Source organism: Girardinichthys multiradiatus, chromosome 23 (genome assembly GCF_021462225.1).
Source record: "Girardinichthys multiradiatus isolate DD_20200921_A chromosome 23, DD_fGirMul_XY1, whole genome shotgun sequence".
In the NCBI taxonomy this organism is placed as follows: Eukaryota; Metazoa; Chordata; class Actinopteri; order Cyprinodontiformes; family Goodeidae; genus Girardinichthys; species Girardinichthys multiradiatus.
Window position 1 is genome coordinate 14177578 of NC_061815.1, and position 116706 is coordinate 14294283.

The 116706-nt window shown below is 40.9% G+C and overlaps 3 protein-coding genes and 1 long non-coding RNA gene across 5 annotated transcripts; 2 read left to right on the top strand and 2 right to left on the bottom strand.

Annotated features, from left to right (window-relative positions):
* Positions 1-17260: 17260 nt before the first annotated feature.
* LOC124860511 lies at positions 17261-106440 on the bottom strand. Of its 2 annotated transcripts, XR_007036375.1 has the most exons (4): positions 106240-106440; positions 86984-87118; positions 17480-17734; positions 17261-17395 (listed from the first exon to the last, which is right to left on the bottom strand). It is a non-coding gene; the product is annotated as an uncharacterized LOC124860511 (long non-coding RNA). The 2 variants fall into 2 exon arrangements; XR_007036376.1 differs by lacking the exons at positions 86984-87118; positions 106240-106440 and adding an exon at positions 21069-21548.
* On the top strand, positions 43178-52291 carry tbx22 (T-box transcription factor 22). Its single transcript, XM_047353878.1, has 8 exons — positions 43178-43594; positions 43888-44119; positions 45023-45124; positions 46647-46821; positions 49000-49164; positions 50824-50888; positions 51126-51211; positions 51306-52291. Exons 1-8 carry the CDS (start codon positions 43456-43458, stop codon positions 51830-51832), a joined length of 1491 nt encoding a protein of 496 aa, XP_047209834.1. The 5' UTR covers positions 43178-43455; the 3' UTR covers positions 51833-52291.
* On the top strand, positions 88786-100754 carry LOC124860508 (mucin-17). Its single transcript, XM_047353877.1, has 4 exons — positions 88786-88837; positions 92376-92749; positions 94814-95129; positions 96044-100754. Exons 3-4 carry the CDS (start codon positions 94824-94826, stop codon positions 99350-99352), a joined length of 3615 nt encoding a protein of 1204 aa, XP_047209833.1. The 5' UTR covers positions 88786-88837; positions 92376-92749; positions 94814-94823; the 3' UTR covers positions 99353-100754.
* A 4203-nt stretch (positions 106441-110643) lies between the features above and the next one.
* Positions 110644-114394, bottom strand: LOC124860430 (non-histone chromosomal protein HMG-14A-like). Its single transcript, XM_047353756.1, has 6 exons — positions 114246-114394; positions 113250-113282; positions 113075-113104; positions 111935-111982; positions 111725-111844; positions 110644-111627 (listed from the first exon to the last, which is right to left on the bottom strand). The coding sequence occupies exons 1-6, from the start codon at positions 114258-114260 to the stop codon at positions 111580-111582; spliced, it is 294 nt and encodes a 97-aa protein (XP_047209712.1). The 5' UTR covers positions 114261-114394; the 3' UTR covers positions 110644-111579.
* Between the last annotated feature and the right edge of the window lie 2312 nt (positions 114395-116706).

A 116706-nucleotide genomic window follows, 5' to 3' on the forward strand; every position in this document is an offset into this window, starting at 1 on the left:
GGCCATTGTTCTTGGAAAAATATTTCAAGCTCAGGCAGATCAGATGGGGAGCATCTTTGAACATACATTTTCTGAGTCTGGCCTTTGACTACACCATTCTAAAACATCAATATGCTTTGATCTAAATCCAAGATGGCGCCGCAGATGGTCGCCTCGGCGTGTTGGTGCGCATTGTTTTGTCTATGTTTATACTGTTTAATTTGTATTGTATTGCACCGACTACGCCAAAACAAATTCCTTGTATGTCCAAAAACGTACTTGGCAATAAAGCTTTTCTGATTCTGATTCTGATTCTGATTTTATTGTAACTCAGCTTTATGTCTAGGGTCTCTGTCCTGCTGGAAGGTCTCTATTTCGTCGCATACGAGGAGAGACATCCTGCTCACTTGCTCAAGATTTTAATTGAATGTTGAGGTAAGGAAATCATAAGCTGTGTTACACCCATTATGTACAAATAATTATGCAGTTTAAGACATATGTAACATATGCCCCTTTTCCACTGGCTTGATTAGGCCCAACTCGGCCCCACTCGCCTCACTTTGTGAGCATTTCCATTACTGACTTTTCAGTACCAGTACCTACTTTTTTAGTGCTGGCTTCAGACTGGTACTATCGAGGCTGAGTCAGGACCATATGTGAAATGAACAGACCAACAGACAATGGGCCAACAGTAAGAGTCGACCAGAGTAAAAAAAAAAAACACGCCATATTCAAACGTGAATTCAACCGAGTGAGAGACTCGGTACAATACAGGACGTAGGAAAGGCGGCAACTCCGGGAGGTGTTACCTTCCGCGGGACGAAAGCGGGTCTATGGAAACGCAACAAAAAAAGGTGCCGAACCGTGCCAGGCCGGGCGGAGCCGTACCGGGTGGACCAAGTGGAAAAGGTGCATCACATCCTGATGGTCTGCCACGAAGCTGTCTTGGGTTTCCCACTACCACTGCTTGTGCTGCGTTCCATTAACTTCGGAACTGGGAAGTCGGAGGTTCCGTCATGTCCGTGATGTAGCATTCGAGTTTCCTGCTGTTTTTGTTTGTAATGCTAGCAACTATAACAGCAGTCTTACAATAACAATTACAATAACAATGTTTTTGCCTTTTTTTGTGCATATAGGTCAACCTCAGTCTCAAGTCTTGCAGCCTCTAACCTGTATTTGGCTCCTTCGTTACAACCAACTCCAGTCAGCTTCCTTGTTCCTGCTGAAGAAAGTCATCCTTATAGCATGATGCTGCCACCACTATGTTGTACCATGGAAATGAAATGTTCAGGGTTATGCGCACTCTATGTTTTTGGGGGGCTGTCAGAGTAAAAGGAACTGCATATAAATGCACACCACACTTTCTAGATCTTTATTTTTAAAGAATTTTGAAACTCATTTATCTTTTCCTTCAACTTCACAATTATGCACTACTTTGTGTTGATCACATAAAATACAATACAAAGTTTGTGTGGGGAAGAATACTTTTGCAGGGCATCCAAGTTCACAATCTGTAAATGTCTGCAGAAACACAGCCTCATAAAGAGCAAGGAAAAGAACCTCATGTGGATGACATCACCCACTGAAGTGCCAACAAATATGAATGCACATAGAAAAAAAAACACCTCAGAGATTTGTCATCAGTTTCAACTCCAGACATGTGAAACCACAGGTGACAAATGACTCTGTCCTTTGGGGGCTCCCAAACCTTAGACACACTCACACACAGTCCAAAAACTGCTTTGGTAACAACTCACCATAGGGTGGACTTGATTCAAAAAGTTACACAATGTTCGGTGCTTCATAACGTCACTGACATGTCTTCATGTGGATCCACCATAATCAACATGTGCCTCAAGTGGGAGAACATTTAGTGGTCGAACAGAGTGGCGAGACACAGAGGAAGATGGAGAAACGAGAAGATCTCTGGGGCGGGCTTGTTCAAGGGAGCTGTGATGCTGCTTCAAAGCCCCCATTTAGATCCTCCGCCCTCTAAATCAGAGTTCATCACTCCCTCCGGCTTTTTTCCCCACCACATACTCACTTTTAGCAATCACACATGGCTCTGAGACAAGGGTGACAAATGAGTCTTTTTTGGGAGTATCAGCTTCCAAAGCTACCTTCACTTTTTCAAAAAACTGTCTATCTTGTGCTCTTCATCCTTTCAGTATGGTTAACCTTGGAGAAATTTGATAATTATAAACTGATGAGGATTTTTTGGACTGTTTGAAGGTAAAAAGGAATACAGCTTACATTGCTGCAGCTAGTTCCTGTTCTCTCTTTTTTTTTTACCTGAGATCTATAGCCTAGAATTTAGTACTTCAGTACATATGAGGTTGTGGGATACAATAGAGGCACGATGGCAAACATATTGTGGTATTTTATTTAATCAAATTTTTGTTTAATTAAAATTTGTTGTCTTCTTTGCAATCATCTGACCTTCAAAAAATGAAAATAAATTAGCACATGAGGGTGCATGTGTATTCAACACGAGCGCACAAGACAGAAGAAACGTTTATCAGATGCACTGCTCGTGATAACATGCGCTCTGCTGTAATAATAAAAGCTTAATAGCCCTTATATGAACCAATTTGAGCCAAACGGTTCAAAGATTATTACTGGTGACTAGTAAGCCTAAGTGAGTTGTTTTCCCTAACCTTATTTTTGCCGCATCGAGAGAGTCTTCATGATTGCTAAAGTTCTACAACCGCCAATGTGTATGACTTGCCCGGCTGCGGATATTCTGATAAATGCAATGGGCCTGAAGCATTTGAAAGTGCTATGCTTCTTCATTGCTTGTTAGCAGAGGGGGAATGGGTAGTACTCATTGTCTAATACAGGTGACAAGTTTGCCTTAGCCGTAAGTGACCTAGAGAAACATTTTACGCCCAAAATAAAGATTGTTGTGGAAAGTCATGTTTTTAGCAAGAGAAAACAAGTGAAATTCTCACGTTTATTGTATAATACGTGGCTGCATTATTTTAGTACAGCACAGGTAGGAGGAGTCACAGCTGGAATACCTGTGATGTCATCAAGCCACTAACAAAACACTTCTTCCAGCCACATTTCTTTCTCATTACCCACAGCTACCCAGCTGATCACATCGTGGGAGAGCACGCAAGAACCTAAATGTCTTTGAAACAGGTTGGTAACTAAGACTCTACTACTTCGAAGGATCCAAAGTTGAGTACAGTATGATGTTAGTGTATCTGTCGGTCGAAGAACAACCAAAAGTTAAGTTAGGATCTGCTATGTGTGCATCCAGCATTCATAACACGGTGTTAATTAACATAAGCTGTCCTAAACCTTTCCTTCTGAGCTTCTGCAAAAAAGGAATCCGAGCCAGAGATTCCCCAGAAGAACTGTGTCTCTAATCAAATCGAGTGAGGTGGCTTTCCCCCTCACTGCCTGATTGGAGACGACATTGGAACCGCTGTGTCGCCTTAACTGTGTGCCGGTCCAGGGGGGCAGAATCTACCTCTCAGGTGCTACCGCTTTGTTTTTTCTCTTCGACATGCCCTTCAGACCTTCATCATTTTTATTCATCAGAACAGTTCATGCAAGAGGTAGTGTCTAGGCAGAGAAAATTAGTTTAGGATCAAACAACCTAAATATTGTTTATTTCATGGTGTTTTGCTTTTGTTTGTGGTGGTAACAGGCTATCTGGTGAGCTAATGCGAACAGGCCTCTAATGCCCCTTTTCCTTTTTTTTTTTTTTTTACCGTGTCCTGTCCGGCAGAGTATCGCTCAGAATTGTTGTGCCAAAAAATTGCCCAACAGATTTACTTTCACAATCGGGGCATCACAGCTAATGCTTTAAAGCTCTGCTTGATATTTATAAAATAAACTTTATTATAAACTTCTTTGGGAATATTTCAATTGTTACGGACACGGAGACTGAAATGAAAAGGAAAAAAGAAGCTCGAAAAAGAGAGAGATGGGGCAAAAGTGGAGAAAAGGAGGAAAGATTGGAGGATAGAAATAAGGATGAAGAGAATACAAGATTACACCCTGCTTGCTTATACACCTGCAGCTGATTTTTTTTTTAACAAAATAGTACACGGTACTTATGAATGTAAAATGTACTTAGTGAGAGGTGTAGCCCAATATAGAACATCTGTGTATCTGTCAACACATGAAGCTTAATAGCTGTGAGTATGAGTGTGGACGCGCTTTGGTATACAAGGTTTCTCCACAAAAATATGCAATAGCGAGTGTGAGGACCCACAGACCTGCCCCATGGTCCCTGGATGGACACTGAGGAGATCCGAGCCACAGACATCCAAAGGCCCCCCAAAGCACAGGAACCCCTGCAGAACCACCACCAGGACAACTGAATCCCCCCAGAGAAGAGCAGTGAAGAGTCCCAGGGGAACCACCCAGCAGCGACAATGCAAAAGCCCCAGGGAGCTGCAGCGACGAGCCCACGGGCCCCGCCGGCAGTCGTCCACGCCCGAGCAGATCAAGCCATGGACCCAGAGGCCCAAGGCCCCGGGACACACCACCCCCCAAGCAGAGGCCCGACAGAGCCCAGGGGGCCAGGCTAGCAGCCACCGGGAGTGAGCCAGCACACACCAAACCAACTCGCCCCGGACACCGAGAACCCCAAGTACACCAGCGGGCAGAGACTCGAACCACCGGCAGGTAGTGTGGTGGGGAGGAAAAAGGCCCCCCATAATATGTCACAAAAAAAAAAAAAAACAGGCATACACAGTCACAATCACTCACTCCCACCCTCATGCATACACATAAAATCACTCGCACCCAACATAAAGACAAACAGTAATGGATGTCATACACTCACTCACACTCCCCATGCATACTCTATACTCCCGGGTCCAGGCGCTGGTAACCCCTAGGGGCAACCAGCCCCCGGACCCAGGAGGTGGTCCCCTTCCCTCCTGGGGCAGAGACAGGCAGACAGCCCCGGCTCCGCCCAGACCCGGGTGACCCCGGCCTGGCTCCCATCCCCCGCCCCGAACCCAGTCCCATACAATCCCCATCCACCTCCGGAGAGGGGGCTATGTATAAAAGAGGGGCCCAAAACCCCGGCGACATACCTGCCAGGATCCAAGACCCCCAAGGCCCAGCCAGGACCCACCCAGGAGCAGCACGGCCACCAGGCCAGTGACCTATGTCCGTCGGCGCAGGCCCCCCGAAAGCATCGCATGCAGCTACTAGACGTCTCCCCCGAGAGCCACCAAAGCCCCACCCCGGCCGGGACCACAGCGCCAGCCCCCCCAGCGATCCCAGCCCAGGAACATCCCAAATGCTCCAACCCAGACACCCCCCCGAATCCGCCACACAGGATGAAGCCAAGGCCGCCCCACCCACACTAGGTAATGGAGCCGATTAAAGGAGCCCAGAGAGATTGATCTGACGTGGAGGCAAAGGCTGTCTCAAGGCTTATGTAATCCAACAGAAAATTTCTATACTGATTAATATTAAGAAAGTTTTTATTTTTCCAGTTCATGAGGATAGTTTTCTTAGCGATGCATAATGCAGTGAAAACCATGTGAACTGAATTAGTCTCTATGGTGACATCATCTAAGTTGCCCAACAAGCAAACTGAAGGGGAAGGTGAAATATTACATCTCAGACACTTTGATAAATCTTCACATATCAGGCACCAGAACCTCTGAACGGGTGTACATAACCATAGTGCATGGATGTAATTATCTGGTATATTGCTTGTGCAGTGTAAGCAAGTATTAGAAGGTGCCAAGCCCTTCCTGAACATCCGTTGACCCAGTTTTATTGCAAACTGGGGTTACTTCTCAGTTTAAAAGTTCTGGAACATATCTGAGACCAGAATGTTTGGTCAAAGTTAACTGATAAATCTACCTCCAATTTCGGAATAGGAAGGGAAATTGATTCATCTATATTAGACAGTGTCCTGTATATTTTAGACATTAATTTGGGGGGGTTAAGTTTTAGGAACACTAGTACACTTGATGGCATTTGTAACCCAATGTTTTTAAGTCTAAATTTATTTTTTATCATAGATTTAATTTGTTGATATTCTAAAAATGTATTCTTGTCCATCCTGTATTGTATAATTAATCTGTTAAATGGGATGAACTGAATTCCTTCAAATATATGTTCCAGGTATTCAATTCCTTTACTCCTCTAATCTGGAAAGTTTATCATATTATTTGTTTTTTGGATGTCAGGGTTGTTTCAGATGGGTAAAGGTAGATGGGTCTGCATGTGATTAGTGAAGACCCTGTCATTTTTAGATATTTCCACCTGCTGTCAGAGGTGCTGACGTTGAGGCTTTTGAAGCATACATGCCATTTTATAATTGAGCTAATAAATGGTAGATCGGAAATCTTTATATTATTGCATAATGTCTGTTCTACGTCTAGCCAGGGTTCATCTAGAGGACTGTGTTTAAACCAATTTGAGATGTAATGTAGCTTGTTAGCTAAGAAGTAAAGATGAAAGTTAGGCAGATCTAGTCCTCCTTTATCTTTGGTCTTTTGTAGTGTTTTTAGTCTAATACGTGGGGGCTTATCTTTCCAGAGAAATTTACTGATGGAGGAGTCCAGAGATCTAAACCAGTCAGATGACGGTTTATTCGGAATCATTGAGAATAAGTAATTGATTTTTGGCAAGACCATCATTTTTATTGAAGCAACCCTGCCCATGAGTGATATGGGTAGAGATTTCCATCTAGCGAGATCATCTTCCACTTTTTTTAAGAGCGGGATGTGGTTTAGTTTTGTTAAATCTGTCAATCTAGGAGACACATTAATGCCCAAATATGTAATATTCCCTGACTGTAGTTGTATATTAGGAAAATTTTTAAAAGAACAATTAATTGGAAGAACTGTCGATTTTAACCAATTTATAGAATAGTCTGAAATTGTTGAGAAATAATTTATAAATCCAATTACCTGAGCGACAGAGGTTTGCGAATCCTGGAGAAAGAGTAATACATCATCTGCGTAAAGACATGTTTTATGTTCAATATTCCTGCAGTTTATTCCTTTAATATCTTCAGTTTGTCTGATTGCTGCTGCTAGTGGTTCAATAAAAATAGCAAATAATGAGGGTGAAAGTGGGCATCCCAGCCTGGTGCCCCTCTGAAGACAGAAGCAGGAAGATGTTTGGTTATTTGTTCTGATACATGCCGCTGGGGAACTGTATAATATTTTTATCCAGTTTATGAAAGAGCTTCCAAAACCAAATTTAGTTAAGGTTGCAAACAACAATCTTCAGTTAACTCTATCAAATGCTTTTTCTGCATCTAGAGATAATATATTGGTCTCAATATTTTTACTGTAGGAATAATCTATTAAATTAAGTAATCTGTGTGAATTAGTGGATGAATGCCTACCTTTAATAAAACCAGTTTGGTCAGGATGTATTATGAGAGGAGTGACCTTTTCTAGTCTTTTTGCGAGGGCTTTACAGATTATTATGAGATCGACGTTAATAAGGGATATGGGCCGGTAGCTGGTAGGGAGTACTGGGTCTTTTACTGGTTTTAACAAGAGAGTGATGTTGGCAGAATTTATATTTGGTGGACGTCTGCCATTTTTTTTGGTTTCCTGCACCATTCTTTGGAATATTGGGGCCAAAATATTCCAGAATTCTTTGTAAAACTCTGTTGGGAATCCATCCGGGCCTGGAGCCTTTTTATTGGGCATGCTTTTTAGAGCTTCTTGGATTTTGGGTGAAGTCAGTGGTACATCCAGGGTCTTTGCTTGATTATCTGATAGTTTAGGAATTGTTACTTTATCCAGAAATTGATCAATGTCATTATCTGACGGGTCTATCTGTGGTGAGCTTTGTAAAAATCTCTGAAAGTGCTGTTTATTCTTTCAGGATCATAAACTGTATTTCCTGTCGAGTCTTTTACAGCAAATATCGTTGTTCCTTCTTTCTTTATTTTTAGTTGGTTAGCTAAAAAGCTACCTGATTTATTGCCATGTTCAAAGTTTTGTATATGAAGTCTTTGTACTAAGAATTGTTTTTTTTTGTCGATTATTTCATTTAATTCTACATTGGCTTTACGTAGTTTGCCCAACTTTTCCTCTTCCTGGGAAGCATCTGACAGTTTAATGGTTTCTTGTAATTCCTGTATACATTTGTTTTCTTTTTTCTTCTTATGTGATGAGAATGAGATTATTTTACCTCTCATTACTGCTTTCCCAGCCTCCCAGAGAACAGATGTTGATGTCCCCGGGATATCATAAAATTCCAAATATGAAGTCCACTCTTTTTTAAAATATTTAATAAATTATTTGTCCTTAAGCAATAATGTATTAAACCTTCAGTTTTTGCTTTGTGGGTTTTCTTTCTTATTTACTAGAGTTAAGGAGACAGGTGCATGATCGCTGACAGCTATAGGGTGTATCTCAGTGTCTGAAATGTCAGTCAACAACGAGCTGCTGACTAAGAAATAATCCAGACAAGAGTAAGACTTAGTGCCATCTACTTGTGAGAAGAATGTATATTCTCTGTGATTAGCGTGAAGAGATCGCCATGCATCGCAAAGTCCATAATCACTCATGTACTGCTTAACTATATTTATTGATTGCCAACTGCGCTGAATCCCTGTTGTACTCCGCCTGTCTATTTCTTCATTTAGACCAAAGTTGAGATCGCCCCCAAGAAGAAGTGAGCAATCCAAGTGTTTAGACAGTGCAGAAAAACAAGAATGGAAAAATGGGGGGTCATCAACATTTGGGGCATATATACTGACAATACATATCTTTTGGTTATGTATAGATATTTTTATTATTATAAATCTACCCTCTGGATCTGTAAATGTGTCTAATACTGTAAAGTTAACATCTTTGTGAATTAAGATTGCTACTCCCCTTTGCCTAGAATTATAGCAGGCAGAAAACAGATTAGGAAACTCAGGTGATTTAAGATCATTTGCAGATGTGGCAGATTTATGAATCTCTTGTAATAAGACATCTGCCTATAGTCTTTTAAGCTGATACATTTTTTTTTAACTTTTTCTCTCTGGTGCCGGATCCATGCACATTCCATGTGAGAAACCTTAGTGTGCCCACATTTGTGCGTGCACCGCTACAATTGTACAGCGCATGTCACCACGGAAACAGATAGACCCAAGTGAAATCATAGTCAGTGCTTGGGGTTGCCTGATATGAAGTCCAGAAGCAGAGATATGGCAGGGAAAAAGACAAAAAATTAAGAGGCTGCTGGGGGTAAGAGGGGGTGAGAGATATAAGGTTATGTTAATAGATATTTATAATGCCTGTTTTCCACTGGCTCGATTTGGCCCTACTCGACTCCACTTGGCTCACTTTGCGAGCGTTTCAATTACAGTTTTTTCTGTACTGGTTTGGTTCCTGCTCCTAAGCAGGTACGACCGGGGCTGAGTAGGGACTACATGTGACGTGACCAAACTGCTTTTCACTGATTGGCCGTGGGAGGAGGACGAATGAGAAGGTTTTTGTTGACAGTGCAGGGAAAAGTTAATAAAACTCAAGAGCAGCTACAATAATATCAAGGACCTCAGTGGCCGGAGCAGGTCAAACATGTAATTTTACCATTTACGGGTCATAAACCATGTCTGAATGCTGACAGAAATGAAAAAGGACAAATCATCTTTCTAAATTACCTGCAGGCAGAGCGCTGTATTTAATAACATCCTAAACCAGCTGATCACACATAAAATCAGCTGTTCAGAGGCACAAACATTTCCCCCAAAACACACAAAACAAAACCACCATGAAACAATAGTTTTGGTTCGGAAATGTATTTACATTCCTTTAGTGAACCAGCGTCTGCAGTAGGAGGGAGCAGGCAGAGAGCAGCTGCCTGTAATCAGACTGCCTGCATCAGACCAAACAGGACGATGAGCCCACTGGATCTGCGGAGCATGATTATCCAATATCCAACCTAAAACTTCGAAGGTCAAAAGTCCGCAGTTTTGCGCTTTTAAGTTCTTGTCCTCGTTATTGCCATGGCTGAGACAAAAACTTCCTCATAAAGCCCAAAATTGTAACTTCTTCAGGCAAAGTTTGGAACTTCACCATCCAGACAGCAGCGTCTCTCTTCTCTGCTTCCCCTGCCACACCCCCTAACATCAGAGCCCCTGAGCCTTATTTTATAAGATCTGGCTGGGCTGTGGTCCCGATAATTATCCCAGTGGATCATTTTAGACATAAAAACATAAATAAGACATTCGTGCATATACATTAATACAAACGTTATTAGTATTTAGTTTATTTAGGTTTTTGTTTTTTATTAATTTTTTATCATTTCACGCAGATTATTTTAATGTGTCAATGTAACACAGTAACGTTAATAGCAGCACAGCGCTCTACACTCATGGCTGGAGGCAGGGCTTCAGTCACAATAGCTTCAGCCATTGGAGATTCAGTGGAAACACTACAGTTACTGTACCAAGTAGAGCAAAACCGAGTGGTGCAGAGCCACACCGGCTAAAACGAGCCAGTGGAAAAGGGGCATAAACTGTGAGGCTAGTTTTTGGTTCTGTGTTGTTTTAAAGTTAAGACAAACTTTATTTCGATGAGCGGTTTAAACACGATTGTCCATAGTACACCACTGGTGCTCATATGCACTTTAATATTTGTATTAATAGTATTTCAAGAACAGGTGAAACTAAAATGGTTGTTAAATAAGCTATTTTCCTTTGTTTGCTGAAACTGCTAATGCTAGCACAATGAAGGTCAAATATTTACATCTGGCCTGTTGTTATCTTGTGAGAGTTCATAGACGTTTAATTTTAAATAGTCTATTTTAGTAGTTAATTACTCCAGGTAATGGCTAGGTAACAACGGTAAGATCAGTTGTCCACAAGATTATTAATTATAAATGTTTAACTCCGTAAATTGTATTTCCTTAAGTATTATTTTGCAACAATAATAGTGGCTGTTTAAAATAACATTAAGAATCAATTGTCCAAAAATGTTATTCATTTCTAATTTAGCAAATCATTTTTTTTATATTACTTTACTGAATTAATGTTTTACCTACCCGTCTGATGTACATTGTGACTGGTTGTTTGAACACATACCAATCATTGTTAATTAGTTTAAAACTAATTTGACCTCGCTCAAATTCCTCTAAACAAACCTTGGCTCTCAAACATGAAGATCAAAACAGAATTGTGATATCATTGCATCATTGTATTGGTTATTGGTTTTTCATAAATTTTATTTGCTCCCTTTTTTCTTCATTTCTACATAGTTCATTGGTTTTCCTTATTCCTTTATTCTGCTTCATAGTTTCAGTTAAATTGTTTCGAGCCTAGTTAAAGCTGCAGTAGGGAGTTCTGAGAAAACCTGGACTTAGCCTGAAATTTTGAACAAGCACACCTTTCTACTGTGCAACAGTCCTCCCTCCACAGCTGCTTCCCCACAGTGGAGCCTGGCATGAACACACAGCTTGCTTTTTGTCATCATGCCTTTGTAGTTTTCCTGTAACGTTAGATTGTTTCTCTGCTGTTAACACAGCTGCAGCACACTGACAATCTTTAGCTTGAACAATGGTACTGTGGTGTACACTTACTTTGAGGTTTAACACCAGAATGTGGCTTTTATTGTGAAGGTGAGGAGGAGCTGAAGTTACAAATATGAGGAAGGAGGAGAAACTAAAGGGTTGTTAAGTTCCCCAGATTTTTTGTGTAATGAGCTGGAAGTTGAGTTGAATAAAGAGAGACTCTTGTCACCTTTCGTCTCTTCATTGTCGACTTCCACATTGGTGACCCCAGACATTTGAACATGTTGGCGAACAAGAACTCCCTGGATGACGCGGCTGCAGCTTTCCAGGCATTTGCCCCTCCTTCGGCCGTAGTTTTGGCCCCTGCCGTCTCTTCATCTGCGGTTTTTGCAGCTGTGGTCAAGCTTCCAGAGTTCTGTCAGCACGATCCGGAGCCATGGTTCCAGCATGTGGAGGCACAGTTCCATCTCCATGGGATAACGACTGACGAGACCAAGTATTTCCATGTCGTCGCAGCATTAGATTCTGTCTCCACCTGCCGTCTGATGGGACTGCTGCGGAACCCGCCGAGCACCGACAAAATTAGCGTGCTCAAGGAAAATCTGCTGCGGCTTGATCAACTTTCAGACGCCGAGCGAGCCGATCACCTGTTGTCCCTGGATGGCTTGGGAGATTGCAAGCCTTCTGAGCTGATGAAGAACATGCTGGCCCTGCTTGACTCAGGCGATGTTCTTCAAGCATCTTTTTCTGCGACAGCTTCCTCCACCCGTTTGCACCGCACTGGCTAAGTCCCGCCTGATCAACACAAAGGATTATCGTGCACTGGCTAAGGAGGCGGACCGGGTTTTGTTGGCTTCCAGACAGTACATTGTGCACGCACTTCTGCCAGGGGTGGTTCAAGGAGGGCCAGAGGCTGCCGAAGCTGTGGCTGCGGTGACAGAGCGGCGAAAAGACGACGTTCTCTGTTTCTACCGCCGCCGATTTGGAGTGAAAGCAAAGCACTGCATACCTCCGTGTTCCTTCCGACTTCAGGGAAACAAGAAGGCCGGCGCTTGCTAGCGGCTGCGTGTGCTGGCGACATGGATAAGCTGCTTTTCATCTTGGTCGTCATTTCCTGGTTGACTCGGGTGCACAGCGGAGCATTATGCCGGTGTTGGCGGCGGACATTTTGTGTCAGAGCCAGGGACCACAGCTAGATGCTGCTAATGGTACCCCCATACACACTTTTGGATCAAGGTTGGTGACTGTATGTTCTAATGGACGTCAGTTTAACTGGGACTTTGTAGTGGCATCTGTGTCAGTACCTATTCTGGGTGCAGATTTTCTGTGTGCTTGTGCATGTTTCTGCTTAATGGATGCTGTGACTTTTAACACCTATCTATTATCTGCTACCATAGCTGAACATGGGGTAGAGCATTGTATTTCTACGGTGGGTCTGCCGGTTTTTGTGCGGGCATGCCGCCTAGATGGCACTAAATTAGCAATAGCTAAGGAGGAGTTTGCTAACATGGAATGCCTTGGCATTGTACGCCGCTCCAAAAGTCAATGGGCATCTCCTTTACATATGGTTCCCAAGACTGACAGGGGTTGTCGACCCTGTGGGGATTTTCGGCCCCTTAATAACGCGACCAGTAAGGACAGGATCCCAGTCCCTCACATCCAGGATTTTTCTGCCTGTTTGGTGGGTATGACAATTTTTTCGAAGGTGGACTTAGTGCAGGGCTACCATCAAGTTCCTGACCAACAGTTAGATGTACCCAAGACTGCAGTTATAACTCCTTTCGATCTTTTTGAGTTTTTATGGATGCCTCTCGGCATTGAAGCCACTGCACAGACTTTCCAGTGTCTCATGGACTTCGTACTGCAGGGTATGCCATTTTAGTTCATCTATTTGGACGTTATCCTGGTGGCTAGTCCTTCTGCGGCAGAACACATGGTGCACCTCCAGGAGTTGTTTGTACAGTTCAGTGAGCATGGCCTGATCGTAAATGCAAATTTGGTCTGCCGACTGCTGAGTTCCTAGGACACAAGGTGTCGCCCCTGAGAGCGTTTCCCATGCCTGTGAAGGTTGTGGTTTCGGCTTTTCCTACCTGTGAAGCCCCTGCAGGGGTTTTTGGGGATGGTGAACTTTTATAACCGTCTCATTCCATTCCATGGGCTGCTCACCTTATGCACCCCTTGTATGAGGCGCTTAAGGGTAAAAAAGGTGACCAGCGGATAGAGTGGACCACCAAAAGGTTGCAGGCTTTCGACGATGCCAAAAAAGCCCTGGCTAATGCTGGGCTGTTGGCCCACCCATCTCGTATGGCTCCTGTGGCTCCTATGACTACCGATGCCTCTGATTAAGCAGTGGGGGCGGTGTATGAACAATGGCTGGATAGGGCCTGGCAGCCCCTCACTTTTTTTAGCTGGAAACTGAGAGATGCTGAGAGGAAGTATAATACCTTTGACAGGGAACTACTTGCCCTTATTCTGGCCACACGCCATTTTCGGTTCATCTTGGAGGGCCGAGACTTTACTGCTTTTGTTGACCATAAGCCTCTCACTTTTGCTATGGCGAAGGTTTCAGAACCATGGTCGGCATGGCAACAGCAGCATTTATCAATTATTTCGGAGTTCACCACAGACATTCAGCATGTGGCTGGCAGGAATAATTTTGTGGCTGATTTTCTGTCCTGAGCACGGGTTGCTGCTGTGCATTTGGGCGTGGATTACCTTGCAATGGCTGCGGACCAGCTGACAGATCCGGGGATTCTGGCTTTTAAAACAGCTGAGTCCAGTTTGCGTCTAGAAGAGATGTCTTTTCACAAGAGCGGGCGACTCTTCTGTATGATGTCTCCACCGGTGTGCCTCGTCCTTTGGCTCCTAATGGCTGGCGTCGGCGTGTTTTTGATGCAGTTCATTCCCTTGCACACCCCGCAGTTAAACCTTCGGTTAAGCTGGTGGGGGCAAGGTTTGTGTGGCGAGGCCTGCGTAGGAATGTTCGAACCTGGGCAGCTTCCTGTGTGGCTTGCCAGCGTGCCAAGGTGCAACGACACACTGGGGCTCCACTGGAGCAGTTTCCTATTCCGCAGGGGAAGTTCGAGCATGTGCATGTGGACTTGGTGGGTCCGCTTCCTCCATCCAGAGGTTTCACCTATCTCCTAACTATGGTGGACAGGACTACTTGGTGGCCGGAAGTGTGTCCTCTATCATCAACCACTTCAGCTGACGTTGGTCGGCCATTTATCTCCTCCTGGTCATCGCATTTTGGTGTGCCATTGGACTTGACCTCCGACAGCAGCCCCCAGTTTACGTCTGAATTGTGGACTGCGGTTGCAGAGAGCCTTGGGGTTAAACTCCATCGTACCGCCGACCACCAGCCACAGGCCAATGGCCTTTGTGAAAGGTTCCACCGTACCATGAAGGCTGCTTTAAGAGCTTCACTGGTGGATAATAGCTGGATGGATCGCCTGCCTTGGGTTCTGTTGGGCCTGCGTTCGGCCCCTAAGGAGGACCTGCGGTCTTCTTTAGCTGAGTTGGTCCTGGGCCAGCCATGAGGGTGCCAGTAGAATTTCTTCTGGGTCCTGGAGGTTCTAACGTTCCTATGCGGAGCTGGGTGGTCCTCACAGGGGGGACTAGATTTTTTGCCCCATTGGCGGCGCATCACTGCCTTCCATGGTCGTTTGTGCCCTAGGACCATATGTCTGCTGAGTATGTTTTTATTTGCCATGATGTGCACCGTTTGCCGCTCCAGCCTCCTTACAATGGCGCATTTCGGGTATTGGAGCGGGGGCCTAAGGATTTTTTGGTGGAGTTGGGGAATGCTTCTGAGAAGGTTTCGGTGGATTGTTTAAAGCCTGCGCACATGCTGCTAGATGACCCGGCTCTGATTGATTGTTTCTAATTGGGAGAGGTGTAATTCTGCCACTGGCAGTTGGACAACTGGGACGGGATTGATTTTTTTCACAGATCATCTATCTAATATTTTACTGTCAAGACATAGTGACAGTTTTAACAAATATGTAAAAAATACCATTTTACTAAAGTTACCTACTGCAGCTTTAAAGAGTTTGTTGACTGAAATATGTTTAACTTGGAGTTTAATAGTTTCTGTTAATAAATTCTAATATTTTGAAGAGAAGTTGTTGTGAATGCAGAGTTTGTCGGTGCTCGAATCATCTATTGTTCTTATACCAACGCCATATTGGTCGGGTATTCAAAGGAAAATACGTGACAGACCAAAAGTTATTTAATTAAAAATTAAATAACTTAACATGTTATTGTACAGGACACTGCTCCAACAGCCATGTCCACTTGCATCTAAAAAGAGACATCAGCAAAGCAGATACCCAGGTAAGTCACCTGATGTCATTTATTAATCTACACAGAGCTGCTTTAGGTGTAGTGCAGATAAACACCTGGCTAATTTTCCCTAATGCCCTGCAGTCAAAGCAAAATGTAAATCATGCTCTAAAATTAAACATTTTGCTCGTGTTTGCCTTCAGCCAAAACCAGAGATCTATATGAGATATGTTTACCCAAAGTGACTGTTCTGTACCTGAGAAATGCTCAACAAGAAAACACACTGCAATATTACTGCACGTACACCTGCCTGTCCAGATACTGACCTAAAACTTGTGGATTCAGGCTCTGTAGTGTCCATCTTGCCCTACTACCTTCATGAAAACACTTAAGTTACACAGCATTGCTTCTACCTACTCTTCAGCTCGTAACATACAGAAAGAAGGAAACCCCTGTATACTCCATCGAGACCTACTTTGTAGTGAAAAGGGGTACACCTATTTTAGAAAGAGACCTGATGAAAGCCCTTAACATATGCATTAAAGGCAACACTGTCCTACCACAAACTGACCAAAAACATCCTATGATGAATATGGAAACTGCAACAACGGTAAGCATAGCCATACAGACCAGGTTCTCAGAATTGTACTGCTGACTTTCTTTTATGTCTTCTGTTGCCCTTGCCCCCTCAAGCTACCTCTACTTCTGAACCTGAGATAGTAGAGCAAATATCTGCTACATTGTCTTCACATCAGGTAGCTTATTTGATACTTGCTCTGATTGCTGTGAACTGTCAGCTTTATTCACACAAATGGAAAAAGGTTGACTTAAAACAATGAAAGCAAGATGCTTCCACCTTACTACAAGGTAAGAAATGAACTTTCAACCAAAGACAGTTGCATCCTACCAGAGACTAGACTTATTGCTGCACTGTGCACCACACACTGATCATTCTTGCACACAGGAGTCACCAAGGCAATTTCCTGAACAAAACAGTGAACATCTGCCTACTACTCAGCTGCAAATGGAGCTATTGAGAGGGTCTATTGTGCTCTCCAATCCATTCAACAATTGTAACCTTAAAGACACTGTTATGAACTGGCTTCAATTGCATCTTTTGCATTAACATTGCCTAAGTAGGTAGACATGCAGATTTACACTAATGAGTGCATTATATGTTTGGTTTAAAAGGTAATTACTTAACTTCACTTTATAGTTCAATTGTTATAGGAGAATGTGTTCCTTTTCAGAGAGAGGAAATGTTGTGTCCTGTAATTACATGTAGTCCCACAAGAGGGGACAAGTGTGATGAATAGGAGTGTACAAGACAGAAGAATAGCTTATCAGATGAACTGCTTATGGTAGCATGTGCTCTGTTGTAATAACATGCTCCAAATGTTTCATATAAAGTTTATTAAGCTTCTGCTATGTGCTGCTTCTTTTAATACTGCAACACCCAAGAAAGACCCAAAGCTTAATTGAAATGTATGCCCTGGATAACATTGTCCTGGTTTTGTTAAGTTTGTTTTGCAGTCATATAATCTTTGTGACATATTGGGAGGTAACTTTCTGACCCACATGCAGAACCACGAGCAGACAACCAAAACAGTTTGTAACTTGTTTATTTAATACGCTGGGGCAAGTCTGGGATTGGTACTGGTCGGGGCTGGAACCTGGAGCTCTGTGAAGGACAGTCGGGATTAGCAAGGGAAGATGAGGAGTTGTGCAGATCATTGACTGTGTGGAGGAAAAGGAGAGGGCTTACGGTGCTGGTCAGAGAGGAAGGCTGGGAGGTACGGGGAGGTTTACTCCGGGCGTCCAAGTTGGTAAGTCCGTGGGCAGCGTCGGAGAGCGAGCGGGCTGGCGAGCACAACTTCCAAGAAGGGGAGTCCGTGGAAAGCGAGCAGGGCGTCGGGCACAGGCAGACGCTGCAAAGTGAACTGCAGGGCTTGGTTTGTCCAGTTGGTTATGTTCTTCGAAGAATGAAGATGGTCTCCAGAATGCAGACAGCTTACAGGACCTGCGGTTTGCAACAGAGGTAAACTTAGGACAGACTGAACAGAGCTTAACTGGTCACTAGACAGGTTTCTCAAAACGAATGACATGGAGGCTTGAGGTTAACACTCATGTGGGACCATCAGGCGATGAATGCATGTCCTGAAGCTCCTTATAAGCGCCTCCATCTGGATTGCTCCCAGGTGTGCGGCATTAAGCCCATCACCACTCATAAGTGACTCTCCTCATGACAGACAGACTCAAACAAACACATAACAAATCCAACAATGTGACACTTTGCCTCTCCTTTCTCCCCTTCACTCCCTGTATGGCTGATCTCCTTTATTCAACAGGGGTGACTCGCTCTCCTGTTTCTCATTCACACATCAAGTCAGGCTGCTTGAGAAGACCAGCAAGATTCACACGAGTTACCCGATCGTTGTTAGTAGTTACAATAACCAGATCTAAATAATGTGTACCATAACAATGAGGGCATTGTTTTGGTACACATTATTTCTTGTTGCTTATTCTTTTTTCTGAAATTAACATTGTGTATTAAAATTCAATTCAGTGTTATTTATATAGCACCAATTCCCAATGCGTCATCTCAAGGCACTTTACAAAGTCAATTCAACCAAATCATACAGATTTCAATTAAATTCAATTAAATTCAAATTCAAAGATACTTTATTGATCCCCGAGGGGAAATTAGAATTCCAGTACAACCCGTCCAAACAGACATCATGACACAAGACAAGGGGGGGACGGGTCACCAAGGCTTTGCTGCCCACTCACAGGCGCTGCCCTTGCTAGATGAGAAAGGAGACCACATTAGGTAAGTAGAGGGGAAAAAAATCACATTTCACACTTTATCCTTAGCAGGATACAGTGTGAGATTGCAAAAAACCTCAGCACAAAGAAGCAACATGTATGCAAACAACATCATGCCGGGATCTGTGAAGGTGGTGTGAGGGGGTGCATATGTTTATCTTGAGCATGTGTGTGTGTGCAAGTGAGTGTGTGCAAGTAAGTCCATGAAGCACTGTCCCGGAGGCCATTGTCCTTGATGGTACGTTGGAATGTTCATCAACCGGCCACAAAGTTCTGAGCAGGTCCACAGATGTCCTCAGGGAAGGGAGGGGGGCAGAGGGAGCAGAGCGTCATGTTTACATAACTTCCAGGAGAAGTTGAAGATAGCCAGCCATCAAGGCCGTGCAGGGGAGCCAGATTCAGAAAAACAATAATTATTTGGGTTAGGCTGACTCTTAATTTTCTGTCAGCCTTGAGAGTCTCGCTGGTGCTTCTCAAAGGCGAATCCAAACAGCCAAATTCCTGGTCTTTCGCCAGATCCTAGCGAACAACTTTCTCCAAGATTTATCCCATTTCACCCCTGAGTACAGGAACCGCAACCTGCCTGCGATCCTGTGTAAGGATCACATCCAGTCTGCGATTCAGCTCACGTAACATCTCAGTCTGAGTGCTGATCGCCCTGAAGATCCCATCACACATGCCAGGCAGCCTCACAATGGCCAGAACAGCTGCTGACGTTTCCAAATTTCTCGATTTATCAGGTAACCGCTGACTCCAAAAAGCACAAATCCTGATATCAAACATCCAATTATATACACACCTTCGACATCCTCGACTGACATTATCGACAAACACACAATCCTCCACTTCTGCCAGGAGTCCATTGTGTATCTGGAGAAAAACGTCCCGTCTGGACAAGAGGGTCCCCTCCACCCTGTTTTCTCGTCGAGAAAATTTGACCAATTGCATTGTGAGACCAGCTGACCAAATCCATAACTCAGAATTTTGGAAGATATGCAAAAAGAGGCTCCAAAAAGAAGACAAGACACAGAGCTGAAGCAGGGCAGATATGGGAGGGTGGGGGAGACAGAGAAAAAGCGTCCTCCTCCACCGAGAGCGGAAAAAGAAAAAGTCAGGTACATACATTCCGATTAATCCTAACTATCAAACAGTGCAGTCAAATTCAGTTTAATATTAAAATTGGTTAAAAAAATGTTTTTATCTAAGGAAACTCAGCCAATTGCATCGAGTCAGTGACTTGTAGCATTCACTCCTCCTGGATGACCATGTAGAGACAGTGGACAGTCACTTGCACTGACTTTGCAGCAAGCCCTCATACTGAGCATGCATGTAGCGACTCCATAAGGAAAACTCCTTTTTAACAGGAAGAAACCTTCAGCAGAACCAGGCTCAGTGTGAGCGGCCATCTGCCACAAACGACTGGCGGTTTGAGAGAACAGAGCAAATAAATAAAAGCATCTCCTCATTCCTCTGGCAGTATAGTGGTTTACTTTACAGCCTAAACATACCTGGAGTTGCATCAAGCAGTGGTGCTTCTTTCTTAAATGGTGCCTCTTGGTGAGCCACACTTTCTACTACCCAACACACACACACACAGAGATCCACACTGTCCCAAAGAAACCAACACTGCAAAAACTGTAACCTTTAATAACATAACTTATCACAAGCATTCAGAGCTGAAACATTACTCATCTGTTTACTGTTAGACCCTGTACTTCATAAAAAAACTTTTTCAATAAAATGAAAAAAAGATTCAGGCTAAGTAAGCATTTTCACACTTGTCTCAATCTAAGGTGGCCCAAATGCCATAATGCCTTGCAGTGTTTTATGTCTTTTAAAAAATACAATAAAATAAAGGTTCATGAATCTCAAATTATGTTTTATAGAATCTCTGTTTAGTGTAGAATTATCTAGTACATGTTTGATCAATGTAAATATTTTATATTATGAACTATAGAAAATGAAATGAGCAAATAAGCAAAAATAACAAACAAAAAAAAGTCTGACGGATGTGTATTTTTTCTATCATTTGTGGCACCCCCAGGCCTGTGGCCCTCTGGGCGGTGAACCATACTGTCCAATGAAGAACCACCACCGCATACATCAGCGCACAGCCAATCTTTGAAATTCTGTTTAATTTACCTCCTCCTACCTGCTCCACCCTCAGATGACCAGCAACTGTTGCTGAAGTATAATTTTCTACAAATTCGTAAATTGGAGCGGAAAAAAAGGATGTAGGTGTAAGTCACATAAGGGACAAGTGAAAATACATAAAATATATAATTAGCCATAAAACAGCTAACTATTTAAAAAATACTAAAAGAGAGAAAAAAAAGAGAAAAGTGTAGGAATCAAAACAGATGAAAGAGCAGAACAGAAGAATGAAGGGATGGAAACGGATGAATGTCTATTATGCTTTTTTGGGTTGAACTTAAGGGAAATGACCTCATCATGATACTGGTCCAGAGCTCTACAGTCATGTTGACTTTGTAGCAGTGAAGTGCACACATACAGACACATGTATTTACCTTCCATTGAATGGTGGCCAATAGCATCAGAGCCTGGTCCAATCACTTCCAGATCCAGTGACGTCACCTCTGTCAGGTTAACGGGAGGAACATAAGCCCACATACACATTAAGCACATTTCCACCAGAGGGTACCAAACTGATCTGTAGCTTTTCTTCAGTTGTGTCACCGACTGTTTTCATGCTTTCTATTCCTCAGTGAGAAACTATCATCACGTCAAACTGTGAGTTCAGCACAGAACTGATAGGTTTAGTGTTGTGGCACAAAGCCACGTGATGATATTCCCAGCTGGACTCTAAAGTGCCCCCTTGTGCGATTTAGTAGGCTGCAGAGGTTAAGGAAGAGATGACACTGGCTTCCACCTAGTTTTAATGTGGCAAGAACCTAGTATTACAACAGCCATTTTTGGTTAGGAAACCTGAATTTGGATGTTTTGTAAAACTCCCAGGTGTTGGTAAGCTCGCAATGAATGCTGCAGGATATATTGCCCTTATGTGAGTTAGTGCCACTACTATGATCGAATAGAGCAGTGTTTTTCAAAGTGTCAAGGCATTACAAAATATACAATATTACAGATTGCCAGTTTATTCTGTTGTATCTTAAAAACATATAAAAGATTCAAATAAAAACAAATTCCCATCCAATGCCAGCGCATGATTGGTTGAAGGTAACAATAATTATGCATTTTATTTATACATATACATTAAAATATGAAGTTTAAAAAATCTACAGGAAGATCCCCTGAAGTTGTAACTCCATGAGGGAAAATCTTACCAACCTTGACCTCTTACCAGTCCAATATGACTGCCCTGCATCTATTATCAATAGCATATAGCACTCTCAACCTCCAAAAAGACCCAACCCCACTCTAAGGCCCCACAGTCTGAAATCATTTTCCTTTTCAGGAATCACATTATTTTCTGTTACGAATAACCTTGCTTATTATTACTTATAGATGAGCTTTTACACACACACCATAATGATAAAGTATAAATGCTAATGTTTTCACTTTTGTCAGGATAAGATAAAAATCCTCACTGACCCACATTATAAGGACAAATGACCTACAATTTGACATAAAGTTTAGTACATTGGGCCCGATTGTGGAACAGTTTGTAACCGGCTTGATTAGATGGCTGCGGCCACACTTAGATTGAGGGTTGGACACCTGCTATTACACACTCTTTCAGATAGACACCAGAATGGTGTTGCTTCTGAGGAAGATCCGGAGGAGCTCCGAGGCGTCTAACCGACAGGAGGGGGCGTTAGCTCGGACATTTCTGTTAGAGAAGGCGGAGAGGAAAACTTGTCCAAGTTCTCTTTCAGTTCAAAACTATCTATAGGGTAATACACATTGTTGGGGTCATCCATTTTGGTGGGATAGACCGGTTGGGCTGCGCAGTTCGACATGCACAGTTCAAAAGATGTCACAGCTCTGACATCACCCGGGATTACAAAACGCGTGGAAAGTACATTTTCGTTGCCATTTCCAGCGTGTCTCACAGGACGACGCAACGGAGGTGCATATCTGGAAAAACAAAAGCTCAATGGCGAACCTTTCCTCCACACAACCATTCCCGGAAGAGCTTGAAATCTGGAAATCTGGAAATCTGTCTGATATGAGAAGGTCAGAAGATTCATAACCGATCGAAGACCATGCCGTCACTCCGGCGCAGGTGAAAACCCACAGAGGTGTTTCCAAAGACATGAGTTTTCCTCTTTGGTGATTCAGTCAACTGAACGGTTGAAAGATGAGAAGTTTGCCGTTTTTGAGTTGATCACAAATGTGTGTCACTTTGGTCCTCCCCGCCTGTTTTTCTTTTTCAGACCTACGACCCATCCTCAGCAGGTGGAGAGAAGAAATCAACTTCAAAGCAACTTCTTTCTTTTTCTCTATTAAATTGAATAGGTACATTTAGAGGTCTGGGTCAGGGTGAGGCATAGTTAAGGTGATTTAGAATCACCAGTAGTTCATCCACGGTATCAACTTATTGCATGCAATATTGATTGAAGTGTTTTATTCTGAGCTATTTTGATTTGCTGTGCAAGTGTGCGATCAGCAAGGTGCGTGTTCATATTTTTGTCCGGCTGATCCCAAATCAGCCAAGAGTTAGAAGTTGGACTTTTAAAGTTTCTCCATTCAAAGCCGCTGCAGTCTGGGCCTCGCCTGACCATTCCTTTATCCCAGTTTTATTACTGGAGTTTTTCCACTAAGTTTCCACCTCAGAATTAAATGACTCTTTGTTTGAGATTTGGGGCAATCAGCTGCTAGTAGCAATGGGCGCAGCCCACCGTTTACCAGCTGATTGTTGCCATTGAGACGCATCAGCACACCAGGAGGGCTTCTCTTTCCAAGTTAATCCAAATTGCACATTTTGTCCATAAAACTGCTGATTTGATCTTTATAGACACTCAATGCGCATATATTTTCTTTTATTATTATTGTTATGTAGTCATAATTATCCCCTATGTGTAGAACAGTGCTTGTTAGTTAGGTAAAGGCTTTTGTTGTGTTTATTTCATGCAAGAGTGATTTATCTGTCAAAAAATGTCAAAGTTCCCCCACCTTCGGTGAAGCGGTTGATTAAACAGTGACATTAAGTGTGTTTTTTTTCTTAATAATTATTAATTATTAATGATAATTAACTAATTGTAATTATTAAGGGCTTTGAGCCCATAATAATACCAGAGGACATCTCTGATTTCTATTCGTAATTAATGATTTTTGATTAAGAAAGTATTTTTCTGAATTATTAATTTTAATTATAATTTGTTATAAATATTAATTAATCAATAATCATAATCCTTACAACATTTAATTTGGCAACTTCAAGTAAAGGAGTCAGAGGTGGGTCACGTGACAGAGGATGGAGTAGATCTGTCACATTTATATTTAAGGTTGCTGAAATGAAACATCTGCACATATACACATAAATACTAATGTCTCTGAAAAACATACTAAGTACTACAACCAACTACATATAACAGTACACAAGTGTCTAGGGCTACAATGATTTTATTTTTAGTTCTTAGCTGTTAAAATGAATGTTAAATCATTTATCGTGTGATACTCGAAGCTTGAAAAGTCTTCTTGATTGTGTTTTGGTAATTTAAAAGCAGTATACATTTTGCTGCCGATTAAAAGTAAGAACTGTCACTGTGTGTAAAGTCTAGTACAAGGCATCTGATAACCAAGCACAGAACACATTTTACAAGATTAATAAACAAGTGGAAGCTAGTGGGAGCCACAGACTGGTCACACCAACGTTCAGGAGCAACTCTGAGACGATGAATCAGCTGCTTGGCTTCTGAACGCGTGAACTTTAGAGTCCTCACTGGAACGTTCCAGGATGGTTTCTCTGCACCACTCGTCCAATGACAAATCCTGTCTGATGGGCGAAGATTTGGTATGAAGTCAGGTGAGGGTCAGAAACACAGGGGCAGGCAGTAAGGTAATCAGGCATTGGGTGAGCTGAGGGCGAAGGTCATAATCTGTGTTCGTGGTCCATGTCCACAAAGCAGAGCTTCATTTCGTATGGAGTTCTTAAAATTTTCTCTGGTGCTTTTTCATAGATTTCTCAATCAAATATCCATGTACGTTTTGGCTGTTGGTGTCTGTTCGGTCTAAATTACAATTAGATTAACCAATAACTCTTAATATTTCTCCTGAGAGCCACACTGATAAAACAAACTTAGAATTAACTCAGTAAATCTGAGACAAAACTGTTTGCCCACATTTTATTTTGATATGTTTGAATTTTTATTTCTGAATCAAAATTATGTACTTTTACCAGCTAAGAGACAGATAACTTAGCCAAGTTTCATAATGCGACTAATCACATTAAATTCTAACTCGTAATTAAAATGTCTTTGCTCATTTCATTTGTTCTCCAATGTTAAAAAGAAAAAAATATATAAATGGAGCTGTGAATTAGGCATAAAACCTTACTAAAATAGCAATAAATGTTTTAAATAGATTTTCTCTCTGAAAACCAAAGTTAAGATGAGTTGTTCACTGCCAAGAGTCCCTTAAGAGGCTCAGCTTGTTAACAAGCTTGACTTTACATTTAGCACTTTCAATAAAACTTGATGCAAACTAAAATTCCTGCTAAAAACAAAATACAACCATAAGTCTTTTAACATCTCTTAACCTTTCCAAAGTTGATATAATCATTCATATTTCAACCCAGGTGGACATTTCTACCTCTGCTTGAAATGTACAGAATTCAGACTGTCCTTCCCATAACCCATCCAATCTGGACCTTAAATTCACACAACCACCCCTCCCTCCCCGGGAATGCATTGCTAATAATTGTTTTAGTTGTTTGGTTTTCATCAAGGGAAGAGAGCAAAGGCTGCCAGATATTTAAAAAATCAGATTCTTTCCAAATGGAGAGTGTCTGTCAAGTCTGCCAACCAATGTTTGAGAGAAGGCACCTTATTTTTTCTTGTAGAGAAGGATACGTTTTTTCAAGGTTACAACACCATATACAAGAAGGTGCCGTTGTGCTACACTGAGTTTTATATTCTTGTCAGATACTCCCAGAATGATTAAAATTGGATAGGGTACCACCTGAACTCGCAGTATTATGGAAAGGAAATAAAATATGTTACACCAGTACTCTTGTAGGGCATAACTGTGTGATAGCCTCAGTGGATTCACACTTCTCACACAGCGGTGAGCTATCTGTTAACATTCTATGCATCCTAATCTTGGAGTAATGTAACCTGTGTAGAGCACTCATGAGGATATTCTAAGCTCTTTTACCACACGGGTAATGAGGTTCCAAGCTCTTTTCTCCAATTTTTTTTTCTGAAAAGTGAACTGGCAAAAGTTCTAAGTCTCTTTAGCATTTCTGGTTTGGCCCTCTCAAAGTTAAGAAGGTGTGTTTTGACATGGTTCCTAAACAGCAGATATCCAAAGAAATGAAATGAGGCAAAGGTCCCTCCAATGTACAGACTGCCAATATTGCAAAGCCCAATTTCTTTCCAGACGTTGAATGTCCCATCCATGGTGGAGGGAGTGTGGACAAGGGGTTTGCTGCTATCGGCAGTAAAAAGCAGAACATTTTAAAATTGAAGTGTTTTCTCAATTGTTTTTAAATCCTTATCTTGTCATTTATGATAGAATTACACCTATTGTCTGCTTTGCTAACAGGTATAGGTGATACTATAATCGCTCTTATAGATTATGGTAAGCAGTCTTCACGTTTCAACCTATAAACCATTGAATGGCAATTGAGCTTCACCCAACCAGTGTGCAGTAGTACGTAATCCAGTTGCCCAATAATATAGTTTGAAAGCAGGCAGCACCAGCTCCCCATTAGTTTTATGCTTGCAAAGATTATCATTTTTAATTTTATGTGCTTTATAGTTCCAAACAAAAGGAAGAATGATAGCATCCAATTTTTAAAAAAATTATTTAGTATAGAATACGGGTGGATTTTGAAAGAGGTAAAGTTACCTGGGAGAGAAAAAACAAGGAAATTTGGAGTGTTCTCCAGAATTGGATGTTGTGCTCCAGCTTTCTTAATAAGGCAGGATAATTGGCTTTATAAAGAGCGTTGTACTTCTTGGTAGTTGCCATCCCCAGATAAGTCAAGCTGTCTCGAATTATACAGAAAGGAAACAGTTTAAGCCATTCTTGATCCACAACCCATATTGGGAGTAACTAGCTCTTGCCCTAATAAAAGTTGTATCCGCCAAACCTAGGCCATTCAACCCAAATGACTTTCAAATGACTTTTCGTCATCCAAACTAAGGATAACGAGAACTTTTATGGGTGGCCTGGGAGAATACACATTATAGTTTTTAGTATTTCCTCAAATGTAATGTCTACTTTTAATGCTTCTCATTCTTCTTCACTCAATGAAGGGAGTTCACATCCATCTAGAAATGAATGAGTTGTATCAGGTGTTGTTTTAAACTTAAACATATACAAAATTTCATAGAACAGTTTGAATCGATGATTATTATTTCCCTGGAGGTGAGGTCAATGAGGTCAAATTCTACCGTTTAGACCGTCCCTCCAGAGCCAAGCACTTTTCTGAAAGTTATTTGACTTGTCCATGTAGCTGCTTAACCTTAGCTTCTCGTGCCCCAACAACATCAGCCGTAGCATTAGCTGAGTCTTCTAAGCTTTTCAGGGTGTCATTTTGAGTGTTTAGGTGGGTGTGTACAGCAAGTAATGCATTGTCACTATCTGTTTTCAGAGCAACTATCTCTCCTCTCAGAGCTGTGTTCACATCTGCAATCTTTTCATCAATTTTGTTGCAGATTTCCGATTTAGCTTTTGATAGTTCTGCCTGCAGAGAGGCAGCTAGCACGGCTTGGTCATCCACATTCTGAGCTTTCCTCTGAAACTGATGACCTCCCGTTTTACCTCCGCTTTTTTCTTCTCATGTCAAAGTTCACCATGCTGTACGAGAAAGTCAAGGCTTGAAATACCAGTGATGAAAGTGCCAGTGTTTGTGTCTGTCTGTGCCTGATTGTCTGGAAGGACTTTCCAGCATTTCAGCAGTCTAAGCCCCGGTCAGGATGTAGTTATGCAGCGCTAATTTGAGAGCTGTCTGATTGCAAGCTTTCTGTGGGCCCCCCAACAAATGCACACACACAGACACACTTTCTATCAGTCATTAATCCATCACGTGTCATTAACTGGGAAGGATGGGCTGATTGGAACCAGAAGGAGACAGAATGATGTCACGCGAACACACTTCACTGCCTAGGCTCGGCTCTTGTGTGTCTCCAAGTCTTCGTTTCATCCTCGTTGTCACCACACACACTCTCGGGCTCGTCTACGGGACTGATGTTTAGACAGATAAAAGGAAAGGAGCTGGCCTTCCTATTTCTGCTCCTCCATCCATAATATCAGCCTGAATAGAAGACAGGAAAAGCACTCGCTGCAACAATAATGGGAAAGTAAATTCTGTGTGAAGATAAATATGTATCTGTAATGAATGAGAATGTGTTAAGAAACACAGATGTATTCTTCCTCCTGCGCCAGCCCATCACAGTTTGCACCTCCTTCCCAAAGCATAACAAAGAGCTTACATTTTTAAAACACACATTCAGCTGAACACCAAGCTGCACTGCTCTCTTTGGAGGATGAGCTATTGTTTAGCAGTGACAGTAATCCTTTAAAGAGGTGCTGCATTTCCAGGCTGAGAATAGATCTCTTTATTAACACTGACGTAGGAGCATTTTCTATAAATACAGGCGGGAGCCACTAATAAATCATTTCTCATGGCCCCGATAGAGCTCCAACCACGAAGCATTAAGGCATCGTGAAAGCTAACCACACATTGGCAGGCCTGTTCTCTCCCTCTGTGTGTGTGTGTGTGTGTGTGTGTGTGTGTGTGTGTGTGTGTGTGTGTTTCACCATGCTTTGGCAGGCACTATGATGGGTCAGGAACTGGGCTTTTGATTGAAATAGCATGCTGAGTTCCCGTTTCGGCAGTCTTTAAATTACAGAGTCTGAACTGCAGGAACTCTTTGGGGATGAAATCAGAAATATAAAAGTTTTACGTATCTGAGGACATTCAGCATCTGACTGACAGGATGTTGAGCCAGAATCAGTTCATTTGTTTTGCTCTCCCTTCATAACCTTATATGTGAATGTTCATGTCTGCAGAAGTTGTGGATCAGTGGTGATGGCATCCTGTTAAACTGGCGACCGTACAGAACCTATCCAGAACATATGCTTCATCGCTTAAGTCTTTATTCAAAGTATTATAACCAGCTAAAGTGTCTATTTCCTTTACATTTTTATACACTAGTGCTCTATTAAATTTCTGGTCACAAGAGTGTAAGTACGTTTGTGTTTGTTTTCCCCTCAAACTATTTATAGATTTCTACAGCCATGTTTTTTCAACTCTTAAGTCGATCAGAATCAGAATCAGAATCAGAATCAGAAAAGCTTTATTGCCAAGTACCTTTTTGGACATACAAGGAATATGTTTTGGCGTAGTCGGTGCAATACAGTACACATTAAACAGTATAAACATATCTACAATATAATATAAATATATGCAAGAGAAGCCAGGTGGGTCAGGCCAACATAAAGTAGTCCATGGTTGTGGAGAGGAAAAAACAATTTCCATCACTTTAAAAGTGTTTTAGGAATAAAAATTCTAAAGATGTGGTTTGTATTTGTATTCAGTTCCACTTTACTTTCATATCACTGAATATGTTTCAGTGCAACCCACTGTCTTCAGCAATCATCTAAATAGTAAAAGGTCAGCTTGTGTGTTATTTAATCCTATTGCAAATCCAACTGTCCTGAAGGTTACAGAGGCTGGTTACAGCAAGTTAGTCGACAACATCCACCTTTACTTAAAGGCTGTGAGAAAATTAATCAGAGGCTCATAGCAACTCTGGAGGAGCTGCATAGATCCACAGGTCAGGTGGGATAAGCTGTCAACAGGACAACTCCCATTTGCAGCTTTTCACAAGTCATGCACACAGAAAAACATGTAGAAGAGGGTGATTTTGTCAGATGAGAACAAAATGTAACTTTTAAAGTAGCTAACCTTACACATCACCCTGAAAACACCAACCCCACATTGAACCATGGTGGTGGCAGCATTATCCTGCAAGCATAGATTTCTTCAGCCGGGACACGCACGCTTGTCAGAGTTGATGGATGGAGATAAGAACAAAACAATTTCTGCAGCTAATCTGCTAGATGGTCCAAAAAACTTAAGACTGGCACAACGGTTCAACTTCTAGCAGTGGGTCCTAAATATACAGCCAGAGCTGCAGTAGAATGGTTTAGATCAATGGTTCTCAAACTGTGGTACAAACACCATACTGGGGGTGTCACTAGTGGTGCTCAGGGGAAATTTTGGTATCAAGAGTTTAGAAAGTAAATAAGTACTGAGTTATCCGTATAGTAAAGCTAATCAACCAAAACAACCAATAGGATCGGTGATGCACACTGATGTGTTACAAACAACTACTACTCAAAAGGGAAGAGTGGTGGGAAATAGTTTTGAGAGCTGTTAAATGAAACAGAAATCGCTGATGTTACCTTATGCTGCATTCCTTTTAACTTCTTAAGTCACAACTTGGGTTTTGGAATAATATTAAATCCAGTTTAAACATGCAAGTCCAAACACCAGAAACGTTTGCTAGTTATTGCACTCAGTGACCAGGTTAATTACCATTAGCAGCACAAGCTAGTAACAATACATTTCTCAGCACTTTATGCATTCAAACACTAATAGAACATATTCACAAAAAGAGATTGTACAGGTAATATATGATACAAACTGCCAGAAGTGACAATAAATAGTTTATTACTGCAACTATCGCTATGTTTTAAACACACAGCAGCCATATTGATGTTTGAGGTTGAGAATGGTGAGAAATATTCATCTGTCCCTCTTCATACTTCAGAGTACTTTTGTTTTTGTTTTCCCAACTTAGACATTGGTAAATTTTTACTTCAAATATTTAGTGCAAATCAATTTGTAATATTTTTCTTATTTTTATTGGTGAAAAACATCAATGACTAAAGTCCATCTCCTTGTTGCAGTACTATTTAAAAAATGTAAATATTTAAAAAAATATTAGTTTATAGTGAGGTGGCATTTAAAATATTTACCACCTGTTCAAATCAAAGTCTTTTAGAATGGAAAAGCACTTTGAATATCAATGTCTGCCAACAAAATATAATTTTGGTCTTTGTGGTTTTGCTTTTCACCGTTAATATTTATTGGATTTTGAATTGTAAAATCAGTCTGTTATCCTTCTCTGTTTACAGTCTTTTAGGGATATTGATGTTTTGATGATTTACCTGTAATTAAAGCAACTTTTATTCAGTGGTAATTTCTAAAATTGTCTGAGATAATCAAAGGTTTTTCAGATTTTTTTTCAGTGGCGCATGAATGTGTGCTTACCCAGCCAAAGTCAATAAATACTTTGTCAAGTTTCTTCAACAACAAACACAGCTGTAAGTCTCTCTGGGTATGTCTCTAAACCTTTGGCACATCATGATGGTAAGATTTCTATTCGTTCCTCTAGACAAAACAACACCTCCTCCTTCATACTGGGTCCTCCTGGACTGCAGTTTTCAAGTCAGAGCACAAACTCTCATTTGGATTGTAGCTCAAGGTCCTTCTAAGAAATTTAAACGTATCTCCTTAAACCACTTTAGCATTGGTTCAGCTGTATGCTTCCGGCCGTAGCTGTTTTTTACAACAGGGTCAGTCCTCTGGAACTGCAAAACAGTGTCTGACTTTAACTTTTGGAAAATGCTGAAGGGAAATGCCTGTAGTGAGTGTGACAGCATCGAAACATGGCAGCAAAACTATCCAGAGCATATATCTCAAGTGAGGAATAGAAAAAACAAAAAATGTATTCATGTTCAATATGTCTCATCTGCGCCTTAAATATGCATGACATTTTCGGAAAAGTGCACATTACTATTTGAGCAAAAACATTACAGAGCAATACAATTACAGTGCAGATCTAATTTGTTATCTTTATTTCGGTCATGTTTAATTAGGGGCTAAGTCATGTTCAGGCTGCCGGTAAAACACTGGCCACCAAAGAAGGTCAGAGAGTTTCTCTTGACCAAAGTAAAAAAAAAAAATAGTCATAATTTCCAATGGTAAATACAGTCTCCTTCTTAAAAACCCATTCCCTGAACTACTCATACATGACACTTTTGCTTAGTAAAGGCAAGCTTTTTCATCTTTGTAACTTTTGGCTAAAAAACACAGAATTCCGGCTACATTAACATTACTTCCTCTTCCCCCAGTCTTTGCTCAGTCTGTCCTGTCCACCCCAGCTAACTCAAGCCAGGCCAGACCAGCCAAGCCAATGGTTTGACCCTCTTCAGAGGTCACGCCAATTGTTGCAGCAGCCTGTCCTCTTGCAGTACTTTGGGTCGGTCCTGCTGAGCCAATCGTCCCTCTAACCAGGCTCATTCTGAGAAGATGTGGGAGTGAAAGGTCCGATTAGGACCTGCTGGAAGCGTTCAGTGTATATGTTCCCCACCCCGCCCACCACATTGTCCCAGCAGGCGGCCCCTTCCAACCGACCCCTCTCCGCCTCGGCCCTGCACAGCTCTGAACTGTGATTGGCATGTGAATTGCAGTGTGTGGTGATGATAATAAGAGTGCTAACCGGGTCCAGGCCTGCGCCTTCCAGCCAGCACCCAATCTGAGCTGGCACGGCCTGAAAGACGACCGCTGCCAACATCTGAAGAGGCAAATAAAAATGACAAGCTAACTGTTAGGAACTGCTGATTTTTCACATGTTGTTTAAAAAGCTTTTGTGACTGTGCCAGATTTTTTTCCCCTCCAGCTTCTTTCTTCCAAATTTTCATCCTCAACCACATCCAGATATTTGAAACCCCTCATTTATCAAAAAAAAAAAATCTAAAAATAATCCCCCTCCACTATAGTGCAGCTTTGACTTATTTTGTTTAGAGAAAAACTGCCCAGAGTGATTGTTTCCAGTATGACAAAAACACATCAAGACAGTGTGACTGAAGGTTTTCATCAAAAACATCCACATCAACACAAAACAATTCATTTCCTTTAAATCATTATCATTTCCTCCCACTATACATGTTAACAATTCCAACACAGCAAACGACACATTTCAAGCATGTTTAAAGCGATACTTCAGAATTTCTGAAGTGGGTTTCTATAAGAACATTTTAAGCAGCTAATACCAACCCTGTTCAGATCTGCTTATATTGACTCTTTTGGCATCTTTGTTTATTATAAAACCAGGTTATTCCAGGAAGCTGAAGCTAATGGCTAGTCTGTCGTGGGCTAAGAAAAAAGTTGACTTCTACCGTCTTAAATAACTCCAACTTCAAAAACATAACATATGCAAACAATATTATACAAACCTCTAAGCTACAGTATTTTCATGTCTTCATTAGACGGTTATTTACACAGAATGCAGAACGTGTTTCACACAGGAAAATCATTCATGGTGCTTCTACCTCCTACCTTTATTCACCATGTAAACAATCTTGGCTTCTTTGTAAAAGACCATCCAGTGCAAACATGATTTTGGATTAAAGGTTCACAAAACATAATTTGCATAATCTGTTACAACATCTTTAGACTGGAATTGTTGTGGTGCCTCTCTGACTAGCTATTATCTTCAGCCTCCTGGACCAACTAACTTGAATGTATACTGAATGAAGATGGTATCTACTGCAGGTAAGGTATTACCTACTTAGAGCTTGATAACAAAACCTCACTTCAAAAGCTCTGTACTATCCCTTTAAGTTGATTTATTGCTAAGCTTTTTTTGCTAAGTTTTATCCAAACAGTACAAAAATCATGTGCTTTTCTTACACATTACGGTATTAGGAAACTACACTATCACCCTGCGGATTAGTTTTCAAAACCTTGACATCTTTCCGGGTAAAAGAACTCCCACTCCTAAATCCCAGCCCCGCAAATCTCCGTGGATCCCGGTGCCCTGGTCAATCACAGTCATGGCTTGGCAGAGCTGCCTGTCTGGGGCGCCCAGGACGGAGAAAAGACTCTAGGGCTGACATCCCCACATGCAGAGTCTGACTCTCATTATCAATTATGGCTGTTTTTGTTTCTTTTTACCACAACATTAACCACACAGTTACTGGCAACCAGAGAAGAAGGGAGAGAGAAAGAAAAAGCAATTTTCATCAAAAAGAATTAGCTATCTAAACAAGTAAGATGGGTGTGGCGTTAAGCCTCGGATTTACAGTTGGCCTTGTGGAAGCTTTGTGGACAGATGAAGATCTATATGTGTTTAATAGGAAGAGGGTGAGTAGCAAGGGATAACTAAAGGCTTAGGGCAAGAAAGGGAAAAGGAGGGAGGCGGAGGGAAAAGATAATTCACAACACACTTGTGGTGAGAGGAGGAGGCAGAGACTTGGCAGAGATGTTCCTCTCCTCTCCTGTTTTCTTCTCGCCCTCTTCCCTTGTTACCCACAGATCAAGCTGAGGCACAGGGAGCTGGTGAAGGCTGGATGCCCTGGCACATGAGCCATTAAATCTTCCAACACTGTGGGCAGTGCGGTGGTACCAGGCTTCATGCCCAGGATCCCAAATGTTGCCAATGAGAAGAGCGGAGAAACTGCAACGCATTGGAAAAGCAAAGGAACCGAGGCACATTAACAAAAATATTTCACCCAAACCACTGGACGAAGTTTTTTTTTTTTATTCTGTACAGTTCAGGAATCACAAGACAGCAAATATTTAATCAGTTTTCCAATGTTTTTGTGATTGTTGCTCTGACCAATGAACTGCTTTTGTCTCTGCCAAAGCAAAAGCCAAGCTGATCACTGAAACATCTGCATGCCTAATATGAAACATTACGTCTAAACTATAGGATTGCTTTGAACATCTTAAAAACTGAAAGCATATTACCATGCAAATTCTATGAGACGGGGTTGTCTCATAGTGTAATTTCCAAGCAATTTCTTTAAAGAACTAAACTGCTAACAGATTTTTAAGCTTTAAACCACTAGATGCTCCATAGTTACTCAAGAGGAGCTGCAGAGATCTGCAGCTCAGGTGATAGAATTTCTTGACAGGATAACTATCAGAAGAGAGTCAGGAAGAAAACTAATGTGTAAAGAAAGTTTGCTGTTTTCTGCAAGCCACAAAGGGACATATCAAACATGAAAATAATGTGAACTGGTCAGATGAGACCAAACGTCTATGAGTAGGGCAACAATAAAACTGTGCATCACCATGAACACGTCCCTGCAATGAAACATGGTGGTGAGAGCAGCATGCTCTGGTCCCCCCTTGTGTTAGAGGCTGCAAAAGTGTTGAGACTGGTGCAGAGGCTCACCTTCAAGCAGATCAATGACCCTATAGTATAACTATGTGTTAGAATGGCTCAGTCAAAGTCCAGACCATAATCCAACTGAGCATTTGTGGGAAGACTTAGAATTGTATGTACACATAAGCTCTTCATGCTATCTGCTATTTTGCAAAAAATAACAGGTAAAACTTTCAACCTCTAGATGTACAAAGCTGGTAGAGACATACCCCAAAAAACTTGGTGCTGTAATTAGAGCAAGAGGTGGTTCTACTACATATTGACTTCACTTGCAAAAATAAACCACACTTTTCAGAATTTTATTTGCCAAAAATGAAAAAGGAAAATCATGTTCCATTTTTATTCCATGTCACAATTACTACAATGTTCCAACTACTTTGTTTGTCTACACTTCTTACAATCTGACATATGAATTGGTTCCTTGAGTTAATGTGAAAACAATTTCACAGACTGCCCGGGGTTAGTTGATCAATCAGCTGTAGATTTGGAAAATTCACTGTATAAAGAGAAGGCTGACAAAATGATGTACATTTGATTCGGTGAACAAACGTAAAAGAAACTCAAGAAAGAAGAAGTGAACAACAAGTTGTTGTTTGCTTTGACTAATTTTTTATCAAATTTCATAAAAAGTAGTTTCATAGGAATTGTTTTCATCTCTGTAACTCACAGCACTTTGTGGGTTTGAAATAAACTTTCCAATATCTAATTGTATTGAATGAACAGTAAAAATGTGTTGTTAATACAATCTGTCTTTTATTGCTTTAAACATGCTTTTGATAGGGTTTCAGATAATTGGCATGAAACAAATTAAACTGGCAAATTTTGAATTTGATTTTTTTTGTTCATATTTCCCAATGCTACACAGCACCCCTCACAATTGTTGTCCCCCCTGGTAGAGGTGTATAAAAAAAAGGCTTAAAACAAATGGTGATTATGGAGACTCCCTTACTGGGCTGGCCTAAATTTCTACAGGGTTTGAAGCAGAACTGATTGTGTGGCCCCTCTTCCTGTTAGGAACATCACCACAGGAAGCAGTGTTTCAATGCAGATTTGGTGAAATTGCATAATTGGTCATTAAACGCTTTAAATAGCTTTACGAAATCTTTATTTTATTCTGTATTCTTGTATGTTTTTATTTGGTGTTATACTTAAGTGTCTCTTGTGGCAGTTTATTTTACAGTTACAGTTTTTTTATTTACAGTTTTACAGTTCATTTATCCTTTTGTTTATTTTATTTTGTTTTCTGTACCTGTGCCTTTGGGCCAGGTATCCTTCAAAAATTTGATTTTATCTCATGAGACTTCCTGTTAAAATGATGGATAAATAGAAAATCTGAATAAAAGGCTGAGGTTTTTTTGTAAACAAACTGATCTCAAACACAAAGGAAGGATTAAACTGGCAGCATCAAAGTGTAACTATGTTAATCAATAAGAATCAATCAATGAAGATTATTCTTTGCACTTTTACATAATAAGCTTGGCAATTCTTTTAAAGTCTAAATTTACATTTGAAACCATTTAAAATGTTTTCATTGAGCTATGCTGAAACCATCAAATCAAATTTAATAGTATTCTCATTCTCAAAAAACAAATCCAAAAATTCTAGATCTGTGTTAAAATTCAAGCATTTAAAGGAGGCCCCTGATGGTTTGGCGATAATAAGCGCTGGCTTAGTTTGAATTGCCTTATAAGGGGAAGGACACCTTATAAGATACTGATTTATACCAAGCTACAGTTTTAAAAGCTGTTATTTTTTAATATTTTTGTTCCATTGCTCTTTCAAAGGGGTTGTGATCATTAATATGCAGTCATATTGACAGCATATAACCAATATAAATTGGTCTTACAGAGACAACTGCAATGATTTATAACAAAATAGTTCCTGTTTTTTACAGTATCCTCAGAATTCCCTAGATACATCCCTGGAGGAGAGCATTTGGACTCCTTTCAGCAGCAAATCAGGGACTTTAAAGATATTTAGAAACATCTTCTTGAGTTTTCTTTACAGCTTCTAAAGACAGACATTTCTCTTGCAGAATTAAAATTTCTACTGCTAATCAGCATGCTGAGGGGATCTTTACTGCTTGGTCCTCTCTAGGAGAGAGTGGGGCAAAACAGAGGTTATAAGAAGCAGATGTGATGTTTTACACACACACTCATCATCCAGCTGATGACATCTGAGGGTCAAATGAATTTGTCACTATCGGTCATGTTGGAAAATACTCAGAGACGTTGCCTGTTCTTTCTACAATAAACCTTATTCAGGTTTTTTCTCTTTAGCAGTGGTAACATGAGCACAGATGAACAGGTCGGAGCCCTTCAATCCCCCATTGTTTTCAGGTTGAACTGCAAGCAACCAGATTTGGAAACATTTGCTGCAGCAAAAGGTATGTTGTTTATATTTCGGGTGAGCCTTCACTCTTCCACACAGAGAGCTCACGTCCCATTAGAGCCACTGTACAATAATCGTTTACAGCATTCTGCACTGAAACCCTCTACAAATGTCACAGTCGGCAAGTTGGAGGGAATTTGACGTTTGCCAGTGAGCGGGCATCCGCTCAAGCAGTTTTTGCCTAGAATAACCCTCTAACACACACACACAGAACACACACTGGTCAGCATCATGGTCCCAGCTTAAAACAAACCATCAGGGGCCCCGTCACTTCAATTCAGCTCTGAGATACAGGCGGACAGGCCTGTTTATAAACAGGCAAACACTGCCAGCTGGGAGAGTGTGCACTCATACTGTATACGCACAGATGCATGGGCGTGCAACTGCTCATGATTACTCTCTGGGCTCTGGACTGCAGCTGCAAACACACACACACACACACGCACACACACACACACACACACACACACACACACACTTCAGCTTCAGCTTTAACTTTAACCAAAAAGTATTATAATTTAGAAAATGTGACTTTATGTCAGGGTAAAAAAGACAGATATTACACTGATAAAACAAGCTGCTACAATTTAACCAATAAAAAGTTTGCAACATTTTATTTAGGAATATTTTATTCAATATTTGTAAAATGTACTTAGTTAAATCCTAACATCTTCCAAGCATAATTTAACTATGAAATAAATCTGTTTTATATTGACTTAAATATTAGACACAACAAGCAACAGTTGCATTTTGATTTATATTTTGTTAATAAAATGGAAGTATAAAGAATCTGGGCAACCAAGATGACAGCAGCGTGTGTTTAAAATTTCTCCTTCTGCCTAATTTATATTTAACAAACTCAGATCAATACCAACTACACCTGATAGCACACTTGAACAGATTAGTTTCAAGGATGCAGAGAATCCCCTTTATCCCACCACACAGTGGTGCTGGTGCAGCCCTTGGCAATCGCATGATGTCCAACAACCACTTTCACCAGTGCTTTATTGAGCTTAATCCCTCATGTTAAAAATAAAGAAATAGAAAAAGAATTTCTTTGTCACTGAGGCATAAAAGTAAAAAACAAAATGTCTTCATGACAGGTCTTAGCATTTTCTAAGTTGCCACAAAGCTTCTTGTCAATTTACACACACCATTTGTTGCCTTCAACACACATCGTCTAGCTGAAGTACACCAAGACAAATCCGATTAGTAAGACATCAGCCACTGAGAGTTTAATCACAAATGCTGACATCTGTAGCCGGAAGAGGTTTGCAAAGAGTCCGAGCACAATGCCTAGTGGTGGTTTTTATATAAGGCAATGTGACTGCCCACCCAGGGTACCATCTGTCAGGGGAGGCACAAGCACTCAAATAAAAAGTGAAACTGCCTGTTTGTTGTGCTTGACTTTACAATCGCTTATTTGCATGTTTCCTTGTTGTGGAGTAGGTTCCCCCTGTGCTGTGCTCAGTGTTAGGAGTATAAAAATTTATGGCCATGCCCTGCTGCTGAGTAATGCTGAAGGCATTTTATATAAGGTTGTTTAGGCTTCACTGGCACAACTGCTTGTGTACATATGATTTTTTGTTCAAAATATCAAATATTCAGTTTGATTGAACCAAAGAAGAGCATTTCCATAGCCTTTCTTGTATTCTGACCACCTTGGAAGGCTAAAAGATGCATTTTATAGGCTTGTCAAACCTGAGCTGAATTATTTTATATATTTTTTGTTGTATTAATATATGAAGTGGATGAAAAAGGGGCTGATCTGTTGTTTTTGCACAACATAATTTTTTGATGCTCATGTTATGCTGCCAATGTGTGTTGCTCTTCATAGTTCTCTTCTAGACTGAGATTAACATTTAAACATTTAAATTGTAATTGAACTCCTTCGGTTGGATTAGGTGTGAAGGAAATGTAGGTGTTAGTATAATCATTACTAACCTCTATTTTGCACAGTTTTGATGCTTTAAAATTCTTTATGATTGAATGGTTATGGTAAGCTATTGGGGTATCTGAGCCTAACGTGTTTCATTTAAGGCCACCCTCAAGGCTTTAATAATGAACAAATAATTTGCAAATTGTTATTAATTAGGTCTCCAATACAAATCAACAACATGTCGACAAGCCCAAAGGCGTAAATTGATGGTGGAGCCTAATTGCAGCTGGTCATCAAACTTCCGCATTAATGGAAACCTGAGGCTCTCACCAAATTGGATTTGAGTCCCTTGTTTCCGCCAAGAACCCGCGTTGTGCCTAATAAGAGGAAACATGTGTGCCAAATATCCCCGAATGGGACAAACTCAGATTTGCACTGGATTAGGAACCTAAAAACAACGAAAGGCAGTTTCCTGTTGTGTCACCACTCGCCTGCACAGCCGTCATCACGCTGCTGACATCCACTAATCCCATGAGGAAGATTTATGAGCTGACTGTTGAAGACAGAATGGAAAAGCAATTTCTGAAACATGTGGAAAGGGAATCTGTCTCCCTGCCTGGACACTTTACTTCAATAAGTAGCAGTAAATAAGGCCTGCAGCCAGGGCTGACCTAGGGTTATATGAGGCCTGAATTGAGGGCCCACTTTCAGCCAAGTCCACTATAACTACACAGACTTGGGAGAGTTAGGGAGGCAGGGGTGAAATTTAATGTTTGGTTCACAAGTCACAACAGGAAAAGAAGGCTGATAGTTGCTATCCACTTAAATAAATACGTTACCATTAAAATATGACTATGTTAACTTTTAAATTACGAAGATTAGGCCCATCATCTTTATTCTATGAACACATGAACTTACTGCATGTACATTGATAACCTTTTTGGAGATTAGTAAATATCAGATAATAGTTAGGAACCTATCCTGTGATGTATGAATGGGGAACAATCCCGTCACACCACTAGCATGGGACATTTTTCTTCATCAACCTAAATTCCAAGTTTCTCCATAGCAAAATACGTAAATTATTCTCCGGACATTTTTGTGGCTTTTGGTTAGTGAGCCGCCCATCTCAAGAATGTTAGTGGAGTGGCACCTACCTGGCTACCCCTTACAAAACTTTCTAGAGGCATCCCTGGGATAATCTTGGATTTTAAACTACTAGCTCTATCAAACAGCCTGCGACATGTTTTTCTCTTTTACATGATATTGTTCTTAAAAAAAAATAAAAAAAATTCATCAAAATCAGAATTTGCTGGATAGACCTCAACAGGAAACTGGTATCTACCCGAAAAACATCTCGACTTATGATGTGCAAAACTGGTGCATTTATAACGGTGTCCTGTGTACCTTCAGGGCCTCCTTCCTTCTGGCTCCAACAATTCTGACAATCCCCCATCCCAAAACTTTGTCCCCCTTGCCAGTGAGCTATATCACCCTTATCAAGAACCGTCTTTGGTCCTAGGCCAGCAGCGGGACATGAATAGTAGCAAAGTTCGCTAATACTTCAGGCTGGCTCTGCCAACAGCGTGCAAAGCCATCCAGCGATGGTGCGTATGTTTTTCCTGCTCACAGCTTTGATCACTCTGTGCGCTTCAGTCCCCCAACTTCGAAAGAACAAGGACAAGTTTGGGAAATAATAAAATCTGAGTCCCGACCGCGGATCCTAAAACAGGTTATGATGACAGAGAACATGTGATTCGGGTTGGTCATAGCTCTCCATTTCCCGGCTGCTGTCGGGAGATTTCCATCAGCAACCAAACCAAGCGTGCCGTAAACACAGCCCTCATTTGTTTTCTCCTCAGAGCAATTACAGCATGTGATTAAAACCATTTTAAACAAAGCATTCGCTCTTTTATTTGTGTAAAGCGGATCTATTTCATGTCGAGCAGTAATGTAATAATCCCGAGCTGTCATTATGGCCCAGATCTCCATCCGATCTCCGCGTTTATGAGAAGCAGACTGGCGCACACCCTCACCGGGCGCAACAACAGGAGGAGAGAGAAACGAAAAAAAAAAAAAAAAATCCCACCTACATAAAGGGCTTCAACGAAATCCTTCAAATTAATATGGGAAATGTTAAATTCAACACAAAAGCACCGAGTTTCACGGAGATATTCCCCCGTTCCAGATGTCCTGAATTTGCAGACTTAAATATTTGGGCTTTTGTTTCCCTTCCAGTACTCTTAAAACCCATTTTATTTAGGTATCGGCTGTCTAAATGTGAAAAAGCAAAATAAAACCCCGAGATTCACGACATTCCAGACTGAACTCCAGACCACCAAATCGTCTATTTTTGTGTGTAAATTGACAGATTTATTATGTAGGATGAGGAAGACTGGATGTTATTAAACAGCATAAATTTCTTTTTGAAAGTGTCATCATTTGACAGCGTGAAGATGCTTATGAACATCTCGATGACGCGTTTTACACAACATCTATTGATTTGAACTAAACTAAACTGAACGCATTTCTTTAATATGAAACTTAATCAGCTACAGCTGTTCTGAGTTATTAACAAAACGTATACTTTTGTTAAATAACTTAAATGTTAATAACCCATACTGTATGTCATAGAATGAACTAAAGAATAAATGAACACCTCAACTGATTGTAATGGCTTAGATATGTTATTAGACGGTTATCGCAGGGATCTCAGAACCATTAACCTACATCTGCAACCTATCATTTCAGAGCAGGAAAGTTACAGAATAAATGAAAATAGCAAAAGCCGTGTTGCTGTACAAAAATTGGGATAAACATGAAAAATTACAGGCATGTTTTCATACTTCTACAATTTTTCCAAATCCTGGAAACAAACTTATTTTAATTACCGAAAGAAAATTATTGGTAAACATAAATTACACCAAAAAAAAAAGGAAATAGTTATTATGGATTCAAGGGAAACAGTTTAACATCCCTGGCCTTAATTCACTAAGGAAAAAAAACTGTGATCATTCTGGCATGTTGATCCGAACCAGTATATTGTATCCTTGGCTGTTATCTTTAGTGTTGTTGTCCTCTTGGAAGGCGGATTTTTATCCCAGTCTCAAGCCACTTGCAGCCTCTAACTGGTTTTCTTGCCCTGTATTTAGCTCCATTCATCTTCCCATCTACTCCGACCAGCCTTCCTCTCTCTGCTGTTGTGGGTTGGGAAATAATTTGTTAACTCAACCCTGGTGTAAACATCTTCACAACTTTCTCCCTGACTTGTCTACTGTGTTCCATGGTCTTCATGATGCTGTTTGTTCACTCAGGTTCTCTAACAAACCTCTGACGCCTTCACATAAAGCTATAGATTACAAAAGGGTGGACCCTATTTACTAATTAGGTGTCTTCTTTTAGCACTTGGTTAAACTGGATTTTATTTAATGTTATCGGGTATTGTAAAAACAATAAGATTCATTCATCCTTTTGCCTCCACTTTGCAAATGGGTTCTGCAATTAAGTTGATTAATTAGTTGATTTTTCCCATTAATTCCCTATAAAATGCATGGAAATTTGTGTTTCTATGTAAAAAGAGGGGAAACAAATTGAAGGGTATAAGAATACTTTTACAATTATATGTGTTTGTGCATATGCCTGAAAATATTAGTAATGTATTTCATGCATGTCACTAGTTTTCCAAACCATGTTTTTCTGGTTTAGGATATAATTTGAAAATTAAAAAGATTTTTCCTACTCCTTTTTGAGCATATTATTATTATTGTAATTATATTTTGTGTTATGTGTTATTTAGTTTAATTTATCTGCAACATTTTAACATGTTTAAAATAAACCATCAACAACAATTTAACATATAGTCTTTTGTATGAGATCGAGTTGAGAGCATCGAGGGGCGGATGTTTATTGCAGCGCAGGTTCTGCGTCGGAATGCGCTGTGCGCTCTTCCCTCCCTCTCCGTGACGCACAAGGGGACCAGAGGATCAAGGCCTCTGTGAGGGAGAGAGGCAAAGAAAAAGAGGGAGACCGTGGAATAGACGAAGGAGGGGAGAGGGAAGTTTTGTAGCGAGGTGGAGAGGCGTGCCAACAATCAGCGATTTTGTACGAGAGCAGCTCGCGTCTCAGAGAACACATGGCGATGCATCGGATCCATTACGCAGCGTCAAAGAGCCGTTGCAAGAGAAAAAGGACTCCCTGAGGTGTCGCTGCTTGTTGGTGCTGTTTTTTGGTGCCCCATCGGGTGGGTCCTGTTCTAACGGAACTGGAAGAATAAAGTTCAGGCGGATATTCACGGCTTGTCTTGTCGCCGGGATGCAGGGCCTGAGCTCCCGAGCTCACGCGTTCTCCGTGGAGGCGTTGGTGGGGAAACCTTCCAAAAGGATGAAAGTATCCGAGAGGCAAGAGTCAAATTCAGCTGCAGACACGGGCGGCGGTGAGAACATCTTTAGCGGTGAGACGCAAGAATAAATCTGGTGATGCAGCAGGTTTTACGCACAGTTTGAAAACGAAAAAATATATATATATGATTTTGAAACGTTAAAATATTCAGAATGTGTGTAACTTTAAAACCCATACAGTATTAAAACTAAAAAAAAAAAAAAACATTTCCGAAGAAAAAGCAAATATAACAAACGTGTCATATTAACTGCAGCTTTAGTTCAGAATTTTTTCTTATAAAAGCATCTTGAAATGTCTTTATCAACCTATAGAAAGGTGAAATAACTTAACCAGATGTTTTTGTAGGCCTGTCCGAACACACAGCCAGCCAGATGACTGAAGCAGTGTCATCACCGTGGAGGCCAGGAGAGACCCCCGGTGACCCGCCGGGACATAGCGGTACAGAGGAGTCTGACCCGTGTGGCGAGAAGAGCGACTCCCGGCCAGACAGAGAGGTCCGAGCGGAGCTGCAGGGCTCCGAGCTGTGGAAGAGATTCCATGAGATCGGAACGGAGATGATCATTACTAAAGCTGGCAGGTATAATGAGGGGATCCACGCCGACCTGATGCGCATGTCGCCAGTGGCAAACCTTCACACGATATAGCGACTGCAGCCTGTTAAAACGTTAGTTGGGGAGACAACCGAAACTTTTTAATCTGATTGCTTCAGATCGCTCAGGTCAAAAATCGAAATGGCATAATTTAAAATTAACTATCCTATATTTATGACATTTCTGCGTTGTCGCTGTCAGTTGTGAATGAACGCTAAAGTGGTCATTATCAGCAGCACATATCGTTCTGATATTTACATGAACTGCTCTGCGGCTACAGGTGCGCATTTATCAGGCGTAAAAAGTCCTTTCAACGCGCTGCGGCCGTTTAGGAATGAGCAAAGAAATTGTTCGTTTTCCCAACAAATGAACGGCTTATCAGTTTACTTTAGGGAAACTGAAAGTTATTGCGCATCACAATCAATGAAGAAATTTCCCATTTTCTTTAATGTTTAGTGCTTTTTTGGGACAGAAAGAGAAGTGTTGAAAGTAGATAAATGTCTCAACTTTTGTGGCAGTAAATGATACCACAATGTAACGGTCCAAAGCGAGGCCTGTTTGAAATGAGGAAGGTTGTGATTAAACATACACACACACACACACACACACACACGTATATATATATATATATATGATGACATTATATTATGTGTGTCTTTTCGGATTTATTTTGAAAGAAAAAAAAACTAGGAGGTGACATCTTGAAATGGTTTTAAATTATATCTGAATTTGTTCCTTTACTTCTTGGGGAAACCTGCAATGTCTTAATGTATGTTCTTCAATAAATTCAGCACTGTATAATCAGTTGTATTATTTTATAATACGTTCAATAATACGTTGAATACATTTGATATTTGATTTGATACCATTGTTTTTGCGTCTCTCTTTAGAAGAATGTTTCCTTCTGTGCGCGTCAAGGTGCGCAATCTGGACCCCTGCCAGCAGTATTACGTGGCGATGGACGTCATGCCCGTGGACTCCAAACGCTACAGGTGTGTTATTTAATAGTTCCTACACAAAACAAAATGTAGAAATTTAACAAATGAATTTGGTATAAATTGTGCCTATATTTAATGTAAATCAATCAGTAGCAAAATTACAGCTTTAAAGCTAAAAGACAAAATAGAAAATTGGTAAATGTACTTAATATATATAGTTAATCCCAAACTATTTTAGCGATCATTTTATCCATACACATACTTTAAATTAAATAAATTAGGTATGAATCAAACTATTCTGTTTTAAATTGAGTTCAACGTTGGACACACCAGACAAAATGAAAATGCAAAAGATGTGACATACACAGTTGATAAACAACAGGATAAAAGGTGTGTATTTAACATATCTTAACACAAACAAAATCGTGAACAAACTACAAGTTTAGATAAATCAATACCAAATACACATTCACAGCTGCAATAATTAATGTACACAAACTGGTTTATTGGAAGCATGAAAAGGCAGCTTCACTGTTTTTTTCATGAAGTCAGACAAGGTTTGTCCTCCAAGACGAAAAGAAACAAAAAATAGCAAGAATTAGTTTGTAATTAAGGTATCAAAGAAAATAGTAATAAAACTGTAAATCTATTCTAACAAGGTGGCATTTAACCTTTTCCCTGCTGGACACCGCATACAATGAGCAGTTGACTGAACCAGTATGTTTAGTTAAATTTTCATTAAACTGTTTAAATAGGATTTGTTACTAGATAAGACATACTACACTAGATAATAATGTAGTTAATGCTGGTAGAATTTAACCATTAATAAACTTTACATTTACAGAGGAATGCACTGTAAAAACTGCCGGGCTATTTCTTCAAGCCAAGTTCTTGGTTTAGTTTTAACTAAACCTTGGGACAAAAAAAGCAAGCCAGTTTTTTGGGTTTGAAAAAGAAACTAGAAGAAAACTCATCATTCTTCAAAGACCTGCAGAGCAACCTGGTGTTAGCTATTTTCAGAATTCAATATAGACCAGCTATATTTGATACAGTCTTAGATGCTGAGTATTAATTTTGCTAAGGAAAGTCGGTTTTCATCAATAAAACTCCTATTAGACATTATGGGGTTGTCGCTTCCTTGTTAACAACTTTGGCCTTACCAGCAGCGCTGTTGCTAACAACTAAAGCTGGATAAAAAGTGAAATTGAATTCGAAATCTAACACAAAAACGTTCTCAACCACAAGTCTTATGAGAAACACTTTCACTATGCTTATATATTTATTCATAATAAAACCCACAGAAACATGTCAGCCTTAAAGTTTTGTGTTGGAAACATTAAAATTATAAATAAAATGGATGCCTGAGCCTAGAGAATAGAAGGCTTTAGGTAGGATTTGTTAGCTAAATAAAGTAGTTAATGTTAGAATTTAACCAATAATTAACATTACATTTAACAGAGAAGAATTTGAAACATTTAAATGATTGATATTTAATACCCTCCAAAATGTATTTTTACTGTGATAGTTTTTCTTTTTTCCCTTTACTTGTTAACTTTTACATCATTACCTTGTCCAGGTACGTGTACCACAGCTCACAGTGGATGGTGGCTGGAAACACGGACCACTCATGCATCTCTCCGCGCCTTTACGTGCACCCAGACTCGCCGTGCACGGGAGAGACGTGGATGCGACAGGTGATCAGCTTTGACCGTGTCAAGCTCACCAACAACGAGATGGACGATAAGGGACATGTAGGTATCTGTTTCCTCTTCTTCGTCTGTGTCTGGTCTCCAGATGGCGGTGAAAATCAGCCTTTAGGTGGGACTTTCTGGTTGAAACCTGCACTCATAAAACAAACTGTTTGAATTTAATCCATAAAACTAATGTAAGAATTTGCATCCGTTTTATTTGGGTAGATTTATGCCGACATTTCTAAGTAGCATTATGTCAGTTTTGCTGCTAAACAAAACATATATAAATCATTTAAATTCTGTCTCATTGGTTTCAATGTTCTTAATCAATTGAATTTGTTAAGTACTTATTTCCTCAACTAATATCTTTCATTAAAATTTAATTATCTCATAAATTAGTTTGTATAGTGTATGGTGGATTTATTTTGTAATGTAATGTTTTGATAACATGACATTGAGATAGAGCATGTCCTCATATTTGTAAGCTGTGCTGGACACCAGAGTCAGTTTTTAGCCACACTGACAGCTTCAGTTCTGCTTAAATACCCGGTCACGTTTTGAACCGTGTCTGCCTTGGTACTGAGTTAAAGAGAGAAAGGAAGTGGAAATCCTTCTGGACTCCCCAACTTTCATGTAGAAGCTGCACAGGTGTGTCCACGGAGGTGTTTGGAGGATTTGGACTTGATCCTGCTGTTTACAAAGAAGAATTTGTAATTCACTGTTTTTAAAAAGTAGAAGCTAAACTGTAAAACCACTCCAGAAGAAAATAAAAGGATGCTTTTTTCTCTCGCTTTTTTGGTTTACTAACATCTAGACCAGGGGTCTGCCACCTTTACCATCCAGCCATTTTCCCCCTTAGTCCAGCTAAATGAAACCATTTTAGAGCTGCTAATGGCCTTTTGAAAAAGGACACTTTTATATTTTTTCATAAATATCTACTGTAGTAAATTTGCTTTCATTTTTAAAGAACCTCCATTCTGTTTTGAGATTTAAAGAAAAAGGAAAAAAAAAAAAACTTTTGCCAAAAAGGATGGATACATTTTCTTATATGGGTTATTCAGTCAGTCAGTCATATTCTACCACTTATTCCATAGTGGGTCACGGGGAAGCTGGTGCCTATCTCCAGTTGTCTATGGGCGAGAGGCGGGGTACACCCTGGACAGTGGGTTATTCATATTTGTGGAAATTGATGTAAAAACAAACAAACAAAAATAAAACATATTTTTCTAAAACATATATTACAGGTACTTTTAGAGTCATTCTGTTGTGGAAATTCAATGCAAATATTACATGAAAAAACTGCTAACATCTGCATTTGTTATTAAATCTAGGTTTAAAAACAGTAGCTGGTTCTTTATCATTTTTAGCCAAACTTACTAAGACCCATAGGCAAGGTTCCAAAGAGCCACTCGTGGCTCCGGAGCCGCATGTTGCAGACCGCTGTTCTCGATGGCTCAACTCATTTTTGGATTACCTGTTTGTAATCTCTTAACAATGTTTTTGAATAGACATTAAATGGATGATGCCTCCTTCTATCTAAACTACTAAGTTGTGGTCTGAAAGTGAAAGGTGGTATGACGTCAACATAAAGACTCGTATTGATGTCTAAATGCGGTTAAAAAGTGGTTTGGGTGCTAAACAAGCCTTATTTTTTACGTCTATGTTTAGGCTAAATTCTGAAGAGACCTATAGGCTAAAAAAATCACATTTTCAACACATTGTGGGTTAAATAAAGAAACATTCTCACACAATGCTAAATTGCAATTACAATCCACTCTAGAGTTTCTTTTATTTTTGATCTATAATACTTTGTTGAATAACTCTGTATTTTACTAGATCACTTATATAATTTTTTATGTGTATGATTATCCACATATGTTCTTGAGTATATTATCATTATTGTTTGAAATATTCATTCTAACTGCTGCATAATAACAAAGCTTTCATATTGTTTTTTTAGCAATATAAAATTAAAGAAGAAAGCAGTTTTCTTTTAGTTAAATAGCACAAATATTAGCAATTGTTAAATTTATAATAATGCTTGATTTTAAATTGAATGCTCTGTCTTTTGCTAAAAATGTTTTTGTATCTTTCACTATTTTCAGATTTAGAATCAATTTGATTCTCCTGATAAATTTATAATAGCCAATGGCAACTCTGATTGCCTTTAAAGTTTTATCAATACCATGTTAGATTCACCTAATGACACTGAAAGCATCTTCATCCGTTGGTCTGCAGATCATTCTACAGTCGATGCATAAATACAAGCCCCGTGTGCACATCATCCGGCACGACCCTCGGATGGACCTGTCACAGATCCAGTCTTTGCCAGCCGAAGGGGTGCACACCTTCTCTTTCCCAGAGACGGAGTTCACCACAGTCACAGCCTACCAGAACCAACAGGTGACCCTTTACTGAATCTAACCTGCTTGGTCATACAGAGCAGCAAATACTTTGTGTTTTAATGACCATCAGCAGCTGCTTTAAACTATTTGTTCTAAACATAAGTAAGTGAGATTTAATGTCATTGTACTTTTAAAACAGGAGTATAAAAAAATCACTATAACAGAACATCATTAATTTACAGTTTCTGTGATGTTCTGGGGTTCGGAAAGTTTTAGACTCATTAATCAGAGCTTTGTGGTTTAATCCATATTGCTGGTGTTTGTACAGCTTTGACCTGTCATCACAAATTTAGTTGATCCTGATTTCTTTTTAAAAACTAAAATATAACAAGATGTAATAACATCATTAAGAGTACATTTGTTTCAAACCTGCCAGCTAAGAGTGGTCAATAACTGTTTATATTAGGATATGAGAAGTTGTCACCCTGTAAGAGAGAGCCATTGCTGTAAAAAAGGGTTTTACTCATTTAAAACAAAGACAAAATTGTTATGAAGTTAACATTTTCAAATGTTCTTTTGCATCTTCAATTACTGAATTGTACATCTAACCTAGATAACATAACTATTACAATTAAGCACCATGAGTATTCACTTGAGAAGGTAGATCATTGTAATGTTTTAAAATCCAGCATCATCTGTAACAGTCTGGAAGTTCAACAGGATAAAACTGAGCATCTATGCTGTAATAGCTTCAGCCTTCCTGTTTGCTGCTAAAGGGTATTCGCTCCTTGGCCATGTTTACGAGTGTTCCTTAAATGCACCAAAAAAATCATGAAGTACCCACCAACACTGCTAAAGTAGGAAATGGTCGAGGAGTGAAATGACCAGTGCCTCCCAATAGCTAGCCCTTTGTATTAGCAGCCTGAATGAACATCCACCATGCCTCTACAGAGTATAGAAAATACACTTTACTTTTAATTAGTTTTGTGCTTCCTTGTAAGCACAACATTTTTTAAAGTATTTTTCACTCAGTAACTACTTCCACACCGAAGATTGTTGTGATTCAAACAACCTGGTAGTCCTGACTAGTCGGAAAACCTCTGGATTTTAAAGATTCCAACCAGCAGGTCACAGGTCAGGGCTAGTCAGGTTGAAAGCGCTGCTTTCTTGGTGCATCACTAGAAATAAACAAAAAGCAGACCTTTAGATTTTGTTGTAAGCATGCAAGTTGATGTGATCCTTGTAGACATCACATATGAATGAACCTCCTCTTTGTAAGGCTGAAGAGCCGATGTGGTCTCAGTAAAACCATAAATCCAGTGCCGTTTTCATCTGTGAGGCCAGTTGCTTAGAGATGGTGTGTGTATTTCACACAGCATAGCTGACCCTGCTGCTCGCTGCCATTCTTCCAGTAACAGAGCTGCCTGTGAGGTTCCCAGCTCTTTTCATCAGGGATCATTTTACTATCAGGGAACATATTATTACAGAAACTCAGTAACAAGACATGACTGCTATGCTGCTGGGTCCAAAGCCCGTTAGATCAGGGCATAAAACTGTACAAACTGTTCTCTCAGGACCATGTTTGACAGAGCCAATAAAATACCAAAAGAGGAGAATTCTGCCACTCTTCCTTCCTGCATGAAGCTGAGCTCATTGTTAGCTTAACACATCATAAGCTGACTTTCTGACTCATGTGTGTTCCTTTCCATTGTGCAAGATCACCAAACTGAAGATCGACAGGAACCCGTTCGCCAAAGGCTTCAGAGATCCAGGACGGAACAGGTACGACACACCTTACAGAATGCAGAATATCATTGCTTTTATTCTGTAACTCAATAGGCACTAAATGAGCCAAGAGGGAATTTCATTCTGAATCACTGAAATGTGAAGCCATATAAAACCTTCAAATAAAGCTGACATGCAAAGTGCAGAATTTCACACCTTTAAGAATAAATAATTAAATTCCTACGATAGAATTTTTAATGTTTACACAGTAAATCAGGATGTGTGTCTGTGTAGGGGGGTTTTAGATGGCCTGCTGGAGTCATACCCCTGGAGAGGCCCTCTGAGCGTGGACTTTAAGCCTTTCTCCATACAGCTCCAAGGTACTAAAATGAAAATCTATTTAGTTTGTACGTCTAAGTTTTAAACTCTTTCTTTTGTAACAGTGTGATATAAATTTCTTACGTCTGTTGACAGGGAGCTCACTGTCGCAGAGTAGCGTTAAGAACTTTCTCCCTCTCTCGTCTTCTTCACCTCTTCCACCATTCTTGTGCCCGGACACTGGCCTCCACACTCTCACTCTGCCTCTTTTTGGGAAGACCTCTACCAACTCCCCCACCATTTCTCCGCTGCCCAGCCAAGTCTTCTCTTCCCTCTGTGCAGACGGACTGAGAAGTATCCCTTCCCTGCCTCCACTAGCAGACCTGCCGCTTCTCTCTGCGCTGCAGGGGAAGAAACCCCTTAACTGCAGGGATCCATGTCCGCACAGGTCCACCGGGAGCTCTCCATGCCTTATCCCCCTCCACACCCCCTTGTGCCCCACAGGATCATCTCCCCTGCCTCATCTCTCTGACACTGCAGCCCCCTACTGTCTTTACAGCTACAGCTTTCCCCTGAGCCCCCAACTCACAGCTATTTCTCGACACACCAAACTGAATGAAGACACCACAGACTGCCTGCTGTGGCACCCTCCGTGGCAGCAGACCTCCAACCACTGCCACTGACAGATGGACTGGACTTTAAGACACCTACCCAAAAAGGGGAATAAGCCAAAGCTTAGCACAGCTAAACAACAGAACATAAAGAGGTACTTTTCTACTTCAAGCAAAACTGAAAAAAGTGATGTTGGAGAGGGCATTTGTATTTAAGAAACTGTTTAAAATGATGTGTTGGAAGTTCAAGCACAAAATCTGATCCTTAAGCTGGTTTATCCTGAGCCAAAACAACCACACTTCAAATAAATGTACACACCTTTCTGTTCAGGATTGTCTTTTTTCTTTACTGCTAATCCTTCTGTAAGATTGCAGTGCTATAAGCTAATTCTTCACATAATGTTACTAAAGAGCATCAACAGAAGAACCTGAAGTACGTCAAATAATTACTGAGAAACATGGCAATTACTGTTACAGTTGCTGTTAAAGGATCTATGGTAAAGTGCCCATTAAAGTATCTTTTGTACTATGATCAAAAAAGTTCAAAATGTTTTTTTAATATTCATGCATGCATCAGACACAGAGATGTAGATACATACATATAAACCGTTTTCCAGTTCCTATGACAAATTACTCTGCAATCATCAACTGGAATTTACTGACAGTGAACAAAAGTGTGTTTTGTGTTTATTCTGAGGATTCAGTGTCAGGCGCAGCCACCCCTGTCCAATAGTATGAGCTCATCAAGTCTCTCTGTGTTTTTGGGTTAGAAAGAACAGCTGCCAGACTTCAGGCAGCCAGCTTCCATTTCTGCACCGTACAACCAACAATATGACTAATCAGAGACTCATGAAGGTGAAATGATTGTTCTTTATTGGACCCAGATGTAGCAAAAAAAAGATCTTTGCTCACTGACACAGTCCAAAGAATCATTGTTATAAAGGTATGGACCTTTTTTTATGGCTTTTTCGGCTAAGTAAATTCATGACCATCAGAAACAGGCCTTTATAAGATTGTGTTCCCTTGTCTGTACCAAACACACCCGTTTAGCCGCTGACGTGATAATTCCTCCCTTCAGCTCGACTCCAGGCCCAGTACCCAACTATCCCTCCCTTCTTCTGGTGGTTTAGGCAAAGCGAGGGGATGGTGGGGGGAAATTGACTATTTCCCGACAAACTGTCATAACCAAACAGCAATTTACTTGTCATAGCCGAATGTGTCGACGAACTAACGTGGGCTGGAAGGGGAAAATAGCAGGAAGGAGTCAATTGAGGAACTCAGGCAGGGGGTTGCCCCCCGTTTTCAGCAAGCCGTCAGGTGCAGCATTATCAGACAGCTTGCCCTTTGTCCGCAGGCAGACACAATCACTCCAGGTTATGTGATACTGTCTGTTATTTCCATGTTTGACCTACCTAGGACAATCATTTTAAACTCCCAACTAATTCCTGATCTTTCAGTTAAACGAATTGCTTTCATGCGAACAGAGCTGAACTCTGCACCTGTTTCCACCCAGCCTGGTAAAGCTGACACACAAACTTGTTAAAAACAAAAAAGATCCAAGCACCTGCAGAGAAGGATCTTTGTTTAAACTGCAATGAATTATGGAAGATGCAATCATTTTGCAAAAGTCCCTCAATGAATGAAAGTTAATATAGCTAGAGATTCCAGTACCTCTAAAATACCATTAGCTTAGTGGGCAACATTTATATATCAATGCAAAAACTAACAGTTTGGATGTTTTGCAGCAGTGATATATGTCTGGTTGCATGAACTCTGTCTTTATACTTTACATGAAAAGTAAAAAAAAAAAAAAAAAAAGTTGTCTGGAAGTGGCTGCGGAGTGAAGCTTTTATCAGTCTGCTGATTATGAATGTTCTCCTCTGTTCCTACAATCCATATTGTGAATACGCTGTAAGACATATCAACATAATCCTCTTGTAGGTGGCGGCTGAAATAACATGGAAACTGTGCTGGTTCTAGCTTGGAAAAACACAAGGAGGGGATGTTTCAGGCCCCTTACGCTGTGATTGACATGTAGTAAAAAGGAAGAGAAATTTGACCCTGGGGTCATTTGTTTCCAATTATGTGAAATAGCAACCCGAAACGGGAGAGAAGCTCCACGGCGAGTGTAGACGTGTTAATACACTTCTCATTCATTAGATTAACGTGCATGACACACAGAGGTGCAGCACAAACATGCTGCATGTCAATTATCTCCTCAGAATAGTTGCAAAACTCCACCCTCCCTTCTCCGCATGCTGAGCTCAGTGCCCTGCAGTGCTCCTCAAGCTCAGCTCTCTGCGAAGGTTTATACTGGATGCTATTTTCTCTACAAACTCAATAAAACCCAGTTATTTATCAGGTCAGATTATGAAACATGACTGTGCTCAGCTGCAAAAGTTGAAAGTGAAACCAGATGTGTCTGATATTGAATTACACAGCGCGTAATGTGCAAGCAAGAGCAGTTTAATAGTTATTAAGCGTGCTCTTCTATTTGATCAAGCAGCTGTATGATACAGATTTAAAATAAAAGAGCTCCTGAAACACTTCAACATAACTTCTTTTAAAAATCAGCTTAAGCTGCAAAAAGGTTTGCCATAAATGCAGGACAAAACCATGCAGATATCTTTATGTTTTATTAAGTTCTTTGAGAACTCAGATAATAAAAGTCTTTCAAAGTAACTCATGAACTGTGAATTTTATTATATTTATCTCATGAAACCACAAAATTGAATGTGCTGTATTACGATTTTATGAGATAGACCAGCTGTTATTGTTGGAAAGTAAACCTACACCCCAGTCTCAAGTCATTTGTAGCCTCTGACAGGTTCATTTAGCTGTATTTAGCTCCATCCATCTTCTAAAAACCTATTCAGCTTCCTTGTCCCTGCTGACAAAAATCATCCACAGCACGATGATGCCACCACCATGTTTTACAGTGGTAAAACGTACAGAATTTCAGGGTGATGCGCAGTGTTTAGTTTTCGCCACACATAGCCTTTTGCATTTTGGCAAAAAGTGAATTTCTAATGTTAACAGGGAACCTTCTTTTAGTGTTTGCTGTGTACCCTCTATGGCTTGTGGCAAACGTAAAAGCAAACTTTGTATGGTTTTCTTTCACCATGGCAGTCTTCTTAAAACTCTTCTATAAAATGAAGATTTGTGGAGTGTGAGATTAATAGTTTTCCTGTCAACATATTCTCCCACTTGATGCTTTGGATACCTGCAGCTCCAACAGAGTTACAGTGCCTTGCGAAAGTACTCAGCCACCTTAAACTGGTCAACCTCTTGCCACATTTCAGGTTTCAAACATAAAGATATAAAATTCTATTTTTTTGTGAAGAATCAACAAGTGGGACACAATCATGAAGTGGAATGACATTTATTGGATGTGTCAAACTTTTTTAACAAATAAAAAACTGAAAAGGGGGGCGTGCAATATTATTCGGCCCCCTTGCGTTAATACTTTGTAGCACCACCCTTTGCTACAATTACAGCTGCAAGTCACTTGGGGTTTGTTTCTATCAGTTTTGCACATCAAGAGACTGAAATTCTTGCCCATTCTTCCTTGCAAAACAGCTGGAGCTCAGTGAGGTTGGATGGAGAGCGTTCGTGAACAGCAGTCTTCAGCTCTTTCCACAGATTCTCGATTGGATTCAGGTCTGGACTTTGACTTGGCCATTCCAACACCTGGATACGTTTATTTGTGAATCATTCCATTGTAGATTTGGCTTTATGTTTTGGATCATTGTCTTGTTGGAAGATAAATCTCCGTCCCAGTCTCAGGTCTCTTGCAGACTCCAACAGGTTTTCTTCCAGAATGGTTCTGTATTTGGCCCCATCCATCTTCCCATCAATTTTGACCATCTTCCCTGTCTCTGCTGACGAAAAGCAGGCCCAAACCATGACGCTGCCACCACCATGTTTGACAGTGGGGATGGTGTGTTCAGGGTGATGAGCTGTGTTGCTTTTACGCCAAACATATTGTTTTGCATTGTGGCCAAACAGTTTGATTTTGGTTTCATCTGACCAGAGCATCTTCTTCCACATGTTTGGTGTGTCTCCCAGGTGGCTTGTGGCAAACTTTAAACAAGACTTTTTATGGATATCTTTGAGAAATGGCTTTCTTCTTGCCATTCTTCCATAAAGGCCAGATTTGTGCAGTGTACGACTGATTGTTGTCCTATGGACAGACTCTCCCACCTCAGCTGTAGATCTCTGCAGTTCATCCAGAGTGATCATGGGCCTCTTGGCTGCATCTCTGATCAGTCTTCTCCTTGTTCGAGATGAAAGTTTAGAGGGACGGCCGGGTCTTGGTAGATTTGCAGTGGTCTGATACTCCTTCCATTTCAATATAATTGCTTGCACAGTGCTCCTTCGGATGTTTAAAGCTTGGGAAATCTTTTTGTATCCAAATTTTAAACTTCTCTACAACAGTATCTCGGACCTGCCTGATGTGTTCCTTGGTCTTCATGATACTCTCTGTGCTTTGAACAGAACCCTGAGACTATCACAGAGCAGGTGCATTTATGCGGAGACTTGATTACACACAGGTGGATTCTATTTATCATCATCAGTCATTTGGGACAACATTGGATCATTCAGAGATCCTCACTGAACGTCTGGAGTGAGTTTGCTGCACGAACACACGAACTCCCCAAATATAGACAGTTTATAAAATGTCCGACCAGAGAGGACAACATTCTGGATCACTGTTACACCACCATCAGAGACGCTTATCACGCCGTCCCACGTGCTGCACTGGGCCAATCCGACAACATCATGGTCCACCTGATTCCTGCATACAGGCAGAAACTAAAGCTCTGCAAACCTGTTGTGAGGACGACAAGGAAGTGGAGCAGTGAGGCTGTGGAGAATCTCCAGGCGTGTTTAGGCTGTACAGACTGGGATGTGTTCAGGACTACTACCAACAGTCTGGACGAGTACACAGAGGCTGTGACTTCCTACATCAGCTTCTGTGAGGAGGAACTCTCCCAGCTGAGTGTGCCCGACTCCACCTGTAGGTGGACAACTGACTTCCTGTCTGACAGGAAGCAGCGCGTGAGGCTGGGGAAGCACGTCTCTGACTCCCTGACCATCAGCACCAGTTCCCCCCAAGGCTGTGTTCTCTCTCCTCTGCTCTTCTCCCTGTACACCAACAGCTGCACCTCCAGTCACCAGTCTGTCAAGCTTCTGAAGTTTGCGGACGACACCACCCTGATCGGACTCATCTCTGATGGTGACGAGTCCGCGTACAGATGGGAGGTGGACCATCTGTTGGACTGGTGCAGCCAGAACAACCTTGAGCTCAACGCTCTAAAGACAGTGGAGATGGTTGTGGACTTCAGGCAGAACCCAGCCCCACCTGCCCCCATCACCCTCTGTGACTCCACAATTGACACTGTGGAATCTTTCCGCTTCCTGGGAACCATCATCAACCAGGATCTCAAGTGGGAGCCAAACATCAGCTCCCTCATCAAGAAAGCCCAGCAGAGGATGTTCTTCCTGCAGCAGCTGAAGAAATTCAACCTGCCAAAGACTATGATGGTGCACTTCTACACAGCCATCATTGAGTCCATCCTCACCTCCTCCATCACCATCTGGTACGCCGCTGCTACAACCAAGGATAAGGGCAGGCTGCAGCGTGTCATTCGGTCTGCTGAGAAGGTGATTGGCTGCAGTCTACTGTCGCTCCAGGAACTGTACACCTCCAGGACCTTGAAGCGGGCAGGGAAGATTCTGGCTGATCCCTCCCACCCCGGTCACAGACTCTTTGAGACTCTCCCCTCTGGCAGGAGGCTGCGGTCCATCCGGACCAAAACCTCACGCCACAAGAACAGTTTTTTCCCATCTGCCACCAGCCTTGTTAACAAAGCCCGAAAACCACACTGACACTCCCCCCCCCCCTTTTTTTTTTGCTGACAGGACACCTGTAACCTGTAACTCTATGCGTTACATTAACGCTCAGCTTGGACTCCTGCTTTAATTGCACTGCCATACTTGCACACTGATCATCTGCACTGTTGTATTGCTCTTGCATCTTATACTGCTCTATATTTACTCTCACTCACTTAAAACTGTGCACATATATTTATATTATATTGTAGATATGTTTATACTGTTTAATTTGTATTGTATTGCACTGACTACGCCAAAACAAATTCCATGTATGTCCAAAAACGTACTTGGCAATAAAGCTTTTCTGATTCTGATTCTGATTCTGATTCTGAAAGTAAAGGGGCCGAATAATATTGCACGCCCCACTTTTCAGTTTTTAATTTGTTAAAAAAGTTTGACACATCCAATAAATTTCATTCCACTTCACGATTGTGTCTCACTTTTTGTTGATTCTTCACAAAAAATTAGACTTTTATATCTTTATGTTTGAAGCCTGAAATGTGGCAAGAGGTTGACCAGTTCAAGGGGGCCGAGTACTTTCGCAAGGCACTATAACATGGGCTCCCATAACCTCCCTGGCCTGTCTGCTGTTCGTTCTTTGGTCTTCATGGTGCTGTTTATTCTCGAATGTTCTCTAACAAACCTCTGAGTCCTTCACAGAACAGCTGCATTTATACTGAGATTAAATTACACACATGGGGACTCCATTTCCCACCAAAGTGAGGACTTTGTTGCACTAGATTTTATTTAGCGGTATCAAGGTAAAAGGGGTATGAATACAAATGCATGCCACACTTTTCAGATTTGTATAAAATTTTAAAAACCTTGCATCATTTTCCCTCCACTTCACAGTCTAAATTCTTCATAAATTACATAGAGGTTTGTTGCTGCAATGTGACAAAATAAGAAACTATTCACGAATACTTTGGTAAGACACGACATTTATCAACAAACCTCTTGGTCTCCCATGAACAGAGGAGAAATGAGTGGAGCACAAACAGTTTTGACATGTGGGACCAGCAGCAGGCCTGCATATTTTCATGAGTGAGCGTGTTTTTGGGTTTCCTCTAAGTGATCCATCCGGGTTCTAAACCAACGCCATCTATCAGAGGACGTGTTAATCGCCCAAACAGCTCTTGCTCTCATAGTTCTGACATTAACACATAGCATTCTCTTCTGTGACCCAAACAGTGAACAACAACCTTACTGCTATCTTCGTACACCCATATTTCTTCTCCACACACTCTGAACATTTATTCCAAAGTACTCTGCATATTTAGACTATTTAGACCAGTCTGTATAAACAACTTGATCTTTGACCTCTATTCCTGAGGATAACATTGTTTTTGACTTTTGCTATATTTAATATAATTCGATTTTCTCAGCCTTTCGTGTTGACCTGAGATTACAGTGATCGGTGGAGCTGTGTGTTTTAGTGGCTGGATGAAAGCTGTCAGCACTCACCTTGCGACCAACAAACATAACACACACTCTGACCCGGGCTGTCCATCATCTGTAGGCGGCCTTCCAAAATGGCGGCTTTTCAACAGGTGTGTGTTTCAGTCTGTGAATGAAGGTGATAGACAAAAAAAAATGGTGGCACTGGTTTTGTTTAGTACACACCCATAAATCAGTTCTTTTGGAACAAGAGATGTGAGATATTCTTTTCCTCTTTGTCCCTGTCTCTGACAGAGGGATGGATCGCCCTCCCCTGTTTTTGCTTCCTGTGTATGACAGGTTATCACTCCTTGGACAGATCCGAGGAGAGCGGAGCATAAGAAAGGAGTTGGAGGGTGATTGAGTGATGCTCCATAGCTGATGTATCGGATGGCAGACGAAGGGATAGAGAAAGGGAGCGGGGTAGGGGGAAAAGAGTGATTTAACGCAGACCTGCACTCTCCTCTCCTCTAAACCCTAGTTCGGTGCTTTCATGTTTCAACCCTGGGTCAGATCTGCCTGCTGCCCCAGATGGTGCTGTCTGTCTGCGCTGCCCTATACAGGATGTGCCCCTCTCACCCCCACCGCTGAAGACCTATACTCGTTTAATTGATTTCAGGGGGGGAGAGCCCTCTTCCCCCTGTGTTTCTCACACACAGTCGGACAGCTTGCCAACAGCTAGTGCCCCAGGTACGCACACACGTACACGCGGCTGGTGCTGTGCGCTGTCAACGCTAATTCAATTTGAGACGCAAGAGTGTGACTAACAGCAGACCTGCAGAGTGTTTTACCATATGCACCACACACGCTCACAACAGGTCACTATTCACTTACACCACTCTGACCCACTAACTTGATAAAAGTATTCACTCAGCTGCCTTCACACACAGCTTTACCTAAGTGACATCACATTATTAATCTATTGGCTTTACAAGTTTTCACCATTCTTCCAGAGGTGCATTTGTGAGGTCAGACACTGATGTTGGATGAGAAAGCCTGTCTCACATGTTAATTCATCCCATAGGTGCTCTGTCCCTTAGAGGTCTGAGCTGGTCAGTCAAGTTCTTCCACACCAAACAAATTCATTCGTACCTTTAAGGAACTTGCTGTGTGTACTGGTGTGCAGTCACAATGGAACAAGAAGGGGCCAACCCCAAAGAGTAATCATAAAGCTGGGAGCAAAAATAGCCCTAAATATATTGTTATGCAGAAGCAATAAGAGTTCTTTTATTGGAACCAAGTATCCAAGCTCAACTTGAAAAACAGCCCCATATCTTAATATCCTTTGCACCAAATGTTAAACTTGCACAGGAAAGTGTTGTTCTTATGGTGACTGGGAAACCCAGACTCCTCTCTTGAGCCGCCACCATCAGAACACCTTTTCATTCAGCAATCTACAGGACAATCATCCAACTGATATTACTTCCCTAATCCACCTCCAGAGGTAGCACTACCTCGTAACCATTCGGAACTGTAGGGATTAATTGGGGATTGCAGAATGAGTGCAATGTAGTGATATATTAAGGAAAGAAAGCGGCTGAAGCAGCAGGAGTCTGCAGTGTGCAGTAAGAGCAGAAGCACCATGTTATCTCCCAGAGTTTGCCTCATCCTTGAAATACTTTGCTAAAGAATCTGTATGTGATCTTTGCTTGTACCTAAAGACTTCCAAATACTGGGGTGTGCTGTGGGCATACTGTGTGACACGGGCACTCTGTGCACACTGTCCACAGATGTTTGAGTTATTATAGTCAAGTGTACCAATTTTCTACATTTCTCGTGACAAATTCCAACGTTTCCCACAGTTTCTGCCAATGGGAGGCAGATGGGGAATGGATAGTAGCACGTTTGATTAGCTAGTTAGGCACCTAACACCGTTTATTGCCCACCAGGCACCCACCTGTCAGTGCAGCGCAGAGAACGGCTGTGGTGCTGCTCATCCTCACAACTGCCTGCTCAGATCAGCTCGGTATATCAGCTCGGTGTGGCATATAAAACAGTTCGAGGTGACAACTTCTTCCTGTCGAGCAGTTTTTAATCTGATACTGCATACGGGTATGCAGTCGTAAAACTTTTGCTTTGCGTGGACGTGTCTGGCAGACATCTGCTTTGAGTCTGCTTTGAGTCTGCTTTGAGTTCGCTTTGAGTAAGCAAGGACATCCATGGACATTCACAGACTCAAGTATGCCTGAGCATGTGGGGGCCTTCAAAGATTGACTGGATTTAAAAAGCCAACATAATGATCACAACATAAACTCAGCTCTTAGAAGATTTTCCCCATACAAATCCCCCACACATTTCATACATTACTCAGTTGAATGTCGTGAGATGTAAACCACCCCCTTTGGTTCCATAACCTCAGAGCATTCTATATACGTATACACAGTTGTAATCTCAGCATACTAATTGGTATCAGGGGTAAGGATGAGGCGAAGATCAGTAACAGTGGGTTCATGATTGTGTCTTTATGGCGGATCTAGGATTTAAAAGGGACTCAAAATGCATAATTCGTCACTCCACAGAACAATGTCTCCACTCGTATAATCCAGTGTGGGATGCTTAAAACCACTGCACCCAAAGCTTTACATAGCATCTGGTGATGTATATGCATGTGTCAATGCATTATATGCCAGCTAATCTGAAGGCCACATGTACAGGTCCTTCTCAAAATATTAGCATATTGTGATAAAGTTCATTATTTTCCATAATGTCATGATGGAAATTTAACATTCATATATTTTAGATTCATTGCACACTAACTGAAATATTTCAGGTCTTTTATTGTCTTAATACGGATGATTGTGGCATACAGCTCATGAAAACCCAAAATTCCTATCTTACAAAATTAGCATATTTCATCCGACCAATAAAAGAAAAGAGTTTTTAATACAAAAAACGTCAACCTTCAAATAATCATGTACAGTTATGCACTCAATACTTGATCGGGAATCCTTTTGCAGAAATGACTGCTTCAGTGCGGCGTGGCATGGAGGCAATCAGCCTGTGGCACTGCTGAGGTCTTATGGAGGCCCAGGATGCTTCGATAGCGGCCTTTAGCTCATCCAGAGTGTTGGGTCTTGAGTCTCTCAACGTTCTCTTCACAATATCCCACAGATTCTCTATGGGGTTCAGGTCAGGAGAGTTGGCAGGCCAATTGAGCACAGTGATACCATGGTCAGTAAACCATTTACCAGTGGTTTTGGCACTGTGAGCAGGTGCCAGGTCGTGCTGAAAACTGAAATCTTCATCTCCATAAAGCTTTTCAGCAGATGGAAGCATGAAGTGCTCCAAAATCTCCTGATAGCTAGCTGCATTGACCCTGCCCTTGATAAAACACAGTGGACCAACACCAGCAGCTGACACGGCAGCCCAGACCATCACTGACTGTGGGTACTTGACACTGGACTTCTGGCATTTTAGCATTTCCTTCTCCCCAGTCTTCCTCCAGACTCTGGCACCTTGATTTCCGAATGACATGCAGAATTTGCTTTCATCCGAAAAAAGTACTTTGGACCACTGAGCAACAGTCCAGTGCTGCTTCTCTGTAGCCCAGGTCAGGCGCTTCTGCCGCTGTTTCTGGTTCAAAAGTGGCTTGACCTGGGGAATGCGGCACCTGTAGCCCATTTCCTGCACACGCCTGTGCATGGTGGCTCTGGATGTTTCTACTCCAGACTCAGTCCACTGCTTCCGCAGGTCCCCCAAGGTCTGGAATCGGCCCTTCTCCACAATCTTCCTCAGGGTCCGGTCACCTCTTCTCGTTGTGCAGCGTTTTCTGCCACACTTTTTCCTTCCCACAGACTTCCCACTGAGGTGCCTTGATACAGCACTCTGGAAACAGCCTATTCGTTCAGAAATTTCTTTCCGTGTCTTACCCTCTTGCTTGAGGGTGTCAATAGTGGCCTTCTGGACAGCAGTCAGGTCGGCACTCTTACCCATGATTGGGGTTTTGAGTGATGAACCAGGCTGGGAGTTTTAAAGGCCTCAGGAATCTTTTGCAGGTGTTTAGAGTTAACTTGTTGATTCAGATGATTAGGTTCATAGCTCGTTTAGAGACCCTTTTAATGATATGCTAATTTTGTGAGATAGGAATTTTGGGTTTTCATGAGCTGTATGCCAAAATCATCCGTATTAAGACAATAAAAGACCTGAAATATTTCAGTTAGTGTGCAATGAATCTAAAACATATGAATGTTAAATTTCCATCATGACATTATGGAAAATAATGAACTTTATCACAATATGCTAATATTTTGAGAAGGACCTGTAGTTTGGAGGTCTGTAGCTATTCAGTCTGTGCCTCAGCATCCACTGATCCCACTCTGGAATTTTACGTGGCTCGCCACTTCATGGCCGAGTTGCTGCCGTTTCCAATACCTTCCACTATGTTATAATACCACTCACATTTGACAGGAATATTTAACAGCAATGAAACTTCATGAGTGGACTTATTATACAGGTGGGACTTCCTATCACGGTACCATGCTGGAATTCAAACAGCTCCTCTGTAACCCATTCTTTTACAGTGGCTTGAGGAAGCTGTCTGCATGCCTAGGTGCTGCATTTTATAGACCTGTAGCAATATAAAGGATAACTTAATTCAAAAGGTTTAGCATCTGGTAAACAATCTATCTACTTATTTTCTTTGTACGCAACAGCCAGCTTGTCAGCAAATGCTTTCTAAAATTTAATACTGTTGATATATTGTTTAAAACAGAAATGCCTCACAAGAAATGAAGAGACAACCTTCAGACACATTTTTTAAATGTGAAGTATAAATTTCCAGTGACTGAGAAAAAAGGGAGTTTAAGCTCCAACTTAAGATTGCTTGCTTGTCTTCAAATAAACAGCAAAAAAAAAAAAAACGGTTGCCAACTCTCTGTCTTATGAGACTCAAGTGTTTGCTGCATTTCTCACTCTCTCACTGTGCCCAGATAAATCTGACTCCAAGTAAAAAAAGCGTCCTGCACTCAACAAAAACACACTATCAATTTTTACCTACTGTTTTAAATCAAAAGCGAAGAGTGCACTTCTTTTAGTAAGGTGTGCACGAACACCACTGCGGACATCTAAAATTATACCATCACTAGTTTGTGAGGTCACTTGTTTTTAATTGATGAGAGCTTCTTCTTCAGAGTTATCTGACCCAATCTGTCTCACAACAGCAGCAAGATGATTTATCACGGTTTTGACATCAATCAGGAAATTCTTTGTCATTCATTTAAACAGCCAGCAGCTACAAATAATCTCGAAGTAGCAGGATAGATACAGTTAGGCATAAAATTATTCATACCTTTTGCAAATTTAGATTTGAAGGTATTTTCAATTAATCAAGAACTGTGCTCCTTTGTTCCCATGTTGCTATAATTTTAATAAAATCCCTGTTTTTACCTACCTTAGTAGTAAAGCAACCATGTCAGACGTTATCCATTCCATTCTTTATAAGCAGTAAAAAACCTTTATGGGTATTACAGAAATCAAACCTTTCTTATAATGTCTGACCAGCTTTTGGCATGTTTCCTTTGATATTTTCATGATGTAACTTTAGTGATGAGCTCCAAGTCTGTGAGGCCAGAAGGCCTCTCTACTGTTACCCTAATCCTTTGGTCTTAGCAGTAGCTGTTTTTGGTGTCTATAGCCCCTTTTCCATTGTTTCTGGAAACCTCTGTACTTTTGAAGGTCCAGGGCACGTTTCCATACAAATTGACCTGGGTAATTTCCTTTCTTTTGAAAGGTAGACGTTTGTCCTGTAACCGGAGGGTTGCTGGTTCAAACCCCTGCTCTGTCTGTCTCAGTCATGTCCTTGGGCAAGACACTTCACCCTCCTTGCCTGCCGATGGTGGTCAGAGGGCTCAGTGGCGCTAATTGTATGGCAGCCTCACTTCTCTCAGTCTGCCCCAGGGCAGCTGTACCTACAATGTAGCTTACCACTGTGAGTGTATGAATGGGTGGGTGACTGATTGTAGTGTAAAGTGCTTTGGGGTCTCCGGGGACTTGATAAAGTCTAAACAAGTGCAGGCCATTTACCATTCATTACTTTCTTGGGTAAGAGGTCCTGGTCCTGGTCTTCGTTGGCTCCCAGTTGTTGGGGTCATTCATTTTGTGGGGATAGACCGGCTAGGCTGCACAGTTCGACATGCGCACTCAACAGACGTCGCAGCTCTGACGTCACTCGGGATTATAAAACCATCTGAAAATAAACTTTCTTTGCTATTTCCAGCTTGTCTCACGGGACGACGCAACGAAGGCACATATCTGGAGAGACAAAAGGTTTTATTTCCAAGGAGACCTCTTGTTGATTCAGTTGACTGCAACGGTTCTTCATATTTTCCCCGTTTTGGACGGATGAGAAGTTTACCGTTTTTTTTTTTTTGAGTTGATCACGGACGAATGATCCCCCCACCATTCTTCTTCAGACCTACGACCCATCCTTAACAGATTGAGAGAAGAGATCAATGTTAAAGTAATTTCATTTTTTTATTTTTTTTTATTAAATTGGATAGGTGTGTTTAGTAGTCTGGGCAGGATGAGGCATAGTTAAGGTGGTTTAGAATCACCAGTAGTTAATCCAGGGTATCAACTTGTTACATGTAATACAGATTGAAGTGTTTTATGCTGAGCTGTTTTGATTTGCTGTGCGGCTGAATCGCGGAGCGCAGAAGCGATCAGCAAGGTGCGTGTTCATATTTTTGTCTGGCTGATCCCAAATCAGCCAGGAGTTAGAAGATGAACTTTTTAAAAGTTTTCCATTCAAAGCAGTTGCAGTCTGGGTCTCGCCTGACCATTCCTTTGTCCCAGTTTTATTACTGAAGGTTTTCCACCGAGTTACCGTCTCAGAGTTTTATGACCCTTTGTTTGAGATTTGGGGCAATCAGCTGCTAGTGGCAAAGGGCGCAGCCCACCGTTTACCAGTTAATCGGTGAAAATTGAGACATCAGCACACCAGGAAGGCTTCTCTTTCCAAAATAACCCAAATTACACATTTTGTCCATAAAACTGCTGGTTTGATCTAGTCATTTTTATCCCCTTTGTGTAGAATAGTATATATATATATATATATATATATATATATATATATATATATATATATATATATATATATATATATATATTTTTATAAGAGAAGCATTTGTGTTTATTTCGTGCAAGAGTGATTTATCTGTCAAAATAATGTCAAAGTTACCCCACCTTTGGTGAAGTGGTTGATTAAACAGTGACATTTAGCGTGGTTTTGGTTAATATTTATCAATTATTAATGATAAATAACTAATTGTAATTATTAAGGACATTGAGCCCATAATCAACAACAGAGGACATGTCTGACTTCTATTGGTAAGTAATGATTTTTGGTTAAGAAATTATTTTCCTGAATTATGATTCTTAATCATACATTTTTGATAAACATTTAATAAATGGTAAATGGACTGAACTTATATAGCGCTTTTCCAGTCATACAGACAGCTCAAAGCACTTTACACTAGAGCCACATTCACCCAATTGCACTCACTAACACTCACACATTCATACACAGATCGGTAGGCAACTTGAGGTTAAGTGCCTTGCCCAGGGGCACATCAGCCTATGGCAGGAGGAAGCTGGAATCGAACCCACAACCTTCTGATTGCAAGACAACTACTATTCCTACTGAGCCACAGTCACCTTAATAATCAATAACCATAATCCTTACACAGTGTACTTTAGAGTTAATTTAAAATTCTTCTGTAAGTTTTTAAGGTCTTAAATAACTTGGCCATGCCCCACTTGGTAGAGCTTCTCCAACTATACACCCCCAATTGGTCCCTTAAGTCCACTGATCAGTTGCTCCAGGTGTTTCCCAGCTCACAGTGAAGTTTAGAGGAGACAGAGCCCTTGCACATTTGACAGGCCCCTTCATTCCCCATTTTTAAAACTTGATTGAAAACGTACTTTTACTCACTGGCTTCCAACCCAGCTGAGATTTGATTTTAGTTAATTTTGTACTGGTATTGTTTTTATCTGTTTTTGCATTTTTTTTGTGTGTTTTTTAGAAAGTTTCTTAATTTATTATTGTGTGCTTAATTTTCCTAATTCATCCCTTATTGTTATCTTATTGATTTGGTGTTCAGCACTTTGTTTCAGCTGTGGCTGGTGTTAAAGAGCTTTATAAATAAAGTTGATTATGATGATGATGATTAATAAACTATTTTGCCATGGTTCTGTAAGAAAGATATTTCAATGGAGTACCCCTTAATGATCAAACAGAGATCTCTCACTTTTCCTTGTACATAAAAACACAATTCCCTAAAACCGGCTCTTCATGTAAACCTAACTTCGTGCCTAACTTCGTGGAATATGAACTATTGAAATATTATATGAAATATTTTTCCTTGTTTTATGCAGACAGCTCTACAGGATCAGAGACCACAGTTCCAGTTTTGGATGCAGTTTCCCAAAAGCTCCCAGTGGTCCTTTTCACCCTCATGTCTGTCCATCATCTACTCCACTGTCTACTCATCTTTTACTTTATATAAATATTTGCTTATGGTTAGATAGTCAAGGTATCAATTCCCCGTACTTCTGGACTGATTATCTGTTTTTTGTTTTCTTATTCTCACTTACCAATTTATTTCAAAAGAAATTTTCTTGTTTGTGCTGTAGATAACTGAGTTTACTCGATTATTATAATAATGAAAGAAAATACGTATGTTAATCAGTGTTTAGTAGTTATTGTAAATAAATCACTTTTCCTGCTTATGGATCCATTGCAACTTAATGAATAATGGAAGGAAATAATCAGTGGTATAACTCTAAAGCTGCTCCTCATCTACTATCATTTGTCAGTTAAACAAAAAAAAACTTATTAGCCAACAGTCTTATAAAGGGAGGAGAAGGAGTAAAGTCATCGGCTGGACTGAAGATGTAGTGCAGTTTTATTCACAACTTCCCCATACCTCATTAGGCTGATTTAAAAACATGTTCCGTGTCCTTTCTGAGCAATGGAATCAGAACGTACACAATTCCCTGAATTCCTTTTACCCGAGTAAAACAAATCCTGGGACTTTCAATCCCAGGGCTTTCTGTGGGAAAGGGGCTTTCCTGTGTCATTAGCACTTAATAATACTACTTAATAATGGAACCTTTTTTACAACCCCTTATAAATTACCAAAAGCCTGGAGTGTTGGTGTTTCGATGGCTGTGGCTGCAGGGCATAAAATACTTCTCCTTGTCCATGTCTTTAGGTCATTTGGACGTTGCAGACATGCACGTACCCCTTTTCAAAACATGTTTTGGCTCAGCTGAACAACTGTGCTTAACTCAGAGATACACAGTTTTTACTCTACAAAATAAACAAGGAAGTGGGTACATTTGAAAGAAAAACAAAAAAAGAAAGAATACTCTGAAAAAGGTTAGAACAAAGGTTTAAACAAAACAAAAACAATTAAATTACTCATCACGACAACTTTTGAAAAGACCATTTTACAGTCAGTCCCATTAGAAGTTAAGTATGTAGAATTAGGAACCAGCTTGAGGTTTTTGCAGTTTGATTTTTAAACAGTCATGTTCAATAAATTAGAATATGTGTTCCAATGAGGCTGGTTTCTCAACATAAAAGTACCTTTAAAAATAACAACCTTTAAGCAGGTATTAAACATACTTTTCAGTAGACCGACATTTCTGTGTTAAAAATATTTATATTGGTCTGATGTAATATTTCCATCTTAAAAGTCTTATAATAAATAAATAATCACATTTAACAAAATGAAAGGCCTAACAACATCACTCTGTGTATTATTAATCTGTATAATGTGTTTCACTTAGTGAATGGAGTTACTGAAATAAATTTACTTAACAATAAAGTTCTAATTTATTGAACATAAAAAACACTTTTTGAGGCAGATTTTCAAATAAAGTTCCTCTAGAGTAACTTTCTTCCCCTTATATGAGCATTGTAATTTGCTCAACAAAGACTAAAAAACCTTTTTTCCCAATGTGAAGTGATGCATCGAGTCAGTTAAATGAAAATCTTTGATTTGTGCAGAGACAAAGACTGTCTCATGTCCATGTGCTCACACTGTAAGAGATATGAGCTTCGGGTGAAAGGGGGTGAGAGGAAGGTTAAGATGGGGGAGGTTAACCGGGTGAGGATGGAGTGCAGGATCAGGTGTGTGTGTGTGTTAGTGACCGAGGTTGTGAGAATGTAAGCAGCAGATTGGTTAAATCTTCTTGAAGCGTGTTGTGGAGGGCAGGGATGGACAGGGCCAGCTGTATTCAGGCGTGTGTGTGCATGAGACAGTAAAACTGATTAAAAGCAGCGTTAACATGTCTGACCGGGTACAATGGTCAAGAGGTGAGTGGAAACTGCAGGAAAGCCTCGGTCTGGAACAATTAGACACACACACAGCACCAACAGCAGCAGCAACAGATGGTGACTGAAGGAAAGCAATGGGCAGCAGTGATTGGTCACACATGCCCATTGATATGTGAGCAGAACCAATCAGCTCGGCTTCCTGTGTTTGACCTGACCTGTCATGGCTGGTAATTGAATATTTTTTTTAAATGGGAAGCTGAGAGGCAGGCGGAGGAAAAGCAGGACAAGAAGAGGAAAATACAACTTCCTTTCCTTATTTTAGGAAACATTTCCTTCTGTTGTGCTATTTTACAACAAAACATAGCTATTTCACCTAATAAAATAATAGAAAACAAAAATCTATTAAAAATGTTGATTTTACTCAGGCAATTTAAAAAAAAAATCAGAAAAACTGATTACAATTAAATATCTTGCATAAAAATCTTACTATTGTTAAAAGTATTAAAACTAGCTGTAGCTGAATTTAAAGTGCCTTTAGGTGACATCTGTCATGAATTCTCTATAGATGAATAAATTAAAATGAAGTAAATTCCAGAAGGTGGAAAAATTATATACATTACATTTTGTACACACATAAAAATCTATATACATTTTAGAAGCTGTTAGAAAACAAACAGATTGTGATGCACAAATCAATTTGCAGTTTTCAGACATTTTTCAACTTTTTTATTTTTCTGCCACACAGATTCATTTATTTTGATTATTGAAATTGATGTTAAATCAAGTGAGATTTAAAAAAAATCACAGTGAAGTGAAAACTGTTAAGTCAGGCTAAAGGATGACCCTTTACACAACATTTTATAACACAACATAGGCATTTTAAGAACGTATTCAACCTTATAACATTTCAAACAATCCTAAATTGCCCTTAGGTCTAAGTGTGTGTGTGCATGGTTGTTAGTCCTGTTTGTTTCTGTGTTGCCCTGAGTTGGACTGGCGACCTGCGCTGAGTGAACTCCGCCCTTCACCCAATGACTGCTGGACGTAGGCACCAGCCTGGCTTTTAAACTCCTGTGAAATGTCAACACATTGATGGCCACATCTGAGAATAATTTGTCATCGTTAATTCTAAGGATTTTTGCCAAATTTGATTTGTTATAATTGATATCATATTTGATATTATAATGCAGCATAATAAACACTTTTGAAAGCACACATTTCGATGGATTTCAATACTTGGAATTTACAATACATTTTGTCCTGAAATAACTTTCATTTATTTGATTATATAAATAGTGTTTTAGGTTTCTTTTTCATGAACAACTAAGCATTTTATTCACTGTTTTAATACATGGAAACATTAAAGTGTATAACCTCATATATACCCAGATTTTTGACTGGAGATTAAATGTTAGGATTTAGCTGTATTTTTTCAGATGAATCACAGCATATCTTTTGTGAGATGAAACACCTCATCTGGGGGTCCTGCTATCAGAGCTTTTTCACCTGTTGAGGGCAAATGCAGCTATGGGACCACCACCCCAACAGATCACTCCTGTTAGCAAGTATCACTCCTTCAGGACCTGAGAATGGGAGGTGCTGAAGGAGCTATAGGGAGAGCCACTGGGTATCGACGCCTGAATGACTCACAAAGAAAAAGCACTTTTTACTTCACTGAGTTAGTCCTACAGGAGACATCGCTGTGCACATCTGGTGAAAGCATCCCTGCACATGTGTGGGGATGAACAAAGTGGATAGAGAAATGGACTATGACACTCTCCTAGCTTTAATCATGTTGAAACATGAGGAGAAAGCCACAAAGGGTTAAAATAGACCCACAACAACAAGCATCAAATACATTCTGTGGCTCTTACAGCAAAAAGGGATGTGGAATTTTAATTTCATATGATTTTACTAAAGGCAGAAATGACTGACAGCTGTTGGATCACCGAGGTCAGCTGCAAACAGGAACAACTGAGGACTTACACCGAGGACATAAACTCATCAAAGTTTCAAGTAATAAGCCAAATGGAGGCTCGTGTCAACCTGGTGGACTGTGATGATGATTGTGGATGCAGTTAAGTGTGTGCTGATGATGATTAGGCAGGACACAAACAGGGTCAGAGGTGGACAGGCGTCACTCAGAAGAGCTTGCAAGATCAGCTCAGCTCCTGCCAGTGTGCACATGTAGATATTTGGGCGCTTGGACAGCACCTGTAATAGCTCGCAGCTGAGACATGCTGAAGTGTGTGTGTGTGTGTGTGTGTGTGTGTGTGTGTGTGTGTGTGTGTGTAATGGGGCACTGGCATGCGAGCAGCAGAGGGCCACTTCCTCTTCAGGTGACACCTTTGACCTCTCATCTGTTCCTTGTTGGAGGAGCTAAGGAGGAGGGGTTCAATTAAAAACGGAAGGATGGAGAGTGGCTTTGAGCATGTTTAAATTTATACACAAGTAATATAATTTCATTGGTATTTTACTCTTCCAACCTTACCCTTTTAACAGTGATAATGTGCCAGGGCACATGTAGGCAACTCTACAAAAAGGATATCTTAAGATATAATCCTATTTCTGTGATTGACTTTATTAAATCAATACTGGATCCAGCATCAAAGTAGGCCAGTCACATTGCTGTAATAGTAACCTGTGTTTGTATGACTTTTAAACATTTGGATAGTCTGTGTGTTGGTGCATGTCTGTGTGTTGTACTTGTACTTGCTGCTGAGAGAGGACCGGAAAATGTTTTCAACCAACAAAGAGAGGAAATTTTTTGGAAAGTGAGGACATTTTCCTGGTCTACAGTTTTTTCATGCTGTTTTTGGGTTAGAGGTTGGTTAGGGTGAGATTTAGGGTTAGGGTCAGAAATTAATGAAAAATTAATGGAAGTCAATGCAAAATCCTCATAAGGATAGAAGTGTGTGGGTGTATGGGTGGCTGGGTGAGTGAGTGAGCGTATGTGTAGAAATAAGTGTGTTTGTGTTGAGTAGGTGTATGTGAACCAGTTTGTCACCTGGATGGGCACAGTTTTTAGAGTGGCAAGAATGTTAGAAAGCCTGCAACACACAGCACCCAAGAGCAGCAAAGGATAGGTGGACTTGGCTCCAGAAGGCTAAAGCAGTCCCAGGCAGACAGACACAAGGCATTGCCCCAGGGCAACAATGCACCCCACACAGAGGTAGGTGAGGCATAGGAGCAGCAGCCCGGAAGCCAGAGAGGCACAGGGTGAGACGTAGGGCACCCCCAACCCCCAGCCCCACCCCCCACCGACCCAGCCAGACCACTTTTTTTCACTGGGCAGCCCAAGCTTGGGACTTAGTTCCTCTGGCGGCTGGAGGCCTGCCCCAACCCCCGCCAGCAAGACCGCCCTGCACCAAGCAGGAGAGCGCCTCTCTGAGCCCCCAACAGCCGGAACTCAGAGGACCAAGGTAGGGAGGGCACATTACCATCACACCAGATGAGCTAGCCACTGGGAGGTCAAGAGGGAGGGATGCGCAGACTGGAGCTCATCACTCAGGGACTTGGCCCAATCAACCACACAAACAACACATCCAGGGGGCAGCACATATTTTCTAAAACCCCTACATTAAGTAGAATTTTACTCCATACATAAACAGTACATTCAATAGTAGGGGTAGAGTGTACATGGAGAGGGAATTCATTCCATTACTTCAGCCCTTCCATGGAAAAAGCATGTTCACCTCTCTGTCTGAAATGGCTGGTTGGAACATAGAGAAGCAGCTGGTCAGATGACCTCAGAGCTCTTGGTGAGCAGTAGGGATTAATGAGGTCAGTGGTAAAGAATGGTGATCCCCAATGCAATGTCTTCACAACATTTTCAGTGTGGGTCTGAACTCCACAGGCAGACAGTATAATAAAGCTAAAATCTGACTAATGTGAGAGGATGCTTGGGAACTTGTTAGCCACTCGACTTCATTCTGCACCAGCAGCAGATGACACAGCAGTGAAAATAGTTAAGGCACAAGGAGTGAACTCAATATTCAAGGTCGCAGCATTTAAAAAACGACATTTTGAAAATGTAGTTTTTAAATGTTGATTTGACTTATGAGGGGGGAAAATCTTCCCCAAACTAACCTGACCCTATGTGAAAAGCAGTCACCCCCCTAGCCGCTTCAACAAACCGCCAGCATTAGCGATAACTGGCGATGTGTCTTTTCCGTTGCTGTGGGGGAAATCTGGCTTAATGTTCATTGCAGAACTGTTTTAATTCGGCCGCATTGGGGGACTTTCAAGCATGAACTGTTTAATGACACACCTCAGCAACCCAGTCAGATTTGAGTCCAGACTAAAACTGAGCAGCTCAGACAACTTCAGTTATTTATTTAGTTTAAGCCATTCAGATGTAGACTTGCTGGTTTGCTTCAGATAATTGTCCTGCTGCAAAACTGAGGTGTGCTTGAGCTAAAGGTCACAAACTAATGGCTGGACATTCTCCTTCAGATTTTTCTGACAGAGCAGAATTATAGATTCCATTGATTATGTCAAGTCTTCAAAATCTTAAAGCAAAAAAAGCAGCCCCAGACCATCATACTTCCACAACCATAGTTGTCTGTCAGTAAGATCTTTTTCTGAAATCCTGTGTGAGTTTACCACCAGATGCAACAGGACAAGCACTTTACAAAAGGTTGCTGATCTGTCCACCAAAGTTTTCTCAAAACTCTTCGGAATCATCAAGATGCTTTTTGGCAAATATTAGTGATTTAGTTATACTGGCATCTCATTCTTTTCCCCTCTTTTTTGTCATGATTCATTGAGCTGGGTTGTGACAGTCAACAGTGGTTTTTGCCTTAAAACTGTCCTATGGAAGCGTTTTTTTGCTCAGTCTCTTCCTTATTATTGAACCATAAACACTCACCTCTGCCTAGGCCTGCAGGGCTTTAGATGTTGTTCTGGGTTCTTTTGTGGCCTCCTGAATGAGACATCTGTTTTATCCTCTTCTTTGGCATCATGGTTTGGTCATACAACTTTGAAAGAGCTGAAGTGAAGAAGATACTTTCATTGGTCTGCAATTGGATTTTAAATGTTTTTTTTGTTTTTGTTTTTTATTGAGAAATGTTTTTAGTCGCATTTTATTTGTTCTTTCGCCTGTTTTTACCAGAGTTCAATTTTATTCTGACTTTTTTTTTAGCTTTATAGAATTTTATTCCCTGCATCTGATTATTTGTCTTGATTATTAAGCCTTGCTCTTCCCTTCTGTGTCTTGAGTATTTAGCTACATTTTATAGTTCTGTTTATGTTGTTTTCTTTCTTTTCCAGTGTGTATGTCTGTGTTTTCTGAACCCTGCAAATCTACGGGTTCAAAAAAGTAACCTTGAACCTTCATGCTCTCTTAGAATAATTATTGTAGACTGGTCATTCCTTAGAAGGTTCACCATTTTATTTTGTTCCATATTTTCTCCATTTCTGAATAACATCTCTCACTGTTGAGACACTGGAGGCCCACAGCCTTAGCAATGACCTTCTAACCCTTTCCAGACTAATACTCCATAACTTTTTTCTCCTTTTTTCTTAAATTACTTTATATTAGGGCATTATATGTTGCTTTTTGAGATCATTTAGCCTATTTCATGTTATCAGACTGGTTCTATTTCAGTAATTTCTTGACTCTAAAGGTCTAGCAGTAATTGTACCTGGTTTCGCTATCAAAATTGAACTCAGCTGTCAAAGAAAATGGGATGAATCACACTTCAATGATGATATCACAAGTGGAGGGGAATTACTTTTACACACAGGACCAGGTTGGTTTGAATAGCTTTGTGGAGCTAAATTGGGGCCATAAAGTTTGTTCAAACGAAAAAAATTTGAACCTGAAAAATAAAAGTTTGTTCAAACAAAAAAAATGTAAACCTGAAAAATAAGTTTGTTCAAAAGAAAAACATTTGAACCTGAAAAATTATTTTGAACCTCCCCCCAAAAAAATTTAAAACTGGAAAAAAGTTTTGCAACTGAAAAAAACAGATGTGAAACTGGAAAAAAACGAGTTCAAAATTACTTTTCAGATTCAGGTTTGTATTTTGAACTTGCAGATTTCTTTTCCGGCTTCAAACTTTTGGCCCTGTTTTGGCGTGGGGGGCGGGGCTTCAGATCACAGGGTTGCGGAATCATGACTGACAGCTCAACACAGCGGCTGAACAACATATTCCCAGTTGTTGCATTCAGGGACCGTGGGAACTGGAATTATCTGTAATACATCATCGATATTCTAAATGTATGTGATTGGTTTTGAAAGATAACATGCTTCACCGATAGAAGCTGCTAACATGAATACACGACGTGCATCTCAGAGGAGAAAATATGATCTTGACAGATTTGCACAGCATTTTAAGTCCGTGTTGGAGATTTCCCATGCTCTCAACGTAAAGCAGAAGAACCGCCAGACTAAGTGGCGGTATGAAACCAGATGCAAAACGAGCCGGTATTTTCCGAATATCTTTGCATAATTAAGCCTGGACTTGTTTTCACATGGACTGGACTCGGGTTTCGGTTTCTGGTGCATTTTTGATTAAAACGTGTTTGGTCTTCATTTAGTGAAGTGACTCACAGCCAGGGGCAAACTGGCATACGGGGCAACCGAGGAAATCCCTGCTGGACCGCTGGCTTAGGCATTTCTTATTTTGTGAATGTTTAGTTTTTAATAACTGCCTTTCACAGACGCAGGGCGCTGGGCCGGTGATTCAGCTCGTGGGCCGGTGGTTCACTTCAGCCCGTGAACCACCGGCCCACGAGTTGAACCACCGGCCCACCGCCCTGCACAGACGCAGGGCGAGCGCGACATCAAGTACGGAAGAGGCGACCGTTTCTGGGGCGCTGATATTTTTCTGGACCATTGTGCCCTAAACTATGCCATATCAACCTGTTAAGGACAACCTTTATTTATATGACTCATAGCAGTTTTTCCCATTTATACCTTAATGATATAAAGCATAAGTTCTAATGTTTCCTTTTTGTTAGAATATGATAAGAATGCTCATAGATATACATTACAAGGATAATAGGCCCAAGGTTTGTCATGAATGACCTGTGGCTGGGGCACTGGGTTTGATGGTGGAGCAGGCTGTAACTGGTTTGATTAGAATGCAGCAGCACACTTAGATTAAGGATGGACACCCACTACTAAACAACCTACCAGATAGACACACCAATGGTGACACATAGTCTACTGATAAACACTGAGGGGGGGAACATCCATTGCATTGGAGTGCCAGATATAAAACTGCATGTGACCTTCTATCGAGGCTCTTCCTCATCCTTTCACAGACGCTCCGGTCCGAGACGAGCCTCGGCGCTGATCTCTAATCATTCCTCTGCCTTAATTTAGATTAAAGGAGCTGAAAGTTAGAAAGTGTTTGAGAGTCGTTCATAATATACATGTACAATTTCTTTCACAAGGAATAACGGAAATTGAAGAAAAGCAACCTTTTCAAGAGTCCTAGAAAATAAATTAGTTTTGAAATTGGTCTGTAGTTGCCTTGATAAGTGGGATTAGCATTATGTTTTTTTTCACAAGTGGCTGTAGAATTGCATGCTTATAAAAGTAAGAAAACTACTTTTAACAGACAAAACTGATGTCAACGGCTCAATGCAACTGGCTGGGCTTCCTTAAACTTTTTACCAATTGGCATAATTAACTGAACTTGACTCTACTGTATTATATCTAGAATTGAATTGTATGTAGATTTTGGCCTGAGATGACGTGTTGTGAATTGGAGCTATAGAAATAAACTGAATTAAAAACTTAACTGCATTATATTTAAAAGATTTTTAGGACAAAAATAACAACAGGAAAAAACACATACTGGTCACAAAAGCACAGTCACAGAATGGAAATTAATAAATAAATAATAAGACGGTTTGCATTTTATATGTACATTACTGTCCACCTAGAATGAGGTTTTAGCTGTAAACAATACAGTAAATTTTTCTTCACACTTGAGAAGAATTAAAAATCCACATATCAGTTGAGCTCCTAATTAACAACAAAACAGCCTTTAGTAGGAAAATGAAAATGATTATGAAGCTGCGCTGTAAGAAGCAGGACTACAATCATCATCTTACAGCCCTCATCTCATACACTGTTTTCCTCCAGGAAAACAATGTTTGGTATTATAATTTTTTTCGGGTTTTTTTTGCTTGATTTTCCTCTCTTCACTTGAATTTTTCTCTTTATCATGTCTCCTTTCATTTTGTCATCCATCTCCTTTTCTACTATGTCTTTATGACACTTGGTCTTGCAGCCTGGACAGCCTCTGGGAAAGATCATCCTGATGGCAGTCCAGAACACAGACAGGGCAAATCAATCAGAGCTGGTTAACAGAATTAAAAGGAAGCGTTCAGGCATAACGCTTAGTGACTGCCATGATTTACTGATGTTTTTTATTTTTATTTACAAATTTAAAACAACAAACTAAAATATGCTGGAGGAAAAATGCTTTTATGAGCTTACAGAATGTTACGCACCTCTCTCTCTTTCTACCAAAGATTAGTGAGTGTTAGCTAGCAGAAAAATCACAAAAACTCCCTACAGGATTACCAATGACTAAAGCTTAAGAAGAGCTTCTCGCTAAAAAAGTCACTACACTGCTTTGACAAAAAAAAAACTTAATGGGAGGCTCTTTTTCAAGAAATTAAACAGAATATTTGGGAAAATTGTACAGAGACTTTACATTAAGTTGTGAAACTGGTAAGCTTGTTTTATCTCAAGGACAGACCTCCTCCTGACTCATTTTGTAAAATATGCTATTGTAACATATTACCACCAGACCCGGCCCAGGGCACAAGCAAACTAAGCCATTGGTTAGGTACTTAAGGCCAGCAGGAGTCCTTGAGAGCATCTAAATTCTATCACAGAATATAGATATATTCAAAACCAAAATAAATCATTTTTTCAACATTTAAAATTTGTATTAATTTACAATTCAAGGAAAAATACCTAAAAAAAATATTCATAGATTGAACTTCGATGTCAACAGTCATATTTTGATGTCAGCTGCTTGTTTCCATGCTGGGTTCACATTTCATGGACAACTGCAACCTCTAAATGAAAGACGTACTGCCTTCCCTACTCTTCGCTAGATTGCTACAATATCAGACAAGGTAAAACATCAGACATGACTGCCAGATCAAATGAATGAGACAAAACATAATCTAGTCCCATAACCTATTAACTACTATTTATCTAATACACAATGTGAACTGGAACTGGGGCCCCAAGTAAAATTCTGATTCGGGCCCCATAAAACCTTGGAACCTTGCAGCAATTAAAGCTGTAGGTCTTTTGGGGTTTTTCTCTGTCATATTTGCACTCCTACTGAGTCATCACTGTTCATCATTTGCAGAAATCTTAACCTCAGTCAGGTTGAATGGAGAGCATCTGTGAAAATTTATTTTAAAGTCTTGCAGCAGTTTCTCAATTAGTTTTTTATCTGAATTATGACCAGGCCATTCTAACACATGAATATGCTTTGACTGATGTCTACCAGCCCCACCAAAAAGACCCCACCCCCTGACTGACATTCATCCAGCTGGTATGTGGGGTAAAGAAACGTTGGGAACTATTGCAGATTTTTTCTCATTTATTTTATTTTGCTCCATCCATCTTCTCATCAACGTTGACCATCTTTCCTGTTTCTGCTGAAGAAAAGCACCCCCACAGCATGATGCTGCCACCACCTGGTTTCACCATGTGCATGGTGTGTTCAGGGGGCTGCCCGTTATTAGTTTTCTGCAAAAACAAGATTTATTTTGTCTCATCTGACCAGAGAACCTTTCCATGCATGTTTGCTGTTTCCCCTACATCAGTGGTCCCCAAAACTGGTCCTCGGAGCCAGGAGGGAGGTCTGTCCTGGAGGAAGCTCTGAGCTAAGATCCAACCTTAACACAGACAAATCTGCTAACAGTTTCACAGGAGAGTGAACAGAATGTGAGGAAATATTCATTACAAACAAAGACATTAGTTCATTTCTTATAATTTTGATGATTATGCCTTACAGCAAACAAAAAACCCAAAATTCAGTTTCTCAGAAAACTAGAATAGTAGACAAAACTCATAAAAAAGGATATTTTATGCAGAAAAATGATATGACCACGTTTCAGCATAGACAATATGAAGGAAGACAGTCTGACACCCTCCGCAAGGGCAAAAGGTCATCTCTAAAGAAGCTGGTTGTGCACAGAGTGCTGTATCCAAGCATATTCATAGAAGGTTGAATGGAAGGAAACAGTCTGGTTGGAAAAGGTGCACCAGCAACAGAGATAACTACAGCTTTGAGAGGGAGGTCAAGCAAAATCCATTAAAGAATTTAGGGGACCTTCACAAAGAGTGGACTAAGGCTGGAGGCAGTGAATCAAGAGCCACTACACACAGACAAATCCTATCATGAACAAGAGCCAACATCGGAAGCATCTTACCTAAGATATGGAGAAAAAAAGAACTGAACTGTACATCATTCTTTTCAGATAAAAGTAAAGTTGACTTTTCATTTGGAAGTCAAGGTCCCAGGGTCTGAAGGAAGAGTGGAGAGGCACAAACTCTACGTTGCTTAAAGTCCAGTGTGAAGTTCCCACAGTCAGTAATGATTTACAGTGCCATATCATTTAATGGTGTTGGTCCACTGTGTTTTATCAAGTCCAAAGTCGGAGCAGCTGTCAACCAGGAAATCTTAGAGCACTCCTTTCTTCCTTCTGCTGACAAGCTGTATGGAGATGCTGATTTAATTTTCCAGCAAGACCTGGTGTTGGCCCACACTGCCAAAGGTACCAAAAACTGGTTCAATGACCATGACATCATTGTGGTGATTTGCCAGCAAACTGGCCTAACCTGAACTTCATAAGAAATCTGTGGGGTATGACCTGAAGGCCGCTATGAAAGCAAACTGGGCTTTTATTGAACCTTAGCATTGCCGCACCGATCCAGTAATGCAAAAGGCTGCCTGACCAAGTATTTAGTGCATTTACTAGACAATACATGAACCTTTGATTCAATTAGCAATTTTAATTTTTTATTGGTTTTAAGTCATCTTTAAATTATCAAAGAAACAAACACTGTATCAGTCTTTGTGTAAATAGTCCATTTGCTTTTTTTGTAATTCTAATTAATTGAGACCATCATGTGTATTTCTTTTTACCTTCTCCAAGTTTACACTGATCAGCATTGCCTCAGTACACTTAACCAATGCCGACATAGATTAAGAGACTTGAGGGGAAAATACAGAATATACACATTCGATTGTTGTTGCAGGCAAAAACAAATAAACACATAAACTCAAATAAGTGCATATAAGACAGCAGGAGCAAGATTACTTTTGACATGACAAACCTAGATGTGCTGTGTCCTTGTATAACCACTAGATGTCACTTTAACTCTTCAAACCAGGTAGTTTATAATACTTGGTACCTTTTATCCTAAAAGCATCTTTAGGAGCTTTAGGAGGATTAAGGATTAATATTATGAAAATGAGCCTGGTCTTAGTTAAATAAGGAGTTCTGAATGGTTTTATTAGTGATGCTTTCGTGTGCATGCTTAAGGAGAGGCAGCAATGAACAGACTCTTAGAGGCGGGTTTAGCCATACAAGCTCACACCCTCCAACTGTTTTTGCAGACTTATTAAATAGGATCACTTCTATAAAATGGCACCTCTCCTATAGAAAAACTTCAATTAAAGCAATTTCTAAGAGGCTGCCTCTTCTAAAGAGCGACAAGCTAATTGCATATGGCTTGAGGCACATCTAATGATATTATGTAATTGCTGTCTTTTTGTATGCCTGTCTGCTAGCCCTTTTTAATGCTTACTCTGAAATGCCTTCTTTTTCTGTAAAAAGGTTTCAAAATAAGCACTGAAACCTATACACTCAGTTAATTGCAAGGTATAAAGAACTCATACCCACATCTTGAGATATTGGCCTTAGGTGTGTCTGCATGGTTTATTGTCTCATATGTCTCCGTCTTCACTCTATGATGAACTGGCAAACTGTCTAATGTTTATTTTTCACCCAATTAGACCCAGGATTATTTAGGTGTAGATAATGGATGGATGGATGTTATTGTAGGAACTATTACCAGCCTAAAATGGATTTGGATTCGATTTAGGCTCTTACAATAAATTGCTGTAGAAAAAATATGAAATATTTTAAAAAACAACTGCAACAACAGTACATTTATACAAATGGAACTTCCAGAGAGAGACAGCGTCACTCTACAAACCTAATTTATCTTACACATTGAAGCTGCCACACAAACTAGTGCAAGGAAAAACGCTAAATGGCAATCACTTTTACAAATGTAAAAATGACGTGGCACGCATATGTATTCAGAACCCTTTATTCTGATAACAAACTTCCTTCAGAATCCACCCCAATTAGTAAATAGTGTCCAGCTGAGTGTAATTTACCCTCAGCATGTTCTGTGACGGTCCAAAAAGTTAACATAACTGAACAAGAACAACATGAAGACCAAGAAACCCACCAGATAGGTTGGAGATAAGGTTGTAGAGAAGTTTGAAGCAGGATTAGATTGTAAAACAACATCCCAAGTCTTGAACATTTCACAGAGCACTGCTCGCTTTATCATCTGGAAATTGAAAGAGTACAGCAATAGTATGGCTTTTTTATGAGAGAAGCAGCCAAAAAGGCCTATATTGAATATGGAGGGGACACAGGGCTCAATTGGGACAAGTGAGCAAAAAGCAATTATTTAAAAAAACTCCTTAAGATTTTGGAAATCAAATTTAAAAATTTGACCAACATGCAAATCACTATGTGTGGCAGAAGACTAACGATGCAAAACATCCTGGACAAACCTTCCCAATTGTGAAAGATCGTGGTCGCAGTGCCTTGTTGCTCAGAGTTCATGGAAGACAGACGGAGCTAAATACAAGACAATCCTGGAAGAAAACCTGTTAGACACTGGAAAGGTCTTTGCCTTCCAGGAGGATAATGACCCTAAACATACAGCCAGAACTACAATGAAACGGACCAGATCAAAGAATTTCCATGTGTTAGAATGGTTTAATCAAAGCCCAGACTTGCATCCAATTTACAGATTATGGCAGAACTTAAAAATGGATGTTGACAAATTCTCTCCATCCAGATTGACTGAGCACGAGCTATTTTACAAAAAAGAATGGGCAAAAATTTTCAGTTTCTAAATTAGCAAAGCTGGTAGACAGAACAAAAGGAAGTTCTACAAAGTATTACAGTATCTCATGAAAGTGAGTACACCCCTCACATTTGTTAAATATTTTTTAGATCTTTTCATGTGACAACACTGGAGACATGATACTTTGATACAATGTAAAGCAGTCTACCAACATCCTGAAGCTGAGCTGCAGCATGGTGGCCAAGACCATTCAGTAATTTAACAGGACAGGTTCCACTCAGAACAGGCCTCGACCAAAGAAGTTGAGTTCACGTGAATAGTGTCACATCTAGAGGCTGCCTTTGAAAACAGATGTATGAGTACCGCCAGCATTGCCACAGAGTTTGAAGGGGTGGGGGTTCAGCCTGTCAGTACTCAGACCACGCACCACACACTGCATCAAATTGGTCTTTATGGGTGTCATCCCAGAAGGAAGCATCTTCTAAAGATGTTGCACAAGAAAGCCCCCAGTTTGCTGAAGACAAGCAGACTGATAACATGGATTACTGGACCCATGTTCTGAGGCCTGAAGAAACCAAGATAAACTTATTTAGCTTAGATGATGTGAAGTGCGTGTGCAACCACTTGAGGAGTACAAAGACAATTGAGTCTTGTGTACAGTCAAGCATGGTGGTGGGAGTGTCATGGTTTTGGGGCTGCATAAGTATTGCCCGTTGTAGGGAGCTACAGCTTATTCAGGGAATCATTAATGCCAACATGTACTGTGACATACTGAAGCAGAGCATGATCCCCTCCCTTCAAAAACTGGGCCGCAGGGCCGCATTCCAACATGATCTTTACCACAGCGAGTCATCTGTTTCCGTCTAACCCTATCTTCTGCATCGTCTTCTCACACTCACAACCTTCATGTCCTCTTTCACTCCATCTATTAATCTCCTCATTGGTCTTCCTCTAGGCCTCCTGCCAGGCAGTTCTAGCCTTAACATCCTTCTACAGATGTATTCATTATTCCTTCTCTTTACATGTACAATTCAGTCTGGCCTCTCTGGCTTTATCACCAACACATCTAACATCGAATGTACTCATTCCTGATCCCATCCATCCTTATAACTCCCAAAAACAACAAGATCTTCAAATCTACTACTTCCAGGTCTGCCTCCTGTCTCTTCCTCAGTGCGACTGTCTGTAAGCCATACAACATTGCTGGTCTCACCACCATCTTGTACAGCTTTTTATTCTCGCTGATACTCTTTTATAACCCAACAAACCTTGCACTTTCTCCACCCATTCCACCTTGCTTGGATAGGTTTCTTCTTTTCCACACTCACTGTTGCACTGGACTGTTGACCCTAAGTACTTAAAATCCTCCACCTTCTTTATCTCTGTTCCCTGTCACCTCATGGCTCCACTTGGTTCCCTCTCATTCACACACATGAATGTCTTGCTCCAGCTAACTCTCATTCCTCTCCTTTGCAGGGTAAACCTCCATCTCTCCAGATTTTCTTCCACTTGTTCCCTGCTCAAAGTCATCTCTAAACGTCATAGTCCATGTAGAGTCCTGTCTAATCTCATCTGTTAAACCTGTCCATCACCAAAGCAGACAAGAAGGGGCTCAGAGCTGATCCTTGATGCAGTCCCACTTCCACATTGAACTCCTCTGTCACACCTAGAGAACACCTCACCACTGTCTTACAGCTATCATCCATGTCCTGCACCACTCTAACATACATCTCTGCTACTCCAGATTTCCTCATACAATACCACAGCTCCTCACTCGCCAACTTGTCATATGCTTTCTCTAGATCTACAAAAACACAATGCAGCTCCCTTTGACCTTCTCTGTACTTCTCTGTCAACATCCTCAAAGCAAATACTGCATCATAGTACTTTTTCTTCGCATGAAACCATACTGTTGCTCACAGATGTGCATTTCTGACCTCAGTCTAGCTTCCACTACTCTCTTCCATTACTTTGTTGTTTAACTCATCCTCTTTATTCCTCTGTTGTTACCACAACTTTGCACATCTTCCTTATTCTCAAACATTTTGAACCAATACACTCCATTTCTCAGGCATCTTCTTGTTCTCTGAGTTCTGGTTGAACAGCCTATTCAAAAATTCAACAGCTGTCTCTCCCAGAAACTTCTATAACTCCACAGGTATATTATCAGGACCAACTGCCTTTCCACCATTCATCGTTTTCAGCACCTTCCTTATTTTATCCTTACTGGTCTTTTCTACTTCCTGAACCACAATGATTGCTTCTTCTGCTATTTGTTCTGTCTCATTGTCGTCATTCATCAACTCTTCAAAGTATTCCTTCCATCTTCCTATGACAATTGCACCTGTCAGTACATTTTCATCTCTATCCTTAACAATCCCAACCTGCTAAACATCCTTCCCATCTCTGTCTCTCTGTCTTACCAACCTGTATAAATGTTGCCCTCCCTCCTTACTGTTCAACCTATCATACAAGTCACTGTATGCCCTTTGTTTGACCTCATCTACCTCTACCTTCAATTTATGCACACAGTACAGTGTCCCTGTACTCCTTGCGACTCTCCTCAGATCTTTGCAGTGTCCCACTTCTTCTTAGCTAATCTCTTTCTCCGTACACACTCCTGTAATTCCTCATTTCACCACCAAGTCTCTATTAACTTTCCTTTAAGAAGGCATACCAAGTACTCTCCTAACTGTCCCTGATTAGCTGTAGTTGTCCAGTAATCTGGAAGCATCTTCTGGGCACCTAAATCTTAACTCCTCCCATCTTCCTCACCATCACACTCCTGCACACCACCATCCTGTGCTGTCTGGCAATACTCTCACCTACCACTACCTTGTAGTCACCGAGTTCCTTCAGATCACATCGTCTACACAAGATATAATCCACCTGTTTGCTCCTTCCTCCGCTCTTGTGAGTGACCCTATCTTCTGGCCTCTTCTAGAAGAAAGTTTTCACTGCAGCCTCTTTGCAAGGTCTACCACTATCTGTCCTTCTGCATTCCTATTCTGGATACCAAACCTGCCCATCACTTCCTCATCACCTCTGTTCCCTGCTCCAACTTGTCCATTGAGATCTGCAACAAATGCCACTCTCTCACCTCTGGGGATATTCTGCATCATATTACCTAGCTTGCTCCAGAATTTCTCTTTCTCCTCTAACACATATCCTACTTGTGGGACATAACCACAAGCAACATTGAACATCACACCATCAATTTGTAGCTTCATACTCGTCACCCTATCGGATACTCTTTTCACCTCCAGAACATTCCTGACAAACTCCTCCGTCAAGATAACTCCTACATCATTTCTCTTCTCTACCACACCATGGTAGAACATCTTGAACCCTGCTCCTAAGCTACTCGCGTGGCTACTTTTTCATTCAGTCTTCTGAACACAATATGTCCACATTCTTCTTCTGCATCATGTAAGTGAACTCTCTACTGTAGCTTTTCCTGTCATAGTCCCAACATTGAAAGTCCCTAGTCTCAGTCCTGGACTCTTTCCTTTCCCTTTATCTCCCTGCCTACTGAAATGTCTTCCTCCTCTTCTTCTTTGCTGATCAATTTCCACCAGTACCCTGTTGGTCACCAGCTTCAATGGTGCTCTTTGTTAACCTTGGCCTTAGGAGATCATGCTCTTGGTACGGTAGATGTGGAAAACGTTTTACACCAGATGCCTTTCCTGACGCAACCATCTGCTTTTATCCAAGCTTTGGACCGGCACAAATAGGACACAGTACACTGTCCCCCCTTTGAGCCTGCAGTATTCCAACATGATGGCGACCCCAAAAACATTTCCAAGACGACAACTACCTTGCTAAAAAAAACGAGGGTAAAAGTATTGGATTGGACAAGCATGTATCTAGTCCTAAACCCTATTGAGCATCTGTGGGGCATCCTCAAACAGAAGGTGGAGGAGAGTAAGGTCTCTAACATCCACCAGCTCAGTGATGTGGTCATGGAGTGGAAGAGATTTCCATTGGTAACCTGTGAAGCTCTAGTGAACTCCATGCCCAAGAGAATTATGGCAGTGTTGGAAAAATAATGGTGGCAAAACAAAATATTGTCACTTTGGGCACAATTTGGACATATTCACATAGGGGTGGACTTGCTTTTGTTGTCAGTCTTATATCTTCAGTGTTGTCCCATGAAAAGATATAACTAAATATTTACATAAATGGGAGGGTTGTACTCATGTTTTGTGAGTTATTGCAAGCAAGTTATCCAATTTTTTTACATTTTCCTCTAATGTACAATTATGCACAACCTTGTGTTGGTGTATTACAAAATCATGATACGCTACAGCAATCATTGTGTTTGAAATGTGACAAAGTCTGACAATGTTTATGGGGTGTGAATACTTTAGCAAAAAGCTAGACCCCATGTACTGTACCACAGTAGCCGTACTATGTTCAGAAGAAAGATAACATGACTTTGGTGTAAAAACCTGTGAGGCTGACATTGTTTAACTGCAAAAGAAAAGAGAGAGAAAACCTGGTTCATGGTGACAGCAGTCTGGACCCTAGAGGCCACAGCACTCATCCTCAGGAAGTTAATGGACTGGTGCTTCTGACGGATGGCATTCTCTGCATGGGTCCTAGCTGCCTCAACGTTACCCTTCTGGAGAGCCTAAGAGACAAAGATGCACATTTACTTCCAACAAAGACTACATCTGCACTGTAGCCTGTTATGTTTGTTACAAACCAAACTAACCTGCTTCGCTTTGGCTTTTTCTGCCTTATTCTCTGCGCCTTAGAGCTGCGCTACAGCTCAGTGGCAGCAAACTTAGAAGTTGAATACGTGTTTTTATAAGATGGACAATTTATAACCATATTCCAGGTACAGTGGAAATTATGGTTTTACTGACGTAACAGTGGAACATTTGTGCAAATAAAGCCAGGTTACTGTAGGCAGGAGAAGGGTGTTTGTTTTTGTGTTTTTTTTTTTTTTTTTGCGAAATCGGTCAAAAATTAACCAGAGTCATTAAACATCTCGGCGAGCTCGGACAGCTGTCACTGTTTTCCTTCATCGTTCAATGATGGGGAAGACGTTACAAGGTGCACACGGCACGGTTAGCTGGGGACCAAGCACCACTAATGGTTAGCAACGGTTGCTGCAGTGTAAATGTGTGTGTTCCGCTGTGGGCGTCAAAGTACACAGAAAGGCTGCTCTCCATATTCGACATGGGGTGGGTGGCTTTCTGGGACGAGTTTGGTGATGTTCAAAGAGATAAAAAGACAATTCTGTCAAGCGCTGGATTGTGGTGATTTTTAGCAAATATAGCAAGATCGTTCACTTCTACTCACTTCCGCATTTGTTTAAATCCAATGACGCAGCAGTTTATTCATTGTATAAAAGCAAACCTAATATTCATCTTGTGGGGGGGTTAGAGAATTTTTCAGTAATCATGATTATTTATTGCTAATTTCACCCAAAATTAAATCTGTAGTTGTATTTGCACGTTTTGTTTGGCTTTATATTTGTAAATATTTGGTATTATATTTTAGTTTTAATGTAATGATTTATTAACTTTTATTCCAATTGTCTTAATTTAATGTTTGCTATAGTTTACTTCTTTTAGTCATTTGTTATTTCATTTATTTATTTTATGTTTTACACTCTTAAGCTTTAGTCTCCTCCTCAACCACACTTACTTTCTGTGAACTGTTTTGTCCTCTGTTTTGATGCTCAGCCTTTAGCCCATTATGTCATTGTGTTTTTTTTGTGAGTTTGTTTTGTCTTTATTGCTGTCTTTTTATTTTATGTGAAGCAATTTTGGTTTCCATATCTGCGAGGAAACGAGTCCCATGAATAAAGACAGACTGGCTGATTGCTTGATTTAATGACGCATTGATTGTTCTTTAATGCATTCCGTACAGTAAATACACCATCTCATATAGACTACATTTTCTTCATAGTGCTGGGATGTGCTAGACCTGCCTAGACCCTTCAACGATCGATGGAAAACGTTGGGCGAACTTTCTTTTATCAGTAATTATCTTTGGATAAAATAGCTTCTGCATCTGCCAACATTTCACCGTCGTCACACATGATCACGATTTACACGCGCTCTACGTCACGACTGTTTGAGATGTGAACAGGCGCGCGTGTCCAAAGTTCTATGGTGTCTAAAAATAGTTTATAACCGGTATCGGTAGGTTGTGGGATAGGTCTAGTGACGTCACTAGTGTTTTTGTGAGGGAGTATGACCTTTTCTACAAAGCTGCTTTGATGTTCGCATGCGTGCGTGTGTGTCGACGTGCGCACTCGTGTTTATTTTACTTTTTCATCTATTATTTTTAATTACGCCTGTAAAGAGAAAAGCAGACCAAACGGAAAAAAAGTGAGGTGTGTGTGTGTATTGAAGAGACGCAACAAAAAATTAGAATATAAGGAGGCGAAATGGATCTTTGCCAGTTAGGTAAATGCTCCAGTGGATGCACGATGCACTGGCCATTGGAGAGAGGGGCTGGGGTGGGGGAGGTAGGGGATTAACGGCTTGGTCTGGGGGAGGGAGCAGAATGGATGACTCATACTGTAGACTGTCTGCTGGACACTTTGAGTAGATGCAGCTTTAGATATAGGCCCAATGATGTTTCTGTGAGGGAGAAAAGGGGAAGTACATAAGAACTGTTTAAAAATTTAACTTTCTAAAACACACAGCCAACAAGCTCTTAATGGCAGTATTTTTTTAATGGGCTATATGGCTCACCACCCAGGGTGCCATTCTGCCAGAGGTTGGCATAAGCACCTGCCGCCCTCTGGCAGCAAGGGGGCAGCAGCTGGCTGATGAAAATTATGGTTCACATGTGATTTGTTATTTGACTCTTTAAAATATTTTAAGGGAATTCGGATTGTATTTGATCTCTAGATCAAAATCTGAAATACTCAGTTTGATCAAATATTCTTTAAAAAACTGTTTTGATTTGTGATCCCGTTAATGTAATTCTGAAAACAAAACAAACAAAAAAAAACAGACTGCCCAGGGACCTATTCATGCAGGAAATGCCACTGGCAGTATGTTGTGGTCATGTTTAGTAGGGTGGAGGGCATACACTGAGAGGTGGATATTGAAAATTGGAGAATTGTAGGTATGTTAGGATAAGTTTTAAACTAGTTATTTGGCATATCAAATGTTTTCATTAGAAATAGTATTACAAAACCTTTCAGAGGGTACCACATTGAATGTATGTGGCTCAACAAATTAAGAAATGTGCTGCTTTTAGCTATTTAGCTACTTCTAACTTGGGGTTAGAAAAGTATGAAGGTAGTTGAAAACTTTCCTGAGGCCTGGCAAGGTCCCTAACAAGATGGAAGATGCCCCTTTTCCATGGGCTCTACTTTAGAATGACAAGCCACAGATTTTACCGCACATGGTGGCAGTACTGGGAAAAGCTAAAAGAAACTTAAGAGCCACAACAAAAATATTAAAGGTTACAATGGCCAGAGTGGGTCAACCCAAAAGCCATGGCAGTGATTCAAAATCATGGACGCCATTTATGGTTGTGGATGGGAGGGTCTAAAGACCCACCTCCAGCTGTCAATGGAAACACAACAGGTTTTCTGCTGAATAGAGTGAGGTACAGTGGAGTGGAGCCGTGCAGTGCTGGAATCGTGAATAGAAAGGAGGTGTAGATTCTCAAAACAAACCTGCTATAGCAAATAAGAAGTGATTTTTGAAGTCAACAGTATATTCATAAATTCAGCGACTGGAACAGAAATGGGAGCGTCACACACTAAGAATAACCTGGCTCCGTGTAAAGTTGCACATTTGCCAATATACGCCCCTATTGTGTACCAACACGTTGCCATTTCATTCCATTCTGCTTCCACTTTGTAAATATAACTGAACCATTTTAAAACGACATACATAAACCACATACCTTAAAGTAGGCGTTTACTTTACATTGTCCTGTCCAGGGTGTACCCCGCCTCTCGCCCATAGACTGCTGGAGATAGGCACCAGCTTCCCCGCGACCCACTATGGAATAAGTGGTAGAAAATGACTGACTGACTGACTTTACATTGTATTTAACTATTTTCATGAAATATGATAATACATGAACATGAAATTGCTCAAATGTCATGTGTAATTCACTTAAATTGCATAAAAATATCCAATGACTTTGTAATACACTCTGTTTTCGTTTACTGTGGTTCTGATTCCTGTTTGGGCTAGTTGACTCCCATGATATTTGGCAGATTTGGATCCCTAATCAAACCAAAATATCTCTCCCTTTCAAATGGAAGATACTTATTGGAGTCACAACAAATTCCCTTGCATTAAACTATGAATAAAATATACAAAATTACTTTAAATCTCATGTTGTCAGAGTATGACACAGCCTCCTAGCAATGACCATGAACTGACTCGTCGATATAATCCCACAGTAGATGACCTTATTTCGTATCTGAAAAACTTCAGCACAAAATGACCAAAACTGCAAAGGTATGAAATGGTGAAACAAACAGCACAAATAGTAACATAACCACGGGACTAAATTAGTACAATTTTAAACAAACAAATAAATGTGGAAACTCACTGAAGCTTTGCAATGAGTTGCCAAATGGATACTCTATTAAAATAATATTCAGTGAAAATAACACCTGCATTATGTCTGCTGTTTCTGTCCTCGTGAACAGCGTCTCACAATAGAAACACCGGTGCGTATCCCTTAATTTCACCCAATCATGCACGTTCCAATATTTGTGATCTGCCATGAGCCGTGAGTTGTGTTCGCCAAATAGGAAGAGCAGAGGAGTAGTGTTTGAAATGCAGGTTCATTTTTATAAGCATTTGTACAGTTGAATATAAAGGCAGATGGAATATTTTGGACCCTTACAAAGGCAGTTAAAAGTAATATTTATACAGTCAAACTGTGTAGTTAGGGTTGTGTATTAGAGATGCAGCGGTAGATCACGTGACCCATATTCAGAGGTTTCATTTCTCAATGCAGCTGTCCCTGGTTCAATTCCTGACATGTGCTGCATGTCTTCCCCCTCTCTTCAACCCGCTTCCTATCTACATATTTTCAAATGACAAAAATAAAGGCCACTAGAGCCACAAAAAATCTTAAAAGAAATGTACTTCCTCTATAGATTCTTCTTCTGCTACTAATTGCTGCATTAAGGAAGCGAACTCTATTGTTTCAAAGTAAGAACTGCAGTGACTTTTCTGCATCTCCAGTGACAGTTTATGCTTCAGTATGCATTGAGAGACGTCAGAATTCTCTCGAGACATTAGCTTGGGTGTTTTTGGTTTGTCTCAAGCTTGGAGCTGGGAAAGATGTCACACCCGAGTTAACTACTATTTACAATACAAGACAATACCAATGCCTTGCTCCATATTGTTTTATTTTCAAACAATAAAAGGAACATTCTCATATATAGCTATTTAAAAGCACTATGTGTTCCACTTGTTTAATGAGATATAAACTTTTACAGGTGCTAAAAAATAGTTTAGATTTGCAAGTTTCAACAGATTCAAAATGTGTGGCAGATAATAATTTACTAATCTGTTAGCACAGAGCTTTTTAAACCTCAGGGGGGGGTTTTGTTTCCAACTAGGAACTCAGAAAATCAGACTTTCAAGAATAAACCACCATAATGGCTTTCTTAGAGGTGGAGGGCATGGGGATTTATTTGGAGGGGGGTTTTGGGGGGGTTGATTTTAGCCCGCGGCCCTACCTTTGTGCCGCCACTGTTCACTGTGATAGCCTAATGACTAGCAAACTCAATCTAAGCGGCACACCCGCTCTTCTTAACTAACTTACTTAACAAACAGAGTTGACACACAAATTAGCCATACACATTCACACCTACATACACACATAAAGTAACTCTCATAGGGTAACGCCCTCTTTCCCATCGTTATTGTTGCGAGCAGGCACCTCTACCACACGTACATGCTCGCCCCAGTCATAATTGAGTGACGGCAGGTCGCTATGGAAACTGCGTTACGCTCCGGGCGGCCGAGGGAGAGAAAACAAGAGCGCGAGGACTCGTTTCACTCCTCATTTCAGCACCACGCGCCTCCCGGACAGCGCCCGAATGAACTCGCGCGCAGAATCGAGCGTCGCGTGCCTTTTAAGGGACAAAGCCGAGTCAGCACCAAGTCCAGCCGAAGTGGAATGAGACATTAGAAAACACACACACACAGACATACCGAACTTCTCCGAACCTGTAGCTCGTTGGACTCTCAAGGTTTTATTCCACGCGCCAACCAGGAGCTAATCGCTCCCTCAGACAACACAGCAACAGGTAAGAATCCCCTTTACTTCCCCTCAGCTCTGTGAAGTTTTTAATCTGCTAACCTTGACCCTGCGCTGATTGCGCTTAATTGTCCCCACACGACATCTCAGGTCTAAATAAGTGGATGATGACATGATTAGAGGGAGGACCAGCAGTGGGAACATGACTCTTGCACCGTTTTCAGTTAATATTAATCAGTGTAAATATAAAACAGTCAAACCTTAACATCCAAAATTATGGAAGAGTTATATTTATATTTGTAAATATTTTACCCACGTGTTTGTTCAGATGTCTACTTTTATGTTTTCAAATCTTGAAAGTTTTAAAAAAAAGACTTGTGTTTACTAAAAACAATCTGTAATACAAAAGTAACATCATAGCTGTACCTAGAATTGTTGGTCTGTGGGCTTCTTTAAATATTGTTCTCAAAAGCTAACAGGAGATGTTTATATATCATCAGTGTTTATATCTGTTTCACTTGAGGCTGAGTGCAGGAGCCTGAGCTTTTTGTTGTGTTTCCAGTGGCCATAGATTATGTGTGTGCTGAGCTGATACGCCTGGATGAGTCACGCAGCCTGCAAATTTGCTGAAGAGTGCGAATGTGGGAGGGTTGGGTAGGGGAGTGGGGGGTGGCACAGAGATACAGGGGCCAGCTGGAATAGTCCCGCAATGCCTGTCTTGTTTAGCTAAGACATTGTTTTATTGTGTATGTGGTCAATGGCAGCACATGGAGCTCTGTTGGCCAATTGATCTTGCTGAAGTTGGGTGAACTTGTCTCATCTTGCCTTTAGAAGCTATGTGGGATTAGATAACTTCTTTGTTGTTGTTGTTTTTTTTTTGTTTTTTTTTTGTATGCTTAGTTCTTAAACGAACGGGAAGGGCTGCCGTTGCTTTATTCTGCAAAGTAAACTGCCGCTCCAGTTTTTGTTGATGCATGCAGCATGGATTAAATTATATCTAAACACTCCCCATAATAGATTATCTGTGGTTATACCAGACGGTAGCCTTCTGGTGTCAGTCAAACTGATACCCGAAAGCATCCCATTACTGCTCATTAGTATCCTGGTCTTTAGCCTGCTGGTATTGACAAATCATAGCAATCAGCAGCACTCAGCTGTACCACAGAGTGACAGCTATTGATTAAAGCAAACAAAAGATCATAATGGGCTGGTATGAACCACAATTGCTCATTCAGATATGAGTGCTTACTCCTCAGAAACACTTCGACAGGCACAGACAATTTCATGCTTAATCATATTAAACATACCGCCCGGACGGACTCGGTTAGATGCAACCAAAAAAATTGTATCTAGTTTGTAAAGATTGATAGATAAAATGGGGAGGTAGGAGCTCTGGGAAACGTCATACATAAATGATGCACATAAAAGCTAAACCAATATTAATAAGATGATATTAAATTGTTCTGATGAGTTTTCTAACTTTCAGAGGTGTTTTATTAAAGCTTGCCTGCCCTCGTATGAATGTGTGTGAGTAGCTGTTTGTAATGTATACACCTCATGTGCTGCACACACGGACACAAAAACAGATGTGTGTCTTTAATTAGTGACGTTGATGTGATTAATGCAGTCTGCTGGTGATGACTCATTCCGATTAACCCTTGTTCCTCTGGTGGGAAACAAAAAGATTTAAATATAGAACACATCTATCAAAACAAACTATGTTTCATATTCTGCTTAATAAACTGTACTCAAAAAAGTGATGAAAATGGCATGGGTTCTAGGTAGTAAACATTGTAATGTGTTTCTGGCTTCAAAAATCACCCCTTAATTTGTTGTTGTTAGGCAGTGGATGAATATTTCTGTAATTTGCTCCATGTGTCAGTTTTGCAGCACAGCAGTTACATTAGCATTGTAGAAAAGCTGTCAGCCAAGCTGTGACTTGCAGACAGCAGACTGGCAGGGAGCATGCATCTGAGTGCTAAGTGTGTGTCTGTGTGTTTTTTGTTGTGTGTGTGTGTGTGTGTGTGCAACTGCAAGAGAGTTAAACACGTAGCACTTCCTGATGAGGAGTTGTAATAAAGTCTCATTACCACTCTTGCTCTCTTCCTCACAGGGCAAGCAGCATGTCTGAAAAGAAATCCAGCCAGCGGTTTCACAGCCTAAACACTGAGCAGGTGGAGGTTCTGCATCAGGTGCTTTCAGAAGTGGTCCCCATCCACGGCCGCGGGAACTTTCCCACGCTGGAGCTGCGTCCTCGTGATATTATCATAGCAGTGCGGGCTAGGCTGCAGAAGCAGGGAATCACGGTCAGAGACGTCCGTCTGAATGGCTCTACGGCAAGCCATGTCCTAGTTCGAGACAATGGGATGAGCTACAAAGACCTGGACATCATCTTTGGTGTGGAACTGCCAAGCCAAGAGGAGTTCCAGGTGTGAATTCTTGCACTGTTGAGTTCTTCACTTAACCAGTTGCATCTGCTCCTTTATTTTTATTCAAGCTTTGAATACCAGAGCTTTCTTTACACATTAGATGTCCTATGTTGGAAATAATAAAATGACAGTAGGGTTAAGGCTAAAGGCAATGAAAATGATTCAGTCAACCAAGATTTTGGAAGTGCTTGTGCTTGGCTGCACCTCTCTAGTCTTAGCAAAGCACCTAATATGGAGTGGGGTTAGTCATTTCTCTGGTATTTTGCTTTCTTTTTAACTTCAGAGTCCTTCCATAATTTAACAATTTTAACAATTAGAGATGGGGTGATTTTATGGTGTGACCATATCATATAAACAAACCAAGAAGCATAACATTTAGGTCCTAGCTACATTGCTAAAGAGATTTTTTTCTCCATTATTGAAAATGAGTCTGCATGGTCTGTAGGATTTAAATCAAAAATGCTGTGATACTTATACTACACCAGTAGGGGTGATAACATCAACATCATTAAATTAAAATACAATTTAAGAAGATCCTGAGCATGGCTAAAGCAGTGCTAGGCTAAAGATTCTCTCAAAAAATTGGAGCTTCTCTTTTTTGACGATGTTTGCTCATTACGTTCAAATCAGTAATTGTTTATCTTTCAGTTGAAATTTATTAGAAGACAGAAAGCCAAGGTCGACATGCACAAAGTTGCTTTTAATTTTGGTTTTGGAATACAGAGTATTTCAATTTGGAATGTTTTTTTTTTTTTTACTCTGTGTTTGGACAAGGATGCAAACACAGCCGTTTCTATTTCACAAAATATCTGTGTTAGAGTAGACAGGGCTTTAGGCAGGTAAGGCAAGCAAAACTACACTCTGGTCACTGTCAGTAGTTAAACTGTCATGTTGTTGACCTCTTCTTCCCCCAGGTGATCAAAGAGTCCGTGCTGGGCTGTTTGTTGGACTGCCTGCCTCCCGGGGTCAACAGGGAGCGGATCAGCAGTGCCACAATGAAGGAGGCCTATGTTCAGAAAATGGTCAAAGTTTTCAACGAGCACGACCGCTGGAGTCTTATCTCACTGTCAAATAACAGTGGCAAAAACCTTGAGCTCAAATTTGTGAGTGCTCTGAGGCGCCAGTTCGAGTTCAGTGTGGACTCCTTCCAGATCATTCTAGACCGCCTCCTGGAGTCCTACATGCAGCAGGACTCAATGCACAAATTAAATGCTGTTAATTTGAAGGACCAGTCTACAGAAAGTGAGGATAATTACTTTTCACCCAAACCCAATCAGATCTCTGCTTTAGATGCAGAGAAGGCCACTGTTCCCGTATCCCATGAACCAGGAGATCAGTTAAGTAGGACACCGCAGAGGGACGAAGTGCATGAAAAAGAGTCTCAGACAGAATTCTCACAACAAGCTGACCTTTCAGAAGAAACAAAAAGCTCCAAAGAGGACAAAACAAAAGCATCTGCAGGGTTGGATGTGTCTGAGCACAAAGAAAACTTGAATGATAAACAGACATCTCTGAATATTGAAGCACAAAAGAAACAAGCTTCTGATGAATCCGAGCCACTGGCTCAAACAGATGCTACATGTGACTCTGAGGTTTTAGATCAGTCTCAGCCATCAATGACAGGAGAGGAGTTAGAGGAAATGAAGCTCTGTGACGGCCAACAACCAGCAGGTTCAAATCTCAAGGAACTCTGTGTCCAGAAAGAACTGGCTAACTATACAAAACCGCCTGACGAAAAGAGAGAAATCACAGGGCAGATGGGACACTCTGATACGCCTAATGCTTCTAAAATAACTCTGACTGAGTGTCTAAACCTTGCAGAAGAGCCTGACAGCACAGAGCAATCTGATAAAACAGACTTATCTAAGCATTTCATAGAGGATCAGAGAAGCAATGAGGCAGATAACACTCAACACGTGTCTGCCACAGGCACATGCACATCTTCGTGTGCAAAGATAAAGACATGGTTAGCAGAAACAGAGAACAGAGAGCAGATTGAAGCAGAAAGAGCAGGTGATATAAAAACGTGTGAAATCACACAGGGGTTTTCAGCATCAGAGGAGAAACATTTAGAAGACACACAGGGTATTGATTGTTCTTGCTCCACCTCTTCCACTCTTCCGCTCAGCTGCACACAGCCCACTGACACAGAGGATACACTAGAGATTCACAGCACACAATCCACAGGTAACTCAGAGAAAACAACTAGCCCTCCTGAGCCCATCAGCCCTTCAGATACTCAGGATAATTTACCCACACCACCTGGCCTTGTTTCTGACAAAAAGACCTCCTCCCCTCCAACTGTTAAGGTCTCTGACAGACTGTCTCACATGGTGGTGCTCAAACACTCATCTCCAAAACCCCCACGGCGGATGTGTAGAAAGGTTACGTCTAATGCTTACCCCAGCCGAGTGTCTGAAAGTGAGCCTGTTCTTGCAACCTGTATAGATTTAAACAGTTATGAATCCAACAAAGGGTTTGATTCGAAGCCAGTGATTCCCATTTCAAACCCTGCAACCATCCCAATAACAAGCATTTCTCTCAAAGCAAACTCTGGACCTGAACTTGATCTTTCAAGTTACACATCTTCAAACCCTGACATTATCTCAGCTTCTGCTTCGGACCCTGAGATAATTTTATCATCGTCTACAGATCCCACATCTTTATTACCTCAAGAAGTATGTTCCACTAAGATTGACACAAATGATTTATGTGAAACAAGCCTGACAGAGACATTAAACACACCTGCAGTGTTCAATGAGCAAAGTCAGTCCTGCATGAAAGAAATGGTCTTTGAATCTAAACAATCCAAACCTTTTGACTCAGTGGACACACCCAGCTCCAACACCCATGACCCTGAGCAAACAGCTGAAGATGCTCCAGCTGGTACAGGGGAACAGCCCAGAGAGATAAACTTGAATCAGCCAAACGTCACCTCACAGGAAACAACTCTAAGTTTACCTCTGTCATCCCATGGTGTCGTCCCCCCAGTACTCAGTCTGTCTCCTCCTCACTTTACACCCTCACCCCCCAGCCCGAGTCCCCCTCCATGTTTGACTCCCCCATCTCCAATGTTAAGCACCATGAGTCCTATGAGCTTTAGCTCTCCACCCCAAAGTTTCAGCCCAACCTCTTCTTGCCTCAGCTCACCTCCTTACCTTACTCCACCTATGCTCAGCCTTAGCCCTCCACCACTCTGTCCAACCCCACCGTCCCCCTGCCTTAGCCCTCCCCTCCTCTGCTTCACCCCGCCAGAGGAGTCTGGGGACCTTTTACCTCAGGGATCTTCGGATACAGAGTCTTTGATTTTAAATGCAGATGAGAATGAACATGATAAAGTGTCTACTCCTCAGTCAGCAGATTCTGCTGTACAGTTGGAGGAGAAAAAGGAACACAGTTATATCTCCTCTTTGCCTCAGGTTGTTGAGCCTGTCTCTTTTCCAATCACAATTCCAAGTTCCACCTCACCAGTTCTGCCTCACCCTCAGCCTGGGGATTTACCGGTATCAAGCCCTCCAAAAGCCACTGAGGAATCCATCACTGTGCCTGATGATAAAGACGATCCTAAAGCAGCCCCTGACATGTCTGAACAGTGCAGTCCCCTTCAAGCATCTGACTTAGTGCCTGTAGTTGAGGTCTTGGCAGAAAGCATGTATGGGGACTTTGAGGCAGCAATGGACCACCTACGCTATCGACTGATTGCCACCAGAAACCCTGAAGAGATAAGAGGTGGTGGCTTGTTGAAATACAGCAACCTGCTGGTTAGAGACTACCGACCAGCCAGTGAGACTCAGATAAAGACACTGGAGCGCTACATGTGCTCACGCTTTTTTATTGATTTCCCTGATGTGCAAGAGCAGCAGAGGAAGATTCTGTCCTACTTGAAGAACCACTTCATCGGTGAAGAGAGGAGTAAGTACCAGTACCTGATGACCCTTCGTCGGGTCATAGATGACAGCACGGTGTGCCTGATGGGACACGAACGGCGTCAGACTCTTAACATGATTACGGTTCTTGCTCTGAAGGTTCTGGGCGAACAGAACATAATACCCAACACAGACCATGTGACTTGTTTCTACCAGCCAGCCCCATACCTTGCTGAGCACACGGCCCCCTATCTAGCAGAACCTAGCTACTGCAGCTATTACATACCACAAGGGGGATCAACTCTGCTATACCAACCTTACCCTTTACACCTCCACCCACAGACTGGACTAGTCTGAAAAATGTGCATAAAACTCACAAAAGATTGAGGAGATTGTGTTTACCACGAGGGAAGAGCTGGAGAATGGAAAAATAATCCAGGGATAAACTGTTTGGTCTATAATAGACCTGTGTGGGTGGAATTGAGTGGGTTTTACAGTAAACTTCTTGAGAACTCTATAAGGTTCTAACATGATTATATGTAATTATATCTGGGCTTAGTGGGAAAAATAATAATTCTTCCGATATTGTTCAAATTCCAGAAAATGCTGTATGCACTGCATGAGTCATAGGTCTTTGGTCTCCCTGGGAAACCAACTGTGCTGTTGACATTCACACACATCTAAACACACATTCAAACATCCACACACACTGACATACACACACATACACACTTCCAGGTTCTTAAATTGTTGTACACTCTTCATGTTCTTACTGTGTTGTTCTTAATGCGTTTGTTCAGAATGTGGACCTTGCCTGTGGTTGATATTGTGCATGGATACATTAGGACTGTTTTCTCACTGCCAAATACTGTGTGACTACTATGCTTCTCGGACAGTTTTATGTAACTTTGTCAGTCCTTTACAGAAGGGATGTCTTATGAAAAAATATACAGAGGGACGAGTCTGCCTGTGAGTCCAGTATTTTCATCAGAACATACATAGGATGGAACACTGTACGCACTCAATGTTAGACGATGCATGAGTAGCTTAATAGATCACATTTATAGTCAGTTAAAAAGACTTAATTTATTAGAAATGGATCTATTTTTGCAAGACTTTCCAAGATTAAAAATAGTGGTTAGTTCCAAAAGAGAAAATACCCACAACAATGCCTTTGGTGTAGACTGTACAGCATATCAGTTACAGTATTTCTTGTGCAAATACAACGTATTGTTTTCAGGTAAACTGTTTTGCAATCTAGTGTTTGTTTCCTTTTCCCTTGTGGAGTTTTTTCTGTAATCATGTGAGTTATCGTACCATCTTGTGTTGATTTATATATTGTTAAAGTTTACTCAGAGGAGGTTGCTAGGTTATAACCATCTTTGGGTCATCTTCAAACAAGGCAGATAAAGAAGATCTGTCTGAATTAAAGAAATTATACTCAAACCTGCATGAGTGCTGTCTGATTGCACCAAATTGAGTTCAGACAGCCCATTTAAACCTTCGAAACAGCAACTATGACCAAAGATGGTTTGGTTTGGAAATCAAGTGCCTAAATATGAGACATCGTTGGCATGTCTTTATCTTACTGCACTGTGGGTGTCTATGGGGTGGGTCCAGGACTGGGCTGGGTCTATGTTCAGTTGTTTCACCCCTGTTACTGCTGCCCATTTTGATGTCTTCTTTAATGTAGTCCTTTGTTGTATTTTCTTCGTGTACATTTTTATAAAATAAAGAAAAAAAATCAGTAAACCTTAAAGTGTAAGAGAAACGGACTTTTTCCCTGGTCAATTTTTTGGTCTTTTTGCATGATGTACACTCACACCTCTCCTGTAGCTTCATTCCCCGAAATGACACGCTGCACAACTTACACATCTTCGCCATGATTACGCTCTGCAATCATGGGGAAGATAGCGTGACCGTCAAATCACTCCGGTGCCCAGGAGATCAGCCCAAAGCTGCGAGATTCTGTGTGTTTCAGACCTCTTATCACAAATTACCTGTCCTTCAGATGTGTTGGGAGCCAGATGACGCACAGGCTACACCACACAGCAGGCTCAACAGTGTGTAAATGTGAGGGGAATGTGGTTTGTGAAGTATTAGGCAGAAGGGAGAGGTAGAGAAAGCTTATGTCTCATTGCTTCAGATAGGTCTCTGCATGCAGAGGCAGCATCAGGTGGTCTCTGTCTGCTACTAGTAATTGAGAAGACCTTCAGTGTAACAAGGCAATAATGCTACCTCCTGTCTTTGTTGTCAGCTTTATATTTTCCTCCTGTTTGACATCAATCAGAAACTTTCTTCGGGATGGGGGGTGGGGTCTATGACCACGGAAATATTTGTTGGCGCCTCTTTACAGATTCATATTCACACACTGAAAAATGTAGAATAATCCAGCGTTTCATTTGAGTAAATCAATTCATATAGTAAAAATCCCAAGCTGAAAAATAATAGTTTTAACAAAATACTTGTTGCACAATCACTGGTACCCTTGATGTAAATACTATGTCAAACCCCTTTCTGCCAGTAGCACAGCACTTTGAGGAATCCTCAGCCTATTATCTTTGCACAATCTCTCCAGATCATCCAGAGTTACAGCCCTTGTCTTACGTTCTTTTCTCTCCAGCTCACACCACAGGTCTGTAGGATTTAGGTTTGGGTCCTGAATTGGCAATTAAAACAAGGTTTAGTTTGTGTGTGGCAAATCATTTCTATGTTGTTTTCACCAGATGTTTTGGGTTATTTTGGTTAAAAGACTTGTGACTATCTATTTTCAGCTAAATGGTATATCCTACTAGATTTTTAATCAAAATCCCCTGGTATTTCAAAAAGCACACAATGCCGTGCTCTCACATAAGGTGCATAGTGCCTTTGGGAAAAAGGGACGCCCACAGCATCACAGATCCTCCACCTTCCTAACAGTGGACATGAGGTGCTTTATCAGATAGTCGTCTTTTTTCTTTTGGCCAAACACACCTGGATTTTACCTTTCTGTTTAATGCTCTGACTAGATAATGGCAGTTTAGGCTGGTTTCTGGTATCCATTTCTTCACTCATATGAAACACACATCGACCTTATTTGAACAGGCTTTCTTGTCTTTCCCATTTTGAAGAGTTGCTAAAAGAAATAAGCCTCAGGAAGTCATTTCCAATAAGACGTTTGTAGAAAGTCAGATTAATAAAAAAGTAACATATGCTTTAAAAATAGTCCCATTATATTTGCTTAAGAGGGCACTTTCTTAACAATATAATTTTTCTCCACAGACTAAATATATTTGGCTATTTCTACAATTTTCAGTTAGATTATGATGGTGCTATAAAACTTATTTATTTTAAGGTTTTCAATGCATCTTTACCAGCATTAAAAAGTAATTTATATTTTTGTCTTTATTTTGTTGCTTGCACTAATGCCTCCTATCTGCAAGAGAAAGAGAGCCTGTAATCTAGTGGGGTCTGCATCATTGTCTCACAGACCTCCAAGGCACTCCTGTCCACTAGAGGTTTCCATAGAGACCCAAACAGGCAGCACTGTGGACGCAGAGAGCGTGACAGAAGACAGGGAAGACCCACACACTGAATACAGGGGAGTAAGATGAAAACAAGCATATACTGAGGAGAAAAAAAGGAGCCGAATGAAATCACAGCACATAGGCAGTAAATATGAAGATGGATGGGTAGATGAGAAATTTAGAGGCGAGGAGGAGATGGGAACAGCGCAGCATGGACAGTGAGGGGCAGGGGAGAGATAAAGCCAGGGGAGAGCGTGGGAGGTTGTCAGGTCTTCAGTCACAGGGGAGTCACTGAGAGGTGGCTGCAGTGACGGCAGCCGTGATGTCAGAGCAGTAACACACACACACACACACACACACACACACACACCCAGCTGCATGCACATCAATTTCCCTAATGGCCTACTCACCCGTCCATGCTCAACAAACATTTTCAAACTCACAAAGACAAAAAAGACAGACATGTACCTGTCCCTCATTTTATGTCTCACACAGCCAATCCATGAGATCTGAGCAATGTAAAGGTGCATGCCACACTTCTTGAGCGTTTCAAACCCGAGGCGCCCTATGCAAATGCATGCTGGTACAATCCGGTGTCACATCAGGTCTTAATTGGGTAAGATGAAACATGTTACTCTGTTTGAAGTGTGAGTTCAGATAATTATGTCTGCTGGCCAATTCATCTCGCCTGCTCCCCTAATTATATCCCTGAAAATGAATTTCTTCATAACCTCCAGTTGTTTACCAGCTCCATGTTAGCTTGATGAATATGGAACCAGATAGTAAAATTAAAATAACAGTTTTTAATAAATTGCTTCCTGCCGTACAGGAGTAATCAGTAATAGAAATTATATTTAAGATCAATTGAGCAGATTTTATTTTCCTCTGCAGGGCCATGAATTGGCAGCATAGTATCCACCATTCATAACTTTGTTTTCATTAACTACAACACTCCCTCCTCTCCTCCCCACCCACATCCTCCACCCTACTCCTCACACATACCCACAGTGCGTCTCCCACCCACTTGCTTCTTCGCCTGCTATGACTCAGTCCTCTTCCAGCTGAGGATACATGAGGATAAAACCCTTGATGAAAAACAGCCAAGAATGTCTTTTTTTTTTGTACTCACAGAAATGGAACGATTGGCAAGGCAGCGTCTGCTGATGCCATACCCACTAAGTTCCCCCTCATTAGAAACACTCACACACGCATCGCCTCCGCACATTGAAATGGGTGTGATCCTGCTTTAACCAGTCAATTCAACTTTAAAAAGCAAAAATGGGGAAGGCGATGAGGAGTGTGTCAAAAATAGTCTTTGATTTCTCTAGATAGCAGACTGTCGTCACGACTTTGTGACATGGATGGATGATTTGTTAAAACCAAACTCGCCAAGTATATGCACGCCTTACGTGGGGCCTGGATGACAAAGCCTTGAGGTATCAGAGCTGTCAATCAAACTACATGAAGTAATTTGTACTTTTTTGACAAACTCAGAGTGTGCCACCATATTTTTAATCCACCTTACAGTAATCGGAAGCTGTGCATCGATGCGAATAATTTCTGTGCCTCCTGGCCGTTCGCTTCTCTGTGGTGTCGAATCTATTTTGGGGCTTCTGGGTCACTGAGACCTGACTTTGTTAATTATGCAAAGCAAATGCCGCATAATAGATTACAATGTTGGCCATGTGACAGAGAGTCATACTTATGCAACAGCTGATCAATCAGGCGGACAGGAGCGGAAGATTTACAACAGTGAGTGAGGAAGCTTCCGGTCACAGGTACCACAGCTGGACATGCAGCTGGCTGGACTATGGTTATGTTTAACAGTTTTGCTTCACAAAGCAATACCCAACCAGTAACACTCTGTGGGTGAAACACAGACTCTCCTATCTCACAGATTTTTTGGCTTTAAAATAACATGAAAGTTGCTGTATTAAGAAGCAGAATCCATCTGAAGACTCTGTACCTTGCAAATTATTCATACCCCTGAACTCCTCTACATTTTGTCAAATAACAACCATAAAGCTCAACATATTTTAATGGTATACTAGGGCAAAAATAATAGTCTATACTTTGAAGAGCCAACATTTGCTGCAGTCAATGCTGAATTACAACATTTTTGCATGTTCCTCCTGGAAAAATGTATCAAGCCTGGTCATTTTGGATGGGAAGCATCTGTAAGCATCAAATTTAAAGTCTGGGCAAAAATTCTCAATTGGATTTAGGTCTGGAATTTGAATAGGTCATTGTAAAACATGAATTATTGTATTGTAGCTCTGGCTGTAGGCTTAGGATTATCGCCCTGCTTTCCCGCAACATAAATCTTCCAGCACTATGTTCAGGGAGATGAGCAGTGTTCGTTTTCTGCCACACATAGAGTTGTCACGTACATCATAATGTTTAATTCTGGTCCTATCTGACAAGAACACCTTCTTCCACATGTTTGCACTGTCCTTCATGGGTTGTAGCAAACTACAAGCAGAACGTCTTTCAGCTTACTTTCAACATTCATGTTCTTCAAAGTTACCGTGGTCCTCTTGGCTGCTTCTCAGATTAATGCCATGCCTGGACTGTCAGTTTAGGCGATGTCTTGTATGTTCAGTTGTCTCATTCCCTTTCCATTCTTAAATGATGGACTAAACAGAGCTGTGTGAAATGTCCCTAGCTTGGGATATTGTTTTATAATGTAACCTTGTTTTAAACCTCTTCACAACTTTCTCCCTGACCTGTCTGTTGTGTCCCTTGGTCTTCATGATGTTGTTTGTTCTTTGATACTAAATTCTCTAACAAACCTTGGAGATCTTGAGTGAACAGCTGGATTTCTACTGTGAATAAATTACACACGGCTAGATTGTTTTCTTATTATAATTTCTAAAGACAATTAGTTGTATAGGACTTAATTCAGAGGAATAAAAATAAAATGGGCTGGATAAAGTTTTTCTTTATCTTTATTTGTAAAAACTTTTATTTTACTTCACACTTATACACTCCTTTGTGTCAGTTTATTACATCAACAACTAACTAAATATTTTTTTTTTCAGCTGTGAACTCAGTCTTAGTCACTGCATCTTTAAATAAACAAAGGCACTCTTTTTAGCCAAGTCCTGACAGAAGGTTGAAAATACTCACCTGTGTGCTATTTATAACCAGAGGAAAGGGAGGAAAGAATTGTTGTTGTGTGTGTGAATGATGGAAATGGGAGTGAGACATAATGAGCTGGGTCAGGGATGAAACTCAGGTGTGTGATCATGTAAATGTTTATGGCTTTGATTTAATCCACTGATGCTGTGTGTATTAGCATGGTGCTGGGAGAGGAGAAATGCATGTGTGTGTGTGCGCGCTGATTGACGTCACAGACGCCGACTCATTTCCATCTTGTCTCCTGCACAGAGAATAGATCCCCATCTGCACCCAGCCCTTATCCCCTGCGCACTTCCTATCCTTTTTCTCTTTTACCCCCTAACTATCTCTTTTTTCTTTTTCACCATCCCTCTGTCTCATCGTACTTCTTTCCATTCGCTCTTGTAGCTTCCTACCCATATAAAGAGTGCAGCCAGTCTAGCAGATAAACACGACAGAGGAACACAAACAGTTTAAGACAGCCAGACAGCAACATCCGCGTTATTATTAGAATCTGGCCAGAAAACATCTGCTCATTTCGAGCTCCTCGGGTCTTACGGGTTCAGAGAGGCGACATCTGACCCGAGCTTTTTCACACCATATGTGACCTGTGCGTACCTGTTGGCGACTTGTTCCTGTGCAGTTTGTCCGCTCGCTTTTTACGCATGAGCGGAAAAAAAAAAACAAAAAAAACGCGTGACGTCCTTTCCGCAACAATTGCTCATCCACATTCACACAGCAGTATCTGTGCTGACGACAGAGCACGATTTAAATCACTTCCTCGTAAAAGGTCATCTTCATTCTTTGCACTGAACCCACCCCTCCACACACACACACACACACACACGCATTCACTTATACACACTTCTTAATGCGCAGGCCAGAGCGCGCAGACGCAGTGCATGCGGGAATGCACGAGTCCTTCTCCAAAACGACGTGGACGCGAATAGATGAGTGCAAGAGAGTAGACAGTGGTTGAAAATGCGTGGGATGTCAGGATGGGATTTGCAAAGATTTTTTTTTAAAGCTAAAAGGTGTCTATTTCGGTCATCATCAGAGGACAGAATGAGAGCAAGCATTGAGGGGGTGGTGGGGATCATGCACTGGGCTAAAATTTCACAGAGACCAGACAGAGAAGAGAAGGAGAATGTGATCAGAATGCAGCAGCAGTGGTCGATTTGATGTGGCAGACAAGGCTCTCTGCCTCTGGGTGGGTTCGTAGTCTGTGGCAATGCAGTTTTTCTGTCCTTTGGGTTCTTGAGAGATCAATCATTCAGTCATTTTCTTGAGAGATACATTATCTAAATGGGGACAATAGCTAATTTCCTCATTGTTAGTTTTCTTCTTCTGTTTATGATCTAACTCACAGTTTTCTTTGTGTGCTGTGTGTTTGGCCCACGCCTTCAATGCCACTATTACTGTTGCCATTCAGGAGCACATTTAGCTAACTACTAGCCACACTCCTAAGGGCAATTGAGAGACCAATTGACCTAGCAGTCGTGTTTTTGGATTGTGGGAGGAAGCCAGAGAACCCAGAGAGAACCCAAACAAGCAAACTCCATGCTGAAAGCCCCTGGCCAGGAGTTGAACCCAGAACCTTCCTATCTATCTATCTATCTATCTATCTATCTATCTATCTATCTATCTATCTATCTATCTATCTATCTATCTATCTATCTATCTATCTATCTATCTATCTATCTATCTATCTATCTATCTATCTATCTATCTATCTATCTATCTATCTATCTATCTATCTATCTATCTATCTATCTATCTATCTATCTATCTATCTATCTATCTATCTATCTATCACAGAATGGAGAAGTGGGTTTGTGTGTGGTGCGGCAGTGAAGGGGGTCACTCAGGGAAGAACCGTCCATTCAAGATCCACCACTGTGCAGCTGACAGGTTTGATGGTGAGACCTACAGCTTAGCTGGCAGAAATAAAAACGGTCTGATTAGCTCTCTGAAACCGTATAGGAGACAGAGCTGCATGTGGCTCCGTCTTAGTATCAAAGCCATTAATGAGTCAGAGGGCTGATCACAGGAGACAGGATGAATGAACGGATCAGTGAAAGTGCAGAGAGCTGAGGAACATCACAAGGACAGATGAGAGAAGGAGGTTCAGAAATGAGAGGTGGCACGGTGACTGAGATCTGAAACTTTATGCTTGATCAATAACATGTTTTTACTTCGGTTCCCCTTCACATCATTGCGTTTTTATCGACAGATCCAACACAGAGTGATGGATGCTGGATCCATAGAACATCGATGTTAAATTGAAAAGTGAACGCATTAAGCAGTTGAAGCTGACATGGGGTATTAAAGCTTTTAGCCAGACTCTTCTGGAAACTCAAACAAACTTAATTGAAGTGCAGTTCGTCATGGTCTGGTTTTCTATTAGTTTTAATTTTTCTGTTTAAAATTGTGATTTAATCAAGATAAAATCTATGCCCTAAAAACAAACTTCCATGAGCACATCCCTCTGGTGACATCATATAAGGAATAAGGCAGCACATTAGAGTTTTGTGAATAGATCCTTTGTAATTTCCTTGTTTTTTGTTTCTTTTCATTTGCAAGTTTTGATCATATCCCTTCTTCCATTTTTCTTTTTTTTGTTTTTGTTTGGTTTTCCAGCTGCAGGAAAATAATTTGAGCTGCTTTGCTCATGAAGCATAAGAACATTCTGACAACAATAAAACGAATAGAAGAGGTTTATGATGAGAATCAGGGCTGATTAGTTCCATTTAGAGGTTTTTAAGTCTCAATAATGTTTGGTCAGTCAGACAGACATATTATGAGCCCAACGCTACCAGTTAGACCCACCATGTATGCACCTGAAGTACGGCTTTCACTGCAGCCAACACCTGGGGGGAAACATATCAAATTGCTTTGCACTCAAAAATACAGAATCTGTTCCTGTAAACTAAAATAGTAAGAGCTTTGACTGCACACAGTGTTATTGTCCAGGTAAATCACAAAACCGATTAAGGTAATACGAGCAGAATATCGCAAGCACTCATTTTACGAGCAGCAAATATCAACAAAAACCAATTAGCTAAACAACTTCCCACTTTGAGTTGGCCTGAGAGGGTCCTCAAAGCCAAACTCTAACTCAAACACACCAGGCTGAACTCAAATGCCTCAAAATCTGTCAAACTACATCTAAATGGATGCCAGCTGATCGGTTCAAAATCCACGTTATTTTGTGACGTCACAAGACACAGAAAGCAAGGACAGAATTGTGCTTTTCAAAACTTACTACTACCAACTTTGTGAAATCCTGCAGTAGACATCCGTACCTTATTATCCAGCTGAGATTTTATAGTCAGTGTACATGTTTTAGAGAGCATACACCACTGGATAATTTCTTTAAAAGGTGTGAGAGAAAGGGAGATGCGAATAAGATTTAAGTTTCAAGATTCTTTATTGTCACTATGTCACCATAATAAAATTTAGCTGAGACTAGGTTTAAATATACACATGTAGGTTATAGTCATTTACTAAATTTAAAAACATTTATAGAAAAAGAGAACATATGTACATGGTTCCTAAATCGTTTTCCTGACGGAAATGGGACAAAGTGTTCAGGATGAGGTTGTTCCTGGAGCACCACTGAGTCAGATTGTGGACCTCCAGTCTGTAGTGGATCTCATCATGGTTAGATATGAGACCCTCCACAGTGAATAAGAGAGAAACGATAAAGCATCTTCTATAATGTATTAGTAAAGCGTCAATTTGTTTAGTAAACAGTATGTGTAATAAATGTAAGAGGGAATCAAACTCCACGAGAGGGCGTTTCACTCCTCTGTACTTGCAGCTGCAAATGTGGGGCAATGCTGCCATCTAGTGGGGCAGAAGTGCAACACTTGCTCTGCAAACACAAAATATCGACAAAATGGTGCCTGGTGCTCGGCCATGACAATACAGGTCAGGGGCGCAGTGTGTGTTGCACACAATAGCGGATGAAAAATGGTCTTTAAAACAAACATAGAGTCAGGATCTGAGGAAAATCCACACAGGGATTCAGGGCTTAAAGAACACGTGGATCTGCTGTGAAGTGTAAAAATGAGGGTTTGCTGCAGTCTGCTGCACCTCTGAATCCTTTTAAAGAATGCTCGTTTTTCATAACGGGATTAATGAATCACTTTCACTTCACCATTACACGTGTGAATCCATGTGCATTTTCACCTCTGGGCAAAAAATAAAAACTGGGTGCGGACATGAAGGAAAGAATGCGGCAAACGTACACACACACTCAGTCTCACCCCTCAGTGTGCTGCAGGCAAATGCACACACTGAAAAGCTCTGCCTACTTTATTAAGCTGTAGTGCAACGTCTCATTCCTTTCTGTGCAGAAACTAAATCTGGAACTCCCTTTATGCCATGCTGCTAAATAAGTCTGTGATCTTTTGCTTCAGGGTTGTTGGGGGGGAATTTGGGCCACAGCACTCATGCATGAGTTCACAGAGGGTTTAATATGAGTGAGTGAACCCAGAAAAGGGGAATATGGGAAAGATCCCCCCCCTCCAAGTGGGCATACAGGTTGAAAGTCAGGATTACGAAGGCTTTAATGAGGGCCTCTGGTCAGTCATGGAGTATTTTGTCATTTACTGGAGCATTTTAGTAAATCAGAAGGATAAAGTCAGGGATGATGAGTGGATTTAGGCATTTTATGACGAGGAATGCTGGAGCAGCGTTACAGCAGTTGTTGCTAACCAGTGGCTGATTCAGTTAAAACCTCTTTAACACACGGGGAGAGCTTTTTATCTGTTTAACTAGACAAAGCAGGTTGGGTGAGATTGGCGCATCCTGCAGAAGCCCTTTTATAGGGAAACATTTGCATGCGGTGTCATCACATCGCAACCATATTGTTTCAAAGCAAATGATTTCTAATGGAATAAGCGACATTTCTTTCCAAAAGTGGGCATATATTACTGTTATTCTAATAAAGTTTGATGAGCTACTCTTAAGATCAATAGTACCAGGCTTAAAGAAGAACCACACCAGAGACGTTGATTCGAGGAAAATTTCCAGGACTTGTTTTTATTAAGAGAATTTCAGAACACAAGAGAGGGACCAGACACCTGCATTTGTTAGAGAAGGAATCCAAATTCAATAAAAACAAACAAAAGGAACCAAAAAAACCCCAAAAAAACACAACAAAAAACCCAAAACCGAGTGTTTAGAAAAGCTGATGCGACAGCCCAGATGGAGCAGGAGCCGTTTTTGTTTTTATCTTATTTAACACGCAGGGTCGTCTAGGAGACGGGTCGGAGGCAATTGCTGTTCCCGGAATGTTTCACTTGTTCGTCTTCCTCTTTCTTATGGACAACACGCTTTAACACACTTTTTGTTTGTTTGTTTAAAACAGTTTAAGTGAAAGAAAGCAAAGAGAAACAGGAGCATAAAACAAAAGAAAAAGGAAACTCACTGCACATTTAGAGGTCTAAAAGAATCACCCACATTAACATGGCTGAACTGTTAATAAAGATGGACAAAAGCTGATCTGTTGGAAATGGGGGGTGGGTGGGTGGGGGTAAATTTGTGGGACAGAGCAGGAGAAGGAGGGAGAGCGGGGAAATAAACACAGTAATACACAACTCACGACATAGCCAATCCGGCAAAGGGACACGCTTTCTACACCAAACAAGCCTTCAACAATCATGAAATGCCATTTAAAAAAGATTTTAGTGTGGATTTTTTTTTTTCATTCCTTGCTTGCAGACACTTGATATGACCACTGCAAATCTGCAAGGCGCTCCATAATCAACTTTGCTTTTTTGTGCTAAAAATCTGTACGGATACTTATAAAATCATTGATAAAAATATTCCTCTGTTAACAATACGCCTCGGAGGGAAACCATGTGAGAGACTTGGGGGGTGGGGTGGGGTGGGCAGACAGAAGAAGAGGGAAGGTGGCTGTAGAGGAGGAGGAAACAGGGGGCAGTGGTGCTACTCAGACTTGGCCTCCTCCTTGGCCTCCTCAGGGGCTGCCTCCACCTGTGGGTTCAAACAGGAAAACAACCAATCAACCCTTTCGTAGAGGTTTGTACGCATCTATACTAGGAAGGACAATGGGTATTCCTCATCGCCTCACCTCGTTGGTCTTGGCCTCTCCATTCTCAGAGTGGTTCTCCTCGTTGGCCTCCGCCTCGGCGTTCTCCTTCGCCTTCTTGGTCTTCTTGTCCTCCTTCTTATCGTTCACCGCCTTTTCTTTCTGTCAAAAGTGAAAAGCAGCAAAAACTGAGCGGACTGCCATAAGACCTGCATCTTCCTTAGACCGGCTCTTACATGTGAATCCGCCTACCTTTGCCGCTTTCTTCACCTTTGGTTCTGGCTTGGGTGGAGCCGGTTTCTGAGGAACAATGAAGGAAAAACTTGATTGTGGAGCAGCTGATGACTTCAGCAGTGCTTTCTTTGAACATTTGCAGCCTATATTGTGTTCTACATCAAAACATTTCTTAATGCTTGGTGATTAAGGGTCAGGAAAAAGTGACCTTTTAAAGCAAAGTCGTTCTTGAGCACTTATGAATTCTCATCACTTAGTTTAGCTCAGGTTCGATTACTTTGACAAAATAAATGCATGCAAGGCATTTTATCTGAGATCTTCTGATTTTTTTTTTTTTTTGCAATCAACTGCAAGTAACTGTAGCCATTTTGGTTCCTTTGTCTTGTTAGTTGAATTAAGCGCTACTTTATCATCTAATAGATGAATCCTATGTTTTAAACACTTCCTCACACACCACTTATGTTTTCTAAAGTTATTCTCAAACTTTAATGCTGAAAACAATGTTATTAGTTCTGTATTTTCACATTTCAGTCTTAAAAGTAAGGAAACGGTTATAAGTCTTATTCTGACTCCCTAATAGTAAACAATCGACTATTCTTGGTAACCCTAAACATTTGATGTATCAGAGATACAGCACTCAGCCTTTTTTCCTCAGATACCGATTTTTAATTATTTTGGAGGTCCAATCTTATGATTTTGACAGGGTCTGAGCTTTTCCCTCTCTAATACCAGATAAGAGAGAAAAATGTGCTTCTTGTTATTTGATGGAGACGGTAGCCCCAAACTTTGATTTTTATTAAACTCACTTATTCAGGCCTCTAGCCAACTGATCAGTGCGTTTCTACTTTTACAGCTTATTTTGATTCCGAAGTGTTTCAGTTGCAAAATGTGCAAAGCTTATTATGTTTCATACGGTACCAGCAAGAGAATGTATTTGCTCTACGGTTTTTAGATTTAAAATAACGTTTTTACTAGATTTGCATTGACATGATTTGGGTTTAAAACGTAGGAAAAGTTAGTTAGTTGCCTTATCTTCGCTCCCTAAAGGGAATCTTGCGATATTTATTGAAAGTGACAAATATTTAAGTATTGTATGGTGTGTGGCATGTTTGTTAATGAAATTCGTTGAAGTAAGCAAGATTAGTGAGAGATTCTTACCGCTGATAACCGAGCTGATCTCCTCTGGGGCTGAAACAGAAAGATTGTAATCATGTTTAGATTAAGGCTGCAATTAGTGTAAAAATACATTTAAATTTAATTGAAAATGATGTGCACAACCTACGAACTGATTGTGTTTTAATAAAACAGAATAAGAGGATACCCCTCTGCTTACCTCCTCCTTTTCTCCTCCTTCTGTTCCCTGTGACTGAAAAACAGAAATAAGTGGTCAAAATTAGGAAATAATCAACTAATCACATCCCTACGCTTAATATTGAGTTTATGTTTGCAGCAAACAGCTTCTGCATGGTTTAGGCACACAATCCGATCAGTTACAGACTTCCTGGAAAAACTTTTCAGTTTCAGATCAAAACTAAGAAAATGTCCAAATACAGGTAGATTTGATGGATTGCAGGCTTAAAATATGGTCCTAATGCTTAGATTCAGGAACAGACTGCAGGAGCTGGGCCATGCGGCTCCCTGGAGCCACATTTTCAGGGTCCAGGGCCTGCTTTCCCCCACCTCATTTCCCCTTTAGCTCTCTCATTCAGTGCATGCAGCTCAGATTTGAACGCTGGCGCGGGAGTCTTTCAGAAGGGGGGAGGGACCTGCCAGGGAGGCTCATAGGCGCCTCCCGGCGGCAGAGGTGCGCCACTGCAGCCATTTGGGACTACGAACAAAGAGAGAAAATATCTAATTTTACCGAAACGCGACGGCGAATGTTCGATTTTGCGGTCAAAACACAAAGAGGAGGCTCCGGGGCATTTTCTAGCGCCACTTCCCGGCGGTTCGGTGGCCCCGCGGCGGTAAGCGAAGCGTTTTGTTCTCGGTAGGTCGGCGACGAAGGTGGACAAGAGCTGCAAAGCATGGCTGCTGCTTGTGCTTTAACTGCATGGAGACCGAGAGAGACTTCTGACTCCCCCAAAGGACAGCGGCTCGCGCACTCTACACGCGCTTTAAAGGCCTTTTTCGAGCGGGAAAATATTCATTCCAACACACAAAAAAAGTACATTATATGTAAAAAACATGCAAAAATCCCCAGTGACGGAGAACGGTTATATGTTGCGTTATAATTAAGTAATGTCTCTGAGGGATGTCTTCACAATCGTTTGCATTGCATTAATGACTGATTTGTCCCTCGAAATATTTTTATTATTTCGAGAATACGTACCTTTCTCTTGGGCATGTTGATCTCTTGGAGATTTCCTTACAAATACAACTAAAAATTGGTTTTCTTAGCGGGTTCAGTGCATGTGAAGACGAGTGTCTCCCCTTATGCTCGGCAGTGTAGTAAACACACTGGAACAGAGAGGCGAGTGGTTGAATGGGGGGAGGGGTGCGGCTAAAGGCATGATTGATAGGCTCTCGGCCAATCAGATGACGCCATTCGGGGCCGCAGAACACTTGGATTTTTGGAGCCGGTGATGTTCTGAGGTCTGCACGAATGGCTTCTTTTGCAAGGCAGAGGATGGAGGAAGCGCTTCAAGAATGGAGGGGCTTTCTTTGCTTTCGAGGACATGTTTGCATTCACACACCGTATTACCGCGAGGCGGAGGCCGGCACGGCTACACACACACAGACACACACACACAGGCAATCAGGCCCTGACGGCAGCAGGCCACATGCCCCGGTGTTTAAAGCCGTGCATCCCCTGCTAGATAGTGTGAAAGCGGGAGATAACGTCTAAGAGATTTCTCCATAAATCCCGTCTGTGTTTCAGTCCAATATGGCGCCCAATGTTCTACGACACATTTTTTTTTTATTTGTTTCTCAATTGGCTTTCCTAAATTTGTTTCAGTGGGGAAAAAAAACTGTCTTGGTACAGAGGGCCAAACATGCCATAATCCAATAAATCAATAAAACCTAAATAATATATATATATATATATGACAATTAAAAATAATACATATTTATACATTGACATTTTAAATAAAGCTGCTATTCAATTGTGTTTAGAATTGTTTAAGAGTGTTCATAATAAACACAATGTTCGATTTTATTATGTATTTAAATATTTGGTGTTCATATATTCTTTTGAGTGCAATATTTGCAACAGAAGCCTTTTTTCCCCTCTTTTATGTTTGTAAAGACATGTATTAAATATTTCACAGGGTCACCGTTTGAAATCAAAACATTGCTAACTTTAATATCTACCCATAGTACTTTTCCTGTCGGTTATTAGTTTTGGACTCTTTGTTTGCACTTTAACCTGATTGATTAATTTTTTACGACATGTTTCGGTCAGGCGACTGTTTACAAGACTATCTCTAGAAAGCATCATTCTACCTCATAGCATGTACTGACTGGCTCCCATCTGGCTCAGTTGAACTTTTATACACTGTACACACCCATACACACATGCACACACACACACATATATATATATATATATACACACCCACACATACACATGCGTGTGGCTTACTATGTCAGGCAGATTTGCTGATTTACAAAAGGGGGCAATAGGGATATTCCCCGTTGCAAAATTGACTTTAAAATTTTATGTTATGATAGACCACATCTGGTTTTATGCTTTTTTGATTAATTAATCAGATTCTTTCAAACACTGATATCTGACACTGTAACATAATGTTTTCAATTTAAATACATTAAGATTGACAACTGAATCTATACTAAACAGACATAGACGGGAAGTCAGACAGTCACATCAGATGCAGACAAAGTAAAAATTACTTTGTCTCTGAACCTGTACCAGAACTGTTGCAGCAAATGTAAGCTCTTTTGTCTGTGCTCGCAGCTAAATGTTTTACATTAAGGTGATCCTGTAGGCTTTGTGTGCTGAGTGTGTGCTTGTTAATAACACTGTTGTTTCTGACCACATGTGTGAGTGGATCTCATATTTTTTTTAAACTTTTGTATTAAAAATGCTGATTTCTACACGGCAAACTTCAAGTGAGTACAGCTCACCCTGAAACTCTGTTCAGAGGTAAATAAAAGATTTACACTGCCTCTTTCAGGGGCAAACTTTTAATATTTTATGCAGAAAGAGCCTTAGCTTTCGTATTAACGCGAGTACTGAGTGACTTCTTTATTTGTGTGTGTTCACGTGTGGGCAGCTGAGGCGAAGTTCAGCTGAAGCACACAGGCAAGCAGTTTTTGCTGCCTTTGTGAGGACCCATATCGGTAATGTAGGCATATGCATCTCCCTTGTTTTAAACTTAATTATGCTGCCTTCAGCTTTGGCTTTATGCATAAGAATATCCGAAGAAGGCTCCAGCTCCCACCCTCAAAACTAACAGATTAAACTGAAGTATTTTGTCACCTCATTTTTATTTTTCCTATTCAGGCCATGGGATGACACCTCCCAAGACGACACTGACAAAATAATCCTATAGATGGGCCAGCACCAAACTTTAGATCCCACACACATCAGACAACACAATCAAGGCAACCTACTGAACCTCTGCCAAGGGGGACAGCCGTCATCACCAGGCAAGCCTCCACTGTTTCAGCTGCGTGCTGAGACCCCGCACAGGGCAAAAACACAACCACAACACATATCACATACAAAGCTTATGATATATTTGTATTTTGTGGCACATTTCCATATATTTGCTTTTTATTCTATTTTCTATTATAATTTCTTAATATGGTTATCTTGGTGTGTTCTA

What these genes read in the sequence shown, in the direction of transcription:
- LOC124860508 (XM_047353877.1), top strand. Translation starts at nt 94,824, where the DNA reads ATGTCTGAAAAGAAATCCAGCCAGCGGTTTCACAGCCTAAACACTGAG. An exon ending in CAAGCCAAGAGGAGTTCCAG is followed by an intron (nt 95,130 to 96,043) that starts GTGTGAATTCTT and finishes TTCTTCCCCCAG; the next exon opens with GTGATCAAAGAGTCCGTGCT.
- LOC124860430 (XM_047353756.1), bottom strand. An exon ending in AAGGAGGAGAAAAGGAGGAG is followed by an intron (nt 113,105 to 113,249) that starts GTAAGCAGAGGG and finishes TTTCTGTTTCAG; the next exon opens with CCCCAGAGGAGATCAGCTCG. An exon ending in AGGTGAAGAAAGCGGCAAAG is followed by an intron (nt 111,845 to 111,934) that starts GTAGGCGGATTC and finishes CACTTTTGACAG; the next exon opens with AAAGAAAAGGCGGTGAACGA.
- tbx22 (XM_047353878.1), top strand. Translation starts at nt 43,456, where the DNA reads ATGCAGGGCCTGAGCTCCCGAGCTCACGCGTTCTCCGTGGAGGCGTTG. An exon ending in AGAGATCCAGGACGGAACAG is followed by an intron (nt 50,889 to 51,125) that starts GTACGACACACC and finishes GTGTCTGTGTAG; the next exon opens with GGGGGTTTTAGATGGCCTGC. An exon ending in TTTCTCCATACAGCTCCAAG is followed by an intron (nt 51,212 to 51,305) that starts GTACTAAAATGA and finishes GTCTGTTGACAG; the next exon opens with GGAGCTCACTGTCGCAGAGT.